This window comes from Rosa rugosa, chromosome 3 (genome assembly GCF_958449725.1).
Source record: "Rosa rugosa chromosome 3, drRosRugo1.1, whole genome shotgun sequence".
Lineage (NCBI taxonomy): Eukaryota > Viridiplantae > Streptophyta > Magnoliopsida > Rosales > Rosaceae > Rosa > Rosa rugosa.
In genome coordinates, this window is record NC_084822.1 from 45,483,548 (window position 1) to 45,609,400 (window position 125,853).

Sequence of the window (125,853 nt, forward strand, 5' to 3'; positions counted from 1 at the left end):
GGGTCTAGACCTGCTGATCTCAAGCCCATTACACCAGCCCTTGCTTACGATGGAACCCTGTACTGGTTAGGTCATGGTGGCTTTCTTATTGGGTTGGAACCTTTCAAGCTCAACCATAACCATCATTGTCGTTTTATTTCCAGGCTTCCTGTAAACTTTCGTGAACTTCCCACCGAGTGCCTGGGTGTGTGCCGGGGTTGTGTGAGGTTGTGCCGGTTGTATGTAAATCATTCGACTCTTGATGTCTGGGAGCTGAAAGAAGATGATGATCGTGAGGTGGAAGATGATGATCGTGAGGTGGATGAAGTTGGAGGCAAAATGATGAAATGGTGTTTGAAAGAGAGGGTCATCGTGGACCAAACTTTTTTGCGGAGTCCCGAGCTTCTGGCTTTGGACCCAAATGATGAAGATATATTGTACCTACGATGTTCTAACTACCGTGAGGCAAAGATTGTAACGTACGATATTCGTACAATGAAGGTGATTGACATCTCTCGAAAGTTTCCATGTACTGATTTTCACATAGATGCCTTTCCATTTATGCTCCCATGGTGGCAGTGGCCAACCCCAGTTCCTAGACTAGACTGCCACACCAATTAATAATTTAATATGCCTCCGATTCTATTATTTCCAATTGGAGCAAAACAATTGTACTTTCTGTTTTGTTGAAACGCTAGAATATTAGTTGTTCTTTCATTTCCTTGTTTCAATACTCGTATTTGTGTGTGTGTGTATATATATATATATTTTGAGATAGAGACAGACAATTATTATTCAAAAAAGAACATGTGTTTAGTTACACTCCTCCTGAAGAGGGTCAACAAAAAAAAAAAGGTGGTGGAGAATGAAATAAAGTAGATACTGAAGAGCTATATGCAAAGTCCATGTAGCTAACCGGTGAGCCATTTCATATAAATATGATGGAACGAGGATCCTAAAAGCTCATGAAAGTGTCTGCCAATGTCCTCATAGATGGGGTGCAAACGCAGCCCATGTGAATCAGTGGAAGATAGATACTGCACCAAACCAAGGTAGTCTTACTCAAAACAGACAGGCCCAAGATCATGATCAATAGCGAACTGACTAGCCAATCTTCCTGCTAGAGCTTCTACCTGACCAGGTTTGTAAACATGCTGAACAGTCAAGGAACAACCCATAGCTAGCGGTACTAGTTTGGCCGGTCTCCACCTAGGATTGGTGAGGTGGTGACCATGAATTAAAAAAAACAACCTTTCACCGGCCAAACCTTGACCAGCCAAACCCAGGCCTTTCGTGACCCAGGCCAAGACCAAAGCCAAGCCTGTGACAAAATTCTTGACCCAGCCTTGCCGGTTGCCACCTTAGCCCAAGTCCAATCGTGGGCCACATCAAGCTAACGTCAGTCGATGCAGATAGACTGGACGCGTTTTGTTAGTGCGTCTGAAACAAGTTTTTGTTGTCTACCGGCAGATGTGAATTGTTGACGCGCTGTACGTGTGCTTGCACGTGGTATCTTACAGTTGGCTATCTTTCAATTTGAAACCAACTTGGTTTCTATATCCAATTTTAATCAATGGCATGTAATCAACAAGAGATGCAACAGTAATAAAACAACTATAAACGGTAAGAAATATTAATTAAAAAAATTCTAAAAACTTGTGATAACTATAAATACCCAAAATTTGTTTTACCTCCCACACCTAAATTTTTTTATTTCATAATTACACAAAATTTGTTATGGACGTGCAAGGCCAAGATCAAGATTCATTCACCTAAAATAATTATTGGTAAATGTTGTCGGTGGCTCATAATTTGTCCACCCAAAAAAAAAAAATGCTATGTCTTTTTTTTGTTCACCTAAAATAATTAATCATTTTATTGGTAGGTTATACATAATGTCCACCATTACCATCTATTTACATTAAATATATTTCAATTTTACAATAAATAAATTAACAAAAAATTCAATGAACAGTAACTGACCGGTCAAGAAACAGAACGAGTATAAACACATGTCCAATGGATTAGTCTGGCTTTACCAGGCTTTCGCCGCAATGTCGGTGCAGGTGTCCTGGCGCTGGGATACCACTGCATGGGTGTGTGAGTTACTAACAACTAACCCGATCAAAAAAAAAGAAAAAAAAAAAAAAGAAACAGAACGAGTATAAAGTATAAACACATGTCCAGTGGCAGTGAATAGTGTCTTGACCCAGTAACCCAATGACCATGACCTATTGACCTAATGGGTAAATTTGCTCTAAGAAAAGAGCCATCATGATCTCTAGCTACTACCCCAATCCCTCCAACCCAAGCAGTCATAAAAAGCACCATCTAAAGTAATGCTGCACCAGCCCACAGGAGGGCAAATCCACTGTGTATGAAGCCTAGCTAAGTAGCTAGGCCCTCGATCTTATATATACAAGCACAAAATAGTAGAAATTCCTTCTATTTGCACAAGGTTTCTTATATCTTATGATTAATGATTGGGAGCAAATCATCAGTTGTACTTTGTGCCAAGTGAACATATATTTGCTTTCTCCTTTAATTTTTGGGTCATTAATTTGGATTATGCATGAAGCAATTTGGTGATGTACGTTTAGCGGCATTTGTAATTTGCTCGTACCTTTCACATTGTTTTTGAGCAATATATGCATAGAGCAAGGTATTGCAGCTTAGGAATATTAATGAACTGGCTGAAATTAGAAATTTTGATGCTTTTGATGATAGAACATAAAACCCTAGCTGCAATATATAGATCATAAAATTCCTGGTTGCTGTAGAAAATGGTTTTCATTGATTTTGTAGGATTACAATTTACAGATATATATAGCTAACCTATGACTGACTGTTACAAGAGTTATAACAGTATTCAATGTAAAGATTACAAGCTGTTACAAATGCTATAACACTATTGAATGCTATGATTACAAGAAATCAAAATTGATGTGCAGTTATACAATCAGTTTTGAATTGGAGAGGAAATCTCTCTAACACCCTCCCTCAAACTTGGTGGTCCGGGACGAACAAGTTTGCGTGTGAGTAAGAGATGACGGTGCTTATGAAGAGGCTTGGTGAGAAGGTCTGCAGGTTGATCAACAGAGGGAACAAAGCAAACACGATGGCTTCCAAGAGTCACTTTCTCACGAACAAAGTGATAATCAAGTTCAATATGCTTAGTGCGTGTGTGAAACACGGGATTAGAGGCCATATATGTTGCACTAAGGTTATCACAGTGCAATAGTATAGGATACTGAATTCTAGCACCGAGCTCATAGAGTAAGAAAGCTAACCAAGTGGACTCAGCACTAGCATGAGACAAGGAATGATACTCAGACTCAGCGCTGGAACGAGCAACGGTGGGCTGCTTTTTAGAGCACCAAGAGACCAAGTTGGTGCCAAGATAGACAAGATATCCGGATGTAGAATGACGAGAGTCAGGACAACCAGCCCAATCAGTGTCAGCATATGCAGCAAGAGAAGCAGGGTGGTGCTGAGGTCCAAAGAAAAGGCCATGATCAAGTGTGCCTTTGATGTAGCGAAGGATGCGTTTGGCTGCAATCAAATGTGAAGTGTGTGGTTGACTCATGAACTGAGAGATGGAGTTGACGGAAAAGGCAATTAATGTCCAACGTGTGATGGTCAAATACTGCAAAGAACCAACAATTTCCCTAAAGACCGAGGGATTGGGAAGGAAGTCTCCCTCAGTGGCAGTGAGAATCGCCTTTGCGGACAATGGGGTGCTAACTGGTTGACTGAGCAACATGTCATGCTTCTCAAGTAGATCATAAGCATACTTGAGTTGACTGATATGAACCCCGTTATTGTGAGATGAGACCTGTAAACCAAGAAAATAGTGTAGGGAACCAAGGTCTTTTATGTCAAAACCACGACCCAAAGCATCGATAAAACTCTGTAAAAGTCGATCATCACTGCCGGTGACCACTATATCATCAACGTACAGCAGAAAATAAATGGTATGACACCCAAGACGAAAAATGAACAGAGTCGAATCAGCCAAACTCTGTACAAAACCAACAGATAATAAGAAGCATGTCATACGGTGAAACCACGCACGCGGAGCCTGCTTGAGACCGTAGAGGGCCTTGTTAAGCTTGCAAACGTGAGAGGGCCGAGACGAGTCAATGAAACCTGGTGGTTGGGTCATATAAATATCCTCTTGAAGAAATCCATGGAGGAAGGCATTCTTAACGTCTAATTGACGAAGAGACCATCCTCTAGACACAACAATAGAAAGCACAAAACGAATAGTTGCAGGTTTAATCACAGGGCTAAAGGTTTCGGTATAGTCGATACCTGCTTGTTGATGAAACCCTTTGGCCACAAGCCTGGCTTTGTGGCGTTCAATTGTGTCATCTGGTTTATGCTTCACGCGGAATACCCATTTGCAGCCTACAAGGTTCTGTGATGGAGATGGGGGAACCAGAGTCCAAGTATTATTTTTCATTAAAGCATTGATTTCATCAACCATCGCAGCAAGCCATACCGCATGTTTGGAGGCTTGAGAGTAGCACGTGGGTTCAGCTGTTTCAATAGCCGTGAGGAGAGCACGAGGAAGTGGGTATTTGACAATGCCATCGGTACAGACCCGAGGCTGCACAATGCCATTCTGAAGCCGCGTTCGCCTGGGCTGAACTGGCGGTGAGGCTGGAGGATCCGGATAGGGAGGAGAGGTAGCCAGAGGAATGTCAGCCAAAGAGGAAGCAGGCGGTGGAACAGTCACAACAATCACCGGCTGACCAGATGAGGCCGGGATGGATGATGGAGCCTGTGGCACACGGCGGCGCTGGTAGGTCTGTATTGGAGCGACAAGAGGCACTGGAGGCGGCGATGGTGCAAGCAGCGTTGGAACGGGATCGATGGGAAGATCTACCTCACGCGGCTCAGAGTGAGGTTGGACGACATCAACTGAAGCGATGTCAGTCGTTGTATTGTGACTTGGGCCAGCTGAACTGGGCTGGGATAGAAGAAGGTCTGGACTGGATAATAGTGTGAACTCCAATGGGATGGACCTTGAAATAGAATGTGCCTGCAAATTTTTGTAAGGGAAGATTGATTCGTTAAAAATAACATGCCTAGAGATGTAGACACGACCAGTGGTGGGATCTAAACAACGATAACCTTTGTGTTGAGGACTATAACCAAGAAAAACACACTCAATACTACGACTCGAAAATTTGTTAGAGACATAAGACCCAAGATGAGGAAAACAAGCACAACCGAAAACCCAAAGGGAAGAATAAGAGGGTGGATGACCATAAAGACGAGTATGCGGAGTATCCCAATTAAGAGTGGGTGTGGGAAGAAGATTAATAAGATAAACAAAGGTTAAGACAACTTCAACCCAAAGATGATGAGGGACACCAGAGGTGAGAAGGAGACTGCGAGTCATAGTGATAATATGACGGTGTTTGCGCTCGGCAAGACCATTTTGTTGTGGTGTGTGTGGACAAGAAAATCTCTGTTGAATTCCCAAGGATTTGAAATAATGAGAGAAGGCATTATTAACATATTCAGTCCCATTATCGCTTTGAACAAATTTGATTGTGTGGTGGAAAAGATTGTGAATCATGGCAACTAAGGTTTGAAAATGAGTGAGAACTTCATTTTTGCGACTCATGGGGTAAATCCAAGTGTAACGTGAGAATTCGTCTGTAAAAAGAACATAATATTTGAAACCACTAACAGAAACAACAGATGAGGCCCAAACATCACTATGAAGAATATGGAATGGAGAACATGCTGTCTCTTTATTGGAGGAAAAAGGCAATTGGTGAGATTTGCTAAGTGTACAAGAACGACAAAATGAATTAAAAGACAATTTGGAATTTATTGTAGAACCTAGATGAGCTAAAACAGTGGACGACGGATGACCCAAACGATTGTGCCAGATAGAGGAGTGAACGGAAGCAAGGGCTTGTGGAGGACTGAAAACGCGGGACAGATTGAGCGGATAAAGGTCATCTTTACAAGGGCCTTGAAACAAGAGACGACCAGAGGTGGAGCGGTGATCACGTCGGGCAAAAGGAGCTTGGTTCTAATTGAAGAGTGCAGTTGCCGTAGGAGATTTAGCAGGGCGAGATTGCTGGGCATCAAAGGAGAGATTCGAGCCCGGAGTTCAGTGAAATCAGGGAGCGGAGGCTTTTTGAGTAAGGGCAGTGCGAAGCATGCTATAATCGGGACCGAGACCATGGAGAGTGGCAATGACCAAGTCCTCATCAGGAACATGTTTGTTAATGGAGACTAAGGCATCAGCAATTGATTTGGCATGGCGAAGATATTCATCAACAGATTGGTTGCCTTTGTGAAGGTCGAGGAGCTGCATCTTTAGATTGGCCGCACTAGCTACAGATTTTTGGGGCAAAGTGACGCTCAAGGCAGTCCCAAATCTCCTTTGATGTGTCATAACCAATGGTAAGCTGGGCAATGCTTTCGGTGAGAGTGGTGGTGATAATGCTGACGATTAATTGATCCTCCTTATCCCATTTTGCATATGCAGGGATTTGGTTCTTGCGTGGCGGGTTGATCATTGGTGCATGGGGGTTGAGGTGATGAGAGGTGGAGGAGCTGTTTTGGAGCCATCTATGTAGCCCCATAGATCATTCCCTTTAAGATAGGGTTTGATTTGGCGCAGCCAGACAAGGTAATTTGTTTCGGTGAGTTTGATGAAGCTAGCAGTGTTAGGAGAGGGATTGGAGGAAGTGGTGGCAGCCATGAGAGAGGGAAGGCAGAAGTGAGGAGAAAGATGAAGGAAGGATCGATGGAGGTAAGCAACCTAAACTACTGATACCATGTAGAAAATGGTTTTCATTGATTTTGTAGGATTAAAATTTACAGATATATATAGCTAACCTATGACTGACTGTTACAAGAGTTATAACAGTATTCAATGTAAAGATTACAAGCTGTTACAAATGCTATAACACTATTGAATGCTATGATTACAAGAAATCAAAACTGATGTGCAGTTATACAATCAGTTTTGAATTGGAGAGGAAATCTCTCTAACATGCAGTTGCCTTGGTAGTAAGTGGAAGGGATTGGCGTTTTCTGCTGAATTGCTTTAGTAGAACACGTATTGCCTTTGTTTAAGGGTTAAGAGTGCAATTGCAGAGTGTAGAAAGTTGGTTTAAACTTTAAATCACCGATTTGTCACCCTGCGTTTCATTCACTTAATTTGTTCCCATTTATCTATCTCCAACACTTGGTTTAAATCATCGAATTGTTCAAATTGACCATGTCTTTCTTAAATTTTGTCATATTTTTTCGTCGTTAAGAATCTTCTTTTTTCGTTGTTAAGATCAATAAAAATCACGCAAAACATAACTGATGGCTACATAGATAAAAGAAAATGATACTGCAAAAGCTTCAGTCATTCATAAAAGAGTTGAGCAATACAAAAGGGCATAATTGGAAGACTGTCCCAATTTTTCTCTTCATGACATCAATTCCAGTTTCATCCAAACACTAAAATTGTTAAATGGGAATGTAATTGCTCTTTCCATTCCGAAGCAAGTAAGGATAAAGATCCGTTCTATCATTCTAGACAACCAAACGTGGCCTTTGTCTATAGTATGACATTTTATTCTTCTATTTTCCCCTCAAAACTTGATCAAGGAGTCTTGATCGAATCAAACGTAGGTGTGGACTAACGTACAGGTTGTATGGGATATTTCTTCTTAGTGAAGATGTTAATTTCGTGTACATACGCGGTGTGTTTGGTATTGGTAATTGTTTAGCCCCTACAAGCAGCATGAATTACTTTCCTGATTCTTTTTCCTCAGTTTTAACAGATAAACCCTAACTTGTACCCCAAGACAAAATTATCATATAAGTCTATTCCAGTAATCTCAACCTGACCTCTCTTCTAGATCTTATGTACGTAGTTCCGCTATATGGTGGCCGGAACTAATAAAAACGCGCGTACAGACAAACTGAGGTAATTGAGAGGATTACTTCTGGCAATCAAATCTATTCTATATACAAATTAAGGAGTACATAATATATATCAAAAAGAGAAGAAAGAAAAAGAACACTCAAATAATATTAGTCTCTTCCTCCTTGTGTAAACTATGCCACTAAAAGACTCCTCTAAAGTATATATGCCCATAACCATTAACAACAGTACAAATTAGTCCTTTCTTCTTAATTAGCACCCTAGCTTGTGGAACGAAGAATTAAACCCTGCATCTAGTTAACCATCTTCAAGCCAAACCAAAATATTATTTCCCACCCATTTTTTTGTTTTCTCCCCTCTACAATTTAATCGGTCCAATTAAAGAAGAAAAACTAAAGAAATTAATAAAAAGGTAGAGGCACATACCCATTAACCATTTTCACCTTCTTCCTCTTTTCAAGTAAACTATTTCAAACTCCCTTATCCCCATTGCCTCATTTTGATCCAACTGATCAAATTAGCTCCACTCGTTAGTATCCTTTTTGTTTGGCTCTTTCTTAGTCTCATCATTCTTCGAAATAATGCGCAGACGAACGGTAGAGATCGTACGGAGCCCAGAGATGATCCACGGTGCAAGGCTTTCTCGAATCTAACCTCAACCAGGGTTTTCCCTTCCCACTCCAATGAAGCAAGCTAATAGGACCAGGATGCAAACTCCTACATTTTCCTTCAAGATTGTCGCCGCCGAGCCCGTGTTGGTTCCACCTGTGATCCACAGCCCTAATATCTCCCGCCAAAACCAACAAAAACGGCGGCAGAGACCCCAAGTGGTAAATCCTCTTCTGCTTCTGCACCGTCATCCACTCCTCCATTTTCTTAGTGTAGCCACCTTGTCTCCACCTGTCCACATCCACCACCATCACCCCTGTATTGAAATAGCAAGGATTTCGGCCCCCAAACGTTTTCGAAAGTTCCCGGTCGGACCAAAACACGTCGGTAAAGTATTGTGTGAAATTCGCGTGACAGTACTCCGGTGCAGCCAATACCTTGCCTTGCAACTCAACCTTCCATAGCTTCGCCACGTCATCGACCACCACAAGGTCCGAGTCCAGGTACAAAACCCTCTTCACGTCCGATGGGATGATGTCAGCAAGGTATATTCTCGCGTAGTTCAAGGGCTGGTCTAGGGCTTGGCGTACGGACTTTGATATCTTGCCACGTACCTTGTTGGAATCGAATCGGTAAACGTTGAATTTGAGATAGGGGAAGGTGGCATTGATGTTGGAGAGTACGTCGGGCTCGAACCGAGCCCACAGGAAGTGGAACTCGACCATCTCCGGGCATGTGGAGTGCTGGAGGATGGAAAGCACGGCGGCCATCGTGCCCCGCAAGTAGTTAGAGTCCAACGTCATGGCAATGTGGATCCTCTCCTCGCCGCTGCAGGAGTCGCCATTCCTAAAGGCCGGGGCCTCTCGGAATATGTTGGCAACATCCGGAGAGGGCTTCCGGATGATGCCGGCCAGGCGTATGCCTTTCGCGGCTGGGACGTGGTAGTGGAAGAGGACGAAGAAGAGGAGGAAGGGGGACGACAGGAGGCCCAGACGGTGGCGGGTTGTCGGGGAGGAGGCCATCCTGTCCTTTTAGTTGTTATTTACAAAACGGTGGAGCCAGTCAAGGTTGAAGAGGAGGAGGGAGAGTGGTAGCCATTGTGAGAAGATTTAGGGGGGAGAGGTTAGAGATTAATGACTTTATACGAAACGATCGAGAAGGGAAACAAAGTTGGTGAGATTGTGAGGAAGAGAAGATTCTTCGGAGGCTTTTGTAAGGTTTAGGGGTGTAAATGAGCCGAGTCGGAGCGAATACCAAGGTGATCATGTTCGGCTCATTTGCTTTTTATCGAGCTCGAGCCGGCCTAAAGCTTGAATATTTTTTTCCATGCTCAAGCTCGGCTCGGCTTGAATATTTTTCTTAAGCTCGAGCTGAGCTCGGCTCAGTTTGATTTATTGGACGAGTTTGAGCTTGAATAGGTTCGGCTTGGCTCATTTGACTTTAAATTTAATAAATAATATAAAAAAAATAAAAAAATAAAAGGAAGAAGGAAAATTTAAAATAGTAAACCAAATTTGATGTCTAACCATCAAATTTGGATTTATTGTACTTAAATTCTTAGATTCTCTTCCAATTGAAAAGGAAGGTAATAAAAAGAATTACATATTTGAGATTAGAAAAATTATATTTTTATTTATACTATAAATTTTCATGAGTCGAGTTTTAATAAACAAGCCGAGTTTTAACAAATTAGATCTACTCATGAAAAATACGAGCTACTCACGAGCTAGACGAGCCGAATATATCATTGTTCAAGCTCAGCTCGTTTTTTTGTCGAGCTTCATATTGAGCTCAAACTTGGCTCATTTATCTTACGAACACGAGCCGAACGAGCTAAAATCGAGCCGAATACGAGTCGAACACAAGCTGTATCGAGCCTATTTACAGCCCTAGTAAGGTTTTCCTATGTTGCAGAATCATGCACTGAAAATCATCCAAAACTGTTGATTCGTATAGTAATTGTATATTTTTTTTTTGTTTTTGGAAGAAAATAGTGATTGTTTAATTGTTTGTGTATCAATTTTAGCCACTTTGTTAATTACCTACCTTCCGTATTTTCTTGCCTTCTTGATAGGTACGCATTGCGGATTTTTAGTAGTCACAATATCTTGCACATAATCAAATCAGTTTCATAAAAACGATTTTTTCCTAATCGAAGTGAAAAGAGTCAAATTTTCTTCGTCCAGTTGAGAATTAGTTTAGATAGACGACGTCCATCCTTTTTTTTTTTTTTTTTTTTTGAGAATAGCATCTTTTTTCTGCTTGTGAGTTTGTTAATAAGGGAAAGTCTGTTCAGGATAAAGGATTGCGCCAGATCAAAGCTCATAGATACATATCAAGGAAAAACTGATCAAACCTACATAAACTGAAACAAACTAAATTGGCTGGTTTTAATTTTGATAATCTAACAGTTGAAAATTGAAACCGAACCGAAAAAACCTTTTTCTTGAGGTATATATATGTCCAAGAGGCCAGACTAAAATGACTTATTTTTGTTTTTGAAGATACTTGTTTTTTCAACGACTCCATACAGATTTCTACTTGCAAAAATCTCATGTTTATAGTGAAGCATTTTCTAAGTTCCACTCTTGTTGTTGTCTACCGATAGTTGGTATAATAGTAACTAGTCTTCTTCATACATGCATGTGTAATAATTTTTTTTAATAAAAAAATAAATGAAATAAAACAATTATTGCAGAGAGAAAATAGTGAGAGAGGCCAGACTAAAATGACTTATTTTTGTTTTTGAAGATGTTGAAAAACAAGTGACTCCATACAGGTTTCTACTTGCAAAAATCTCATGTTTATAGTGAAGCATTTTCTAAGTTCCACTCTTGTTGTTGTCTACCGATAGTTGGTATAATAGTAACTAGTCTTCTTCATACATGCATGTGTAATAATTTTTTTTAATAAAAAAAATAAATGAAAGAAAATAGTTATTGCAGAGAGAAAAGAGAAGGCTGTGAGATCATTTTTTTTATTTAAATTTTCATAATAGAAATTTATTTTTTCACGGGTCTTTCTAAATATACCCAGCAAATTTCTTTGTAGACCCAGCAAGTTTTTTACACCCAACAAAATGATATAATTTCTAGTTACTGCAATTTTTCCAATACTACCCTTAATTATTATTAATTAAACCCAGCAAAACTCACACCCAAAACTCACACCCAACAAAATCCACACCCACCAAAACCCCAATTATCTCCCTTGGTTGAGTTACTTATGATGCGTTCCGCATCAATGAGCGTTATGCCAAGTTCGTTCCCCAACTGTGTTGGAAATTCTGGAGATGGATGATGCTTTGAGTAAGAACTTGTAGGTTGAGGCATGTGGTACACTACCCTTAAGAGTAGATGTCCGCCCTTCGGAGATTATATCTCGGTGTAGCAAGTGATGACAGCCTACCCTCCCGGGTACAACAACCTCGATCCTTGTAGGTGTACACTCACAATACTTGGATCGTATCGAACAACTTGAAAACTTTCTTTTGATGGAATATAAAAATTAAAGGAAACACATGAGAAATTTGAGCTCGGAAAGGAAACAAAGGATTGAGTTTTGTTGTGTGTTTTGATCTGGAAAGCTAGGGATTATATATATGGCAGGAATGATCAATGCAATGACAATTTAACAATAGCAATTAAGCTATGTAACTTATGTAACCGAAAGGAATATTATGACATTGATTAGGAAGAATCAAACCTTCAAAATAGGAATGACATTTAAACTTTGTACCTTATGTAACATAAAGGCAATATATATCTTGACATTGATGAGTAAACCAAAACGGAAGAAAGCAAATAAAGAACCACCATAATTGCAGACTTTGAACAAATGAATGATATATGAGTAAACTGATGAAATCTTTGTGTCAATCACAATCAAAGAGACTTAATGACTATTGCCATCTGCAATTAAAGGTCCAATGGAGGTTTCGAATATAGCTGGTATTTTGAAATATTCTAAGTAAATTCCAACAGGACTAGTCCGGAGCTTCATTAAAGAGGACCGACTCGATGTGAGTTTCTGATAAAAGGAACGGGAAATAATAAAAGAATTCGACAAGTAGTAACATTCGGTGGTTGTCTGCCGAAATTCTATCAATATTCGGTGTTTATGGCCTGAACAGATCAGTAAAATTCGGTGGTTGTCGTCCGAATAATATAGCAATTTTCGGTGGTTGACTGCCGAACGTACCTATTTCATTCGGTGGTAAACTACCGAATATTCTAATTATTTTCAGTGTTTATTGACCGATCGAAGTGTGATAAACTGCAGCAATTTTTTTTTTATTCCGGTTCTATGATAAACAAAATGAACAAACCTTATTTGACGCCTCCAAATTGCAGTCACAACTTTGTCGATATCATGTGTATTAAACCCTTGAAGCAATTATAAAGGAAAGTGAAATTTGGGTTTAAGGTTTTGCTGAAAGAAACAACATAACAACGTGAACACAGTGAACTGCTGGGTACAAATACAAAAAAGAGTTTCAGACTTTATAGTTTATTTTGTTATTATCTTTATTTACCGGCCGTGACCATTACTGTCATTTCATACGAGGATATAACTGTGTTTTCATGCAAAAATTGATATGCTGGGTATACATAGAAATTTGCTGGGTATATTTAGAAAGACCCTTTACTTATTTTATAATTGTCATATTTATTCTTGTGATTCAATTTATTTTTAAAGTTTTTTTTAATATTTCAGGTTAAATCTATTAAAATTTTGAGTTTTGGCTAACAAAACCTCTTGTCTTTTTTTTTGAACCGAGTAATCATTCATTCATCTCAAGCCAGAATGGCACGGATACATACATTCCCTTGCCAACTCTAGGGCAAGTTTAGGACGTTGTATGCTAGCACCACTCAATTGACAACTAGTGCTCACTTATTAAGAGCGAGCCTATAAAACTATGAAAATAAACATAGTACATAGACGCCCCCTAAAATATAAAGAACAACATGACGATTAGCTGCGACAATCCTCCTGGATCCCAAATGCGAAAACCGCTAGAGTTATAGCTCATCAGAAGAGCCCAATTCCAGAAAACATTCCTACTTGTCATGGATACCCAAAGCTCTTTGGACTTTAGCATCCACATTGATTTGGGCCTCCAAAATGTTATTTTCACCCAACCATAGTCAACCCACAACTCTTGTTTGGACACCCAAAGCTTGCAAATTGAATTGGGCCACAAAAATGATCTGGGCACCCTGGACTTGGATCTGGGCTTCTCAACTGATTTGTGCACCCCTTAATTAGGCTCCCCTTCTCCTTCAACTACTCCAGCCACCACTAATACCATCGCCGCTGCTTGTACCACGTCAGCTTGCACACAAGCCTCTGCCTGCGCCCTTGCCACCATCTTCGCCTGCGCAGCCACTCTTGCGGCCACCATCCCCGTCGTGGCCACCATCGCCGCAACACATACTAGACGCAGTCGATCTCGTCTCCACCCCGGATGCTGAGACATGTCTCTCCACAGTAGCATAGGTAACCAACGTCGAGAATCACCAAGAATTCTAAATTTAAGACGTCCCCGACGTGGTCGAGTCCTTCCAATCTCAGCAAACTCATCATCCCTGATATGCTTGCTTCGGTGATGAAACACCGATTTCACCACCTTCATCATGTCCCAAAGTTTGACAGATCGGAGGCCCGAATCAAGAGATCCACTCGCTCCTAAGAGCAAGCCACCATTGCCGCTTAGAAACAAGCGCACGAGACTCGCACTGAAGGTCCGCCGCGGTTAGGACCGAACTCAATCCGGCAAGGATCAGAAATCCTGAAAGTTGCAGAACCTTCGTGTTGTTAGGTGGTCGCCGGGAAGAACCATCGTTGGAGGGCTGATATTGGATTGTGGGAGGTGGAGAGGGTTTCTCCACTTAGGATGGAGACCGACAGCGGTCGCCATATTTGGATCACCGAGCACATACGGCTAGGTTTTGGGAGCGGCATTGCACGAAAAAGTAAAATATATCTCATTCTCAAATGAAACAATAAAAAACGGATATAATTTCGTACAAAACCTCTTGTCTTAATAATAGTATAGATAATAATAATAATAATAAATAAAAAAACAAAATTCACACTCTTTAATTTACGATCTATATTATTTCTTTATTTTTTGGTTGAAATATAAAAAAAAAATTCAACGTATGAAAGACAAAAATCTATTTATTAAAAAAAGAAATAGAAGAATAGAGAATGTGAATTGTAGATTTCACTCCAAGTGGCATGGTGAGCAAAATTGTAGTGTTTTTAACTCTACAAGGCCCAGTGAATACTGTGTCCGTTTTAACGTGGGCTCGTGTTTCTAATCGGACCCAATCGGTGCCTCCCAAATTCCAATTCATGTAGAGAGTCTAAAATCTCAGGCAAAGGTTTAGTTAGGGTTTTTGTAACAGTGAGTGAAAAATGAGAGGGTTGCAGCTCTCCTTGAACCAAACCCAGAAGGTTCGCCTTCAGAGAGCTCTGGAAAAGCTCGAGTCTCTTTCCTCAAAACCCAATTCCAATGCTACTGTTATCGTCGCCGATTCCATCCCCGTTAACCACGAAGACGGACTTCTCAAGTACCCACCTCAAATCTCCTTCTCAAGTGTTTAAATTCGTGAAATTTCGGATTTGGGTTTTCATAAAGTTGTGATCTTTGTTCAAGAATGCTTCTGGGTAACTTTTATCTTTTTTTTTTTTTTTTTTTTTTTTTTTTTTTTTTTGTGTGTGTGTGTATTCAGGGGACATGGGACCTCTGAAGTTAGCGGTGAAGTTGTTGCGACGGTTTGCGGCGTCGTGGAGAGGGTTAATAAGCTGGTCTATGTGCGTTCTTTAAGAGCTAGGTAGTTACTGATTCAATGTGCATAAATTTTTGTTTTGATTTATTTCATTGTGTTTTGGTGTTTGTGATAATTGAATTGTGGAAAAAATGATGGTAGGTACAAACCAGAGGTTGGAGATATCATAGTAGGGCGTGTTATCGAGGTAAAAGCATAAGAATGCTCAATTTCTTCGAGTTAGTTAGCTGACATTTTGACGCTTGTGTTTGTTTATTGATCATGAATTCTTGTTCAGGTTGCTCCGAAACGTTGGAGAGTGGAGATAAACTATAGCCATGATGCAGTGTTGATGCTTTCTTCAATGAACTTACCCGATGGCATCCAGGTAAAACTGTTAACTGAATTGTATCATGTTTCAGTAGCGATGAAGTTCTTTTACCGAATATGATTCTTAGTGTTGCTATGTAGTGGACTCAGAATGGTGCACAAAGTTGCAATAGAATGCTAGATGTTTGTTTTTTAATATATTGATTCCAACCAACTGTTACTGATGGCAATGTTAACTAAGGCATGCAAGTCTGTTTCATACACTCATCTGTGACTCCGTCTGTGTTTAAATCTGGGAGATGTCATATCTGTAATGTTCATCAGTAGCTGTGAACTCCTTTTATCAAAGATTCAAGTCTTAATGTTGCTAAATAGTTGACTAGTGGTGCAAAAGGCCTGGACAAGCTAATTAGTTTGTTGTTTAGTACAAGTGGCCAAATCAACTATTATTGATTGGTCACCCACATAATGATTATTGAAAACAAGATTGCCAGCATTCAACATATGTTGCGAACCATGGAATTCTTTTGTAATTAACCGTCTGTGCATTAGTGTGTTTGTAAATCTGTAAGATGCCGCAGCTGTTCTAAATCTTAACTTTTGTGTACCAGTGTGTTTCCTAACACAAATGTGACTTCATTTGAGGAACTTAATTGGAATTTATTTAATCTATTAAAACTGGCATAATTCCTATCATCACCCCTCTAAAATGGAAATACAGCGAGTTCTGTTTGGTTCATTCATTACTCTAAATTGATGGACTATGCTTGAAGGTAGGTTCCTCTAGTTACTGCCTTTTGCTCGATAGTTCCTTTTGCTCGATAGTTATAAGATTATAACTGTAATTTTTATTTATTGGATGTAGTATAGTTTTATTTGTTAATGAGAAAGCTGCTAACTGTCAAAAGATGCATGTATAGTAGTAATACAAAAGGATAGCTACAAGACTTCATTTTTTGCTCATCTGTGAATGTTCAACATATTGTGAGCTCCTCTTTTATCATGCAATGACCTCATTTAAGTTTCATTCCTTTGTTTGCTAGAGGCGTCGAACTGCTCTGGATGAGCTGAATATGCGCACTATTTTTGAAGAGAACGATGTCATTTGTGTAAGTCCTGTAACATAGGTCAGTTAAGAAAATGATGAACTGATAATCTGTTCCATCTCTCTAATAATGTCTTTTCCAGGCTGAAGTTCGTGGTTTTCAACATGATGGTTTACATCTCCAAGCAAGAAGTCAGAAGTATGGGAAGGTATGTCTTTCTAGTAATTTTTGGACTCCTATTAATATTTCTCTGAATAACCTTTCAATAGTGATTATAATCAAATATTATAAACCTCATTGCAGCTTGGAAGGGGTCAAATGCTCACAGTCCCTCCTTATCTAGTGAAAAGACGCAAACAACACTTCCATAATTTGGAAAAGTATGGAATTGACCTTATTCTTGGCTGCAATGGATTCATTTGGGTTGGTGAGCATGTTGAAGTTACAGACGATATGGTAGTGGATCAAGTGAACAATTCTGAACAACAGAGTGCCAAAGCTGATAAAAAAATTCTAAGCCCTGAAGAGCAAGAAAGAAGCTACACTCCCCAAGAGACTAGAGAGAACATCTGCAGGACTGCAAATGCTATTCGCGTATTGTCTACTTTAGGCTTCAATATTACGGTTGAAGTGATCATGGATACGGTTGAGTTGAGCATTTCTCTTAAACAACAGGTTCCCATACATGAAATGCTTGGGGCAGAGTTCTTTGTTCTTGTTGCAGAAAAGGAGGCCACAAGGAGAAGCTTGACTAAAAAGAAATGATGATTCGACTTTTTATTTGAAAGAATTTTCTTGTACCAGCTCTCTCTCTCTCTCTCTCTCTCTCTCTCTCTTGTGTGTTGCGTTAAAGTTATCATAAGAAAATCAGCGAACAGTTCAATTTTTGTAAGAGATACCTAGGCGTGTGGATGGATATTGGGAACATACATCAGCCCATCACTACTAACATCAGTCTAGTCTTTATCAATAGAAAGTTTTTAATTGTTAAATCTGTGTTTTAGAATTGTTTATGTTGTAGAAACCTGTCCGAATTGTTTGCTACATTGAACAACCCTGTCCGAATAATTTGCTACAACTGGAACCATGAGATAACTTTTGATCATTGCATCTAATACAATTTTAAATGCAGTAACATGATGTTATGAATTGTTGAAGTTGAGATCAGCATATCATTCAGAAACTATCTGCATTTGTCACAATATCCAAAAACTTGAAAATCTGCAAAACTTTTGTACTCATTCCTGTCAAAGATTTCCATAGTGGTTGCTTTCCAACAATTGTACACAAGGTCTCAGGTATCACAGCTCATCCTTTGGAGGTGGTTCCAGTTCAAGGCATTCTTCGTCCCAAAAGAAGGGGAACTTTAGTTTCGCTGCAGTGTGAGGCATTGACCAGTTTTCATACATGAACCTGAAATCAAGGATACAGGTTGATGTAAAAAAGATTAAAAATAAAAATAAAAGGAGAGCACAGAAGTATCATACAACTTATGGTTATACAAGGAACATGAAGCGATCTAACAGATCAATATTAAACACGGAGGGAGTAGATCATACACTTTAACGGGTGGACGAGATATGACAACAAGCACCTGCAAATCCTCGTGCTCATTTGTATTTTGCACCTGGTAAGCAATAGGGAAGGATAAATAAACAAAACCACATAAAAGTAGTTTAAAAAATCCATTAGAGAATAATATATCTGCTAATAATACAATTTGCAACTCCTTGATCCAATTCAAAATCCACAACCTAAACTCAAAACTCAACTATGGACGTGTCATTTGCCTTGTTAACTGCCAACCCTCTAATAGTTTATGAATGAGAAAAAAGGTACATCAACTGAATCTACCTCATGGATGATGAAACTTCTAGGGCATGGACACACTGATTACCTGGTGAACATCGTTAACAGGGACGTGAAATGTGCTATTTGCAAAGATGAAGAACTCTTCTGGTTTTCCAGGGTACTTCTCGTGTGAGCTTGGTGCTAGGTACACAGTTCCACTACCCTTTAGGACAACAAACACTTCTTCACAAGAATGCCTGTGTATCGGTGTGCCTGACCCTGGAGAAAATGTTTGTAGCCAAACCTCAACCTGTAAAGCCAGTAATTTCATTACATATTGCCAGCAAAAAAAAGATATCCCGAAGTTAAACTTGTTCATCACAAAGAAAATGTATAATGTCTACAGACAGTCACATTAAAACATCACCAACATGAGCATTTCCTTCCGATAAACTTCAATATAATTCTTCAAAGATCATCGGTCTATTATCTACATGACATGGTCTTCCAATTCCCAAAAGCACAAGAATACTAAAAACTTTCACATCAACTGTGTACCTCTTTCAAGCCATGCAAGAGTGACCCTGCAACAGTAGTGTGTGCCAACCCTCCCCTTCCATAGTTATTCTGCGGAAGCTCACTGATATTCCTTACCACAGGAAACTCTGCATCAAAATTGATAACAACACTAAACTTAGTCTCAGAATCCCAGCAGATAACCAAAACTAAAATTTTCAATACAGAAATGAAGCAAAAACCAAACACCACCAGAAATTTCATCAATCATGTACCAAATGCGCATTGAAACCATAAACCCATGAACAAAATAAACAACCTAGCATAAAAACCATCAGGGTTCCAGTCATACTAGTCACTAATCCAAGCCTGCAAATTTTGAAGCACAAATTATACAATCTATGTTACTTGATTCTGGGTATTACCCACAATTCCTAAACTCACCTTGAACTGAGCATTTGGAAGCTTCAGATATTGCAGAGAAGGACAGCAAGCTCAAGAAGAAGAAGAAGAAGAAGAGGAATCTATTCCCAGCCATTGGTTCTCACTGATTCTACCACCTTCCATATTCCGGGTATTAATACACAGACGTGAAGGAATATGAGCCGTTGGATCAAAGCAACGGCCCACATTATAAATATCTGTTTCGACCCGTGACCCGAACTCGTACCCGTTTAGCCTGTGGGATGTGGGATAAGGCACAACGACCATGCCAGTTTCCTCCATTAGTGAGCTGCCCAGTTCATATAAGGGTCGAGCCTGGATGAGCCGTTAACCCCAAAACTTGGGTCTGAGTCAACTCGCCGGATTAGGTAAGCTGCTGCTGCTGCTTCTTCTTCTTCTCCTTCATTGTGTGTAAGTTTCTACAAGTTCAGAACAGTACAGTGACCAAAAATGTAGATAAAGGAAACTGGAAAATGATAAGGTTATGGCTTTTGAAGCATAAGAGTTGGTGAAATCTTCTGGGTTGTGAGGCTTTATGTTTATTTGGTAGCAGAAAACAAAAGGAGGCATTTTTTTTCTTTTTCTTCTTCTTTTTGCAAAGTTGGTATTTTGATTTATTGGACAGGAGATGAAAGAGTGATTCATTCTCTTTTATTCATAGTTAACCAAATCCCTATGATTTTCCCTCTTCTGGGTTGTCTCTGTTATTCAAGGATGAACGGCTTACCAAATTTCATTATGAAAAAACCCAGTTTTTCAATGTTATCCAAGATAATAGAGATGGAACAAGCACTATGTAATTTGAGCCTCATCTGGTTGTTGTGAAAGTATATAGGGAAGTTGGAAATGATCTTTAGAGTTGGTGTCAGAATGTGGTTTCATAATTTATATTCCTAGATTCATTATTCCACCTTTAGAGATGAAATTTGAGTCATTTTCTTGCCTTAGGTTAAATCAATGCCATTATTTTCTTTTGCCAGTATGATTTGTTTTGAATGAAGTAGATATTTGTCTTGTGTTGTCAGCTTCGTTTTATATGTGTTCTTTTTCTTTTTGACAGATTCATTGATAAATCTAAACATTGGGATTATGAGGATCATAAGCTATGCCGGTGTTACAAAACCCAGCTTTTTGCTTGTGCATCCGGAGTTACCGGCACTTGCATGGAAGCTACAATTAACTTCTATATCGCCTCGAATCCCTCGTACTCGTGAGAAGTTGGTTGGGTTGATTACAAGGTCTCAGCATTCTGATACTGGTAGAACACAAGCAACCAGATATGCGGATTCATCTGTGTCAAAGACAAAGTCCAGTCGTTTGGGTCAGAGACAACGAGGCCCTTCATCATTGTATAGTCGTCCTAGTCTTTTAGATATGAAGAACGACAAGGTGGCAAATCGTGCCAGGGTTTATGATTTCTTACGAGGAATTGGTATTATTCCTGATGAGCTTGATGGTTTGGAGCTTCCTGTTACAGTTGAAGTTATGAGGGAGCGTGTGGATTTTCTTCACAACCTGGGGCTTACAGTTGAAGACATCAACAACTATCCACTTGTTCTAGGCTGCAGTGTGAAGAAGAACATGATTCCTGTGCTTGATTATCTTGGGAAATTGGGCGTTAGGAAATCCACTTTCACCGAGTTCTTGAGAAGATATCCGCAAGTCTTACATGCTAGTGTGGTTGTTGACCTTGCACCAGTGGTCCAGTATCTTCAAGGAATGGATATCAAGCCTGATGATATTCCTCGTGTACTTGAAAGATATCCAGAATTGATGGGATTCAAGCTTGAGGGAACCATGAGCACGTCGGTGGCTTATTTAGTTGGCATTGGGGTTGCAAGAAGAGAGATTGGAGGTGTTTTAACTAGATATCCTGAGATTTTGGGAATGCGTGTAGGTAGGGTGATCAAGCCTTTTGTTGAGTATCTTGAAAACTTGGGTATTCCAAGATTAGGGGTGGCTAGATTGATAGAGAAGCGGCCGCACATTCTCGGGTTTGGATTGGAGGAGAGTGTGAAACCAAATATTGAATCTCTTTTGGAGTTTCATGTTCGAAAAGAATCACTTGCTTCTGTTGTTGCACAATATCCTGAGATAATAGGAATTGACCTAAAGCCTAAGCTTTTGAGTCAACAGAGTTCACTCAAGTCAGTAATTGATTTGGGTCCGGAGGACTTCGGTAGAGTTGTTGAGAAGATGCCACAGGTTGTTAGCCTGAGTGATAAACCCATGATGAAGCATATCGATTTCCTTAAGAATTGTGGGTTCTCTTTGGAACAAATGAGGAAGATTGTCACTGGGTGCCCCCAGTTGCTTGCTTTGAATCTTGACATCATGAAACTTAGCTTTGATTTCTTTCAGAAAGAGATGCAAAGGCCTTTGGATGACTTGGTTGCTTTCCCAGCATTCTTCACTTATGGTCTGGAATCCACCATAAAACAAAGGCATAAGATGGTAACAAAGAAAGGGTTGAAATGCTCTCTTGGATGGCTTCTCAATTGCTCTGATGAGAAGTTTGAGCAACGGATGGACTATGACACTATTGAAATGGATGAGATGGAATCATCGCCATCATTCGACATGAATACTCTCACTGAACCAAGGAGTGATGAGTCAGCTTCAGACTATGATAGTGATGATGAGTATGCATAGAATCATGAGTCAATCCCAGGGGTTTTCTTGTAGAGTTTTCGAATGTTATATTATAAAAGCTAGTTTATTTGCTCTTAGCATTCTACCTATACACAAACTCAAACAAAACTACTTCCACATGAGGAATTGAAGCGGAAGTTTGCTCAACCATCTAACCCCTATTGCCGGCTTTGATATTTATCCATTTCTCAACCCGCTGTAGTGTAAGAGACAAGTATTAGTTATGTTCTGTACTAGTATATCTGCAAAGTGACAAGCTTGTTTGCTTTGAACTTTCCTATTTCTGATTGTTTTCTAGATTCCAGAACAAGAGCAAAGAACATGTATGGAAAATAGTATTCATGACATTGTATATACAAACAGATCATTGCACTACTTTGTTCACTATATCTTCATTTGTTAATATCCCAAAAAATTCTGCTATCTCTGCCCTGCAACTGAGGAAAGCGCCAGTGTGTCCTCAAAATGTACAATCTTCCTTGTACTAGCGGCCATCATCATTCAGAAAATTTATACAAGGCTATATGCCTATGTTCTCTGAAGAAAGCAAGTAATTTGGATTCCTAGTCTTCTCTTTGTAGCCACCCCAACTGTAGAAAATAGACCTGATGTTAGCAGAAACGAGAGTAACACGTTATTGAAGGAAAATGGCTAATTTATAGATCTGATTGCATACCTTCCATGCATACATGGCAAAGAAGGCTACGGTATCAGCAGACCAAACAACTGCAAACGACTTCACGAAAAATGGGATTGTCACGTTGAGTAATGGAACAAGGAGAAAGAGATAGTTCAGAGCTTCCTTCTCATTTTTCGAGCAGTCTCGGGCACGCAGTGAAGGAATTGCTGCAAACGATAGTTACATTCTTTGTTAAAATGTTTGATCATTTGCACTCTAGCTAAAGTAATATAATTTAGTATACAAAGTGTGCAAATAAAACCTAGTAGGGGATTACTTACTAAACATCCAAATGGACCACATTCCCATTAATCTCCAAAGGTCTGGTTCATTTGATGGGAATATGAGATTGTAAGACAGAACTCCACCTAAGAGCATGCAGGCATAAGCTTGAACCTCGAAAACGGTGTACAAGACGGAACCAGGCACTGCCGGGTTTTTGCTTGCTGTTGAAGCCCTTGGTGCAAATGTTGCAGCAGTCTTCTGAACAACCTGTGTGCAAATGAAAGCATTGATCTTGAGAGGAATTGATGACATCACCCATAACTCTCTCTCCGAGAACAGTCTATTGTAATACTGCTACATATGAAGATATTTAAAGACTGAATCTAAAAATAGCAGAGGCCTCTATTTGTAAAACTAGAGCTGAAAATGTATGCCTCTTTCCAGGATATATTGTTGTAATAGTATTGCCAATAGTTGTGGTAAAAATGCTTGATTAAATAATATTCATCTCAATGGTACAATAACACCATTTCTCCTATCCAAGAAAACCCAGTTAACATAACAAGTCTGTTTCTACAACCCAATTTCAAAACCTTCAAACCATTTACAATACACACCCAAGTCTTAAAGGGTATACCCAGTAAAGTTGAAAAGAAAACCAACCTTTTTGAGGTCCTTATCAAGTGGTGCAGTAGCTGATATAGTAGAAGGCTTGGTTGCTTCCTTTGGTTGAGCTTCTAGCTCTTGTTTCGGTTCTGCTTCTAAGTCATTGGTATTGGCATTGGCATTGGCATTGGCATTGGCATAAACTTTGAAGCAGATTTTGGTAGGAAATGAAGTATTAAAGGGTGATATGTTTCTCTGGTTTGAAATGTTAGAAGGAAATCTTGAAACTTGATAATTGCAGAGGGATGTTGAAGTTAAGGTGTTCATGTTTAAAGGACTCCGCTGCAAGAGAGAGAGGAGCAGAGGACCCCTGAAAATTCAACAAGGAGGAGCCACAGAGAAACAGAGGGAGATAAGATACTAAAGGCAGGGAAGAGCTCACAGTGCTCAAACCAAATTTGGGTTTGGGTCTCATTTGAGCCAGACGCATATGTGGCCCAATCATATACTCTCACTTGTATGGTTCGACGACGCCAAGAAAAAACAAAGAAAGTGAAATCCGCATTCTATTTTTTTTTATTTTTAGTTGTAGTTATTATAAGGATACAAAATTTAAGTTATTAAAAACAAATCTTTAAGTTACTAAAAATAGAAAGAGGGAGTGTCAATTGTAAAATAGAGAGTGTAAATTTTACTTCCCAAAAACAACTCTTATAGAACCTCTCTTATTGGCATACATTTTGCATTGTAGTTTAATAATCGTAACCTAACATTTAATCTTTTAAATCACAGTTTAAGAATCATTTCAATGAAACTGGAGATAATTTATTCATCCAATTATATCAAACAAATAAACAGTTGTCATAAAAATATGAACTTTCACCAAGATCGTGATTTTATTTGACATAATTAAATGACTAAACAATCTTCAATCTGTAATACGGATAAATTTAAACAATGGTTTAGTATGAAACAGTTCCAATCATGAAACAGTGCTTCTTATAGACTCGTTGACAATGATTCGGATCTAGTTCATGACCTATTAGAAGTAGAAATTGCTCCGATGAGATCCTGACTGACAACAAAAAAAATATTACAGTCAGTTTGATAATGATCGAGTGACATGGCTATCCCAACCAAAAAAAAAAAAAATCCCATAGATATTCTACAAAATGAATCTGATGCTATTGTCGACAAGAGACATAATGAACAAGCCTAAATGAAAAACGTAAAAGAGAATATGCGGTCCAAATTCCAATATGTAATATGGACCGTGACTAATGGGCCCAGAGTTTGGTCCAAACACACAGGTGGCCCAGTCCTATCCGTACACTTGGATGACGCGAGTTGTTTCCCCGCGAAAACGAATCGCAGAGTAGAGGTGGCGTAAGATTCCGACTCCAGGAAACACACAGAAAGACCCTTCAAATTCCTCCTCTATTTGGTCAAAACATTTGCTACAACAACAGAATTATTTTTATTTATTTTTGAAATTGAAATTGAAATTGCTTGCTGCTTAATTTGCCCAATCTGTCTCAAAATTACAGTAGCGTGATACCGACATTTCCGCTGCCTGCAAAAGGAAAAAGAAGAAGATCAGTTCTGACTGGTAGCTAGGGCTAGGGCTAGGGATTTAATCATTACTTTCTCCGACCACCGCCGTTTTTCAACTTGGGGGGTTTGGATTCGAATTGCGGGCAGTGATTGGGACATATGGGGAATTGAACTGATATCATATTGGCAATGGGGAGATTTCTTGGTGGGTTTTTGTTGCCTCTGCTGCTGCTTGCAGGTATCATATGATTTATAGTCTCATTACTTGATCAGTATAGTAGTAATGTGAGAATTATGGCAAGTAAAATCATCTTTTTCTTTCTTGCAGCTGCTTTCATGCACTGGAGCTTGATCTCTCTTGGTGATCTCATATCTTTTCTTCTTATTCTATTTCATGCACCCAAAATAGGTAACTTGTCCTCAGGCACCATATTAGTTTACACAAGTAGAAGCATTCTTAATATCTCACTGAACGAACCTACCTAATTTTTTTTTAGATATAATCAGTATCGATTTTACTACTTCTAACACTGCTTTTCTTTGTTGTAGGATTTCATTTTGGAAGGAGGCTTTTATTGTTGTGGTTCATCATCGTATTTTCTTTATGTGCTATTTTTTCTCAACTTCTATATCTGGTTCTATGGGCTATCGAGTGGAGTACAGCAGAAGAGTGGTGGGGAAACCTCATTGGACTCTTGATGTATGACTTGTCTTTCTTTTCTGTTTACATCACTTATTTTCTATGTATACATACATACATTTATACTTTTACTTCTTGTCATTGCTTTTGCAGAGCTGAGTCATGGAAATCACCATCTGTGGTATACTTTACGGTCCTTCAACTCTCCATAGTTGCTGTTTCATTAGTTGATTTGTATGGGAGCAGATTTGGTCCTTTTTCATCATTTGATTCGTGTTGGGGGAAATTCTTATCAACTGTTGATCGTTTAGTCTGTAAGTAATTTATCGCTCACATTCTTCCTGCTTCGTTCTGTCTATGCTTTTTCATATCATGGAGACTTTATAGCATGATGCATATACTGCCATTCAATGTATAAAGTTCTTGTGATGCATTTGATATCATTGTGAACTGTTCTTGCAGAGTAATTGATTAGTAGCCTCATGTATTAATGAAAGATGCATGCATGCATGCCCATCTGTGGTCATCACTTTTTAGTTCATTTAAGGACACCATAGTTCATAGCATAAACGTTAAAACTGATTGGGATTATTTCTCTGTTCCACAAGGAAGGTTCTCATATAAGGGTTGCTTCTTGCTTGCTGTTGCCTGCTATTCAACTGGTTGTTGGAATCAGCCGTCCCTCATGGGTTTCTCTACCATTTTTTATTGGGAGCTGTGTTGGTCTTGTGGATTGGTCCTTGACAAGCAATTTTCTAGGACTTTTCAGGTGATTTCCTCATAAATCTTCACTCTTTTTATCCAATTTTGTTGCCTCTCTCTCTCTCTCTCTCTCTCTCTCGCTCTCTCTCTCTCTGATTTAATTAGTTTGTCTCTCTCATGGGTTCATCTATGGGTTTGAAGGTGGTGGAGGCCTTTTCACTTGTATGCAGGCTTCAACATTGTCTTGCTTTATCTGTATCAGCTCCCTGTGGAGTTTCCAGATATGTTACAATGGGTAGCTGATTTCATTGGTCTCTTCAAAATAACTTCAGCTTCCCAATGGACCGAAGTTTGTTCAAGCTTCTCTCTTGTACTTTTTTACATAATGGTATGCCTATGATTTATGAATTTTATAAAACCAGCCCGGTTTAATATTTGCAGGATACTTGTAAACAGCTCCTCCTCAGATGTTCTGAAAGTTGATCATTATAACTCGCTCCTTGATGATGTTATTATATTCTTTCAGTTGATCTGGCTGTTTGAAATGAATTCAAAGTACTAAAACTATTGCTCTAAATTTAATTAGTAATCATGGAACTCTCGATTATGTGCACCAGAGAATATTACTTAACCTACCAATTGTGTGTTGTGCCTTCTACTTTGCTACAATTTGTTTCAGTTCTTAAATTCTTTATTCATTTGTTTCAGCTGGTTGTGGTTTTCTTTTGACCCATTTTCCCTTCTAATGCAGTTATCCTGTGTTAAATGTGATCTAGAGGAGATGGATTTTATTTTGTCTATGAAAGAAAATAACTTGACGGAGCATCTTCTTCCCTCAAAGCATTCATTTTTTATTCGTCAATCTAGGTAATATTCTTTGAGGTTAAAACATCTGTTCATCCGGTTCACATTATGCCATCTTCTATGATCATTTCCTTCATTGCTTAGAAGTTAACCAACCATGTGACCTTGTTCTTTAAACACAAATGAGAGGAAGACCCTAAGTTGGTATCTTTGATCGTGCCGAATCATAGTTGGTTCGATATATCAACTTTATTCTAACGTTAGTATGTGCGTTGCGGCTTAGTGAATTGTTTTTGTTGCTTGCAGATCTGGCGTAAGGCATACCAATGTCATGTTGACAGGAGCAGTTTTCCGGACCTTCAGTATCAACTTTTTCACATATGGTTTTCCGGTATATACTCCAATACTCTCTTTCCCTCTTGATTGAACAAAATTGTGATGTTTATTAAGGTTGACTTGACACATACAATGCCACTTTTTGAACAAGAAGATGAGGTAGTTGGATTTCATTGCTTGAGTTTAATGCATGGTGCATTAGGTATATATTTAGTTTGAAGCATCATGTAGGGATCCTATTTCCGAGAGTGACATATTTTTAATGCCTTGCCAATCCAGTGAGCCTGATTTGGTAGTTGAGCACTTGCTTGTCAGTTGCAAATTTCGTTGGTCTCATAAGATACTTGTAGACAAATTCATGCTCCTTGTCCAATTTTATAATGAAAATTTATTGTATGAGATTATGAGAATGGGAAATTTTTTGATTGTAACCACATAACTTCTGCAAGTAAGCAACTAAAACATGCTTTGCACTCACTTAACACAGAAGCCTAGGATGATTTTTTCTCCTCCAATGAGGCTAGGATGATCATATGAGTTAGCCAAACCCACAGAAGGCAGAGAAAGAAGTGGGAAAGAAGAAGAAGAAGAAGAAGAAGAAGAAGAAGAAGAAGAGATAGGGTTTAACAGGAGATACATATAATTGGAAAAAAAAAAAATAGAATCTATATGATCGACTTTATACAACTAGGACAAAGGTAAGGATGATGATAGTAAGAATATAGGTATTGCAACCAATTCAAATGAAATGGAGAATTAGATTGTCATGCAATCTGAGATTTCTTTTGGCTGAAGGCTCGTGAGAGGTGCCCGTCTTTAACCAATTTATTTCATGAACGTTTTGTCAACAATATCATCTGCTGAGTTTATTTGAATTCACTAGGGACTTCCTACGGGTTGGTGTTATTTGGGTTCTAAGGAGCCCATTTTAGACATTTTCAACTTGTCACTTCCACGGTTTCAATTGCTGTATCTAGAAAAACTTGATGGTATAACAATATATTGTCTTTTGACTCTAGTATAATCAGTTCATATGAAAAGTTTTAGCTGATGATTTCAACAGGTATCCTTGGTTGCTCTTTCCTTCTGGAGTTTTCATTTTGCAAGTGTTTGTGCTTTTGGGCTACTTGCATATGTTGGCTACATCATATATGCATTCCCTTCCTTATTCCGTTTGCATCGATTGAATGGGCTGCTTCTTGTCTTCATTCTCTTGTGGGCTGTTAGCACATATATCTTCAATGTAGCTTTCACATTCTTGAATTGGAAAATTGGGAAGGTAGTACTCTTTTCTGATTAAACTCTTTTATGTCTGAATTTTACAGAAAATGATTGGAACTAACTATTTCCATTACATGTTCAGAACATGGACATATGGGAGATGGTTGGCTTGTGGCATTATCCCATACCTGGATTCTTTTTGCTTGCACAATTTTGTCTTGGAATGTTGGTTGCTTTGGGTAATCTTGTGAATAACTCAGTTTTCCTTTGCTTGTCTGATGAGGATGGGCGATCATCAACTGACAATAGTACTATTGAAGGTATTGAAATACAAATAGTCGAATAATTGGTAGCTCTACACATTCGAATAATTGGTAGTCGAATAATTGGTAGTCTACTTTCCATATATGTAACTCTGTTTAATCTATAATCACAGGTGAGGGAGAGACCAAAGTATTGATTGTTGCCACAATAGCTTGGGGACTGCGCAAAAGCTCTCGGGCTATCATGCTGGCGCTAATATTTCTCATTGCCATGAAACCTGGTTTCATCCATGCTGTGTATGGTATGTGTCAAATAAATTTTATTGTACTTGATTTTAAATTACAAAATTGATTGTTGCAGTGATGCTGTTCAATCTTATATTTATATGTTAACTAGCATGACAGTTGATGATTAGAATACAATGTGGCACCATCTGGGACATTTTTCTAATTGGTCGTTATGTTCTGATCTGTGTTTCAGTGATATTCTTTTTGATATATCTTTTGAGCCACAACGTTAACAGAAAATTACGCCAGTCTTTGATTCTCCTATGCGAGGTTCACTTTGCACTATTGTATATCATTCGGATCAATCCGATCTCCAGTAGTTTGGAGCAAGAAGGCTCTTTGAGTGCAGAAGTCTTATTACAGTTAGGTATTCACATTTTTTTTTTCTCTGGTCATTTGTGAATTGGTGAACACAGTTATGGATTATTTTGTCTTATTTAATGCATGAGCTAGCTACTAAAAGGAAAAAGGTATGCCTAGTGATATTATTTTATTGGAATTATTGCAGGTCTCCTTGAAAAGGAAAGCTCGTGGGATTTCTTGGAAATAGCTTTGCTTGCTTGTTTCTGTGCAATTCATAACCATGGTTTTGAAATGCTTTTTTCGTTCTCAGCAATCGTGCAACATACACCTAGCCTTCCATTTGGATTTGGCATTTTGAAAGCTGGTCTGAACAAATCAGTATTGTTGTCAGTGTATGCCTCCTCGTCCACTAATTACAGCCATGACAATCCTTCTTATGGTATTTTTTTGTCCATTCTATATGTATTCATATGCTCTTGATTGACTGGTCGGTCTGATCAATTAGTTTCAAATGATAATTGACTATTTAGTTGGAGTCATTTTGTTCCTGTCAAACGAGTCAGGGGAATTTAATGATAAGAGTTATTCTCTCCTGTGCATGAGTTATTTGCATAACTCACATGAGAAAAATCAGCTGCTGAAATTGGGCTTTCGATGAGAGTGCAGTTGACGGGGAAGTTGGGTCTAAAGTTTGTGTACCTAACCTATGAGTATGAGAGAAAAACTAATTAGAATATGGAATGAACAAGAACCAGAGTTCTGGCAGACAATTTCTTGTAGGTGTTGGTAGTTATCCACTGCTTATATGATTATAATTATTTGATAGCATCCATTGGGATGCATCAAAATAGTGGTGAATTGCCAGTTGTGAAATTAACTCTGGATACAATAAAAATAGATCTGATGAACCTGCAAAATATATGTTGTTAGTTTTGTGATGTTAAGAACCAACCATCATGGCTTATGCTAGCGGAGAACTGTACTCATCCAGTTTATAATAACGATTAAAGACAAAAGCAGCAGTGTCTAAACCCATTGTACAGGGTACTGCACCTAGGAAAACTACCACCAGTACTAGTGTCTTTTGTTCTACTTCTACTGCAGCTGCTTGCGTTGTCTTTCAAATTTACTTGTATCAATGATATTGCTGTTTTGTTTTCTCTTTTCAGAGAGAAGAATAGCATTATTCCTCAGTGCAATCGGGCAGAAGTTCCTATCTATGTACCGATCATGTGGAACCTACATTGCCTTTCTGACTATTCTTGTTAGTGTTTACCTGATGAGACCAAATTATATCTCATTTGGGTACATATCTCTTCTCCTCGTTTGGATAATTGGAAGACAACTCGTTGAGAGAACGAAAAAGCGCTTGTGGTTCCCATTAAAAGCATATTCAATTACAGTGTTCATATTTATCTATAGCTTGAGCAGCTTCCCCAGCATTGAGGTTTGGTTGTCCAGGTTGATAGACCTTGATTTCTATCTGGGGTATGACTCAAAAGCTTCGTCTTTGGAAAATGTTTGGGAATCCCTAGCAGTCTTGATTGTGATGCAACTTTACAGCTACGAGAGGAGGCAGAGCAGGTACAACAGGTCAGATGATCCTGATTTGACAGAATTTGGAGTGCTTGGGTTTGTAAAGCGGTTTCTCATTTGGCACAGCAACAAGATCTTGTTTATTGCATTATTCTATGCATCTTTGTCTCCAATTTGTGCGTTTAGCTTTTTATATCTCCTTGGCCTTGTCATCTGTTCAACTTTACCTAAAGCTTCACGAATCCCGTCTAAATCATTCTTGGCTTACACAGGATTTCTAGTAACAGGAGAGTATCTTTTTCAGATGTTGGGTAGCCAGGCTGCAATGTTTCCTGGACAAAAGCACTCTAATATTGCTCTTCTTTTGGGTTTCCGTGAATTTAAGGCTGGCTTCTGGGGTCTAGAATCTGGTTTGAGAGGAAAAGTGCTGGTGATTGCTGCATGCACTCTTCAGTATAATGTTTTCCACTGGTTGGAGAAGATGCCAAGTACTATTCTAAGCAATGGAATGGGAGAGCCTTGTCCATTGTTTGTGTCAGCAGAAGATACAAATATTAGTGCTCCTATCCCTAGTGAGGATAACAGGCCATCAACTCCACTTTCTGTGAAGCGAGAAGCGGCGAGAAGCCATTCATGGCCATTTTTCTCCCCTGGTCTGTTGCAATCACTCAATCCCTCAACCCCAAAAGCAGGAAGTTCTGAGGGTAGTAGTGGTAGCAAATATTCATTTGGGTATAATATTTGGGGAAGCACCAAGGAGAGCCATAAGTGGAATACGAAAAAAATCCTTGCCTTGCGAAAGGAGAGATTTGAAACACAAAAGCTCATCTCAAAAATCTATATGAAATTCTGGATGGAGAATTTGTTCAATCTCTTTGGTCTTGAGATAAACATGATTGCTCTGCTTCTTGCAAGCTTTGCTTTGTTGAATGCCATATCTATGCTATACATTGCATTGCTTGCTGCTTGTATTATTTTGAATCGGCAAATTATACGCAAGTTATGGCCAATATTCGTCTTCCTGTTTGCTTCCATTCTCGTTCTTGAGTATTTTGCCATCTGGAAGAGTGCTTGGCCTCCAAATCATCCTGATGCAACTAATCCACGTTGCTATGATTGCTGGCAAAAGTCAACCATGTATTTCAGTTACTGCAAGTACTGCTGGTTAGGTATTACTCTCTTAGCCATGTTATACTTAGACTGAAATATATACATGTGAATGTGCCCACAGACACAATACTTCGGTTGAGTTTTTAAACATTAGCCTTTGAAAATGCAATGTCATCTGATATACTCAGTCATTCATTTTCTTTGATAAATTGGAAACAGTTATTGCTAATAGTTTATATTTTAATATGTCTACTGCCCCATTGCTTGGATTTATTTCAAATTGAAAATGCTGTTTATGTTTTTCCCTGACCTTATATCTTGTTTGCTTAGTTTTAATTGTTGTGGAGCCAATGCACTTTACCTTATGTTACTAATAGGTGTTCTGCTTCTGTTATAGGACTTAATGTTGATGATCCTCGAATGCTTATCAGCTATTTTATGGTCTTCATGCTTGCTTGCTTCAAACTTCGTGCTGATCATTTGTCCAGCTTCTCGGGCTTATCAACGTACCGTGAGATGATATCTCAACGTGAAAATACATTTGTATGGAGAGACCTCTCTTTTGAAACTAAAAGCATGTGGACTTTCCTTGATTATGTGAGGCTTTACTGCTATTGCCATCTATTGGATCTTGTGCTTGCCTTGGTTTTGATTACTGGAACCATTGAGTATGACATCCTGCACCTTGGTTATCTCGCTTTTGCACTGGTTTTCTTTCGGGTTAGACTTCAAATACTAAAGAAAAGGAACAAGATGTTCAAGTACTTGCGCATATACAATTTTGCTCTCATTGTTCTATCTCTTGCATATCAATCTCCTTTTGTGGGTTGTTCTGGGAAGTGTGAGACCATATTCGAGATGATTGGCTTTTATAAATATGACTATGGGTTTCAGATGACTGCAAGATCAGCTCTCGTTGAAATTATCATATTTATGCTGGTATCACTTCAGTCATATATGTTTTCCTCTAAAGAGTTTGATTATGTGTCTCGATATCTTGAAGCTGAACAAATTGGTATGATTGTGCACGAACAAGAAAAAAAAGCTGCATGGAAAACTGCACAATTACAACATATTCGTGAATCTGAGGAGAAGAAACGCCAGCGTAACCTGCAAGTGGAGAAGATGAAGTCAGAGATGCTCAACCTACAAATCCGGCTTCACAGCACGAACTCAGTTACTGACTGCGGTGACTCTTCTCCTGTCAGTGAAGGCCTAAGAAGGAGGAGAAGTACTTCTCTTAACTTGAACAATGATGCTTGGACCCCTGATAAAGAAGGTTTTCCCATGAAAAAGGAGCAGATAATTAGAGAGACTTCTAGCAATGAACTGCATGAATCTCCTGCAACAGGGAATCTGGAAAACCTCACAGTTGCGGATTCTATGAAAAATTCAATGCAATCTATTCATTGTGAGATCACCGAAATTGAAGAGGACGTTGCTGATGGTACATTTTCTGATTCAGAGAAGAAAGAGAAGGGTAAAGGGAAATCAATGGATAACCCTCTAATATCAGCAGTTCATCTGATAGGTGATGGTGTTTCCCAGGTACAGTCCATTGGAAATCAAGCAGTTAACAACCTTGTCAGCTTCTTGAATATTGACCAAGAATCCGATATCCATGAGCACTCTGCTGAGGATGGGGTATATGATGAGATGGAGAGTCAGAAAATAAAGTACGCCAGTTTTCATCGTTCATCTTCCCTGCAGTCTGATATGAGTTCTGATGCCACAAGTCTGCAGTTAGGAAGGATCATCCGTCACATATGGTCCCGAATGCGGTCCAATAATGATGTTGTCTGTTATTGTTGCTTTGTCATCGTCTTTTTGTGGAACTTCAGTTTGCTTTCCATGGTGTATCTGGCAGCTTTATTCTTGTATGCACTGTGTGTTAATTCTGGTCCAAGTTACATATTCTGGGTTATCATGCTCATATACACAGAAGTTTATATTTTGCTTCTGTATCTATACCAGATTATCATCCAGCACTATGGTTCACATATTGCTTCAGACCTACTTCGTGAGTTGGGATTTCCTGTGCGTAAAATGTCTTCATTTGTTGTCAGTTCGTTGCCCCTATTTCTTGTGTACTTATTCACCCTTGTCCAGAGCTCTATAACCGCAAAGGATGGCGAGTGGATGTCTTCAACAGACTTCAACTTCTATAGGAGGAACGCTTTGCAGGGAAAAGAGGTTCCTGTCGGTTATAGCTGGAGTGAGAGGGCAAAGGACCCGCTGCACATAATTGTAAATGTCATACAGTTGATATGTAGAAGCTTCTTTAGGTACTGGGTATCACTGACACAGGGAGCAGAGTCCCCTCCTTACTTTGTTCAGGTTTCTATGGATGTGTGCTCCTGGCCAGAGGATGGGATACAGCCAGAAAGGATTGAGTCTGGAGTAAATCAATTGCTTAGAATCATCCATGATGAAAGATGCAAGGCAAAGGATCCTAAGCGATGCCCTTTTGCTAGCAGGGTGCATGTACAAAGCATTGAAAGGAGTCGAGAAAATGCAAATGTGGCCTTGGTCGTTTTTGAGGTAGTATATGCCTCCCCCATAACAGACTGTGGTTCGGTAGAATGGTACAAGTCACTAACTCCAGCAGCTGATGTGGCAAAGGAGATTCTTAAAGCACTGCATGCTGGCTTTGTTGAAGAAATAGGATTCCCATATCCTATACTCTCTGTTATCGGGGGAGGCAAAAGGGACATTGATCTGTTTGCCTATGTATTTGGTGCTGATCTAAGTGTTTTCTTTTTAGTGGCCATATTCTACCAGTCCATTATAAAAAATAAAAGTGACTTTCTTGACGTGTATCAGCTTGAAGATCAATTTCCTAAAGAGTTCGTCTTCATCTTAATGGTTAGTTGTTCTTCTATATTACACAACACATTTTTTAATACTAAACTGAAGTTCAATAATCATGTTGTGTTCGTGGTTTACTCTATGGAACACGTTATATGAATAGATTGCATTTCTTATGTGTTAATAAGCCATACATGATTTTATCTAATTGCTAATGAATAAGTGGTTGTCATTGCAGATTATTTTTTTCTTGATTGTCCTTGATCGAATAATCTACCTCTGTTCATTTGCCACTGGAAAAGTGATTTACTACCTTTTTAACCTCATCCTCTTCACGTATTCAGTTACAAAGTATGCTTGGCATATGGAATCTTCCCGCCAACATGCTGGAGGATTAGCACTCCGTGCTATATTTCTTGCAAAATCAATATCTCTGGCACTGCAAGCTATACAACTTAGACATGGAATTCCTCATAAAAGCACTTTGTACCGTCAATTTTTGACCAGTGAAATTTCACGAATTAATTACGTAGGATATCGACTATATCGTGCTCTGCCGTTCCTTTATGAATTGAGATGTGTACTTGACTGGTCATGTACAACCACATCTTTGACCATGTATGATTGGCTGAAAGTAAGTTTTCAAATCTATATGTAGATAATTTGACTGGAATATTTGCATGCTTATATCTGAAACTAATTATGGCTTTCATTCAGCTGGAGGACATACATGCAAGCTTGTACCTCGTCAAATGTGATGCAGTCCTGAATAGAGCAACGCACAAACAAGGAACAAAGCAAACACAAATGACCAAATGTTGCAATGGGATTTGTCTGTTTTTCATATTGATTTGTGTTATTTGGGCTCCAATGCTGGTAAGTAAGATTGACAATATACCAATTACCAAATTCTTATACTTACAGTAGTTGGGAAAGAGTCATTGTCTAGCAAATGTTAACGGGGTAATTAATGGTTACCTGACTCGATAGTATTAAAGAATAGGTGCATATATATATATATGATTAAAAGCATCTTAAACTACTTCCTAGAGCCTAGTTGTACTGTGCTTAATTAGATTTATCAAGTGGCAAATGCTAAGAGAAAAGACATAAAGCCTCCAGATTGATAGTGGATTCTTCCCTTAAGAAACTAACTATATTCAGTGATATGCAGTGAGAGATTTATCTTTAAAGTGGTAATATCTGGAGAAACGATATATACAAGTTTGACTAAGCATGAAGTACTGTGCTTAATTAGATTTATCAAGTGGCAAATGCTAAGAGAAAAGACATAAAGCGTCCAGATTGATGTGCATTCTTCCCCTAAGAAATCAACTATGTGCAATGAGAAATTAATCTTTAAAGTAGTATCTGGAGAAACCATATATAAAAGTTTGACCAAGCATGAAGTTGGTGTCTGTCACTGCTGCTAAAATCCACAACATAATTGTTAGCCCCCAGTTCCTCCTACTTAATGTTGAACTGGTACACACACCCAGGCATGCTCATGTGTCATAGTAGCTTTTTGGAGTAATGCATAGAAATCTTTTTTCCCTACTCACAGATGTATAGCAGTGGTAACCCAACAAACATTGCAAATCCCATTAAAGATGCCAGTGTTCAAGTTGATATCAAGACAATGAGTGGAAGGTTGACCCTGTATCAGAGCACCCTCTGTGAAAAGATTGATTGGGATAACGTCAACTCTGATGTTAATCTTGACCCTCAAGGTTATTTGGAGACATATAACAAGAAAGATGTCCAGTTGATATGCTGTGAAGCTGATGCAAGTGTTCTGTGGCTTGTTCCTGATGTCGTTCAGACCAGATTCATACGGTCCCTCAATTGGGAGAGCAACATGGCTATAACTTTTACTTGGGTACTTACCAGGGAGAGACCCAAGGGCAAGGAAGTTGTGAAATATGAAAATAATCTTGGTGTTGAGGATCTTCCAAAACAATCAGATGTACAAAAAGTCCTTAATGGCTCTATCAACAGCTTTAGGATACACAATGTCTATCCAAGATACTTGCGTGTCCCAGGTTCTGGTGATGTCAGGCCACTGGAACCAGGGGTACGGACTCTCACTCTCACTCTCTTTTTCACAGCAGTTCTTTATTAAGATTACTGAAACGCTGGTAATTTACAGGAAACTTTCGTCACTGCGGACCTCGTTATAAATCGTGCTAGTTACCAGTGGTGGTGGTCCTTCAGTGACATCAATTCATCAGATGTCAACGGATGTGGCGGTTTGAGAGGACCCATGGCCATTATTATGTCTGAAGAAACGCCGCCACGTAAGTTTACCAAACACATTCTGTTTCAGATGCATATCTTGATTTTGTGGTTTAGTGACCCATATTTTTTGTTAAAATGATTTCTGTTCAACATTTTTATGGTGTTGCTGACCTGCATAGTACTGTCATTATTTCAGAGGGTATTCTTGGTGACACACTAAGCAAGTTCAGCATCTGGGGTCTCTACATAACATTTGTTCTTGCTGTTGGCCGCTTTATCAGACTTCAGTGCTCTGACCTAAGAATGAGAATCCCCTATGAAAATCTTCCCTCCTGTGATAGGTAAGCAACCTTGATCTGAACCTTCGTTCTTATGTTTCATTTACAACCACTTAATCCTAAATACAACTTAATCCTAAATTTTCTTGGTTTTGTTGCAGGTTGTTGGCCATTTGTGAGGATATATATGCTGCAAGAGCAGAGGGTGAGCTTGGTATTGAAGAGATCCTTTACTGGACACTGGTGAAGATTTACAGATCACCACACATGCTGCTAGAGTACACGAAACCTGACTAGACCAAACATCAAATGCTACCTTCTGCTGTCGATGACTCCAGTACTGGGTTTAATGCTGGCATTAGGTTTGACTAACACCCATTTATAGACCTCAGAAAAACTGAAACCCAGTCAATGTAATACAAAACACAATTCTTTTGTAGCCATGGAAAACTCTGGCAGTGATGTTTCTTGTCTTCCTCCAGAGAACATCTTACAGTTTAGCATACCTTTTGCCTAATGAAAGGGGAAAATAGTGGTTACATGTACACTGTATTCCCAAATGACTCTGGTTATGTAAATAGTTCAATACATCAAAAAAAAAAAAAAGTAGTTCAATTCAAGTTCAGTCAAAGCCATCATACAGTTATCAAGGAAGTGTGTACATCAGTTATTCTCAGAAGAAAAAAGTGTATTATATCAGTCGGGAAACTTTATGAGCAAGGGAACTTTTGCATAGTCAGCTTAGTTAACTTATCATAAAAAAAATAAATAAAAGTGATGTATTTTTGTCGACAGATAATTTGTTGCTAATAATAAAATAAGTGATCCATTTCAAAAAAAAAAAAAAAAAAAAAAAAAAAGGGGGGGCGCACAGTTCGACAGTGTCGGATTTCCATCGGCAAAAGTGTAAGAAGTAACAAAACTCATCGGCAACAGATTTTCGTAAAAAAGGGGGACATCTTGGAGCGACGAAATTTTTGTCGGCAAACAATTTCCATAAAAAGGATCACACCTTAGGTAAGAAAATTCTTCGGCAAAGCCTTCCCTATGGGTCACCAAAAGCCTTCCATAAAATTTTTTTACAAAAGAAAATACACTGAAATGTTCGTCATTTTAAGTTTTTAACTCCTTTTGTGTTCCTGATGATTTATAACTTATAAGAAGATAAACTATAAAAATAAAATAAAATAAAATAAAATATTAGACCGTTTTTAGTAGATCACCAATTATATATTTGCTGAGACAATTTGGAACCAACATGATGAAAACTTGATATCATAGCACTACAAGCATCCATCTGGGGTCTATTCCCCGTCACCTTCGTTAGTAAACTGAGCAAACAGATATAAACCCACATAACAGCAGCTGGATATCCCAATTCCATCACAATGATAAACAGACGTACTTTCTACACAAATCAAGAGTCTCCCACCAAAAATTTGCCCCCAATCTCTAAGGTACACTACTTGGCCTCAGTCCTTTGTTGTTTTAAGTTTTTTGTTGCTGCTACCAGGAACCTTCTTAGGAACATCCACAGGAACAGTGTCTTCCATGACTTTTGGGCTTCCAAAGTCAAAATCTGAAGGGGATATGCCTTTGTACTTGGGATTGCTTTTCAAGATTGCAGCTACCTCATTTTGGGATCTCACTTTTTTGCCCTCAGGTGTAATATAATAGGTATCCAGTTTGGAATAGTCTTTCCTAAGCACCAAATGCCTCTTAAACCCTTCCGGTGTCTTCTGAATGTCAGGCTTGTCAACAGCCCATGTCCTAGTAGAATCGTACTCAATATCAGCAGGATCTTCACAAGACACAGCAGATCTTCTGTTGCAATAGAATGGTTCCTCACTGAGCTTGCTTCTGATTTCTTCGAACTCTTCTTCAGATTGAATCACCCTCCATTTCTTGCATTTCTCACATTGTGCAGCAAGTACATCAATTGAACCTTGCCCTGAATACGGTTTCTGTCAAGACAATCACAATAAGTGTTGTAGTCATCAATATCGCATACAAAATAAAGTCCAAATTCTAAATGAAGCACACATGCCAGACTGCATGTAATTAAAGCAAGAAGAAGAATATAGTATGCACACACATGTTCATTCAATATACGCCAACTCACCTAACTTTATACCAAGGCTCTCTGCTAAGCATACAAACATTTTCAGCTACTCATGCATATCAACCTTCTAAACCCCAAAAGAAGAACACGTGCCAGAATGCATATTATATAAGGAAGAAGAAGGACATACGAAACACACATATGTTCAATAAATATACTCCCAGCTCCACATTAATATTGGCTCTCTGGTATAGTAAATATTAGGACCATATCTTTGTAGGACACTCGTGATTACTCTAAACTCAACTCCCTAAACATCTTTTAACCCAATTTCCAACAACAGAAATGCAGCGAAGGCCACATCATACTACCATTAACAATATCAACACCAAGCTAATAGGCAACAGTATGAGCATTCAACCTTCAAAAATCACTTTCCAAATATCAAAATTCAATTTGAACTGAACCTAGGTCAACATTCTATGTAGGCTAAATTCCAATATCAACCCACTTGTGAACGAAAAACAATCAACTTCTCGAAAACCTATCCTCCACGAACCAAAAACCCCATTTCCTAAAACCCATTGACATGCAGCTAAGCAGAAAACTACACTATCATATTGAGCTGGATTTAGTGAACTTCTATGCTTTTCTGGGCTCCCAAAACATAAAGACACTAACTTTCCAGCGTATTTTCCATTAACTTTCCTTTTTGTTGCGTTTTCTTGGCAACCAAACATTTCAATTATCATGAATTGAAGATCTACAAAGAACCAAAATCAGAAAAAGAAACGATATTGGGGAAAAATTGAATCGAAAAGATTGTACCTTGGACGAGGATTTTGGGGTTTCGTGAGCATCCTTCATTTCGTCGCTGATTGAATCTCTTTGTTTCCTTCAAAGCAGGCAGAAGAAGAAGAAGACGGGTGCTCCCACTCCCAGATTTCTTATGAAGCTTTTGCTTTTTCTTCGTTTTTTCATAGGGATTTATAGTCAGGAGGCCACTCCATTTATGGTCAGTTTACTTTTTCCTTCACCCAAGGATTTTGTCCTTTTTTTGCCCTTTTATAAATACACCCATGTTTGTTTCTTTCCGTTTAAATTTCGAGAATTTCGTTCATTTTTGTGTTATAAATGAGAGAAAATGTGCAAAGAATGGTTTGGTTGACTGGTATAAATCTCTATTTCATAAGTGAAATGTCGTGAGTTCAAGATACGGAAGATTAGTTGTAATTCTTAATTGTTGACAAACTAAAGAAAAAGTGACATCTTGAAGTTTCATCACAACACGATATTAAAGGCTTAAGAAAGGAAATTCAATCGAGAAAGTAATTCAATAGTTTCCTATATTTGGTGTGCACAAAGATAAACAACTTTCCTTTTAAGAAGAAAAAAATAGGGAGAAAGTGAATCCTCTAATTCCCTCATTTCCTATGTTTGGTGTGCACAAGGAAATAAACAATTTTCTTTTAAGAAGAAAAAATAGGGGGAAAGTGAATCCTCCAATCCTCTAAGAGATTTTTTTTTTTTTTGAATAAAGGACTGGTGCGGCTGCCCTCAAACCTTGATTAATGAAACTGTTGAATACAAAGAGGGGACATTGAGCCTAAACCTCTTATTACAATAAGCATATAGAGTATTTATTTTCTCTCATATTTTTTCTGCATTAGTTATATAATATAAAAATATTTATATCTTTACTATATTAATATGATTTATATAACTGAATATTCTAATCAATAAGGATATCAGTGGAATAGTAATATGATTTACCTTGCCCAGTACCATTTGGTCTAGTGCCATTGCCTCCTCTTTGTAAGTGGGAGGTCATGAGTTTGCCTCACAATAGACTAGTTGTTGTATATGAGTTATTGATTTGATCAAAAAAAAAATGATTTAGCTTGTTTTCCTTGCATAAACCAAACGCTATACTTTAACTTAATATGATTTTCTAGTTGCTTTCCTAGCGTTTGAAATATTGGAAGTGAAATTAAACTTCCTATTTTTCTCCCCATGAGAAACACAAAGGAATTGATTTCCTCTGCGAATCAAACAAGACCTAAATTTGGAATAAATTTCCCGGTCTCCAACAATTCTCAAATTTTCAATTAATGGATGATATGGCATGCTACTCTATCCTCCCCGGAATCGATGTTTCCAGTCCCTCACATACATCTCTCTATTCATCAACCCAGTCAGCACCGCCTCAGCTTTCTCCCAGGGCGACGCCTCGTCAGAATACTTCATCGGTGTGAATTCGACCAAAGGCAACGACAAAGCCTTCGATATTAACACCATCTTGCTCTCCATCAACAACTCCTCCACCATGGGTGGGACTCAGATCAGTACAGTGAACCCCTACACTGTTTTAGAAGCTTCCATTTTCAAAGCCGTAATTGAAGCGTTCATGACTGAGTCTGCGGCTAGGAATATCTCTAGAGTGGCTTCCGTGACTCCGTTTGAGGTGTGTTTTAGCATGAAGAACATGTCGAGCACACGCCTGGGGCCATCGATGCCGGAGATCGACCTTGTGCTGTAGAACGAGAGCACATACTAGAGAATGTTCGGGGCCAACTCAGGATTCGCTGGTGTGGGTTGAGGCTGGGGATTCTCCGGTATAGGTTACGGTTTGGGCTCCATTGAAATTGGGGTGGAATTAGGGTTAGGGTTTGGGTATAAAGACTGAGGTTAAAGGACGGAGAGTGATGCTAAATATCGTCAAAAAATTTGGGTTTCCAGATGCTCTCTACTTCTGTAACTGTTTGTTAAGCCTTGCGGTGTGTAACTGTGTATGAGTATTAGTCGGGGCTAATAATCAAGAACAAGAAAATTCCAGACAAACAACAAGTGAATCGTAGAACAAAGTATATCAAACGTTCACCCTAGAACTCACATACGTGAGGTTTCCCAGCTAGCTTCAGAGAGTAGATGCACTACTTTTTTTCACTGAAATCATAACTGCCTCTATGATTGGAAGACCAGTGAGACGTGAGAGCTTTGCCGCCTTTCTTCCACGCATACTTCCTCTTCTTATCGTTCTCTATAGTCAAGCATTGCATACTTTGAACTTATGACGCTCGATCAGATGCTGGAGCAGCTTTGGAAATGGAAGGTCGCAATAACAACATGTTTTGATGGTGTTTCCAACTCATGATCATTCGCCGGTGCAGGTTGAGGTTGGAGATTCTTTGGTGCGGGTTGCGGTTCGGGCTCCATTGAATTTGGGGTGGAAAAAGGGTTAGAGTTTGGGTATAAAGATTGAGGTTAAAGAACGGAGAGTGATGCTAAAGATCTTCAGAGAATTTGGGTTTCTAGATGCTCTCTACTTCTGTAACTGTTTGTTAAGCCTTACGGTGTGTAACTGTGTATGAGTATTAGTTGAGACTAACAATCAACATTAGACACGTGGCATGTATTTAACAAACTTTGTTCTTCTATAATCACTAATATTAAATATTGTGGCTATGGTGATAAAAAATAAAAAAATGAAACGCGCCTCTTTTTTTTATTGAGAAGATTGAATGATTTTATTCAAATTATGGACATACCATTAGAGTAGGACATCCAGTACTAAATCTGGAGCTTGATTCGTTCAAATTAGATTTTTATCCGACTTAAAAATTACCCCGACAAGTCTTGAGCTGCTTCATTAGTTGTTCGAAGAGTATGAATAACTACTAACTCCTGAACTTGAGCTATTCCAACTTTTATATTATCAACAATGCAACCATCCTGTATCAATTCAAGGCCATAATTTTTGTTACAGCTGCCAAACAATCACTTTTAAGTAGTACCTCTTTCAATTGTAAGTGTTGGAGTAAGTTAATACCAACTCTAATTGCTAGCAAATCAACTTTCTTGACTGAGAAGATGTGCAAATCCAGGCATCCAGCAAAGAAAATGGCCATTTGCGTCATTGGCTACGTTTGTGTGACGACCCAAATTTAAATCTATAATTTTAAAAGTCGAAATTTACTATTTTTATTCTGATTTTACTATTTTTAAACTCTTTAAAAATATGAATTTTTTTAGTTGGTCGAATTTTATTTTTAGTTACATAAGACTAAAGTAGTCATTTGCACGAATTTCGTAGCAATTTTCGTTGATTTTTTTTCAGAATTCCAAACTTTTTTTTAAAAAAAATTATTATCAAAATCAATAATTCAGATACAATAACTAGCCTATTGTGAGTCGAACTCACGATCTCTCACTTACAGAGAGGAGACTTATGCCACTAGACCAAATAGTATTGGGCAATTCCAAACTATTTTTAATTAATTTGTAAAGTTATATTAAAAAAGATTAAAAGGATTTTATTAATAAATTCTTGTGCTCAATTATGTCAGCAACGGAAAGAAACTTTGGCAAGCACATTGGGTTTTGCATCCTGATCACCCTAGTGGTCAAAAGATTGTTCATGAATAATGTGGTGAGATCTATTACTATCCAATATTTCGTAATAACAAGATTATGTGTTGAACACATGTTAGTTTTTTTTTTTTTTAAATGGAAGTGAAATTACAAGTCACCTCGATTATGTTAGTGAGTTAGTAACACACTAATCTAGTCGGTTTTTTGATCGAGGTCCACGAGGGTATCCAAGCAAAGAGAAACTATTTCCTCGTCGCAGGCGCATGAACTTGAAGACCCCTCAAACCTTCTGGCCACAACTGGTAGGAGTTGGGACTTGAACGCTAAACATGAGAGTTTCTGAGTTTCATGTTAGGTCGTTCGACCAACCTTACCACACCATGTGGTTGAACAAATATTAGGTTGAATTTGTCAAGTAATTAAGTAATTAATTTAATGAGATTTAAAGTAATTAATTAAAGTAATAAATTAGCCTAGATTTTGAGAAAATGACGAATATAGAGTGGTAGACTAAATTTAGTAATGAATCTCACCCGAGAGATATTATTAACAACTTTTTGACCACAAAGATTAGAAATGACCACATTTCTTTCTTGACTTTTACTCTTTTACCCTAAAAGTGAACTATTGAGATTCTCTATGAATTGTACAATTAACGCAATAATAGATTAGATGGTAAAAAAGTAATACAGTTTTATTTAGTTAACCATCGTAACATAACACTGGTTTAAATCCAAGTCACCATTTTAAATGTATGTATGGGCGAGCTTTTGAATATTAGTCCATCTCAATAAGGTTATTGATGTATCATCGAGATTTTATTTATATATGGTACGTATTTAGAACCTTCTCTCAAAATACTGGATTATTTGCCAAACTGGTCCATCCTATTTCCGAATTAGGATTTCGAGTTTAGCTCCGGGAAGTAGGTGCGGGGTATTTTGGGGATATACAAAAAGAGTGAAGTAAAAAAATTGTGGGGTTGGTGAATAGTGTGAGGTCAATGGGATAAGTTTTGCTGCTTGGTGACCACGGCGGTTATCTTATCGATATAAAGCCAAAAAACCCAAGGACCATTTTCCTCAGTGACAGTCATATATAAACAAACATATAAAACCCTCTCCCCAAACCCAACAGTCAGTCACTCAGTGACACACAAACACAAGCAGGTGGTGGGCAACCCGAGCTCTCTCTCTCTCTACCCACATAAACCCTTCACTTTCCCACCTCGTTTTTGGCTCAGCACTAAACCCCAGCGGTTGGCTTGGTTCGTCTACTCTCGATTTTGGGTATGAAAAATGATTCCCTTCTCGTTGTTCATTTTGGGTTCTTGGTTTTTTTGTTTTGTTTTGCTGTGTCTAATTTAGCCACCAGGATCGAGGTTTTGGTGGTTTTTTTTTTTGTAAAATGGGTTTTAATTCTGTGATGGTTTTGGAGAAATGGTTTGTAGTCGGTGATGTGTTGTTGTTGGTGGTGTTTGAGCAATTGGCTGCATGCGTTATTTGCTTTTTGCTGGTTTCAGCTAACTGGGTGGCGCTCATAATTACTGCAACATTGCTACGTGGCCGGCTCTCGGTTTCGAAACGATTTCGGTGTGTTTTGCCTTCTGATTACTAGTTCAGGTATGAAACTTCTGCCGCTACCCTGTTTGTTAATTTTCATTTACAGAATGAACAATGCGTTTCTTGTTGTTTATGGGTTATAGAGTTTAATTTGCGTCTGTTATGTGTGAACTTTTTGAGACATTGCACCTTTCCCTTTTGACAAGGTTTTATTTTGTTGTTTTAATAAAGTTCACATTTCCCTCATATTTTTTTGTTTTTTTTTTTGGGTTTTCTAGTGTTTATTGATATAGATTGGAGTGGTGAAGATACTGTGGGGTTTGTTCTTGTTGTTTATACTTTATAGGATAAAGAAAATGGTTAATAGTGGTGGTACTGGCAGCAACCAAGGGATGCCGTTAGAGAAGACTAAACCAGTAGCTGTTTGTTCTATAAAGAAAAAGCTAGCTGAAGCTGCTGTAGTGAGTATAAGTAACCATTTGAGTGAAGCACCTCCGGAGATATCTAGAAAACGGAGTGAACCTGAGCCCGTAGAGGCTACGGTGGTTCAGCCTAAGGAGGAAGTGGAAACGGGAGCCGTTGAAGATGGTAGAGATTGGGATGATCCCATTGCATGCCAGCTTGAAGAACTATTGTTGTCTTATTTGCAAGCAATTTTCCAGAGTGCAATCAAGCGGATTACTGAATGTGGGTACAGTGAGGAGGTTGCTGTGAAGGCTGTTTCTAGAGGCGGCCTTTACGTAGGCGGTAAAGACTCTGTATTGAACATTGTAAATGATACTCTGGAATTTCTCAAGGGAGGGAAGGATACTGATGTTTCAAGAGAAAATGAGTTTGATAATTTGCAGCACGTGGTGGAGTACACAATGCTAGAAATGATCAGTGTGCTTAGGGAGGTCAGGCCATCCTTATCAGTTGCAGAAGCAATGTGGTGGTTACTGATATGTGACCTAAACATTTTGCTAGCCTGTACAATGGAAGGAGATCTATCAAGTGTTCTTGCTTTTGATGAAGCCTCAAGCGAAAGCTCCTCTGATTCTTCCTCTTCCCAGTTAAAATCAGAGGCAAATACGGAAATGAACATTCCAAATCCTAGCAATGCAAATTCCTCAAAGCCGTCACTTCCCAACTCTCAAAACCATCGTTCTCTCTCTGAAACACTCAAATTTGGAAGTTTCCCAAACTCTGCTAACCCTGAAACGGCAGAAGGCAAGGAAGAGAGTTTGTCATCTATGCTAGATAGTTTGGAGAAATGTTTGGGCTCCACAAAGGATTATGTCCTATCTTCATCTCAGACATCTACCTCTGAAGAAAAATCAGGAGCTGTTCGAAAGGGGCGGACCAAGGCAGAATTAGCAGCACTTCGGAAGAGGTCCTTCCAGATGGAGAGAAATTACAGGGCTTATAGGTCAAAAGGAGGCTTCAAATCGGGGAAGCTCGCTGCATTTGGTAGTTTTGTTATGGAAAAGAGGCCAAAGCCTCCATCTGATCTTCCTGGAGTTCGCACAAAAGATTCCTCATCAAAGGTAACTGGTTCATCTGCAAGAGGTTGCTCGTCAACAGTACCTTCAAAAGGTACCACATCTTCATTGCCTTCTGTGGATACCAAGCAGAAACAGAAGTCTGATTCAGAAGAAAAATCTGACACTAAGACTCCAGTCAGCACCTCTGTTCCACCCAAGACTATTGATTACTGTGCTGGCATCCCATATAATAAGTCTCTAGGGAAGTATGTCCCACAAGATAAGAAGGATGAGCTGATTTTGAAGCTAGTTTCCCGGCTGCAGAAGCTGCAGGATGAGCTACAAAGTTGGACAGAGTGGGCCAATGAGAAGGTTATGCAGGTTTCTCGTAGACTTGGTAAAGAACGACCTGAACTTAAAGCACTGAGGCAAGAGAAGGAAGAAGCGGGGAAATTTGAAAAGGAGAAACAAGTGGTGGAAGAGAATACCATGAAGAGGCTGTTTGAGATGGAGCATGCATTGAATAATGCATCCAGCCAGGTTGAGAGTGCTAACTCAACTATCTCTAGGCTTCAGGTGAACAATTCCACTCTCAAGAAGCAGTTGAGTTCTGCGAAAATAATGGCTATAGAATCAGCTGCTAATCTCCAGGAAGCATTAGAGAGGGAGAATAAAGCACTGAAAAAGGTCCAGGCATGGGAGGGGCAGAAGGGATCATTGCAGGAGGAGCTTGAAACAAAAAAGAACAAGGTGGCTGCACTTCAACAGGATTTAGGCAAGGCAAAAAATGCTCTTCATCAAATTGAGGTATGCTTCTTCAACATACATCTACAGTTAACATTCCAATATTATGTTAAGCATACTCGGAGGTGTGGGAATGTGGGATACTGGTGAACAAAACATGGGGCCTGGTGCCTTGTTTTCATTTGAATGTTATTTTGTGATGCTACTGTGTCACAGTTTGTCTCACTTTGCATAACAAGGAAGCTTGTCTTTCAAAAGTTTAGTATGACACTGAAAAACCAAAAGTTAAATTACAAAAAAAAAAAAAAAAACAAAGAGAAAAATACTCTGTATGATTGCTTTATTAAATCCTAGTTTATACGAAGTTTCTGCTCAAAGGTGTAAATTATTTCCTCATGCATAATAGGAACGCAAATTTCTACTGTGATTTCTTACGAAATCTAAACATTACAGGCCAGATGGAAACGGGAGATAATGGAAAAGGAAACAATACTCGCACAGGCTGACTCTATGAGAAATGAAAGAGAACAGCGTGAAGCTTTAACACAAGTGGAGGAGGCCAAGATCAAACACAAGGCTGAAGATGACATGCAGAAGTATGTGGAAGAGATCAAATTACTTGAGAGCAAGTTATCTGAACTTCAAACAAAATCTGACTCCTCAAGAATAGCAGCGCTAAGAAGGGATGCTGCTGGAAGCTTTGGGGCTTGCCTGTCAGACAGAAAAAATGTGAAGCCTACTAAGGGAAGCCAAAGTTCTACCAGCTTCAAGAAGTTAACAAATTCCCGGGACCATTTGGGGACTGAAAGTTTGAGACAGGACCGCGAGTGCGTGATGTGCCTATCTGAGGAGATGTCAGTGGTTTTCCTCCCGTGCGCGCATCAGGTTGTCTGTGCAAAATGCAATGAGCTGCATCTGAAACAAGGAATGAAGGACTGCCCTTCATGTAGGGCTTTAATTCAGCGAAGGATCAAAGTGCAATATGCTCGTCCATAGTGTGTAAACCACACTCAGAATAGGAACTGGTTAGTCTGGGCAACTACTGAAGTAACCAATGAAGTTTAGCTAAACTCATTTTCCTAGATGGATTTTGTTTTTTCTTTTGTTTTCTGGGTCTTACAGTTCATACAGGCGGATCAGTCCCAGAAAGAATTAGACACAGTTAGTGGAGATCATAGTTTATTGTAAAGTGTAAGCGACTTTTTACATAGATGAAACTCGCGTTTCGGATAATCCCTTTATTGTAGTGCTTTTTAACCTGGATATCCTCTTTTTCCCCGAAATAATTTCAAGGGACGATGCTATGGAATCCAACAAACACAACTGCAAATTGTCTGTTCAATTTTTTTTTTTTTTTGATCAAATAGAACTTCATTAATAATGAACTGCATACAATGAGTTTTTTTTTTTTCATGACACTGCATACAATGAGTTATGGAATAATAATCTGCAACAATACCAACATGTGTAGCGATTGTACATAATTGACCACACTAGACTTCACATTGGAAATCTATACTGACACACTGATGAAGCCAACTAGGCCCCGACTTCAAATAAAGTAAAGGTTGACTAACTTTTAAAGCCTCTTTTGCCAAGCGATGAGCAACCTTGTTGCCTTCTCGTTTCACAAAATGGTTACTACAAATAGATAAAGACTGAAATAAAAACTCAACTTCGTCAATTAAATGACATTCAGGACTAAGATCCTCTGAACTATCTTGCAAGACGTTGATGATTGAGAGGGCATCACCTTCGACTTCAAGGTTGGTGAAGCCAACATGATCTGCAAATCTGAGACCGTGCAGTAATGCTAATGCTTCCACTGGTCTTGGGGACAGATTACCAATTTGTGGAATTGCCAATGCACCTTTCAGAACTCCTTGGTTGTCTCTGAACACTACCCCAAGACCGCAAATTCCATTTTTTGAATCACAAGCCCCATCAAAATTCGGTTTGAGGTGCCCCTGCTGCAGAGGTTTCCAACTGACCCTGTTATGTACAGCAGCTGTATTCAACCCGTACTTCGAACATGCCAATCTCATAAATTCATTCTGCCATTCAGTAGCTAATTGAGCCACCTTTACTGGCTCCATAGTTTTTCTCACCGTGCCTATATTTCTGTTTCTCCAGAGACACCAAGCTGTGTAGCAGAAAGTCAAGAAACATGATGCACCAAGTCAAGAAAGGTTGGCTCCTGCCACACTTTACGCACTCCATTCAAGAAAGTTTTCTTCCACGTCTTCTTAGCTTTTGGATAATCCCATAACACGTATCACCGACTCAACAGGCCACCTACATTGCCAACAACAAGGGTCATCCAAGATCTTCCTGTTAAACCGCGACAAGCGTGGCCCGTGACCCACCATTGTACCGATACTGTCCCAACTTAACCACCCATTAGGTGTTGGGTTTTAATCACAAAAGGCCTCGGTACAATTGGGTAAGAGCCACCCACTTATAAGTTATATTATATTTTGTCACTTTTCTAATGTGAGATATTTCCTCTCCAACACGCACCCTCACGTGCAACCTAACTCTATTAATTAACAATCCAATTCCCACATTGGAAATTGAGACACAAGTCTCATATGTGCAACCTAGCTCTATAATTAACAATCCAATTCCCACATTGGAAATTGGGACACAAGTCTCATATTGGATACTTGGTCAGTATAACAATCCAAGGCCCACATTGGACACTTGGTAACAATCCAATCGGAATATTCCGATGACAATATAAGGGACCCCAATTAGGGCATGCCAATCTCATAAATTCATTTGGCCATTTAGTAGCTAATTGAGCCACCTCTGCTGGCTCCATAGTTTTTCTCACCGTGCCTATATTTTTGTTTCTCCAGAGCCACCAAGCTGTGTAGCAAAAAGTCAAGAAACATGATGCACCAAGTCAAGAAAGGTTGGCTCCTGCCACACTTTACGCACTCCATTCAAGAAAGTTTTATTCCACGTCTTCTTAGCTTTTGGACAATCCCATAACACGTATCGAGTCGACAGGCCACCTATATTGCCAACAACAAGGGTCATCCAAGATCTTCCTGTTAAACAGCGATAAGCGTGGCCCGTGACCCACCATTGTACCGATACTGTCCCAACTTAACCACCCATTAGGTGTTGAGTTTTAATCACAAAAGGCCTCGGTACAATTGGGTATGATCCACCTACTTATAAGTTATATTATATTTTGTCACTTTTCCAATGTGGAATCTTTCCTCTCCAACACGCACCCTCACGTGCAACCTAGCTCTATTAATTAACAATCCAATTCCCACATTGGAAATTGGGACACAAGTCTCATATTGGATACTTGGTCAATATAACAATCCAAGGCCCACATTGGACACTTGGTAACAATCAAATCGGAATATTCCGATGGCAATATAAGGGACCCCAATTAGGGCTCATGACAATTGGAGACGCAATTGGAGATGGACCCGCTCTGATACCATGTTAAACAGCGACAAGCGTGACCCATGACCCACCATTGTACCGATACTGTCCCAACTTAACCACCTGTTAGGTGTTGAGTTTTAATCACAAAAGGCCTCGGTACAATTGGGTATGATCCACCTAAGTTATATTATATTTTGTCACTTTTCCAATGTGAAATCTTTTCTCTCCAACACTTCCTTTGTTTTAGGTTTGGTGCACATGGTAAAGAATCCTTGCACGGCCCTCCACATAAACACCCTGATTTTATTTGGTGCATTTAAGCCCCATATTTTCTCCCAGACCTCCTTGCAACCATTAGCACTGGACCCTGCTTCGCAGCCTCTCTGGACGGTCCCTAGCAACCCAATACCCAGACTTCAGACTATAGATCCCATTCTTGGTAAACTGCCATACAAGTTTGTCTGTTCAAATTGATCAAGTATTTATTTATTTATTTTTATTATTATTATTATTTTTTTTTATAACTGTTTCCTTGCGATGCAATGTCTCTAGGGTTTTTAGGGGTCAGTCGAGTTCTGTTCTGAGACCAAGAATTCTGTTCCGGCCTAAAAGTACATTCAATTCATAAGTTCCTTTATGTGAACAATCTTAATCTGCCACCAGGAGATTAATATTGTTCAAGTGACCAAGAACATCCTAGAAACTAACAGAGGACTACATGAGTTGGAAGAAAGAAAAACTAGATGGAAACTAAAATCGTTCAAACCATATCTTCGTAATGATTCCTTATGTTACAATACTTGTCATCTAGTCCATAGGTTGTTCTGCAGGTTCATAGTTGTACTGAAACCTCCCCCAACAATTATACCTCTGTCATTATTTAAGTCAAGATGTTTTATAAGAATCAGCACAAAAAGCAGAAAGAAAATATTTTTTTTTCAGAAGTTGTGGCGGAAAAAAGTGAAAAACATTAATCAGGAAAGACTTGGTGAGGTTGATTATTGATGTACGTTTGGATTTCTTCTCAGCGATGACAAGCGATTGTGATTAAACACCAAATGACAGGGAACATGATTAGAGTTGCTTGCCCCATATGACAGGGTATGATCAAACACCACCTATTATAAGCACACAGCATCATTAGATGAGACAGTTAACACCTTCATTTTGCAGATGACATTCTACGTTGATTCTATAGAATTGTTCCATCAATCAAGAGGAAATTAGTACCTGAAAAGTACCCCATAAGTTGACAATATAACTGGGGGCATTTAAAATCTTGATGGTGATCATTCTCACCAGGCAGAAAGGCAAAAATAATGGAAATGTGAAACCTGATAGGTAATATATAAAAATTTGACGCTCATCAATATGAGGTCGATATGTCCGAGTGGTTAAGGAGACAGACTTGAAATCTGTTGGGCTTCGCCCGCGCAGGTTCGAACCCTGCTGTCGACGATTCCTTTTTTTTTTTTTTTTTATTCTCTAAGCTGTACAATTTTTTATTTTTCATTTTTAAATTTTTGACAGAAAGAACACAAATTCCAAACTTTAATGCCTTTGAAAGCTTGGTAAGAGGTTAATTAACCACTTAAATGGTTATTCATTTACCTCTTTCATATGAAAGCAATCCCAGAAGTTTCACCTAAAAGGCTATAACACCACCTAGGTAGGTTCCATACTGTCTGCCTAGCTAATACCAAATTCCCTAAAACCCTTGTGATCCTATTAAAACCAAACTCTTAAACTCCCAAGAAAAAGGACAGTAGCTGAGGGAGTTATTTTGTGAGGTCTAAAGCTGAGGGTGACTTAACCAGATTCCATTTCTGGTCCAATGATGAATGTCCTTTCACAAATTGATGAAATTTCTATGTTCTGCTTACTCTAAATTAATGAGCCTTTGCTCTATCAATATTTAGATTAATTGGTCCACTGGCCATGTGATCAACTAAAGGCTTTCTATATCTCTATAATTAATCTACCCATGTATAATTAAAGAGAAGAACTAATACACAGAAGAATGATTGGTCATTCTGATAGAAATTATAACTACCCAATTAAAAATGTGCTCTTAGTCACTGCAATATTAATATCTATTCTCTCTCTTTTTTCAGAATAGAATCTGACTTGTCTATGTTGGACAGAAGTTGTTATTCTGATGACATATATTTCTTCTTTAATTCTAGACTTTTTAAATGCGGTACTGAATCATAAATAATTAGCATACTCTAATTACTGAGATAGCTTGCTAGCTTCCATCATCTCATATAATTGAGATTTCCCAGCAGAACCCTAAAGTTCATCATATCAGAATGGTAGGTGCAGAAACTTAAAAACCCAGTTGACCTCTGCAATTTTTTCTCTTTATTTCTGTGTCATATCATCCAGGTTATGGGCCTCAGTGTCTCCTTTAGGGGACATAGACTAGGAGAGACACTTGGCTATTATCTGTCTTGTATCAAAAGCTTCTGGTTGTGAAGGATCTGATATGAGTGTGAGAATTTTAGTGGGACTTGCAGAAAGCAAAAAAAAGCTGTCATTTTGCTGAGAATAAGTACATAGCTCCTTCTAAAGGGTATGCATTTTGGCAAAAGGCATCTTGTTTGAGACATAATTAATCTCCAGCAGTCCAGCTAGACCCACAAAATAAGTCACCTACAGTTCAAATCTTACCTGCTCTGTATATAGCTATTTATTAAAACAAAACTTTGAGAGAATGTGGATTCCAAATTTGTCAACACTTGTTGTCTAGCATAGTTGGCTTTTCTCTCCAAAATATTCTATATCTGTAGTGCAGGCTAAGTCTGGCCGGCCATGGAGTTCACACAAAAATCCCAAAAAGTAGGTCTCTTTGATTTCGTATAACACAAAGCTAATGTGGGTTAAAAGTGAGGTTATATCTGTATGTACAATGACTGTGGATCACATTTGTTAGAAAAACTTCGATGTCAAACTGTCTGGTAATAGAAAATGTTATGCATTGCAAGCTATGGGAAAATTTTGGAAACAAAACTATTTTCGACCGTGTTGCTTAACAGTATGTTGAAAGCATTCACCCTCGTATTATTGAGAGTCAAATGAAGACCAAAATCAAATTGAGTGGCTAGAAATACATTCAACAACCCCCATTGAACAACATTGTGGAAAAAAGATCATTCATAGGTGTTGAAACACTCTTTCATCCTTTTTGTTTTTTGTTTTGTTTTTAGAGTTGTACTGTGAGCGGTGAGACCCCCCGGTTCCCCAGTAAACATCTGATTCGAGTAATTTCCGAATTTCTTCTACAAATTTCAGTTGAGTAATTTCAGAACTTCTTCTAGACCACCGACAAGTGGTGGTCAAAACCATCCAACCTCCTTAAAAGGACATACCTCAAAGTTAATTGGTTAAAAAGTCATAAAAGTCTAGAAACAGAATTATTTTCTTACGTGGACCATTGAATCTAATTTTTGATTTTCTTTATAATCAGCATTGGGTATGATAAAGAACTTTTTTTTTTTGATCAGGTTAGTTGTTAGTAACTCACACACCCATGCAGTGGTATCCCAGCGCCAGGACACCTGCACCGACATTGCGGCGAAAACCTGGCAAAGCCAGACTAATCCACTACACCGCAGACGCACGAACCCAAAGGATTCCTCAAATCTGCTGGCCACGGGATGGAGCTGGGATTCGAACGCTAGACCTGGGGTATGATAAAGAACTTAGATATCCAATAATAATAGAAAGTAAGGTTTATTAAAAAAATAAAAAGGAAGTTGATGTGTAAATATGTATTTTCGTTTATATAAAAGAACAATGTCCTTTCAAAAAAAAAAGAAAAAAAAGAACATGTTTTAAAATTGTTGTCAAAACCCTCCACGAACAATAAAGTATTGTGCAAAGACTAGGTCAAGGCTTCTTGAACTAAGAAATAGATTCTAGAATTTGAAAACTATATCATAAGTGTCTAATATTCTAAAAATTTGCTTGAAAAATATTGAAAGTCTTTATCAAGTAGAATATTTTTCTTGCATTTCCTCACCTATTAAATCACTTGCAATTTCCCCACAGGACCCTCAAGCACCTCATTAGTCACTATGATCCTTTGATAAAAAGAGTGGACTCCAGTGGCCAGCTCCACTAAGGCTGCATGGGAGTTGGATACGCCGGATTTCAGGTGACGTGGCGTCCCAAATAAGGATCCTACTTCCTTCTCCTCCATGCATCTCCTCTCTCTCTCTCTCTCTCTCTCTCTCTCTCTCTCTCTCTCATTCAATATCTTAATCCATTTTTTTCCCCTCTTAATTTTTGATTAGAAGTCTCTACTTTCTACTTTGTTCTCCATTATCTTAATCAGATTCCCAAACCAGTTCCAATAAACATATATCCATGGAGCAGTTGAGAAATGAGGGCTTCACATCTCTATGAATCACCACCAGCCTTCAAGTCTCATTTAGCCTCTCCTTGCCTGCCAAGTGTCACCAACCCCATTTCTTCAAAGACTCCTTCAACCTCTTAAACCCCTCTTTAAACTAATCCTCCATCAAATTCATGCCAAACCCAATTCCTCACCCCCAGAGACTTTTGAGTCTTCTTCTTCTTCATCTCTGCAAAAGACTCCATCTTTTCTCCTCCCCCAACTAACCAACCCACAACCCAAGACCCATTTTTGACCCCAACCCATTTCGCCTGCAATGCTCAGAAACCTCCGCCGTCTCTGCTCTCGTCTCCGGTGGCCGTCCCGCCGCCGGTCCCGGAACAAAGTCGTCATCAAACGGTTCTGGAAAACGAACTCCAAGTCCCAATTCGAGCACGAACCCACTTCCAACGGCTCGTCGTCGGCGACGGTTCACCCGAACGGCCAGCTGGGCGGGTCGGAAACTGAGAAGTCCAGGCCTATTCGGGTCGCCACTTTCAACGCCGCCCTGTTCTCAATGGCGCCGGCGATTCCGACGCCGGAGAAAATCGAGCAAGACGAAAATGGCGTCAAGGTCGTAAAGAACATAAATTCCAGAGCCAAATCGGCGACTGACCGACCCAAGAGTATCTTAAAGCAGTCGCCTTTACACCCAAATTTGATGAACAACTCAGAGAATCAAAAAACCCAACAGAAATTCGTCAAATCCAAGTTGAGGGTATCGATCAATTTGCCGGATAACGAAATCTCATTACTGAAAAGCAGACAGTTGAGCTTTGCTGAAGGGAGAGAAGTTGATGATTCTTCATCTTCTTTTTCCCCAAGTAGAGTTTCAAGAGGAAAAAGTCCATTGAAGCCTAGTGTGAGCTTTCCTAATAATATCGGGAACGGTGGTGGTGGTGGTGATGGAGATTACTGTAGAAGCCACAGGACTGTTCTTGAGGTTCTGAGAGAATTGGATGCTGACATTTTGGCTCTGCAAGATGTGAAAGCAGAGGAGGAGAAGGAAATGAAGCCTCTTTCGGATTTGGCCGCCGCTTTGGGGATGAACTATGTCTTCGCCGAGAGTTGGGCGCCGGAGTACGGCAACGCCATCTTGTCCAAATGGCCGATAAAGCGGTCTAAGGTTCAGAAAATCTTTGATGACACTGATTTCAGGTCAGTCTGATTTTGCTTTACACCACATTCACTAAGTTAAAGGCATTGCATATCTCTGTTTTTTAATGAGAGTCACCAAATTTAAGGTGGTTTTACTTCAAGGAAGATTCTTATGCTCATAAAGATCTTAGCTTTTTAGTTTGCCTTTCATAAAGTCAGCAATTATTCTAAGCTTTATTCTTGTGGAAATAGGATATGAAATTATTTGGGTACCTTTGCAAAAGCCAGAAGAAATACCCCATAATGTGTTTAGATTTAATTATATGGGTTCTGGGTCATACTGGTCCTCTTCGATCTGTACCAAAAAAAAAAAATTAAAATCTGTTTTATGAGGTTGAATTTTCTGCTAGGCTTGTATTGAGTATTTGCTACAGGCTGTACTGGTGCGTCTGTATTAGGTAGAAAGTTTGTTGTGTTACTGGGGATGCTAATCTCTTCAGAGCAACAGCTATTTCTGGTGCAGAGTTGTCTACCTAGTTTATATTATCTTCTGGGTTTATTCCGGGACTAGATGAGTATTCATTTCAGCCTAGACAGAGTTCTGAATCTGTTTCGGACCATTTACTTTTCTAGATCAAAGACATTTTTTTTTTTAATTTGTTTTAGTAATGTGGATGTAATTCGTTTATTTGATGAAAAAGATAATGCATTAGCAACATGTAGTGATGTATCACGTTATGGATGATTAGCAACATGATTGTCTTTATCGTTACGGCTCTACAAGCCTAAATCCTCCTAGCTAACCTTAAGTTCACTTTTAATGAAAACGAAATGTCGCTGTTAGAGAGTATAATACAGCAATGTTAGGTACGGAGTTCATTGCATGACTGCAATATAGGTAAAGATATATGACTAAACAATAGGCATGATTGGGTTACACGAGACTTACTTATCTGACGGTTTCTTGAAAATGCAGCATTCTTTGAACCGTTGGTGTTGACATTTCTGTTAGCTATGAAGACCAGCGTGATTAGTTATAAGTTAAATAGTTTTTAGTGAAAATTAAATAGTATTATGGTTGAAAAAATGACACAGGAACGTTCTAAAAGCCACCATTGACGTACCCCAAGCCGGAGAAGTCAACTTCCACTGCACCCACCTTGATCATCTTGATGAGAACTGGAGGATGAGGCAGATTAACGCTATAATCCAATCGAGCAATGAGCCTCACATCTTGGCTGGAGGTCTAAATTCACTAGAGGAATCGGATTATTCTCAAGAAAGATGGACTGACATTGTAAAGGTGACACATATAAACTTTTTCATTTAGCTAAGTTTAGAATGAAAATTATATAAAGAATTAATTTACCTTCTTCTTTGTGACTTTATTTGATTGATGCAGTATTATGAGGAGATGGGAAAACCAACACCTAAGGTCGAAGTAATGAGATACTTGAAGAGCAAGCAGTATACAGATGCCAAGGACTTTGAAGGAGAATATGAGTCGGTAGTTATGATTGCCAAAGGCCAAAGTATAATTACTACCCTAATGTTGATAGTTCTTTTGTAAATAGGCCTAAAAGTTGAATTTGATTTATATTTCTTTAATGATGCAGGTGTGCAGGGGACATGCAAGTATGGAACACGGGTAGATTACATATTGGCGTCCTCAAATTCGCCCTACAAGTTTGTTCCCGGATCATACTCTGTCTTCTCATCCAAAGGGACATCTGATCATCATATCGTAAGAGTTGATGTGATCAAATCGTATAGTGGTTGTGATCCAGGAAATGTCTCCAGACGAGGGCAACGGAAACAGAAAGTTATAAAGATATCGGAGACTACTCCATCAAAAGGCATATGGAAAACAGAGATAAGATCAGAAGGATAGAAATTATTGACTTTATTTATTTTACAGTTTAGCTTTTTAGTGTTGGTTTGTTGACGGAGGGAGGGGCAGATGGTTATCTCCTACACTTGGTAAATTACTCACTCACTGAGTCACTGTTTAGGAACAGAACAGATCAACGAAAGAGATGAAATTTGGTGTGGTTAGCAATTTTTCTTCTTCAAATTGTACAGCAGAGTGAACATAATAAGTATATATAAGAGTGATTTCTTACTCTCACAGTTTCGCCACTAGTGTTGGCAACTTCCTCATTGATTGGCTCTGCAGTACTCTCTCAATGCTTTGTAATTCTAAAACAGCAAATTTGATGTTATCATCGGTAATAATACACAACTGCAAATGTGTGATAGAACTGTTCAGTATAGTATAGCAAGGCAAAAGTTAAAAATTGACATATATCTCCGATGATACTCTTGTGTATGACATGCTCTAATTTACGGAATGTGTGATTGACCAAATGTCAAATATGCAAAATAAGTTAAGGATTGGGCGTTAAGGATTGGGCCAGTATGTAATGGGTGAAAAACCAGTGATTTGTATTCACAGACCCAAATATTCAGACAAAGTTTTCTGAACTCAAACAGACTTTTTTTTTCGACTTGGTTAAAACCTAATTATAGCAACAACAAAAAAAGGTTAAACCCTAATTAAGTTAAGCATGGACATTAATGGCCGGAAACCCCTCAGCCCCTCTGATATCTCCCATTACCGTACATAAGCGACCGCGTTTAGGACCGCCGTAATTAGGCAGCGGCGACTCTATGCCCACCGTTAAACAATCACCGCCGCTCTATGATCCTAGAGTCTCCATACACCCATTGGTTCTAGCTACTACACTTACTCTCTGAAAATTATATACTAGCTAGTAGCGAGGTCGACCTTAATTCTCTACCTGTATTTGGAATCAGAAACAGACTTTATAAGCATGCAGACCTAGCTACAGTGGTAGTGATCAGGAACAACGGCCAATCGTACCACAACAATGGTATATATCAATATATGTCTCTCTTTCATGCATGTATCGATTCATTTTGTTAATGATATTCATCCATTTATGATGAAGTACTGGATACCGAAAACTTGAAGTTTGGGTACGTATATTTTCTCGATTCATTAATGCCCTTTACGTTCCCTTATATTCCCCCTTATAGAGTTATAGATCATGATTCATGAATACCTAACACCGCCTTTGTTGAAAAACTTGATGACTGTCCTCCACTGTTGCACACCCGTTCTTCTTTAAGTTTGTCCCCATGCAAATTTGGTGAAAACTATGAGGCGTGCATTGGGTGATTATATGTGAACATATAGTTAACATGGCAACGAACAATCATGATATATTTCTATTTTAAAAAAATGGATCAATCAATGTATGGACTATGGGGTACCACTGTTTTTCGTTCTGAGTAACTTGCAATGTTTGGAATTCTGATTTTGTGGTACACTCATATTAGTTTTTTCTTTTTTGTTTGTATGGTTGTCTTGACTCATTTTATCAATTCAATCTCATATGAAATATTGGAAGAGATTAAACAGAATCTATTTAAAGACTGTGAAGACCATATAAATTAGGTTATTGTCAAGTAAATGAAAGTCATAGCCTTGACAGATTTTTTCTTGATTTTTGATAATCGTGAAACCGGTAGTTTTCTTTTGATTGTGATATCTTGTTATCATATTAGTATAGCTCATAGTTGGATCCATACTTCTTATCATAGTTTTGTTTTTTTTTGTTGATATTCTAAAAATTATCAACAATACAAAGCCAAGTATTAAGTAAATCCACTATTAACGTGGTAGCTGAAATGAATTTTGTTGTCTAATTATTCTTCACTCTAACAATAGTCATAGATTAATAAAGTCATAAGTAACTGAATTTATATATATATATATATATTAAAGATAATGAAATTTACACTTTAAAATTTGTAACCCCACTCATTCTTTTTCCTTTTATAATGAAATTCATACCCAACTTTTAAGTTTTAACAGGAGACAAATTACCGACTCATATAAACTCCTTAATAGGCTTTTAATATAATTAGAGGGTAATTTGGTCCCGCCAAAAAATTGACAAACAAAAACCTTCTCCGCCTCCGCCTCCGCCATTTGCGACCTGGACAAAAATGACTGACGAAGAACTCCTAAAGAACATCAACGACTCCACCCTCAATGCCACGCGTCACCAGCACGAAGCTCTCAGTTCCATCCTCCACCAAAACGGCACCGTCCGCTACCTCCAGCCTCACCTCCCACACCACAATGCCCCGCTCGACGCCGCCACCTTCCGCCGCGCCGTACCTCTATCAACCTACGACGACTACGCTGACGTCATCACTCAAATGGCCGAGACCTCACTCGATCATCAACAGCCTCTCCTCTCCGTCGATCCTCTGCTCTGCTTCTTCTACAGGTACTCAAATCATCTCACTCTCTGCTTCATTTTCCAATTTTAAATCCAAAAAAGCTCGATTCTTTTTTGATTTTGGCGTTGTTGAAGCTCCGGGACGAGTTCACCGAGGCCAAAGTTGATACCTTACTTCGATTCCAAGCTCTCAAAAGCCGCCTCCTACATAGCTCACCAAGGCAGTTCTGCAATTCTCAGGAGGTAAATTTCTCTCTCTTCTTAATTTGCTTGATCCGGTAAAAATTTTGGGGTAATTGGTTTAATTTAAAATGGTAAAGTTTAAATTAGGCTGTTTCCTCCAAGGCCCTCGGTGAATAAGATACTATGGCTTATATATGCTGATGATGTGACAACTACTAGAGGCGGTGTTAAGGTCATGGCTGCTTCCTCATACCCTTTGCAGAGTGGTAATGCAAGTTGGTCTCAGTTCAGCTTTGTAGTTAGTCCTAGGGAAGTCATTCTTGGGTCCAATGTGGAGCACCAAATGTATTGCCATCTTCTTTGTGGCATTAGGAACTGTGATTTACTCGATGCGATTCGAGCCCCCTATGCCGTGGGACTGATCAAAGTGTTTAGCCTTTTAGAGTCAAAGTGGGAGCAGCTATGTCGTGATCTTGAAGATGGGTTCCCGAGTTTGGAGATTTCTAATAGTGCAATGAGGGATTCTGTTATTGAGGTTCTCGGTGGGCCTCAAGTGAAGTTGGCAAAGAGAGTTAGAGCAGTATGTGAGGGAAACAATTGGGGTGGGATTGTGAGCAAGTTGTGGCCAAATGTTCGGTATGTTAGGTGTGTTACCACTGGAAGTATGGAGCAGTATTATCCAAAACTTAAGTATTATGCTGGAGAGATACCTTTGTTGGGAGGGGACTACTTTGCTTCAGAATGCTGTGTTGGGATTAACTTGGATATCATGCAACCTCCCGATAAAACCCGATTCGTGTTGCTTCCAACTGCAGCGTATTTTGAGTTTCTTCCATTTGATATGAATGAGGCTGAGGCTACTGGTAGAGAAACAGTTGATATTTCTGGTGTTGAAGTGGGGAAGATGTATGAAGTGGTTGTCACTACTTACAGAGGATTTTACAGATACCATTTGGGTGATGTAGTGAGGGTTGTTGGTTTCTATAATTTATCTCCACTGGTGGAATTTGTGATGAGAGCACCGAAAGGTCCTGGTGAGATTATAACTGAGAGGGACTTGATGTCTGCAATGCAAAGTTTTCAGCTTGTGTTTGAAAATGTGATGGCAACAGAGATTACAGAGTTTGCAAGTTTCTTGGACATGGAGTTGAGCCCTAAACAGTTGAAGGTGTTTGTAGAAGCTAGAGAGGGAAGCAGGCTTATGCAGGAAGAGTCAGTTGTAGCTCTGAGGAGGTGTTATTCCTCCCTTGAGGATGGTTTGGGAGGCATTTACAAGGTGCAGAGAGATAGAGGTGAAGCAGGTCCTTTGATATTATCTGTTGTAAAGCCTGGTAGCTTTGATAGACTATCACAAGTAGCCATTGCGAACGGAGCATCAGCTGGTCAGTATAAGCCACCCAAGATCATAAGAAATCGTGAAGTTGTTCACTTCCTTGAAGGATTTACTGTTGTTACCATATCTTGAAAGTTTTCGGCTAGATAATACTTGTATGATATCTCATCTTGAACCCAACATTACAACACGTACATCTATAATAGTAGTTCTCCTTGTATTGGTTTTGATTAAACATTACCTTCTTGTAAAATTGATTCTTATATTTTTTCTTTTGAGTAATCTTATTGTCTGCAACTCCAAGACTGTGTGACCTTGTCTACTTCCTGGGTTATGTTTATGTTCGTTTTTTCTGAGAGGTGTTGTTGATCTAACATCTAGAATAGTATCACCTGAGATCTCTTGGGGTAAATAACAGAAAAGAATAATATAAACATTTCTTAATAACCGTCGAAACACTAATTCTGGCACGAATGGATTAGTTATTCTTTTAAGAAAGGCAGTATAGTATTCCTGTGGTTTTGAAGCACTTTCTATCTACCAAGTTGCTGGATTGAGCTGCCACAATTTCAATAAGAACTATCCCCAAAGCATGCTCCTCAATTTCTTTACTTCATCTTCCTTCAAGAATTTGTTTGTTGATGGATGCTTGGATTTGTTCCACGGTTCTGCACTTTGTCTCAATCACGAACAATATAGACAGGGCATTGATTACTGCATACAGAATGAAGGTACCTGAAAATGATTCGTTATTTAACAGCGCTTATAAGTTATAGTGATCATACCCGTAACCTGTGAAATGATGCTTTTGAATCGGGAAAACTCTATTCTTGTGTTTTTGGCCCATTCTGTTGAGTCTGTTCTATTCTGGAAAACTATGTTCATGTGCTTAACCAGTTCAATTTCTTTGTTATTCTAAATTGGCTTATTATTAGCCAGGGACTTCTGTAATTCTATACTGCACATTTTCATTTCAAATCCATAAACATGGACTTAGCTTTCAGAATAGAAGAATTGTCATTACCGTGTATATTTGGCTTGCTTTATAATTTTACCAAATATTCTCCTTGGCAAAGTGAAATACCAGTATGCCAGCGAGTATGTGAAACTGCCCCCAACCTGGTTCTTCAATAGCTTTCCTGTCACTTTATATTGATGGATAAGACTAGACAGACAGCGGATGAGGCAGATTCACCTTCTTCTTTGTGACTTTATTCGTCTGATGCAGAATTATGAGGAGATGGGAAAACCAACGCCTAAGATTAAAATTACTGAGATACTTGATGAGCAAGCAACACACATGAAGTTGCTAAAGGCTGTGAAGCAGAATATGAGTCAAAGGCCAAAGTAATTAAGATTTCCAAAGACCAAAGTAAGAAACACATGCATTTTAGTTCTCTTTTCTTATTTCTAATTAGGCCCAAAACTTTGAATTTGATAAGGTGCAGGGGACATGGAACGCGAATATTACATATTGGCATCCTCGAAGAAGTTTGTTCATATATGGATAATAAAAACCACTGCAAGTGGCCTAGTGGTTCTTGCCTAGTTGGGTGTGCTCCCCAACCTAGGTTCGAACCCCGAAGCTGTCAAAGTGGCGAGGACATGCGCCGAAGGGGTTTATCTTGGGCCTAGGAAGCCTTTGGGTTCCCCTTGACAAAGTCAAAAAAATATATGGATAATAAATGCGCTCAGGGAAATCGACTGGGGCAACGGAAACAGAAAGTTATAAATATATGCCTTCATTATTTTACAATGTCCTATTGGGCCTGGTGAAAATTCAATGTACGCAGCCCAAACATTCATACAAGAAAAATAAAACAAACTAGAAGAATATGAACCCTAATTAAGCTAAAACCACAAAACTCGATCATGATCTTCTTCTTCTTCTTCTTCTTCATCATCAACCTCGGTGATGGGTTCCAATTGGCTAGTCCCCAGCCCTCCATCTGATGCCCCCACTTTCTTCAGAGTAAATCTGGGCCACTCGTCCCTGTCCAGCGTGGACATTATTGGCGGGAAATTTCTAAACCTCGATCTCCGTCCTCTCCTCCGCATTCTCACTCTCTCCCATCACTCTAGTGGCGGAGGAGTCCATTAACGACGTCGTCCCGGCCGGAGCTGATCGTGATCGCCCGGAGAACCGCCACAGAAACTCCATCGCCGCCGTCAAATTAAAATTACTACTCGAACCCATGGAATTTAATTTACTACGTACGCAGATCGACTCTCTCGATTTCTGGAATCGTTTGGTTAATTTATACTAGTGGGATCCTTATCTTACCGGCCTGGATTTGGAATCACAAACCTTTTCGCACACAACTAAATTAACCAAACCGAAAGCAAATTATACGGAGATCAGAGTAATTAATCGATTGAATTTTGAAGATTGAAAACCGAATTAAGTGGAAGTAAGCGAGCCTATCTTCTTCTTCTTCTTCTTCTTGATCATGGTGACGTCACTGCTGCGGAAAAAGCGTTCGTCTCTCTCCATAGTAATCAACAGCCGGAGACTCTCGCCGTTGGAAATCCTCACTTTCTTGAGAACGAATCTCGGCCGTCCGTCCCGGTTCAGTGTGGACAAGTACTCCGGCGGGAAATCTTGGCCGTCGGAACTGACTGCCACCCTGGTAGTGGAAGCGGAGTATGACGACGATCTTGATATTCCGGCGGCATTGGACTGAAGTGGTACTAGTACTGACGCTGGCTCCTCCTCCACCGTGAAATGATCGCCGCTCTCTGAGCCTAGGATCTCCGTACAGTCGTTGAACCATGCGACGTCGTCGTCTCTTCGATGAGTGGTGGTGCCGGAGAATGCAGGGCGTGTGATCTGATCGGAAAGATCAGGCTGGAGAGAGTTGCCGTTTCCAAAGAATTTGAATTGGGTAGAAGTACTAGAACCGAGAAGATCGTCAAACAAGGAGTTGGAGCTCATGGTTAAATCTCAAGGAGCTCCTGATGGAATGGTATTTATAGGTTTTCCTTGACAATGCAATTGAGTCATCCTGACTTGAAACAAACGGTGAGTCCCCCAAAGACTATAATTCTATCTTCTTTTCTTTTCTTTCTTTTTTTTCGTTGAAGATAATTTCTTTTAAATTATTGAAATTCTGATATTGAGCGAAACTCTAATTTATGAAATTAACAAAGTCGGGGTTTAATTTACCCAATTGATTTCGTCGTTGGATCCATTGACATGTCAGTCTCTCCTCGATCTTTAGAGTGAGGATGTATAGTGATAGTCGATTGTTGCTTGTCCTAGTCTTGGTTGTAATCCCTAGTTCGGTGCTGTGATTGCCGTCAGTTTGTAATTGCATTTTATTGAAATGAAATTTCGTTTGATTAAAAAAAAAAATTACCCGATTGATGATCGAGTAGTAACTTGTTCTTGAATGCTAATTCTCCATTTGCAATGTTTAGTCAGTTCTTTCAAGGGTTTACTTTCATGTTGGCTTGAACATCACGTACATGTCATTGTGTAGCCATATTGGGTAACTTCACGTTTTTCTTAAGCAAAGTGTATAAATGAGTCTTGTACATGGCCTTCGTATAATCGTATATAAACGTGATTGGCAAATGGAGACCTAACTAGAAAAGGGAGAGTTCAATTTTGAATTTCCCAACAAAATTGACCATCGAGTATCACAAGAGTCATTCTGGTTTAGATTTGTTGTCACTACCTCCCATAGGAAAGAGTTTGTGAATTTCAGAATGTCTAGTACGTCATCTCTTTGAGAGGAGTTTAATTATATAGGTATAAAAGTGTTATGTTAAGCCGTTAAGGAAAGAAATAAACATATAGCTAAACACAAGCAATTACATAACATTAATAGCTACTACATATAAATTGAATCTAGACTTGGTTGAATATAGTGAAGTAATTGCAAACAACAAGAAATATGGAGATGATTAAGGTGGTTTAACACCATATATATAGAATCTTTTTTTTTTTTTTTTGAGTAAAAAGGTCATCCATTCATTATAATTTAGCAAGCAGTACAAAAACGACGTACCCCTAAGAGTCGTCATAAAACGTCGTTTACAGAGTACTCTAAAATCCTATTCTAAAGATAGAATAAGAAACCAAATACCCCAAGTACACCCACCTTTTAAAGTTACGCACTTTTATTCTAAACAAAAACTAAGAACTCCGAAGAGTTAAAAGAACAACAGAGTTAATAGTTCCTGCGACCTGAAGAAGAAATTAAAGAGTACTAGGAGAAGAGGATGAAAATTCACCCTCAACTCCATCATCTGAAAAAACAAAGCAACATGTAGTTAGAGCCCAAGACACCCTAATCCAGCAGCCCCAAAGCATAGGGCCAGCCCACACCCAAAGAAACCTGAGCCAAAAAAGCCCAAAGCCAAGAGATCAAACGCTAGGGTTAGAGCTCCGATTGAACACGGCCCAGTGGGTGACACCTGCACAACCACCACCTCCGTCCCGCGCCGCCGCCGTAAAGCACCGGTACCATTCCACCAACAAGCCACCACGACCAAGCCGGCACAGACCACTCCCAGACGGAGTCAGAGCGTCGTCCTTCACCAACACCAAATTGCCGCCATCAACTTCAGCAGCAGCAGCCGCGACTGGCCCTCGATGATGCTCTAGGCTCAAGTAGGTTGTTAGGCTGCCATTGACGCGAATACCAGAGGGTAGAAAACCCCTCCACCTCCACGGATCAATTGCGTTATCCCCAGAACCTCCATCACCCGACCCAACAGGAATCAAAGAAAGAGCCAATCCCGGATCAAACAGTCCTCCATCAAAACCGCTAACAGCGAGTCCAAGGAAAAGGAAAAGCAAAGAGAAATGACCTGCAGCGCACCCTAAAGCAAAGCATGACACGCCGGAGAAGGGGGAGTTTGTGGCAATAGCCATAGATTTGGAATTTTGTCGAAGGCGAGAGGGCCAACGAGGAAACCCTAGTAGAGCGGCTAGGTCAAAGTCAGGAGACATTTTAAGAGTTTTTTGCCAAAAATGTTCATAATCGAATAGAATCTGAGGCAGCCAACCGTATACTCATAAAGATATGGCTACTCTGAACATAGACCGGCCTCTCCTTGATTCTTTTCTACGTTTGAAATACGTATGAATATGGTTTGAGATCGTGTTCTCTGGAAGTTATGATAAATACTAGCTAATGGAAGATAAACTCCTTTTATCCCTTATTGAAAAAAGAAAAAATGAAAAAATGAAAAAAAAAAAAAAAAAAAAAAAATATATATATATATATATATATATAGAATCTTGATCTATCGTCAGATGACGTTGTTGAAACTATTTTTCTTATTCTCGTTTCATAATTGAATTCTAAATCATGACATATCATTTTTGGTGTGCTTCACATTTTTCTTTAGCAAGGTGAAAGAGTCTCATGTCTTCAAAAACTGTGGTTTGCATTCAAAAGGCCTTTGTCTTCCACCAAACTCACTTGGTCATGAGAAAAGCGTTATCGTTATCAACCTCATTACTCCGACATAGCTTTCTTAGGCAGTCTTGCAATTCTCACAAGGTAAATTGGTTTAATTATTTGATCTGCTTAATCCGAATAATCCCATAAGACTTCTTGCGTAATTGGTTTGATGTTACGATTAAATTAGGTTGTTCCCTCCAAGGCCCTCGGTCAATAAGAACTATGGCTTAAATATATGCTGACAATGTAACAACTACTAGAGGTGGTATTAACGTCATGGTTGCTTCTACATACCCTTTGCAGAGTGGTAATGTAGATTGGTCTCTGCTTAGATTTATTACTAGTCCGAAGGAAGTCATTATTGGACAATGTTGAGCACCAAATGTATTGTCATCTGCTTTGTGGCCTTGTGAACTCCTATAGCACCCTATGCAATAAGCGTGATCAGAGTGTTTAGCCTCCTAGAGTCCAAGTGGGAGTAACTATGTTATGATCTTGAACATGGGTTCCCGAGTTTGGAGATTTCTTATAGTGAAATGAGGGATTCTGTAATTGAGGTTCTCGGTGGGCCTCAAGTGGACTTGGCAAAGAGAGTTCGAGCAGTGTGTGAGGGAAGGAATTGGGGTGGGATTGCGAGCAAGCTATGGCCAAATTGTCGCTATGTTAGGTGTGTTACCACAAGAACTATGGAGCAGTATTATCCAAAACTTTAGTACTATGCAGGAGAGATACCTTTGTTAGGTGGAGACTTCTTGGCTTCAGAATGCTGTGTGGGTATTAACTTGGATATAATGCAACCTCCTGAGAAAACCCGTTTCGTTTTGCTTCCAACTGCAGCCTATTTTGAGTTTCTTCCATTTGATATGAATGGGGGTGAGACTACTGGTAGAGAAGTAGTTGATGTTTCAGGTTTCGAAGTGGGAAGATATACGAAGTGCTTACGACTCACTACTTACAGAGGAATTTAAAGATACCATTTGGGTGATGTAGTGAGGTTTGTTGGTTTTTATAATTTAGCATCCACTAGTGGAATATGTGATGAGAGGGCTGAAAGTCCTGGTGACTTGGTGAGATTATAACTGAGATTAATGTCTGCAATGCAAAATTTTCAGCTTCTGCTTGGAGATGTGATGGCAACAGATATTACGGAGTTTGCTAGCTAGTTTCATTGACATGGATTTGAGTCCTAATTAAACAGTCGAAGGTGTTCGTAGAATTTAAAGAGGGAAGCATGCTTCTGCAGGAAGAGTACGTCAGTTGTAGCTCTGAGGAAGTGTTGTTCCTCCCTTGAGGATGTTGTTTGGGAGACATTTACAATGTGCAGAGAGATAGAGGTGAAGCAGGTCCTTTGATATTATCTGTTGTAAAGCCCGGCAGCTTTGATAGACCATCACAGGTAGCCTTTGCCAATGGAGCATCAGCTTCTCAGTGTAAGCCACCCAATATCATAATAAAACATTAAAACGTGAACTTGTTCACCTACTTCAAGTCTAAGCTCTAGTTACCATATGTTGAAAGGTTTGCTCTCGTCAAGATAATAGCTGTATGATATCTCATCTTGAACCCAAAATTACAGACACAGCTATGATAGAGAATTTGTACATTTTTGTGAACATGATTCTTGTATTAGTTCTTAAAATTATAACAGTCTGCGAACTTGTCTCTTACCTTGTCTACTTGGTGGTTTATGTTTAGGTTGGCTTTTCTTTGTTTTTGTTAGAGGTGTCGTTAGTCCACATCATCTAGAATAGTATCATCTCGAGCTCGGGGTAAATGAAAGCTTAAGATAATATCAGCCAACATTTCTTAATAACAATTGAAACTCTAATTCCAACACAAATCGATTTAGTTAATTGTTGTAGAAAGGCAGTATGTTATTCCTGGGATTTTAATACATGTTCTTATCTGTATCTTCCATGCTTCCACCAACTCCTTATTTGTTAATGGATGCTTGGATTTGTTCCAGGGTTCTACCCTTTGTCTCAGGTACCATCACAATCACGAACAATATGGCCAGAGCATTGATTACTGCGTACAGAATAAAGGTACCTGAAAATCACACATAGTTAATTAACAGCTCTTATAACTTATAACTTGTTGTGATCATACCCACAACCTGTGAAATGACACTTTTGAATCTGGAAAACTCTATTCACATGTCTTTTGTGCTTTTGGCCAACACTCTTTCATATTCCAGAACACTCTGGGCTTAACCTGTTCAAATTCTTTGTGATTCTAAATAGTTCAGTAAGCCAGTGATTTCTATTATATTGCACATTTTCATTTCATATCCATAACTTTCATAAGAGAAGAATTGTCATTACCATGTATGGTCGGCTTGCTTCATAACTTTACACTACCAAATATGACTCCTATTAATAGACTAAAAAACGAAAATATGTTAATTCTATTTACCGTAGGAGCTCCAACTCATAAGAAAGTTGAAAGTATAGGAGCACAACCATGCACCAAACCAGTTCACTAGAGTTGCAAAGCTTCCTGCCTGTCCTTTAATATTTATAGGGAATATCTGCAGTAGATATAGCAGTTTCTTTAGATTACTGTCATGATCAATCATGCATGCATTAATGAGTAAACTTCTAATGGCCTAAAACTATATACCTCTGACATCAGAACCCATGGAACTGCTCCCATTCCTATTGAAAAGGATCCTATGAATACCTGAGACCAGAAACTAATTTTTAAACAATGCAAAGGAGAAAAATATAAAACTCAATCTTAAATAGGACCAATCTGCTTGGATAAGATGTTTTTGACAAGGCAAGTGAAATACCAATATGCCAGTTACTGCAAGTATGGGAACTGCCTCGGCTGACAGTTGATGAACCTGGTTCACAAACAGTGTTCTTGTCACATCATTGATTGATAGACTAGACAGAGATTTTAGTTAGGGTCAAGTTTTAGGATTACCTTCAGAAAGAATGAAATGGCAGTCAGGACGCAGCCAAGCAACAACCCTGTTGCAGAAGTCTAGAACACAGTGGAAAAATGTTAAACCTTTCAGATATGAAGACCTTGTCTCAAAAAATTCTCAGAACTGAAACTTTTGTGCACTAATATACCAAAATTAGAGGCTTTCTTCCAGCTTTATCCATTATGGCTGCACCAATGCCAGTAACCACAACCTGAAAGACAGAACACATCACGATGCTTCTAATGGACAGAAAGTAGAGATTCCAAGATCTGTCACTTTAGGAATATAAGAACCTGAAGAACAGCGTAGATTATAGTTCCCAAGCTGGAAGAAAATCCTGAGATATTTCAAATAGAATATACAAAAATCAATTGTAAAAGAAGATTATTTGCTTTAAGTGAATGTTTCAATTCGCATTCAAAAAAATGAAAGATAATAAGATGATGATGTAGTTACTAAAATTGTAGTTTGGAATAGTTTCAAGACGCAAGCTATTTCTTACTAAAATTGTACCTGCTTGCTCAAAAATATTGCTGACATAGAAACAGACCCCGTTTATTCCTCCCAATTGTTGACAGATCATCAAGCCAACTGATATCTGATAAAGATTGATTATAGAAGTTAACTCAAAGCCAAAGAAAACTAAAGTGACCGTATGAAAAGTAGTTGGGAGAAGTTATTACAATGAGAGAGCGTGAGTATCTCCTTTCAAACAGATCCAGCAATTTGGCTTTAGGGAGCCGGTCAAGAGTTGCTATATAATCCTGTCATGGAATTAGGGGTGTTTTTTTTTTTTTAACATATGTGATCTTTCCAATTGGCTAACATATTTTGATCTATACGAGATGCAGTTGAGTAGGAGATAAGAACCTGGATTTCTTCTGCTTCTTGAGATATGTCGGCATCTCTGCCACGAAGTTTCTGCAGTGCATCTTCAAAATCTTTTTGGTTTCCTGTCTTTGCCTGTAATCACAAGGAGGTAAGTCTTCATTTATGGAAAGTTACAATTAAATAAATAGAAACAGATGACAAAAGTTCTTTCTTACCAACCATCTTGGAGACTCGGGAATAAAAAACAGACCAAAAATGGTCACAGCACAGGGAATAAGTCCTGTAATCACCATTCACCACATAAATGAGTCCTCTTCCACTGTATTAGACAGGTCATCTGATCTAACTACAAGCACTGATTGTCTAAGAAACTCACCAATTAATGCTAAAGTCCTCCAACTTACTACTACCCCAATTACGAAGGACACTGACACTCCAGCAACGATCATCAACTGTAAAATAAAATAAAATAAAGGGATAGATGAATGTAGGTATGATTGAAACCCATATAATATGTTTTCCAAATAATTGGTATCATTTCTTTTCTCTTGTTTACTTAGAAGAACAAAGCTAGCTAACAAAAATTGTTGCTAGCTTCAAGGTACCTGATTCAAAGCAGTTAGACTTCCTCGAAGATGTTTGGGTGCAATTTCAGCAACAAATATAGGTACCTATTCATGCAATCAATATTGCATCAAACTTTGTTAGTATCATGCATTGAAATAGCAATAAGTCTCAGGAATAATAAAAAGTTCAGTGGTTCCATAATATTCTCACCACGTATGAAAAGGCTCCCATTCCATATCCTTTTGCCATTCTCCCAATGTCCAGAAGCAAAGCTCCCTTTGATCAAAATAAGATGTAGAACATGAATAAGCTAAAAATTTTGAGGAGACTATATTTATTATTACGTAAAATTATAGAAAGATTTCAAGAGTAACATAATACCAACCTTGGAAAAGTAAATGGCAAGCCAACCTGCAACACAGACAACACTGGAAAATCTCAACGCCTGCATACAATTACGTAGTATAGGTGTTAGATAGTGAAGAACAGTGGAAATAGATTAGTTTACTGAATAAGTGGTGTCCCTTGTATGCACAGCACAATTTTCCAACACCTACCCCTTTTCGACCAATAAAATCAGTGATCGGCCCAATTGTGATAGCACCTATCATTGCACCGAATGTCAAGATGGCGCCGAACATTGAAAACTGCATACAGATTCACAGAATGAGTTTAGCATGGAAGTTATCGATACTGCAAGTTCCATTTTACTCTCAAATTCTATATTCCATTTCAGGAATAATTTTCTATATTTTGTTCATTGGATCCAAACTTTGCATCCTTATGTGCGTAGATTTCTTACAGTCCTGTTATTGGGGACTGTATTCTCTTCCTTGTGAGAAGCATAATAGGTCATGGCTGTGTGGTTTTGGCTGTAATATTGGTGCCTTGGCTAGAAAGCAGGAAGAATTCTTTAAGACTTGGCTGGCAATTTGTACAGTCTAAGACTACAATAGGCCTATATAGATTTCTACTTCACCATGAACTTGCATATAAAGCATTAAACCACTGCTTTGATACAAATCATAAATAGAACAGTTAAATGTGTTCTAGCGCTTTAACTGCTTTGATACCTGTGCTAATGATAAATTGAGATCTTCCCTAATGGCTGATTGCGTAGGCGAAGAATAACCCACCTGGAATCCACACAAGGTGTCAGAATCAAAACAAAACCAGAACACATTTCAGGTGCAAAGATCACAAGTTTCTGATGGCAATGAAAATTATCCAAGCGCTTACACAGCATCCGAATTCATAAGAGCCGCAAACTGCGACGAACGTGCTCATGTACACCATCCATTGATCCTCTTTGGTTCCATGATCCAATCCACCATCCACGAGTGGCTTTCTTACCTCATGATGTGCAGAATTCTCTTCACGACTGGCCATGTTTGCCTTACTAGTTATATACACAGCTCAACTCCCAGTATGTCTATGAAGGCAAAAAGAAAGAAGATTCAGAGAGATGAGTAACGTACGCAGGAAATCTCTTATATCTAGTTATATATGCATGAGGATATGTCAATACTTACATGGAAGTCTCTGTTTGGGAACTTTAAAGTTTGAATCTTACATTGGACATGCGCATTGAAAATATATATTAGAGCTAAAGAGTAGGCAATTCTTGTGCTAATCTGTTAAAACAATTGACTTTGAGCACGTTTGCAACTAATTGGATAATTACTGACGAGGCAGAGCAGAAGAGGAGGCAATGTAATATACTCCGTCGTATTGAATGAATCTTTGTCGTTTGCATGCAGATAAGATAAGGAAACAGACATTGAAACGAAAGAGGACACAGCCTTGCTTTTTCTGGCAAATACATGTGTTTCTGGTAAATTTGTTTCCGAAGAAAGAAGTTTTATTTTATTTTTATTACATCAACAACTTAGAAGTACAACAACTTGTCTTCTGACCTTCCACTTATAAAGTGAAGATGTATGCCTCTAAATTAAATGATATTACGGTGAAAGAAGAGATTTTTAGATTGTGATCTTTCAAAAATTTTGGATTAAATGACAAGATTTGGATGAGTAGAATTCTACACAAATTGGTATATTTGTTTTTATAGTTACTGATTTGGACTGTATTTGTCTGAGTGGTATTGTATCGATCAACATTTTGTATTACTGTATATATGAAGTGCAAATAATAAGTGGAACACTTTCAAAATAAACCGAGAGTGATGGTAAATACTAAATAGTGAAAAAGGTAAGTAATGATCCAAATTTGAGGCATCATCATTATTGGAAAATCAGTTTTGATACATCATTATTGTCAAATCAGACCCAGAGATAACAAAGCATTAATGCAATTGATCTTGTGATCCATTTACAAGGTATTTTCAAAGCTAAGAACATCCAAGCTTTTTATGCATGCTAGTTTAGGGATGCCATATTTGTTCGAGCAGAAAAAACTGAAAACTAGAAACTAGGAACAACCCAAAAAAAACTATTGATAGACACTGATCATTACTCAGATTTAGGAAACTGCGTGAAATGAGGATTAGTTTCTTTTGAAACATGTAGCATGTTTCACGTACGACAATGAGAATGATCACTATATCAACATGATAAGATAGGTAGCACGAGTAACATAATGCACATGCCAATTTCTTCCAGTATGTATTGAAGCTCTTAGTTATCACAAGATTTTAACCTTTGTGCATTACATGATTAAAGGCCAAAAAACAAATTTGGTGACTTTTTTTTATATTCTTTGTTGCTGTGCTCATGTTGTTTATATTACATAATTCTTTTACATGCAACCAAAAACATCAAACACAATAGTTCAATTCGGTAAAAAAAAAAATGTACCCATTCTTTTTTATTACCAACCATCTAGTTATCCATTCCTTATATTTTGGGTGTGATATCGGTTCGCTTCATGGGCATACATGATTTCATGATTATTCCTTCTACAAGATCAACAAAAAATCCCCTTCCATTTCATTGATCTAGTCGACTCTAATAAGAGCCATGTTGAGTTTACACACTTTTGTGTAAGGTGTTAAAAATTCCAATTGACTAAGGAATACAGTCCCTGTTTGAAAGCTCACATACTCATGCATGTGCAAGAAAATCATATCAGTTGAAAAATGAATACCCTCTAAATCCTTTCACCCAATATTTAGTTATCCACCAATACCCTATGGAAATGAGTCCTGAAATAAGAGTATGGATATTTACACTTGCTAGATAAAATTGGTCATGATTCAGTGACAACTATATACACTTTCATCCCATGATTAAAAATGGTCAATAAATAACGCATGCAGTACGTATTCTGTTTTGTAAAACAATAACGAGCTAGTGATCGACCCTAGTCTTATTACCTGAAATATGAATGCAATGGCCATGAAGACATGAATTGATAAAGGTATCTACTACTGCATCCTCAAAGTCACCAACCTCCATGACCACAATGTCGCTCAAAAAGCTTTTCGAGCCATATTCGAGCTGGTCAACGAGTTTCACATCGCGGCAGCCATTGTTCTGGTATACATCTTACCATAGCATCATTGATGTAAGAAGAATTTCCAAACATGCATGGTCGCAGAATTGCTAGGTATGCATTCTCCATTATAAAAAAAAAAAAAAAAAAAAAAATTGGTAGGTATGCAGATGTCCCTAGATGGAGACTCTGCTTCTCACTTGGGTAATGTAGCTAGAGCCGTGATAGTCCTGTCGAATAGGAGCAGAACCTGAGAGGTGAGTTCTGTGATTTCTTCCATCTCACCTAGTTACTGCAAGATCACACTTTTTTTGGTCTACGTAACCGGCCAAAACTATGTAAATTTGCCTTCACTTATGACTTATTCACTATTCTTTTAAGATAAAATTTAGTGTAACGTATAGAAACGATATGATCATCAATAGAAAGAGAAAATAGTATAGCTTACTTTTTCTTTTTTTTTTTAGCGAATGAAATTTATTAAAGAAAAGAAGGTTACAAAGAGAAATGAGGTAGGACAGGCATAAGAAGCGCCGCTAACCTCCTATCAAAAGAATACAAATTAACGAAATCGAAAATTAGGAAGACCTAAATGGAGCTTACTTCTAAAAGGACGAAAAATTATTGTTCATACATGACTCTAATTTGATCGACGGATAAACTGATGAGTACAATTGCTTTGTTCCAATGAGAAATTAAAAAAAAAAATGATATGGAAGAAATCACTAAACTCGCCTCTATGGTTCTGCTCCTATTCGACAGGACTATTACATCTCTACAATACCCAAGTGAGAAGCAGAGTCTCCATCCAGGGACATCTGCATGCCTACCGATTCTTCTTCTTCTTCTTCTTCTTCTTCTTCTTCTTTAGTACATTTGCTTGCATGTGGATGATTAATGTTGTGGAAGTCTAGCCTAGTCTAGGAACTGGTGTTGGCCACGGCCTCCATGGGAGCACGTACAAATGGAAAAGCTTCTATCCGACAATCAGAGTATGGAAACTTTTCAGAGATGTCACTCACTGATATCACACTTGACGATGTGAGTAAGAAGCCAGGTCCAAGCCCACACATACATATCTTCATCATTTGGGTCGAAAGCCAGAATTTGCAACCAGGACTTCAGAATCTCTCATTTGGGTCGATGGACCAGAAGTGATGTTGCATATGCCAATTTCTTCTGGTAAAACATGCATGCATATCCCCATGCCATTTTCTTCATGTAAGTGGCTCTCACCTAGTTACCAGGTCACTTTTCTCTCTCCAGCGCAATTGCGCGCGTGCTCTTCCTCCCCCCCTTCTTATTTCCGCGCGTCCTTCTCCTCTTCATTCTCCAGCGCGTCTCTCTCTCTTCTTGGTCTTGGAAAAGTCTCAATTTTGAGACTTCAAATGAGCCCAAGTCCCATTTTTATGAGACCAGCCCCCTCTAAAAACCAAGGTTGGAGATGAAAAGTCTCATAGTTGATCAAATTCTGATTTTGAACCCCAAGGTTGGAGTTGCCCTAAGAGAATGAGAGAGACTAGAACAAAACGACTAACCTAACCTAGATGTTGAGTCATCAAGCCCTATCCTAGATATAATTCTCTTTCGGTAAATCACTGCCAGGCCCAAAATTGTGTGGTCCGTGTAAAGGGGGAGGGAATTCCAGCTAAGAAAATCCAAAGCTTGTTAATTACCTGCTTAGCGGAATGCTTTCTGCAACATATATTTGCAGTGTAGCTGACACAAATGCTGTATTCAGCAATAGAAATAGATAATGAGATTTTTCTCACACTCAGAAATTAATAGTAAGCTAGCTAGTACACATTTTGAGACCCCAATATCAATTGCCAAAACAAAAGAGGTTGGTTTTTAAGTAAATACATATGATGAAAGATATGAGACTAAATACATATGATGAAAGATATGAGACCCTGCCCTATATTTTGTTTTCATTACATAGGTGCAAGCCTCGTTTCCAAGCTATTCCCCAGTATCATCTTCCAAGTTGCTTGTAATCTCAGCTGTAAAACGTTTGAATGAGTGATAACCACAAACAAAGCGTGAACTTCATTAATTCCTTTTCTTGATCTTCCTTCAATTCTCTATTTGTTAATGGCTGCTTGGATTTGTTCAAGGGTTTTCCCCTTTGTTTCAGGTACTAAGAAAACCACAAACACTATACCCAGGCCATTAATTGCTGCATACAGAATGAAGGTGCCTGCAATTCACACACTAGTTAACAACTACCTTAATTATAAAACAGAAGAACCTTGCTTTTAACTTTACTAAATCTTACTCCTATTAAGACTAGGAAAGGAAAATGTAGATTATAATTACCATAGGAGCTCCAACTCATCAGGAAGTTGAAAGTGTAGGAACACAACCATGCTCCAAACCAGTTCACTAACGTTGCTAAGCTTCCAGCCTGTCCTTTAATATTGATTGGGAATATCTGCAGGAGATAGAGATTTTCTTTTGATTGGTGAGATGACCAGTCACAGAGCGATACATATATAATTTTTGGAAGCTTTATTTACCTCAGACATCACAACCCAAGGAACTGCTCCCATTCCTATTGAAAATGATCCTATATAGACCTGAATCCAAAAGCTAATTGTTACAGAATTCAATGAACAAAAATGAAATCTCAGTCTTAAAAATCCAATGTTCTTCCACAATTTGTTTTGACAGGGATAGGGAATTACCAATATGCCAGTTACAGCAAGTGCACCAACTGCACCGAGTGCCATGTCATTAACCTGGTACACAAAGACCTTTCTTGTCATTTAACTGTTGCAATAAAATTAAACAGATAGCTGTTAGGGACTTGGTATTATCAATGTCTGAGGAGTACCTTCAGAAAGAATGAAATTGCAGTCAGGACACAGCCAAGTACCAACCCTGATCCAGAAATCTGGAAAGGAAGAATTTCAACTTTGTTAAATGTGAATAAGAATTTGTCTCAGAAATACAGAAGTTAAACATTCGTGCAGTGATTTACCAAAATTAGAGGCTTTCTTCCAGCTTTATCCATTACAGCTGCACCAATGCCAGTAACCACAACCTGTAAACATGACCACATCAAGATGATGATACTAATGGAGAGAGATGGGAAGATTCCAAGAGATTCTACAGTAAGAATTTAAAACCTGAAGAATAGCATAGGTTATAGTTCCGATGCTTGAAGAAAATCCTGAGGGGTGTAAATTGAATACTTTAGATTTTAGTTGTTGAACAATCTGGACTCAAAAATATGTAAGCTAGAGAGTGTAGACAGTTATAGTTGCATGTTACAGGTGGGGTCAGCTTTATTATAATTGGGTCTCTGTACCTGCTAGCTCAAAAATACTGCTGACATAGAAACAGACCCCGTTGATCCCCCCGAATTGTTGACAGACCATCAACCCAACTCCTATCTGATTTTAAATAAAAAATAGAGCAATGATTGAGCTGAAAAGGCAGGGGAGGATGAAAGTTGACTTTAAAGTTTCTGTAGAGAGCAGCTATTACAATGACTGAGCGCGAGTATCTCCTTTGAAACAAATCGAGCATTTTGGCTTTCGGGAGATGGTCAAGTGTTGCTATATAATCCTGCAGAGGTACATAGTAGATGGAATTTATTCACATTATGATGTTGCAAGTTCTACAACGTATCTTCAATGTGGATATTAGGAAGATGAATAAGAACCTGGATTTCCGCTGCTTCATGCGATACATCAGCATCTTCACCACGAAGTTTCTGTAGTGCAACTTCAAACTCTTTGTGTTTTCCTATCTTTGCCTGCATTCATGATGAGGTGAGGCTATAATCTATGTCACTTTATTGGACTTTACCATAAACTAAATAGAATAATAGAAATGAAAGTAGTCTCTTACCAACCATCTTGGAGACTCGGGAATGAAAAAGAGGCCGAAAATGATCACAGCACACGGAATAAGTCCTGCAATCACCACACAAATGAGCCCTCTGCTGTATTGTGTTAGACAGCATACAGTATTCTAATTACAAGCACAAGTCAAAGAAATTCACCTATTAATGCTAGAGCCCTCCAACTCACTACTAACCCAATTATGTATGAAACGGACACTCCAGCACAGATCATTAACTGTAAAAGAAACAAGAGTCGCCATCACTTGTTTGCTCTTGCTTGCTGAAAAATCAAAGCCAACTTACGAAAAAAAGGTACTAGTAGCTTCAAGGATTACATTCTTATTACATGTTTACCTGATTTGCAGCAGTTAGCCTTCCTCGAAGATTTTTTGGAGCAATTTCAGCTATGAAAACAGGTACCTTATGTTGCAACAAACTTCGTTAATAACATACATAGAAGTAGCATATATTGTGTTAACTTATCTTAGGAGTGTTGTGTTGTGTTCTGTACTTCTATGATCCATCATACTGTGGTCTCTCAAAATGCTCAAACAACAATAGAGGGAAGTAGTCACTCACCACGTAAGAAAAGGCTCCCATTCCATAACCATTTGCCAGCCTCCCAATGTCAAGAGGCCAAATACTCTTCAATAGCAAAAAATGTAGAAGGTGAATAACTCAATAAGGTCACAAGCATAAAGCACAGATGATTTCAAGAGTAGCATAATACAAACCTCAGCAAAGTATATAGCTAGCCAACCTGCAACACATAAAGCACCGGACAGTCTCATGGCCTGCATACAAGTTATACAGTCCAGATATTGTTAGACTGAGAAAAGCAGTACGTGGACTAGTTTAGTCCTGGATGTTCTGAAATAGGTGGTGTTCCCTGTATATTCGACATATTTACCCCTTTTCGACCAATGAAATCAGCAATGGGACCAATCGTGATAGCACCAATCATTGCACCAAATGTCAAAAGGGAGCCAAACATTGAATACTGCATACAAATATAGAGGGAGAGAGAAGAAGCTTCAGTTTCAAAGTTGTCAAGAAAATTGAAGGAAAAAATTGGCTCAAGTGTTATATATGCTAAAGTTTCCGAATCCCTTCAAGAAAATTCTTCCCTGTTAGTACTTTTGTTCATTTCAGGAATCAATCCAAAACTTTTCACCCTATATGGGTCTGCTTCACTGCTAACTCCTCATAGATTGAAAGCAATGGCTTGAAGCCACGTATTGATTAGAGCAACTAGTTACAAAATCCTTATATAGATTTCTGTTCATGAGCTTACATATTGAAAATACAGCTCTTGTTGTAATATCAATAGAACGGTTATAGCTGTTCTATTCACTTTCATACCTCTGCTAATGACAAACTAAGATCTTCAGTGATGGCGTCCTGAGTAGGAGACGAAAAACCTGCCTGGAAGCCACAAAGAGTGTCAGAACCAGAAAATATGCTTGTTCAAAATTTGAACTTCAAATATCACAACATTCATATCAAGTACTTACACAGCATCCAAACTCATAAGAGCCACAGACAGCAACGAATGTGCTGAGGTAAACCATCCATTGATGCCCTTCATGAGCTGATCCATCTCTGTTCATGAGTGGCTCTCTTGAGTTCTCTACATCCTCTTTGTTGGCCATGTCTGCAAAAATTTATACAACTCCCACTATCTCTATAAGCGGAAAACCGAAGAAGATCCAAAGAGTTGAGTAATGCAAGGAAGGAAGTACCAAAATATGGAAACCAGGAATTGTTTGATGCAAGAATTTGCTACAAAAGTAAGGTTTCCTCAACTTGTAAGTTTGGTCTGGACTGACTGACAGTTGCTGATATTTAAGAAAAAGCCAAAGCGTAGGCAAGTCTTGTGCTCACTCAGTTAAAACTTGACTTGCTTAAGTTACTCGACTGCGGTAGCTGACAAGGCCGTCAGTGGCATCACTTCTGTTAAAAGTGGAATATATCTATATATATAAAACTCTGCTTATCTATGGAATAAATCTTTGTCGTGTAGAAGTTAACAAAATAAGATCAACGTGTACATTCACAACTTGCTCCAAGACACGACAGAATGATGGAAAGGATAAAAAACCATGGTTGTTCTTCTCGGACTCTGAAGATTCTGAGTCAAAAACAATAGGACCCAGATCCGAGAATGAAGGTAAAATGGTGAAAGAAAAATATAATGATGGATGATATATTGGTTGGTGGAAAATTTTTGTTATGAACCGGCGGCCGCCAGTGCAGGTTTTCTAATTTCTATCATATTTTCTGTCTATTACTTAGACACACGTATCAAGTTATGAAAATCAAAGCTTCTAAGAGATTTCATTGATACTTTCTTTTCTATCCCTATCTTTATATTGTTCATGCTAGGTGGGGTTACTAGTTGCATGTGGCTGAAAATCAATCACAGTGATTCTACTTGCACTGTGCTTCTGATTAAGTGATACAAGCATTTACTTACATGAAATAGAGAATGGGAAGAATTGCGGATAAGTCCCTGAAGGTATGGGGATTAGATTACCTACATACTCCCACCACAAAATCTAATTCTTGATCTATTGTTAAGTTGTTGAATCGGGGATAAGTTCCTGAAGGCAATGATAAAATCAGGGATTATTGTTTTGTAGTAGATAAATTATGTTGGTCTCATTTGTATCAGTTCCTTTTATTTTTTTGGGCTAAATACTGTTTAATCCCTGAACTTTTGCTAAAAAAACACTTCAGTCTCTCGCCTTTTAATTTGACAAGCGTGTTCTTTCAGTTTTACATCCAATAGGTCCATTCCGTTAAATTGTGCCGTTAAATTCCTATTTTAAGGATAAAATTACTATCATAGCCCTGACTTTCTCTTTCTTTAATTTTTTTAATTGTTTTTATTCTTTTCTTTAATTTTTTAAATTGTTTTTATTCTTCTCTTTTATTTTTTCTTTCTTTAATTTTTTAATTATTTTTATTCTTCTCTTTTTTTTTTCCTTCTCATTCATACCAATAAAATTACTATTTTTTTTAATTGTTTTTATTCTTCTCTTTAATTTTTTTTTTTTTTTAGGGAAAGGAGGTCAGAAATTTATTGCATCTTAAAAAGTATTACATAGAGGTAGCTTCAGCTGCTAATGCAGCAAGCATAAAGGAGGGAGAAGAAAAATAAAAACATTCCTGGGTTTCAGTACAAGCATGTGCAGCCATGAGATGAGCCACCCTATTTGCACTTCTATGAACATGCACAATCTTTAAGTTTGGATGAGACTCAAGTATCAAACCTAGATCATCATATATATATTCGACCCAAAACAGAAGTATTAGGGTCATCACGCTGCATCAATTGTCTCTGGACTACTTGTGCATCAGTTTCTAATATAGCAGGAGCAAGTCCTTGCTCCACAGCAAAATGCAAGGCCAGTTTGCATCCTAACAACTCAACATGCTCTGGGCAAAGTAAACCCTGAAACGGTCTACATCCACCAGCAAGAAATCTGCCCAAATTGTCTCTTACTACAAAGCCAACACCCCCACATTTGGTAGCATGATTATATGAACCATCTATATTGATCTTGCACCATCCCATAGGAGGAGAAGACCAGCGTACTGTCCTCACAGCACGACCAACCAATGGTTTCAGATTGTGAAACCTAAAAGCATGCAGCCTAGACATTGTCATAATAAGTACCTCAGTAGCTGTAACACTTTTGTTGTCCCAAATCCGACAATTCCGTTCCTTCCAAATGCCCCAAAGTAGATAAATCAAATCACCCAGGTCTTTAACCGAAAGCTCATGAGCACAAAAACTAATCCACTCAATAATATCAAGATGAGCAGAGTGAGGGTTATAACAAACCTGTGATAGCACACCATTGGATTGAAGCACCTGTTTGGTAAATGGACAATCTCGGCATAAATGAATTGTAGTCTCCAAGGCAGAAGAGCATAGAACGCAAATATGTGAGTCCAAGATCACCCTTTTCGAAGCAAGCCTTTCTAGAGAAGGTAAAATATTGTGACAAACTCTCCAAATGTGAACTTTAGCAGAATTAGGAATGACAACTGCCCAAAGCTTCTTCCAAAAACTCACACCCACGGATAACTGGAAAGGATGTCTCGAATGTGAGAGGGAAAACTCAAGACGATAAGCAGACTTAACTGTAAATTTACTGCTCTTCTCCACCCTCCACACTACTCTATCATCAACTGCTCGTGTACTCAGAGGAATACTCATAATAGCTTCTACCTCTTCCCTTGTAAATACCCTTCTAATCAAGCTAGCATTCCACTGCCCTGCATGATCAAGCAAATCGCTAACCTGATTAACTTCCAACGAAGTAGTATCATTAGCAGCCGGTTTGTAGTCTGCAACCCCAGGCACCCAACAATCTGACCATATGCTTACAGACAAGCCATTACCAATTTGCCAATAAGAGCTCCGTCGTAGAAACTCCCTAGTAGAAAACAAACTTCTCCATGAGTAAGAAGGAGAAGTAGAAGGTTCAGCCAACCAGAAGTTAGAATCTTGAAAGTATTTTGCTTTGTAGATCCGAGCTTCCAATGAATCCGGATTGTTTACCACACGCCAAGCTTGTTTGGCTAACAATGCAGAGTTGAAATTAGATAAACTTCGAAACCCTAGACCCCCTTCCTCCTTAGGGTTGCATAAAGCTTTCCAATGAATTTTTCTCTCATTCAGTGTAGGGCTGGGCACGGTCCCAGACCGGCACTACTTTTACAGGGACCGGGACCGGAACCGGGACCGGCAGTCTTAATTCGGGCCGGGACCGTTGTTGCAGATAACAGGGACCGGGATAAACCCGGACCGTGACAAAACCGACCCGTTTTTCGGGTTTTCGGTTCCAGTCAATCTTTGCAGCACTGCTGCATTTTGCTTCTTGACCTGCTTCTGTTTAAAGAGTATAAAGAGTAATGCAATATGATTCTATGAACTAGCAACAAGGCTGCAATGCTGAAAATAAAACCAATAAACCATTCTGCAAAGTGCCATCTGCACTAGCAGCAAGGCTGCAAATAACCATTCAATGATTTCAATCAACAACACAGTTACACAACAAGTTCACCAACACATATTGTCTTAACAACATAACAAATTAAAAACCAAAACAATGTTTCAACAAGACAACAAGTGAACAACCAAACTTCCATCAGTTCCATGCTGCCATGCTCAATGCCATGCATCTGCTCCTCCAGTCCTCCGTCTTCAAATTTTTTTCCCTACACATTTCAGTTTAAAAAGACATTGTATTACATCATTTGCATCATTCCCAACAACAACAATTTCATCATTATCACCATCATAATGAGATTAATACAATGCTTTCAAAATATAAAGCCGAACAGAACATAATCTACTTTCAAAATACAGAATCAGAACACAATGCTTCAGAGGGAACTACCTCAACATGTCCAAGACTGAAAACGACATTTCAAGAATAAAGGAGAGATCGAGAATATATATACATACATCATCTACTACAATGACACCAAACAGAACACGCAACACATATCAAATACACTCGATCTACACCAAAATCTTCAGAAATAATAATTTCATAGTTACAAGCAGTAGAGAGCCTCACTATTCCAAAACGATTCCAGAAACTAAAAAAGAAACCAACCAAGCCCATAGGCCATGAACTATATATAGTCAGATGAACAATAAACTTGAAAGGATATTGCAGTATGTTCTTGTTTTTAAGCTTGTAATTGGCATTTGTTTTTGACCAATTTTTGTTTACCTGGGGATGTCATCTCTTGGACAGGAACTCTGATTTAATATATAATTACACACACACACACACACACACACACACACACACACACACACACACACACACATATATATATATATATATATATATATATATATATATATATATATATATATTATATTATTTACATCTACAAACCATCCACAAACTTGAAGTCTCTACTTCTAGAAGTGAACCAAAAAGCAACCTAATTTCGTTATCAATATTATCCAGAAGAAGGACTTGGCTGAATACCCCCCATCTTAAATTTCTGGGTCACAGTCATGATCTAATCATTGTTTGTCCAATTATACACACTGCCTGATATTCAAACATAAACAGTTTATGCTTTGGTTTTGCTAGCTACCACTATCACACAGTATAGACTCATATCTGCAAATTCACTATATAAACCAGGCTCAAATCTATCAGATCTTAAATATTTCGAAAACAAACTCATAAACCCCAACCAAAACCCCCATGAACATCCAGATCTGCAAGCATTTCAGCTAATTAACCAACGCAAAAACAAAAAGGGATTAGAGAGAAGGACGAAGCAGTAGTACCTTTCTTGGCCAGCAGTGTCCCAAATCTGGGCCTTGATGACCGATTTGGCCAGCGAACTCGACAGCAATGGTGGACTTGGACTCGCGGTTGAACTCGTTCTTGGTGAACCTGGAGAGGAGATTGGACTTGCCGACGCCGGAGTCGCCAATCAAGACCACCGATTGTGAGAGCTGAGAGCTGAGAGCTGAGAGGCAGAGCCGCAGTCCGCAGAGGTGAGGAAGAGTGGAAGACCCAGAGAGCTGAGTCGCAGTCGCAGAGAGTAGCCGAGTAGGAACTGAGGAAAAACGATTTGGGATTTTAGAAATTTAGAGTTTAGGTTTACTTACTAATCACATGTGGTCATGTCCATACTAACACAATGGACTTCGAAACTAACCAATAATTGAAAGACACGTATACAAGGTCGGTTTTTTCGGTCCACGCAGTCACCGCAAGTTATGAACCGGGACCGGACCTTTTTGTTGAGTACATGGACCGAACCGCCCAAGCAGTCACGCAAGATAAAAACCGGGACCGAACCGGCACACTGTGTATATGGACCGAACCGGCCCGAAATCACTTATTTTCCCTCTAAAACGCGACCCGAACCGGCCGGTCCGGATCGGTTTCTTCCGGTCTTTCGGGCTTTCGGTCATTTATGCCCACCCCTAATTCAGTGTACTACCCCACCAAAACCGAGCACACATTTGCTCAAGATCATCACAAAAATTCTTAGTGAGTTGGAAAACACTCATAGCATAAGTAGGTAGAGCTTGAGCAACCACCCGGATAAGAATGTCCTTCCCAGCTCCACTCAACAACTTTCCTTGCCAATTTGCTAGCTTCTTTGACAAATTATCTTTGATGTAATGAAAGGTAGAAGTTTTCTTCCTTCCCACGTAAGTTGGCAAACCCAAATATTTCTCATGAGACTCCACTTCCTCAACCCCCAAAAGGCTAGCAATTTCATCTCTCATGAACTCTGAAACATTTCATCTCTTTAATTTTTTTAATTGTTTTTATTCTTCTCTTTAATTTTTTTTTAATTTTTTTAATTTTTCTCTTTAATTTGACACGTTTACTTCTTATTTCTTCTATTATGACTAATTTTATGGGGTGTTTGGGTGAGTCGCAGAAGAAATTAATTTGCTGCTTGAGGCCAATAAAATTAGTCATAACTTTTAATACGACTTTTATTAATTTTTTTAATTGTTTATATTCTTCTCTTTTATTTTTTCTTCTGATTAGCACCAATAAAATTACAAATTTTTTAAATTGTTTTTATTCTTCTCTTTAATTTTTTTTTCTTTTGATTGGCACCAATAAAAGAGAAGAATAAAAAAAACTAAAAAAAATTAGTAATTTTATTGATGCGAATCAGAAGAAAAAATAAAAGAGAAGAATAAAAATAATTTTAAAAAATTATTAAAAGTTATGACTAATTTTATTGGCGTCAAGCAACAAATTAATCTCTTCTCTGGCTCACCCAACCATCCAATAAAATTAGTCATAACAGAATAAACAAGGGAGGGACTATAATACTAATTTTTATCCTTAAAAGAGAAGAAAAATAAAGAGAAGAATAAAAACAATTAAAAAAAATTAGTTGTTGTAAATATTATTATCTATGTGGATGTCCATGTAAATACTCATTAGTTATGTAAACTCTACCTCTATATAAATGAGGCTAATGAGACTGAATGAGATACTTCTACTTCCTCCCAACTATTCTCTCTGCATATTCTCTCTACTTTATAACACGTTATCAGCACGCTCTATTCTTTTCTTTAAAACTCTATGATGATCCATGAGTCCTTATGGTGCAACTCTATTGCTTCTAACCATTACTCAAGATCTATGAGTCTTATACTTCAATTTACTTTTTGCAGCAATTTTTACGTTTACTGTATAATCTTTATTGGCAAGCATGCGTCAAAGCTTTCTCTTATGTTTGCTAATTATGATCTCTAACTGCACTTTGCTTCTATATATATATATGGTTTCATATGATCCATGATTCGAGTACATATCCGAATGATGGTTTGGTCTCCCTTACTATTAGTTCATATATGACCCTACCTCTCTCTTTATTGATATTGAGTAACCATTAGTTCATATGGTTTCGTATACTGATGGTTTAACACGATTCCTATATATATGTATGCCGTTAACATAATGGATATATGTTTTCTGTTTCATTACTTATCGCATATTTAATATGTATTTAAATAAATTTATCTTATCTGTTTTATCAAGCATACTTACTATTCATAATACAAGTGAACCTGAAGTTTCACTACTGCTACTCGAGCCAGAAGTTTCGAGTATATATCCATTTGAACCCGAAGTTCAAAAATACGGAATGTTAGAACCTGAAGTTCTAATCATAAGAACACGAACTTGAAGCTTCGTGCATATAATTGCGATCCAATGTTCACTTTATTTTCGAACCTGAAGTTTCGATATTGATTACTTATCTGTTAAGAACATGTAGTTCTAACACTATATATGGATCCTAACATACCTCATCAGACGATTGATCAGATGATTGAATACAATTGATTATGTATATATGGGTATATTGGTGTTTGTTTTCACATGCGTTCATATATGGGTATAATTGCTGAAAGTTTTTAGTTGATCACGCAAATAGAATCATACCCGTTTTTCCTTTCTGACAATCCCAATTTTCTTTTGTCAATAATCATGCCTCTCTCCTTTATTTTTGGTTTTTCAACCAAAACCCAACGTATTATCCCATAAGGTGCAATAGAGGCATTAGTTTTTACTTGACTATTTAATAGCATTTTCTGGGTTTTTGTCAGTATACACTCATAAGATTTTTTTTTTTTTTGTGTGTTTCCTTCATTGTCGTTAGACATCAATCCTAATTCGTAATATATTTCATGATTACAAGTATCAGTATATGCCTTATGTTGTCATCTACACATGTATTTACGAATTGATTAATATGAGAAGCAATCTTGACGTGATGAGAGTGATGACCACTATCTATGTTGATTAAATTTATGGCAGGATCAGTAACTCCCAAAGGCGGATCAATATTTTTTGATATCCAAGTTATACAATCTTACAATTATATGCATAAGTATGCTCAAAAGGTAAGGCCGTATGATATGATTTTATTGCTCATAGACGGATTTCAATGACCATTGTAAATTCAATGCGATCAAAATATTTTCTTTATATGATTACACGAGGGCCTGAAGTTCCTCAAAGATTGTGTAGTGGAAAATTGCGATATAAAGTCTCTCAAATTTATACAATTACGAGGGCCAGAAGATCCTCCAAACTATGCAATTGAGTATATGAACTCAAATGTTTCTTACTCCCCAATTATAAGAGGCCTGAAGTTCCTCTATTTTTTATGCTGGGGTCCCTTCCTCCTTATGACTATTTTTGAATTTGGAATTCAAACCACCTTTAGAACCTGCAGTTCAAAGTTGGACAATCAATCGAAGCCAGAAGCTTCTGACTAGCATTTAGATCAGAGAACTTGGCTCTCCTATTGTCTTTTGTTAGATGAGATACAAGATTATCATGTATTATGAAGTTAACCGGACCAGAAGTTCTGTGTATTTCTTCATTTAATGGAACCAGAAGTTTCCACAGTTAACTTTCTTGCATAATTTATCTATTTATTTTCCCTGCAATTTTCCTATTTTGTTATGTACTTTTAAATTAATTTTTTTTGTTAATCATACGGACCAGCAGTCCTATACCTCGAACATATGAATTTCGAATGTAATAGTTTTGAACCAGAAGTTCAAAATTTCATAATAGAACCTGAAGTTCTAACAGTAAAACTCAAACCCGAAGCTTTGAGTATAAAATATAAATTAGTTCAAAGTGAACTTGAAGATTCACTTTAGTCACCTCGAGCCTGAAGTTTCGAGCACCAAATTTATTTGAACCCGAAGTTCAAATTACAAAATCTTAGAACTTGCAGTTCATAGAAAAAAAAAATTCGAACCTGAAGCTTCGATTACACATAATTCATTCATAGTTAATTTGACTTTATGTCAACTCGAACTAGAAGTTTTGAGTAAATTTTCATATGTCGATTGACACATTCTTCTTTATGCCTGCTTAAAGCATTCCACCTTAGAACCTGAAGTTCTAATTGTGCAGACTCGGGCCGTAAGTTTCGAGTATATGGACAATTTATCGAAGAGCTTTAACCTCAAACCTGAAGTTTTGAGGGAATTATATTGACACCAATTTATACGTAAGCAGATACTCAACCATTGGTTTATGACGAATGAGTATGAGTATACCCCAAATTTGTGATCGTGAATTTTGTAATTAAAAGAGATCAGAACCTGTAGTTCCTTGATCCTTAATTACATGAGGACTTGAAGTTCCTCAATGATCAAACTAACTAGATGACCAACTAAAGTCCTTCACTCATAAGTTATGGTCATGAAGTTTAAACTCGACATTTCAAATATGTCATTTTGGCCAGAAGTTCAAAATGCATTTGATGTTAATATCTACATCAAACAACAATACAGTAATTGAACATCAAATTTTACATGAATAACACGGACCAGAAGCTTCGTGTGTATCTTATGAGATCCACTGTTCAATTTTTGCAAATTTGATTTGTGTCATCTTCAAACTTATATTTTGAGTGATTTCCAGGCAATGCAATTTTATCCATGGTGTCCAGAAAAATTATTAAGGCTTATGCTTATGAGGCTAATATAACAACATCTCAGATCTTACATATCTGATTGATGGCTCCAGAAGAGCACACATTATTGTCTTTTTGCATCCTGTGCCCCCAATATTACCAGAGATGTATAATCTCTCCCTCTTATAAAACTCATTGATAAGAAAGCCGATTGACATGGCTATACCATGAAATGCCACCAGAAGTGGATCATGGCAAGAGAAAAATCATGAGTCAATGCAAATACTGCCCTAACATCCACACATGTGAGGAAATTAAAAATTGGGCGTGTGTCACCTATGGTACACATTTGAGTATATCATTCTGGCCTGCAATTCAAAATGCATTTGGTCCATTCCAATTGTTAATATTTCACAATTGATGTTTACTCAAGCTAAGGTAACACTCATATCATGAGTTGTAGATCTTGATTTATGGCTCCCAATGAGCTACTATCATGTTACCGAATTTGAAATATTGTTGCATTAATTGCTTCCTATATGGTTGGAGAAGCCTTTATGCCATCGATCGGATATATACTGTATCGAATTTTCACAGTAAATTGAGGCATATATGTAATGTCATGAACCAGAAGTTCATTGAACCAAATACACTATTTGACATGATCGATTACGTCATCTTTTGTCTACCATGTTGCGTGGAATCACTTACAAGTTTGATGACTGCTAATCTTACTCATAAGCAGATTGTTTATTTACCGCATATTTGCAAGTTGTCACTTTAATGAGACATTCCTCTTGCAATGAGGGGGAGAAAGATTGTTCCTGAAGAACGACATGAATTGGTGTGAGATATTTATCCACCATCTCAATTTGATCTTGAGAAATATCTAAGCTAGTGATTTGATAAAAGATAGTGACAAAATTATATGCTAAATGCAAAGGCATCTGCCTGGGTTAAAGTCCCAGAGACCAACCATATTAATACAAACAATGTAGACTCCATTTGATTTGTGGGATGCAAGTGTATCCAATTGACATGATTCTCCTGAAGAGAATGTCATTAAACAATATCACAACTCCTAATATGGCTACACATACAGAGGGTGTAGGTATGTCATTAGGAAATGATGTCTTAGTGATACAATAATAAATCAATATGGTTGATGCTAATGAATAAAGCATGTTTTGACCTAAATCTTGGTTTGGGCTCGCCACCAACCAATGAGCATCTTCACTTCAAAGAAAGTGATAGATTTTTGAATGCATCTTTTGAGCATGGTCAAAATAAGACAGTCTTCCCACCGTTAGGGGGAGGAAAGACTACTGTCATTTGAATAACGGCGTGAATTTGTGTGGATTATATCCACCAGGTCTAAAGTTTTAAACTCCCAAAAAGCGAAGATCATACAAGCCCTATAGTGCTCGACATGAGGTTATACGTAAAAAGATCCACATTCTACATAATTCATCAATGAGAGATGATTGTCCTAGAAGTGACAATATATGCCCCAGAAGTGGCATGGGTACCCAATATCAATAAGCTTCCTACAGCTAATGCATGCATATAAGAATGTGTGGGATCTATGATTAATGATCATCGATGATAATTTACATATGGTAGCTACCAAAAATCATTAAGGGTTGTATTGACGCTATACCACGTTTCATTATGAATGTCGACAAAGTATATTATTGGCCAAATTGGAAAGAGGCAATTCCAATGAAATTGAATATTTGAAACGTGATGAAATACTTAGACCTTTAACCCTACAAGTTACAAAAGGGTATTTACAAAAGTGAAGATAAATCACTATGACACAATGTCTATTTATAGAGACATGAGATTGTGAACATCTTCCCTTATACGAATGACAATTTTCTATAAATACAGTGTTACATATAGCTGTTACATTGACGAGAGATTTATGGCACGTTGTCATCGTATATTATGAAGATCTTAAAGACACATTGCTAAAAGCAAAATCTCCAAAGTAAAGTGTCAGTATAAGCGTATTGCTTATCAATCCTCAAGGGATTCAAATACATGAATGATTCAAATGCAAGTCCATGAAAGGTTGAAAGAGCCTGAAGCTCCCTCATGGAATCAAAGAGTCTACAACTAGCTCATATGTACTCATTTCGTTCTAGTCAACGAGATCTAAATTGCCTTAATGAGTACTATGACGAGACTACTATCGAATTCGAATTATGATTATTGTGTTGCAACATATTCTAACTTTCGCAAAGTTATGAATTACTTAAAGCTCTTGAAGAGCTTATATGAGACATATCAATACACAAAGATATTGATGTGTATGGCTAGGTATGCCATGATGATTTTTCAATGTTTTAAACTATACAAAGTTAAATGTATCAATTTCTTTATATTGTTTAGCTATTACCTTGTGTATGATTTTGAGCATATGAGATTGTGTCTAACTTTATCATATGAGGTATTCCTTTGTTGGTATTGCTTAACCTTTGCAGGTATGAAATTTGTGATGAGCCCCTATATGCAAAGCACACATGGTCTTACTTCGGTGATAGACACATCAAACTACTATACATGGTACATGTAGCTTATCGCATACATAAATGAGGCTTGCAACAATCAGGAGGAGATTCTCATCAGGGGGAGCATCCAGAAGCATGCTACCTAGGACATATGCGCGTTGTGCTCTTTTTGTCATTCGACCAGGGTTATTTTTGTCCCACTGGGTTTTTGTTACCTTGCAAGGTTTTTAACGAGGCAACAATAAGCGCGTCCAATACCATCATTCATTGGTGGACATCCAAGGGGGAGTGTTGTAAATATTATTATCTATGTGGATGTCCATGTAAATACTCATTAGTTATGTAAACCCTACCTCTATATAAAGGAGGCTAATGAGACTGAATGAGATACTTCTACTTCCTCCCAACTATTCTCTCTGCATATTCTCTCTACTTTATAACATTAGTAATTTTATTGGTATGAATCAGAAGAAAAAAATAAAAGAGAAGAATAAAACAATTAAAAAATTAAAGAAAGAAAAAATAAAAGAGAAGAATAAAAACAATTAAAAAAATTAAAGAAAGAGAAAATCAGGGCTATGATAGTAATTTTATCCTTAAAATAGTAAGTTAACGGCACAATTTAACGGAGTGTAACGGAATGGACCTATTGGGTGTAAAACTGAAAGAATAAGGAGTAAACGTGTTAAATTAAAAGGTGAGGGACTGAAGTGTTTTTTCAGCAAAAGTTCAGGGACTAAACAGTATTTAGCCCTATTTTTTTTTTTTATCAAATTTCATTGATTGAGAAATGCACCTCTCAAAGCTGATCGAATAGCCTATAGGGTACTACTCACTACTGTATAGAAAACTAATATCCAAGTATGATCACAGGGTAAACATGAAATGTTCTGTTACAATGCTTTGAATATGTTTTCACTTTTCAAGAGAAAATAACACCCATATCAAAATTGAATAATACATATTTTATCACCTTGTATCGGCTCTTTTGGGGTAAATAAGCACAAAACTAGAAATATCAGCGACAGCATTTGTCCTCATTATTCTTAATAAGAACATAGGAGTTCAATATTGCCATACAATATTCTTCTTGTTTGGAAGCATAGTCCATCTACCAAGTTTCGGCGATGGAGTTGCAAAAGATCCCATTATCTCGATGAGAACTACCCACAAAAATGCTCTCCATTTCTTCTCTTTATCTTTCTTCACTTCTCTCTTTGCTTATGGCTGCTTGGATTTGTTCCAGAGTTTTCCCCTTTGTTTCAGGTACAAAGAAAATCACAAAAACTATAGCTAAAGCATTGATTGCTGCATACAGAATGAAGGTACCTGCAAATCATGTGAAGTTAGCTTCGTCTACTATGATGTTACATCTTCATGATATCATAAGCAAGGAAAATGATTCAATTTACCATAGGTGCTCCAACTCATAAGGAAGTTGAAAGTGTAGGAACACAACCATGCACCAAACCAGTTCACTAGCGTGGCTAAGCTTCCGGCCTGCCCTTTAATATTTATAGGGAATATCTGCAGCACATAGCAGTTACTTTAATTAGGTCACATTATCAAACCATGGATGAATAATTGAGTAAATCTTGTGAATCTTTTGTACCTCAGACATAATAATCCAAGGTACTGCTCCCATTCCAATTGAAAAGGCTCCTATGAAGATCTGAAACCAGAAACTAACTGTTAATAAAGAGTAAAACTACAGTAAAAAAATGAGAACTTCAATTACCAAAAAGACCAGTCTGTGACAGAGAATATGTTTTGACAAGGCAGATGAACATACCAGTATGCCAGTTACAGCAAGTACGGGAGCAACATTGAGAGCCAATTCTTGAGCCTGGTTCAGAAAGAGCTTTATTGTCATATTACTATCGGATAAAACCTAAAACTATAGATATTAAGGTCAATGTTTGAGGATCACCGTGAGAAAGAATGCAATTGCAGTCACTACACAGCCAAGTAGCAATCCTGATGCAGAAGTCTAGAATGAAGTGGAAAGTGTTAAAACTTTTTAACGCGAAAAAGAATCTCAAAAAATTCTCAGAACCAAAACTTTTGTGCACTGCTTTACCAAAATCAGAGGCTTTCGTCCAGCTTTATCCATTATGGATGCACCAATGCCAGTTACCACAACCTGTAAAACATAACAGCATCAGGTTACTACTAATGGAAACAAATTAAGAGATTGTAAGTGTGCTGTTGAAGAACTAATTTAAACCTGGAGAATAGCATAGGTTATAGTTCCAACGGTGGAAGAAAATCCTGAGAAAATTTAAATAGAAGATTTAGATTTCGGTTGTAGAACACGACTACTTGCTTCAGGCGAGCAGTTCAGATCATTAGTAAAAAGTAATTTATATTACCTACCTGCTTGCTCAAAAATATCGCTGACATAGAAACAAACACCATTGATTCCTCCCAGCTGTTGAAAGACCATCAAGCCAACTGCTATCTAATACAAAAGAATTGACAGCAAAGGAGAGTGAACTCAAAGATAAAGAATGATCAAACTGATCTCACAAATGAAGGAAGAAGCTATTACCAAGACTGAGGGCAAGTATCTCCTTTGAAACAAATCTAGCAATTTGACTTTAGGGAGACTGTCAATAGTTGCTATATATTCCTGTCAATGAAGGGACATGGTATTTCATCAGATATATGATCTTCCAAATGCTCTATGATATGGTCAATGAAGAGATGAATTTCAGGAATTTGAGATAAAAAAAACCTTGATTTCTTCTGCTTCAAGAGATATGTCAGCATCTTTCCCGCGAAGTTTCTGTAGTGCAACTTCAAAATCTTTGTGGCGTCCTGTCTTTGCCTGCACCCATGATGAGGTATGTCTTTATTTTGCGTGCATGAAACCATGAAAATTAAGAGAGAAAAAAATCACAAACAATTTAAGAAAATAGAAGTAGTTTCTCACCAACCATCTTGGAGACTCGGGAATGAAAAAGAGACCGAAAAGGGTCACAGCACACGGAATTAGTCCTGCAATTATTCACTGCACAAATGAGCCCTCTGTTGCTGTATTAGACAGCATAGGGTATTCTAATTTCTAACTAACAAGCACAGTTTGTCTAAGAAATTTACCTATTAGTGCTAAAGCCCTCCAACTTACTACAATCCCAATTATGAAGGAAACAGAGACTCCAGAAACAATCATTAACTGTGACACAGATAACGAAAGAAAGAGCATTAAGGGAAATTCAAAATAATAAGAAATGATCCAAATCCCTCAAGTTTGTTATTGAAATTATCAAATATTGTTAATAACCATTTTCATTTCTCGTCAACTGTTTACCTGATTTAAAGCAGTTAGTCTTCCTCGAAGATTTTTGGGTGCAATTTCAGAAATGAAAACAGGTACCTTGATATCCATCCAATATTTCATCAAACTGTGTTAATAACGTATATTCACATAGCATCTTTAAGGTACTTCCTCAGCGTCAAATTAAATTCCATTATAGTGTGGTCTCATAATCTAAAATTACAGAGGATGGCGAAAACTCACAACATATGAAAAAGCTCCCATTCCATATCCAGTTGCCAATCTCCCAATGTCAAGAGCCCAAGCACCCTTAAATAGCAGTCAGATGTGGAACATGAATAAGGTCACATATGTGAGGAGAAATTTGCTCAGTAGGGTACAAACACATGCAGAATACTTACCTCAGCAAAGTAAATAGCAAGCCAACCTGCAACACAGAAAGCACAGGACATTCTCAAGGCCTGCATACAATGTTGCAGTAAAGATATTGTTAGATAGTGATTATCAAGGAAACAGTTCGGAATGAGTTGGCAACATAGTTCCCAATTCATACCCCTTTTCGACCAACAAAATCGGTGATGGGTCCAATTGTGATAGCACCTATCATTGCACCAAATGTGAGAATGGAGCCAAACACTGAGTACTGCATAATGAAGAGAGAAGAAACTTCAGTTTGGAACTCTTCAAGATCAAAATTAGAAGTTGTTAACTGAAAAGATACTTGCAATGGCTCAGCAGCCATGAACCACTCAAATGACAAGTGCCCACAGTGCAAAATCTCAGTCATACACTCCAGCAGCAATAAAAGCATAAATACCTACTGAAAAATAAGTGCTCTAACCATTTGCATACCTCTGACACTGATAAATTGAGATCTTCCGTGATGGCAGACTGAGTAGGCGATGAATAACCCACCTGGAAGCCAACAAGACAATCTAAGAAGAGAATTCTGCTTATACATAGATCACAGCTTTCATGATGAGCCAATGAAAAGTTAAATAAATATGCAGACTAGCACTTACACAGCATCCGAATTCATAAGAGCCGCAAACTGCGACAAATGTGCTCAGGTAAACCATCCATTGATCCTCTTTGCTGCTTCCATGACCAGATCCCTCTCCAGTACCCCTCATGAGTGGCTCCCTTATGTTCTCCTGCACAACATTCTCCACATCCTCATTGATCGCCATGCTTCCCTATTTATACAACTCTCACGACGTATCTGAATCTCTATAAGAGGCAAAGAGAAGATTCAAAGAGATGACTTCAGTGAGCAAAAAACTATGAGATTATGGAAGCCAAGGAATCATTATCCTGCCTCTTTATAGACAAACAGACATACACAGAGAACACATCATTGCAGTGTATGAATGATCTAAACTTTTCTACTGAAGGTATATATTCTAGACGTGTAAGTTTGATCTACAATGAATGACAGTTACTGATATTAATGAAACAGGGAATTCTACTGTGCTCAATCAGTAAAAACTTACCTGATCAAGTTTGCTACTTACTACTTGTATAATTGCTGTGGTGGATAAATCTTTGTCGTTTGATTCCAAATAAAATAAGAAAACAGATTCAAACTTTCACTGAAGCACGGCTGAATGAGAATAAAGGATTAAAGAAAAGATGGGATTATCTTCTATGCGTTTGAAGAGTCGGAGGCTTGGTTAAGTCAAACAATATTAAAACAAGAGGACCCGTATCCGGGATTTAAATTCCTTTGTGTCCCTTAATTTCATAGGTGGAATTAATTTTCGGGTCGATTAATTGCTTACGGAAAGCTAAGACAAAGCTGGATTTCTTAAAATTCCATCCAAATTTCCCTTTCCGTCCCTTTCTAATGTGCAGTGAATATGCGTTGGGTTTGCCATATTAGCTATCATTTCTGATCGAGGATCAAACATGATGCTATCCAATCCACACACACTCCTGGATATACCAGGCTGGGATATATAACATGTATATTAATACTTATACTTTTCACTTTGTGTCAATCATTGAAGTGTGTACAGTGTACCTACCATTCCTTTTTTTCTTTTTTTGGCAAAGAAGTGTACCTACCATTCCTTAGCTACTGCAAACTTCATCCTTTGATCGTTTGTACGATAGTTGTTTTATCATGATCAAAGTAAACTTCATTACATGAAATAGACGATAACTGACGGATTTGTTGAGCAGACTACTAGACTTGGAACATGGAATTAAATAGGATATTTATTTTTATTGTGAATTTCCTCTTTCTGGCAAGGTCAAATACCCAGGCTACAAGTAGGATAGAAACCCAAATCAAGTAAATTGACAGAGTTACACATCTATGATCACGAACACAGATTCGCAGTATTGAAGATAAAGTCTTTAGTCCACTTGGGTCACCTAAACAAACTCGAAAACAAAGACTGAAACAGTGATTGTTTGAAAAGGAGAGCTCGTAATCATGCACGTGGTGGAATAAACTGGCCATACAGATACAGATACAGAGATCTAAGCCCACAATTAAATAGTGCATGGCCAGCTCTGAGATGATTCAAAGATACACTAGAAGCCATTTGAGACCCTAGCAATTATTAGAAAATACAATTACAGGCATGAGACCCTACCTGCCTTCTCCCTCGTGTTGTTTTCCTTTATCAAATTACCAACGGCCCTAATCAACATGTATACCTACCAGCCAGTCGATATTTTAAACAGCCAAGATCAAATACGAAAGGTTCACATCTCAGTAAAATATGCAGCAAAGAATGTGTTAGTGCAATGTTTATTTGATTGGCATTTCCTAAGCGCAACAACCAAGAGTCATGTTTTTTGTAATAGCTTTCTACTCTTGGATCCTTGAAAGAATGGAATGCTTCAAGCTTCAGGCACAACTCTCATCAATCAGGTATGTCTTGCATACATGCGCATGCTTGTAAAGTGGTTAGGACTGAACTTGCCTTTGAATCCTATTTTAGGATGCGAAAATCTTTTCAATCCTAATGTACTGATATGAGAATTTTTGGAAGGTTTTATCGAAAGCATTCAAACTTTCTTCATTTGGTTTATGGGCTTTTCCTTTTAAACGTCTGATTTTAATCCATGGATAAAAACCTCTTTTGCAAAGCCTTTCTGTAGCAGAAACCCTAGGAGACACTAGTTCATTCATATCTTATATATATATATGTGTTTTTCACGTTGTTAGAGTTACACACCAGAACAGAAAAGATATCACTGCTACGTTTATAAAGAGCTTTCTGATCTTTCATCCTCAGAAAGTATTGAGCCAAAATTGTTGAGAATTCTTCATGAGCTGTTCCTTGTTTAGCTCTTGAAGGACTATCAAATCCCAAAACTTTTTCTGTCAAAAAGTTTTCTGGTTTTATGCTTCATGTGTGTTGGTAGTTCATGCATGATTTGTGCCTTGAGGTGATTGACAACCGAGGTGAGAGTTGTGCCATCTCAAGATTGACAAAGGAGAACAAGGTCGCTGATTTGGAAGTAGCAAAGACGAGGAGACACCGCTGCCCACTAGATTGGTTCTAGTAGATGAGTTGTGTAAGATCTTTATGTACTTTCATATTCATATAGTGGATTGTTCACCGGCATAGTGCCCGCAGTTGTTTACCTCTTTGGAGGGTTTTACTGCGTCAACAGATCTTGTGTTATGTGTGATGAGTTTACTTTGAATGGTTTGGTTAATTGAGTAAAGCATAACATCGTCAGACTTATTGAGATTGATCTGCAGTTTCGATTAGGATTCACGTTATACTGCACTCCTATATTAGGATGCGAACAGGCCTGCACTCCTAAGACTAATTCCTAAATTTGTTGACATATTGATCAGTTGCATTAGTTGGGAAACACACATATCCATTCTGTAATTACAATTGGCATCAGAGCAGGTCGCTATACAAATTTAGCGTGATCCTGGTTAGGCACAGAATGGAAGGCACAAGTGATCGTGCAGCTGGGTCAACAAGTCATCCTCCATTTCTTGATGACAAAACAAACTATGCAGCATGGAAGGCTAAGATGAAAGCTTTCTTGTGGGCAAAGGATGTAGCTGTATGGGCTGTTGTTGAAAGTGGTTGGGAGTATCCAACTAAGACGGAAAAGGTAGATACAAAAGAGACTGGAGAGGGTAGTTCTACTGTTGAAGCCAAAGTTAAGAAGCCTATGAGTGAATGGACTGCAGATGAGAACACCAAGAGTACAAATAATCAGAAAGCTTTGAACTCTATTTTCACAGCGGTATCCTCTGATAATTAAGTTTCAGCTTATTTCTCATTGTTGCTCTGCAAAGCAAGCATGGGATATTCTCCAAGTCACTCATGAAGGAACTACAGCTGTCCGAGAATCAAAGCTTCAGCAACTTATCCAGCAATTTGAAAATATGAAGATGGGTGATGATGACAAGTTTGCTGATTTCTATGCTAGGCTCAGTGTTGTTGTGAATGGTTGTTTCAACTTAGGAGATCCCATACCTCAGCACAGAATAGTCAAGAAAATACTCAGGTCTCTTCCTATGAAATATCATTCCAAGAAGATAGCCATTCAAGAGTCGAAGGACCTGAATACCTATAATCTGCAAGAATTGATTGGAAACTTAACCACATATGAGATGGAACTCCCTGATGAAATGAAGAGCAAAAGCATAGCTCTTAAAGTTAAGAAAGACATTGAAGATGAGTCAACAGATGAAGAGGATGCTGATGAAGATGAAATTGATCTTGTCACAAGAAAATTCAGAAAATTTCTCAAGGATAGGAAATCCAAAAGAAGTGAATCAAGGTTTGACTCAAGCTCCAAGAATACAAGAATAAAAGAAAAGCCGGGTAATAAGGTTTTAAGGTTTGAAAGAGCACATGAAAAAAGAAACAACAATGCTCCAAAGTGTTTTGCATGTGAAGGGTTTGGTCACATTGCATCTGAATGTGCAAATACCTTGAAGAAGTCCAAGAATAAGCGGAATAAAGCAATGAATGTTACTTGGAGTGACAGTGAAGACGATTCTATGCTTGAAAGTGATTCTGAAGTGGTGGCCTTGGTAGGATTAACGACTATTGGAGATGAGTCTGAAGTTGAAGAATTTGATCTTGAGGAAGTAATGCAACAATATATCATGCTGTCTGAGGCTTCAAAAGAATTGAAGAAAAGAAATTCAGAATTGAGTAATGAAGTTGAGAACTTGAAGACTGATATTAGTAGGATTGAAGCTGGATTTCAATCCCAATTGGAGGCAAGTGATGCAGTGAGAAAGTCTCTTGTGGAGGACTTTCAATCCCTTCAACAAAAGTACCAAGAGAGATGTGATAAAGTTGAGGAACTTAAAACTGAAAAGGCTTGTCTGTTATATGAGCTCGAGCAAATGAAAGCTAAGGCTGGATGTGATTCTTCAAGTGGTGAAAAGTTGGAAAGTATTCTAATGATTGGTAAAAAATTTGGAGATAAACATGGCCTGGGATATGATGCTGAAAGTTCATCCAAAGGAGAGCATGTCACCAAGTTTGTAAAAAGCTCTGATCATTCCTCATCACAATCTACTTTCCCTGTGCTTGAAGAAGCTAGACCAATGTTGAAGAATTTTGTGCCTGTGTGTCATCATTGTGGAAAGCGAGGACATATAAGACCGAGGTGCAATCAACTAAGAAAAAATTCTTGGAATGACAAGAAGCCACTCATGAACAAAAAGAAAGAATATCTTCAAGAAAAGCTGGAATTTCTTTTGAAAGGAGTAAACAAGATAGCAAGATTTGTTTCAATTCCATTCTCACCTATGCCCAAGATGAAGCAAGTCTGGATACGAAAAGAGCCTCCTCTTTCTAAGCTTCCACATACAGGTAAGTGAACTCCTCCAATATGTGCTTGTGAAAAATACATTCTTGGTTGCCAATAGCATGACTTTTCCATCATAAGCACATATATAGGGGGAGTAGTGTCTTTCTGTTTACATTAATTTTCCTATTGCTAATATTTTCTGGTTTGTTAGGACTGAATATGCTTTTCAATCCTAATATCTTAGTAGCTTGTGTTTATTTCTGCATTTTTCTATAAGGATGTTCCTTTCTCTTTTTGGGTTTTGTTTTTGTAGGGACTTTATTTAAAAAAAAAAAAAAAAAAAAAAAATGACTTGTATGTTTTGATTTTATATCATACCATACCATGCCTCACGGGTATTTCTGCTTGAGAGTGTTGAGTTGCAGGATTAATGGATGATTGTTTGGATGCTCAATTTCCAAAGAAAGCTAGGTTGCCGAAGTTTAGAACAAAAAAAAAAAAAAAAATTGGTCTGGAACTTTGGCATCAACAACTCAATGTCTTGGAAAATTTCACAATGGTGTTACTGAATGTGTGAATCAGGTTAATCCAATCTATCTTGTGGTAAGTTGACAGGTAAGGTTAATAATATGAACATATCATGTGGTGTTTTAAATGGTGCTCAAAGAAGTTCTCTTGTACTTGAGTTCATGTTAAATGAATGCCAACTTTCAATGCCCTTGTATCAAGTATGTGTTGACAATTTCAAGAGATTCATTAGAATTTGTGGTCTAAGTTGGTTTCCTGTTTTAACTTGTGATTGTAGCTGCTGTGTGCTTGCATGTAGTATAGATTTGATCATTGTTGTCCTCATTTAGGTTCGAGTTACTTGACTATCTGCATATTTGTTGCTATTTCTACATTTAGGATTCCAGGTTTATTTCAATCCTAGTTTAGGATGCGTGTTCTGTTGCAATCCTAATATGTGCATTGTCGTACATTATCACCTCAAGAGCAACTCATGAACTGAGATTTAGTTAAATCTCTTGGCCTTCTCCTGTAGTGATATGTTCTTGCTTTTTGAGTGTTTAAAGGTCCAGAATTAAACCCTATTCTTTTCCCTCCCTTCTTGTGTTTATGGCAACTGAAGCCTTGCTTTGTCTCTTGCACTTGCACACCTAAGATGTTGAGTGGGGTATGCAGACCGAGTTATCACTCTTGTAATGGCACCAGTTGTTCTTTAAGGAGACATCCAGTCTACCACCAAATGTAGATGGGACACCTGCCTTGTAAAGCTAGAGTGTTTCAGGTCGAAACGGTGGTGGTCTAGGCAAGTCAGGCTATCTCCAAATGTAGATGGGACACCTGCCTTGTAAAGCTAGTGTGTTTCAGGTCGAAACGGGGATGGTTTGACTCATGATCTTTCTGAAAAGAAAAAAAATAAAATAAAAAAAAAGGAAAGCGGGGGTTCGCAACAAAAAAAAAAAAATGTATATCAGTTGCTCAACGCTCAATGCGCCCTCATAGCTCATGTCTCCATTTATATATATATTGTGCCTCTTCGTGATACTCTCTCTAAAGCCTCTGATGATCTGGGTTCACTTTTCAGCATAGCACTTTTAGTACCCTAACTCAATTTGGTTTTGAAATAAATAGTGTTTCGTTACTGAGACCTGCTCTCTTTCAAATCTGCTGGTTGATGCTCTTGAGAAGTGTTCATGTTGATGTTATCTTGGAAAAGCTCTGCTTGATTGCTCTGTGTGTGGTAATGGTCTGTCTCATGCATCATCTCTGCTTGGTTCTTCTCCATTGTCTCTGCTACAAAGTGCAGGTTACCTTGGTTCAAACATATACCCTATTCTTCTTGATCTTTTGAAAGTTGTCATAACATACTGATATTCAAGAGTGTTTGAAGGTTCACTTCTATTGCAGGATCAGTTTGACATTTTATTCCTAGCCCCCTGATTAATGTTTGTTTCCGCTGCTACCAATACATGTGTATTGAATTTAGGGGGAGTGAAATCTTATGCACAATATGCTTTGGTCCCTTTGTCCTTTCCAGGCAAAAAGGGGGAGAGATTGGAAATTTAATGTTCTTAATGTTTCATATGCTAATGCTTACACTACTTCAACCATACATGTTCTTCACGGGTGTTATGTTTCTTGTGTGCAGATTGCAACTTGGAAGTTCATATTTCTTTGGTCATGGTAGTATAGGATCAACTATTGTGTATGGTTAAATGTATATGTTGTTTTGCCTAGGAAATGCCAAAGGGGGAGATTGTTAGTGCAATGTTTATTTGATTGGCATTTCCTAAGCGCAACAACCAAGAGTCATGTTTTTTGTAATAGCTTTCTACTCTTGGATCCTTGAAAGAATTAATGCTTCAAGCTTCAGGCACAACTCTCATCAATTAGGTATGTCTTGCATACATGCGCATGCTTGTAAAGTGGTTAGGACTGAACTTGCCTTTGAATCCTATTTTAGGATGCGAAAATCTTTTCAATCCTAATGTACTGATATGAGAATTTTTGGAAGGTTTTATCGAAAGCATTCAAACTTTCTTCATTTGGTTTATGGGCTTTTCCTTTTAAACGTCTGATTTTAATCCATGGATAAAAACCTCTTTTGCAAAGCCTTTCTGTAGCAGAAACCCTAGGAGACACTAGTTCATTCATATCTTATATATATATATGTGTTTTTCACGTTGTTAGAGTTACACACCAGAACAGAAAAGATATCACTGCTACGTTTATAAAGAGCTTTCTGATCTTTCATCCTCAGAAAGTATTGAGCCAAAATTGTTGAGAATTCTTCATGAGCTGTTCCTTGTTTAGCTCTTGAAGGACTATCAAATCCCAAAACTTTTTCTGTCAAAAAGTTTTCTGGTTTTATGCTTCATGTGTGTTGGTAGTTCATGCATGATTTGTGCCTTGAGGTGATTGACAACCGAGGTGAGAGTTGTGCCATCTCAAGATTGACAAAGGAGAACAAGGTCGCTGATTTGGAAGTAGCAAAGACGAGGAGACACCGCTGCCCACTAGATTGGTTCTAGTAGATGAGTTGTGTAAGATCTTTATGTACTTTCATATTCATATAGTGGATTGTTCACCGGCATAGTGCCCGCAGTTGTTTACCTCTTTGGAGGGTTTTACTGCGTCAACAGATCTTGTGTTATGTGTGATGAGTTTACTTTGAATGGTTTGGTTAATTGAGTAAAGCATAACATCGTCAGACTTATTGAGATTGATCTGCAGTTTCGATTAGGATTCACGTTATACTGCACTCCTATATTAGGATGCGAACAGGCCTGCACTCCTAAGACTAATTCCTAAATTTGTTGACATATTGATCAGTTGCATTAGTTGGGAAACACACATATCCATTCTGTAATTACAGAATGGCATCAAATTTCAAGAAAATTCACTCCAGATAAATGTTGTGGATCTATCTATCTAAATCACGTCCAAATATGGTACAAATGTGATATTGACATCGACAAGTCTGATAGCAAAAAATATGGAACTCGAAGTATTCTACCTAAAAGAATCAACTCTAATCATACATCTAATTTATCTTTACAGTGGGAAGTTTGATACAAGTTTAGAAACAATACAATCAAAACCAACAAACAAATTGGGGTGAGAATACCAATTAGTGGAAATTCTCTGTCAAAGAGTCGATACTTATCTCTTGCCAGAGTCACCTCCCTTCCGTTGTTGAACCTGAACTTTCTCCGTCTCCCTTATGGTCACGAGGAAGGCTACTTTCAAATGTGTAAGTCTGGAAGCCTCCTGTACTAGAGAGCTGAATTGAGCCACTGCTGCTGTATCTTTCTATATCATCGATCTCGGCCACAAGGGGAATTGGCCTTTCCGGGATTGAGGGAACTGACAAGTCTGTTTCCAACATTTTTACAACCTGATCCATTGTTGGCCTAGCATACAACTGTGGATGAGAACAAAGAACAGCAACCAATACATACTTCTCTAAAACTTCAGGTGGACCCTTCTCTGGCATATCTTCAATGACATCCAGCGCTTTTCCTTCTCGCACCATGGACCATGCCCAATCCGTCACAAGTGACGGCTGACTATCATTGTTCACATGGAGTGCTTTCTTTCCACTCAAAAGCTCAAGCATCACAACACCAAAGCTATAAACATCACTTTTCTCCGTCAACTGCCCATACAATGCATACTCTGGAGCAAGATAACCCATCGTTCCAGCCACCCTAGTGCTCAAATGTGTCATTCCCTCAGGCGTAAACTTTGCAAGTCCAAAATCCGCCACTTTGGCCTCAAAATCCTCATCCAAAAGTATGTTATTTGCTTTAATATCCCTATGAATGATGGACGGTTGAGCCCCGTCATGCAAATAAGCCAACCCCCTCGCAGTCCCTAGCGCAATCCTTTGCCGAACTGGCCAACTGAGCTTGTTCTCAAAAGTCCCAAACAAATGGTCATGGAGACTCCCATTCTTCATCAAATCACACACAATGATCCTCTGGTGACCTACCAAATGCGTCGTCGCAGTACAATAACCTCTCAAAGCCACAAGATTGACATGCCTAACGCTCGCAATCACCTCAACCTCGTGAGCGAAATTCGCATCGCCGGCAGCAGAGCAATTCTTGAACCTCTTCAATGCAACTTCAGAGCCATCAGCCAGAGTGCCCTTGTACACATTCCCATATCCTCCCCTCCCGATTATATTATCTCTAGAGAAATTCTTAGTAGCCTTGCTAATCTCTTCGAATGTGAACTTAACCAAAGTAGTACTCCCACTAATGGACTCTAATGCATTACCCAAACCCGACTCAATTCTATCATTAGCAGCCTTTCGCCTCTTGTTGAATATATACTCTTCGTACTTGTGCCATGAGAACCAAATCCCACCGATTAAAACCAACAACCCGAAACCACAAGCAACCAACACAATCAAAATCAGAGTCCTTTTCTTCTTACCGGAGCTGGGCGTCGTGAAATCGAGCGCAAAGAAGCACTTGGCGTTGCCGTGATCGGTCGGGCCGTAGGGATTGGCGAACGCGGCGGCGTAAATCGACGGGTAGGCGGTGCAGCCGGAGACGTTCCCGATGGATTCTCCGGTCAAATAGGTGGCGGAGAGGCTGGAGAGGCTGGTGGTGCAGGCGGCGCAGGGGGAGTTGTTCTCGAGCGACTGGTTGCAGTTGGAAACGACGCCGTCTAGGGCGGTTTGGCCGACGAGGTCCTCGAATTGGGCCTTGGTGGTGATGTTCATGCAGCCCTGGGAGATCCAGGAGGTCTCGAAGCCGCAGGTGGAGCGAATGTCGAAGTCGGCGACGAATTTGTCGGCGAGGGTTTGGTAGGCGGACCAGCAGGAGTCGGAGGCGTTGGGCGGGGGGAGGAAGTTGCCGGTGAGCTGGAGGTAGTGGGAATCGACGAGGCGGAGGCCTTGGAGGATGTACTGGCACTCCATGTTCTGGTTCATTTGGGGGCGCTTGGAGCCGGGGTCGAACTGCTGCAGGATCGTGAAGTTGAGCGGGCACGGAACGGTGACGTTTTGCTGGCAGAGAACTGGAGTTGACAAGGATAGTAAAGCGAGTAGTAAGAGGACTGGAGCCTGGGATGACATGGCCATGTCGAGTGGGGATTAGGGTTTCATGGAGGGGGAAGGTAGAGGTGGAGAAGTTGAAGTGGTATGGTGAGTGAGAACTGGTCCACGCCTGGCGGTTTGACAGTTGAGACTTGAAAGGAAAGAAGAAAGTGAAAATTTGAGTTGGGGTAGGAGGCTGAGAGGGAAATTGTCCGGTAGCTTCCTGCGCGTACAACGCTGGATCTTGTACTGGCCCACACTTTCAGTGTGCCTGTTTTAAGACTTTCAGTTGAGGCCCAAATCCAAACTCTCGTACGACGGGAGGTCCGACGATTTTTCGGATGCCGTTTTTTCACAGCTCCCCTTTGTTTTAATCTTGGTATACTTCAATTCAATGTATCTTCTTTTTATTTTTTGTCTCATTCAATTCAATTTGGTATTTGACTAAAGTGTCACGTTTAAAACATTTCGATCACCATATTCGAGTAGAAAATATATCTCGTTGAAAAAAAGGGAAAATGTGGAGAGAGATGCATGTACAAGTAACAAGTTGAGTCTAGAAGAAGCATCTTCAAAATACTATTTTTTATGCCATAGAGTTCGTTATAATCTACTGTTACATATATAATATTAGATTGAATCTAGAGTCCCCAAATTCCAAAACAAACTATAATGCCACTATGGAGTAGATATACAGTATTATTGACCAAAAATATAAAGAAAAGAAAATAAAGTTAATAATTCAACATCTGTGTGCCTAACATATTCTACAATGGCCGTTAGGGACATGTCATTGTCTATTATTTCTAACTGTCACTAAGAACATGAACCAATAATCCTACTGTTGTTAGTGTTTGGACATGAGGCAATACAGGTTCTGATGAGAGGCTTGTTGATCTGTAACTGGGCTCATATTAATTTCCAAAGTCAGTAATAGTATTGCCCCTCATCTTGTTCGCAAAAGCTTAAGCACTACCGTAGGATGATAGTTGATCTACTCGAGTTATGTGAAAATTTTCTAAGTCATATCTTTAAATTCTTCTCAAGTGGCTTAAATAATTTGACTAAACTCAAGTCCCGCATTTAGACAAGTCCTTTTGAACTGTCTTTAGGGTCAAATCGTGTTCTCTCCAGACCAAATTCTCCATCAATATTATCCAAAGAATAATACGAGTGTGAGGGCAAGAGGTGGGTGATGATCATGTGGTATTAATTGCCAAGTTTTAGTTCCGTCAATAGGGTCACGACATTTTGGTGGAAGTGATCATATTGAAAATGAAAAAAAAAACAAATTTAATCAAGCGAGGACTCAAATAAGTCATGGATAAGTGGTGATTCAGAAGTAACTTTTCTGTTATTGAAATTAAATTTAGTTGAAGAACAAAAATGAAAAATAGTGGGAGAAAAAATAAAAGTAAGGTGTGCCAACTGATAAGCAAATGGTGGAATTCAACTAGAAACCTCTTTAATCATTTAGAATGAATTTTTCCCGCTTTAACATCATCGGTGAACGAACCCATATCCAGAAATCCAAATACACCAAATTCAAGTACCAAAGTGACTCCATCCATGGAGTCCAAGTTAGGGACTTGGATACAGCCGCAAAGCGCAACACAATTTCCTTGTCTTGTGTGTGGTGGTCATCAACCTCAGCTTTGGGGTTCATCCTCCGGCAGAGGGCTAATCTCTCTGCAATCGTTCCAATTTTATTGGACATCCAATAAAATTGGAACGATAGCAAAGTATACGCTTAGCCCGTAACCCAGCTAACATTTTTGTTCTCCTCCCACTCGGTGTTGCCCTCCCCGTTGAGCTTTCTGATGGTGAAATTACAATAAAAATTAAAATTTCTCTTGAGAAACTCGTTGACAAAAGGCTGAGGCGCGGGTATCTCGCTCTCTTTAAGGAGATTCAAGCCCTCTGCCGAACAATGCCGATGCACCAGAAATCTCTTGACTTGTCCCCTCCAATATACAACAGCCCAACAACAAGTTGTATGGCTCACATCAATCTGCACAAATTGGAGGAACCCAAAGCTCCACCAAAAGAACACATTTCTCTGGCAAAAAAAACACACAAGACTCTTTTGGGGGATTTTGGAAAGAAAGTTGATGGGTGAATAGTTGAGTAAAAGTTTGATGTGTTTTAGCATGCAACAAATGGTGCTATTTATAGGCTCTTAGGACACTCCCTACAATTAATAGGGTAGTAACCAAATGGCATAGGTTACAAAAATTAAAACCCAAAAATAAATCAAAATAAAACACCATGAGTTACAAAATAAAATTCAAAATAAATTCAGAATTTAAACACACAAATAAATTCAGAATTTAAACACAAAATAAGTTCACCCAAATTTAATTTCAATAATAAATAAAATATTAAAATGTTACAACACTTTCTGCGGGAATCTCTTTTTCCGTTTAGTCTTTCATGTTCAATCAAGTGATGGTTCTGCTGCGGACTGAGATCAAACTGTGTACAATTTAGGGTTTTAGCTCATTAGCAAAGCTAGATTTTCATGAGAACATGTTCTGTTGTGTTTGCTTGAAACAATATTGTAGCTACACGAAGATCTTTAATTAGTCTACTTTTCAATCCGTGCATGTCTGCTTTTTGGATCATGTTTTAAGTTTAGATATGAAATGGGGTGGAGATCGGCTTATATGTTGTGTTTAATTTTATAAGCTTGCTTGCTTAAATCCCAGAACACCAAACCAACTTGGACATGATTTGCCATGATAATATCTCTCCAAATCTCTAGTAACTGGATACATCTTTTGGCAATTGAAGAAATATTGTAGGCTTAAATTAGGATATCAAAACAAAGACTTTTCCGAAGAAGTAACAGGGTGTGTAAAGATCATCCACGCAAGGAATGACCGTCAGCACAAGAGGATTCGCCGGTGATCAAGGATGGAGAGTGGGGTTACCACCTTTGGGGAGTTTGCTCTATTGAAACTTCGTACTTCAACCTTACTACATCACTAACAGCTTGCAGCCTCATTCCCATTTTCTGAAGCTCTCTTTCACCTTATAAACCAAACCACGTACCCACCCAACTTGGCTCAAGAGAATCATCTCGGCATGATATGTGGACCTGGTTTTCTGCTAAACTAGTGATTTCATCAGCAATCATTTCATCGTATGCTTCTGATTGCCTCAATATGTAGACCAAGAACTAAACCATAACCCATATATATGAAATGCCAATGCATATCTGATGGATTGATATCATATCATTTCCCCACAAGTTTATTATTGCGTGCGAGTTAATTCACTGTGCATCACATAAAGGAATTTATGCCAACTTGTACACGAAAACTGTGACATGCAATTCCTTCTCATACAAGAAACACATCAGAACAGCAATAAATATTTGTGGCACAAAACCATTAATATTGGAGGTCAAATATAAGTTAAGAGGGTTTTCTGCTATACTTTCTATTTGATAATTTGAAATTCATGGGTCTAAACTGATTTTATATTTCATTTGTTAAACAATAGACAAGATCTGGCTTCTTATCTTAAGACTTAAGCTACAATATCAAGATTTGGTTGACATTCTTGTTAGTTTATACAAAGAAGGTTAATGTCAGGATTGACGGAATAATAGTATGATGCAGTGATTTAACAATTCAAAAAAGCTTAATCGTTTACGTTAACAAAATGACTGCAATATATTGTTATATTTACTCACTTCAATTATTAGAAAGCGTGAACAATCAGAATGTCACAATCCATGAACCTTAAGACTTTAGTCACATTGCTATTTTTGAAGTTCAGTCACTTTTTCTTACGTCTCTTCTCGTAAAACATGTCCTAATTAAAGGCTTGAATTTCATTCTCACAGTGTTAAGTCCCAAATTAACGTACTTTCACATAGGTTTATAGCTAGGATCGATGCTTCAGAACCCAATAGTTATTTCTAATTATACTTTTACAACGTCAACTAATGGTGCTTAATTACTTGGTAAATAATTCTAATGATCTATGAAGTCCAAAACAAAAAGAGAAGCAAGGAAAAAGTGATTGGTGATGACACTTTAAAGAAGGTGGGATTGAATTCTACCACCTACCACTAACACAAATCTAAAGCATATGCGGAGATTATTTCCTTGATCTATAATAATACTACTCGATTGTTGATTGGTTGCAATCGATAATCTTAAGATGCAAGTTATGGACTGTAAAGTACATGATTTGTGTATACCTAACTGTATTTATGTAATTAATATGTGAAGCAATCATGTAAGAGAAACTAAAATTGAATTATAAGAATGTCCATAATCATTCCCATAATCTAATTCCGTGCGTGAGGGTTTTGTTTTATGCTTTGCATATTATCTGATTATATGATTTACATCCACAATGATTAATTATCAAGCAATCAACTAGCTATCTAGCTAGCTAGTTAAATAAAGGTTTCTTCTGGGGTTTTAATAAGTTTTAAAAAGAAAAAACTATCACGATACCGAGAAGAATGAAAATGAACCAATTCATCCGTAGTATGAAACAATTAGAGAAGAAGTTCAAAAGTGTATGTTTCAGCTTGCTTTGCATGTTTAGTTTAAACGTATCAAACCCTAGGCTTTTTATGGCGATTCGCTCAATGCCTTGAGTTTCTTTAATTTTTTGGGCAGCTTCTCGCTCTCCCTACACCGCAATATGTGGTATAAGGGATAAAGAAAAAAGTAAAATACATTTATAGTGGTTTAATACTATAATGCTCAAACAAAAATTTAATGAGGATGATTACATTCACTCCCCCATATTTTCATCCGTTTAACTGTTAATATATATCATAATTGCTAATAACACTAGGTCCTTTTTTGTCAATAACATTTTAGTCATCGAAAAATAAAAGAATAAAAAAATCTGCGTACCGTAGTCATGATCATCATATAAGGCATCGACATTTAGCAATTGATTACTAATTAATTAGATGTCCTTAATTATACGTCTGTATCTCTATAATTACAAGTCATTTTATACTTGAGATAAAGCAAACGACGGTAGCCTACCAGCTTATGATCCAAGTCTTCATCAAGACATGTCTTCCTTGCATGTATATTTATAATGATTACAATCAAATACTAATAATAATTACACTTGGTTTTCATTTCTTAGTGTTTTATATATGGTGGTGACACGTTTGAAGGATAAGGACTTTCTTTGTGATTGTGTTTTAATTCCATCAAAGGTCATAAGTGAGAACCCTACTCAATTGTGTTCATTTGAATTGATTATGAGCTAGTCTTATACAAAGGGTAGCATCACTCCATAATTCAATATGCATAAATTAATGGTCAAATTTGAAACAATAAAAACGATAAAGATTATGCATATTGGCATTACAATAATCGATTATAATGTATTACACTCTAAGCCCTAATCCAGTTTCTTGTTTACTAAATAAAAATGACTACTTGAACTAGTTACATCAGTTCAAGTCTATCGTGTGAAAAAAAAAAGAAAAAAAAAAAGAAAAAAAAATTATATCATGTAAAGATGAAGATAGAAAGATGTAGTTCATAACCACAAGATGAAGGTGTTTATGGTATTTTTCACTTACCATATAAGTTAGTTCAATCACAATAGTTCTTTAAAAAAAAAAAGTGAGTGAGGGAGAATAATTCAATCAAACTAGTTAATTTGATATGGTCTTCGTAATGTTTAGCGAAACTTTGAAGTTTTATGCGTGCAAATTCAAATTCATACATTATAAAATTCTCATACAATCAACTTATCTAAAGATACATGTTAACTAGATAATTAAATTTTCAAAACCCGATTCCATATTCTACTAGAAGAGAGTTTTCACATGACGTTCAGTCAATCGCAATTTCGCCAAGTAAAATAGTAAAATCCCAAGTGTCAAATTCCACGTGCCAGAATCTTATCCAACACACGTATATCCCTAAAGAAGACCAAAGGAAAACTAGGTTTTGACCCCTTAATCCCACGGCACGGCCGGACCAAGTCTTCTTTCATTTAGGTAAGCGGGACCTAACTACATTTAGTCACTTCATAAATACACTCCACATAGACAACGGAAACAGAAGTGGTAGAATTATATATTTCCTCCAGATTTTCGAAACCGATATAAAAAGGAAAATCAAGAGGGGTTTTTGTGAATAGTTTCCCGGGGAACATTGAAAAGGGAGTCACAGTTGGAAGCGGTAGAGTAATTCAGAATCAAAGTCCAACTATTTTCATTCTTCTTCCTCCTCCCAAATCTTTCTTTTACACGTACTCTGTTTTGCTGTGTATGAAAAATATCTGAGAAACCTTTCACTCTCCAGTGTTTATGGTACGCTGACTACGCTCAATATATATCTCCAAGCTTTTTAATTTTTTCCTTTTGTATAATTGGTATTGGGTTTTTGTTTTTACATCAAAAGCTTGTATTTTTGTGCTTCTGGGTTTGTCCCTTCTTTATCTGCATGTGATATGCTTATCTTCTCTGATTTTATGGATTTTTCACTTTCATGGTGTGAGTTCTTTGTTAATGGGTTTCTTCTAGTTCTCGATTTGTTTGTTCATGGTTTGGTTTTTTCACCCATAGATATCTGGTCTTTTTTAATAGGTTGTGATCCTTGAGATATGAGGGAGAAGGTTGATACTTGTTCTCCCGTTGGAGTTCTTGAGGACTTCTTTAGGAGCTCAGATTCTGAAAGCTCTACCAAGGAGCCCAATCTGGACTTTGAAATCACCCAAAAATCAAAGGCAAATTCCAGGTGGAATGGACTTGTTCAATTGCTGAGAACAAAATCCAAGAGGTCTTTGGCCTCAATGCATCCTCTGTTGAAACTCTCAAAGAAAATGAGCAGTAGTATGAGGGAGATTATAACGCCAAAACTCGAGTCAGATTCCGAATACCCTTTCAAGTCACCATGGAAGAACTTCTCCCTTCATGAGCTCCAAGCTGCAACAAAGAATTTCAGCCAAGGTTTGTAGTGTGCTTCAAATTTCACATTTACATTATTGCCTATTCGATTTTGGAAAATTGGGTAGTAATTTGAGTTTGTTTGCTTGATTTTGGTGTAGAAAATATGATCGGAAAAGGGGGTTATGCTGAAGTTTACAAGGGTTGTTTAGCAAATGGGCAATTTGTGGCAATCAAACGGCTAACCAGGGGAACGCCGGAGGAGATCACCGGCGACTTTTTATCGGAGATTGGAATCATGGGACATGTGAATCATCCTAATACTGCAAAGTTGATTGGATATGGAGTTGAAGGAGGGATGCACTTGGTTCTTGAATTGTCTCCACAAGGAAGCTTAGCTTCTGTGCTTTATGGTTAGTCCATAGTAATTTTTTATGTAATTGTTCTAATTTAGCAGATGGTTAAATTATCCGTGTTTAACTGTTTACTGATGGATTTATTTATTTTTATAGGTTCAAAGGTGAAGCTTAAGTGGGAGGTCAGGTACAAAATTGCATTAGGTGCAGCTAAGGGTTTACAGTATCTTCATGAGGGTTGTCAGAGGAGGATTATCCACAGAGATATTAAGGCTGCAAATATTTTGCTCACTGAGGAATTCGAGGCCAAGGTACCCCTTTTGAACTTTATACTTTGTAGCTTGAAAATAATTTTGAATGCCTTTGTTGAATGAGTTACTTTTATACAGATCTGTGACTTTGGTCTTGCAAAATGGCTGCCAGAGAGTTGGACTCACCACACCATTTCAAAATTTGAAGGCACATTCGGGTATAGAACCTCTGTTCCTTCCTCATCCTCACTTATCAGTTAAAAACTTTTAACTAGCCTTAATCCTAATTTCATGGTGTTATCGGAATTCATTCACAGCTACCTTGCTCCTGAGTTCCTATTGCACGGTATAGTAGATGAGAAAACTGATGTTTTTGCCTTTGGTGTGCTGCTGTTGGAACTAGTCACGGGGCGCCGAGCTCTAGATTACTCCCAACAAAGCCTTGTTTTGTGGGTATGTAGCTGAATTTCGTTCCCTACTTAAATCTTCACAAGTGAGCATATGTTGCAGACATTCATTGATTTTAGTATTCATCATAATAATCCGAATTTTCTACTCTATTAGGCAAAGCCCTTGCTGAAGAAGAATGAAATCAAAGGCTTGGTTGATCCTTCCCTAGCCAACGACTACAACCCTCTACAGATGAATCTCGTTTTGTTGGCTGCTTCGTTGTGCATACAACGATCCTCAATACGACGGCCTAGTATGAATCAGGTATGTTCTGTTTCCTACATTAACCAAAAGCTTGATTTTGAAGCTTGGTACAACTAGAATAAGTACTTAAACAAACTAACAAAGGTTCCTATGCAGGTGTTACTACTTTTGAATGGCGATCTTTGCTGCTTGAAGTACATGAAGAAAAGCCGAATGCCATTTTTCCGAAAGGCATTTCGAGAAGACATCGTCAACAACATCGAAGACCCTTAACACGCAACATCTTAACCAGCATTTTCCAGCCGGGTTCACAACGAAGGAATTGGACATGGAAAGGGGAAATTAATATGATCCCCAACCTAAGAGTTGATTTCAGGGAAGAACAGGAAATGTTGTTTTCCAATCCATGTACATAATAGACTCCTATACAAAAATTACAATCAAAGAAAAGTATATGAGTAAGTTATTAGTTATTAGTTATTACTGTAAGCACAAGCTTAAGCTAAGCCAGGGTTGGTATTTTTGCTATAGTGATATACGTATGACTAAATATCAAGTTCATATTTTTGTTTTTACTTTTTCTACTTGAGACATTTCCGCACTTCAACGCGTATTTTTACATGCAACTAGGCTAGAGCGAGCTAGTCCTTCATATGAGGGCTCCTCGTGATTCATTTACAAGAGTCATTTTTTCGATTCGCTAATCATTATTCATTTAATGACTCGTGTTGAACTCATCTTAGTTTTTCAAAAACTCAACTTAATTAAGCGAATTTGTGTCCAGTAAATCGAGTCCGAGACATGCTCATGATAAATAACCTGCTCCAATATTATGGCAAGTTAAGAGCTCATTGTGAAATTTTTCATAATGATACATTGAAGTTTTTTTTTTTTTTTTTTTTTATCGAGGGAGGTTAGCGTTTGTTAGCAACACACACCTATAGAGGGTGTCCCAACAGAGCCGGATTATTCCCTCCAACGTGAGGCGCACAACAGGCAACAGAGACTGCATTGAAGTTGTTCAAAATTTATGAATTTTAGAATTTTCAAAAGTTAATGTGAAATAAATTCTGCATTGAAGTTGTTCAAATTTATTTCACATTAAATCTTGGAAATTCTGAAATTCATATAAGTAGTATTTTATGATGAAATAATGGATGTCTGTACTGAAGCTAATAAATGGGTAAGGCAGTACAGCAGTACACAACAACATATTAAACAGAGTCGTTTCGGCAAACTTTTGTTCTAATGTTGACGGTGGCACGCAACCAGAGGCCGCGATGCCGTGAATCAACCAAAGTCGTCAGCCTCTCACACTCTTTATCCAAATGATTTTTTCTTTTTTCTTTTTAATGGGAAAAAGAATTGTCACTATATTTATGATTTCACACAAGTGTCATTTTTTACCATTCAGTTTTTAGAGCAAGTTCACCCGTAGTCAAGAAAAGGCAAAGTCGAGAAGTCAAGAATTCGACCGGTCAAGTTATTATTCACTGCCACTGGACATGGGTTTACACCCGTTGTTTTTCTTGCCCGGTCAACACTGTTTACCTTTTTACTGTTCACGCTACTGTTCACCCAAAATTCACTATTCACCAGTGGGTTTTCAGTGTTTAAATTCAATGTTCATTTTTACTGTTCATCGGTTTTTAAAAAAATTGCAGTCAACAATTGCAGTCTATCACCTCATTGGTGCGTTCCCTCCACGCCTTGTCTCCTCCGCGTCACTCTATGGTTGTCAGTTGCAATAGTCACCTCACATGCATGCTGGGCGAGCTGGCAGCTGGGCAACAAATTAGTCATGAACTTGCCTTTTATTTTGACTAGGGGCATCAAAAGCCAAAACATGGCTGGTCAAAGATGGACCGGTGGAGTTGCAAAAATTGCCTTGGCCGGTCAACACGTCAACATTCTCCCAATTTGCCCGGGCAAAGTCCAACCGCTGGACTTGCTCTTATGGTTGAGAATTTAATCACCCAAGTTAGAATCTTAGGGTATGACGGTATGTCATCTATGAAACTATGATCCGTTTAGAGAGATTGTGTGATTGATAAAAAAAAAAAAAATTCACATATTTTAATAAGCTAGGAGTCATTACCGCGAAAATGATGAACATATATGATGAGAAAATAAAAAGAATGAAAGAGGATATTCATAATTTTTAAAATATAAATGAAGAGCTCTTTGAGACTTTGTACATCCCCTTCCTACTAATTCAAAGTTCAGTACTTCAATGCTTGAAGTTTATTGAGAGACTTTTATCTCATATCTAACATTTACTTACCTACTGAGGTTATGCCACAAAATTGACATTTTATCTTATTTATTAATATTTTATATTAATAAATTAATAGCATAAAAAAATAGCTATAATACCACAATCAATGAGAAGTTTCAAATCACTCCTCAAGGCCGACCCTGAGGGTTGCCGCCTGAGGCGGCCGTCTCAGGCCACCGATTTCGGGGGGCCTCGAAGGATTCAGTTCTGTATATATGACATATATCGTATATATATCATTTTTGCTTTCACATATGCATATTACAATGTTACTCAAGCGGAAGTGCAGTTTGTCAGCACCTTAGCCAACCAGAGTTTGACTCCCAGCGGCCTCTTTTACTTCTTTTTTCCTTTTTAATCAGTTAAATCAATTTTACTTCTTTTTTCCTTTTTAAAATCAATTTTCCTTGGGCCCAGTGGCCCAACCCACCTTTTCCCTTTCCTTCTCCATATAAAAAAGTAGAACTGATCCCATTGCTTCTCCATATGAAAAATTACCCATATAAAAAATTTATTTTAACTATTTTTGTATTTCAGAAATTCTTCAAGTATGAATAAAAGTTCATACACACTTTTTTTAATTTTAATTCTATATTTATTTTTAATCAAAACACATTATTTTGTACTGTCATTTAGCGAAAATATTATATATCTGGGAGGCCACATTGTAATTCTTCGCCTCAGGCCTTTGGAATCTCAAGACCGGCCCTGTCACTCCTCACTTCTAATGTACAAAAACCTTTAACGCAAGCAAGAGGTCTATTTTTCAAAGGACAACACATTAGATTTCTCCTTAAACTTTGACTTCAACATGTATATAGGTTTTTGATCACTAATTACTTTTGTTTAGCGAAAACCATTAATATGAGCAAGAGACAAACAAATCTACGAGTAGACTCTATATTGGCTTCTTTAGCTCCTTTAGAGCATGTTTAGTAGACTCTATACTGGCTCCTTAGTTATTTTGGAAAGTTTAGTTTTTCATCAATGAACATCTTTAGCCGACTTCCTATCTTGGCTCTTTAGCTATTTTGGAGAGCATATTTAGTTTTTTTTTAATTTTATCAATTTTAGCAGCTGCACCACACTCCTAAGTAGTACTCTATTTTAACTTTTAGCTATCTTATTTCTAAATGTAAAAAGCGAGATGAGACTCTCTATTATTTTTGTTAATTGAAAATCTTTCTTTTAAGTTATTATATGTAATTTATAAATATATTTAACTATTTTTCTTCATTTCATAAATAATATAAATTCAAATCTAGCTAAAATAGAGAGAACTGGTGCAGACGATTTTTCAAAGTGGCTAGTCAAAATGACTTTTTAGCTATTTTGGTTAAATTTTAACTAAAAAATGGCTAGCATTGCTAAAGATACTATAAGAGCATCTCTAACAGTGATAGTTATCTTCATAGCTAAAAGTGAAATATAGCTAACTATGTTTTGAGTTATGCTCCAGCAAGGTGTTAAATCTCAAATTAAATTAATTTGAACGTTGAAAAATTTAAGTTTTAGTTAAATTTTCTCTCCTCCCTAGCTATATATAGCTAGAGCTTTTAGCTAAAGTTAAATTTAGCTTTTATTTAGCTAGTCTTTGGAGATTAAACTTATCCTAAAATTAGTTTAATTTCAAAAAAAAAAAAAAAAATTTGAAATAAGTATTCTGTTGGAGATGCCCTAAGTGGCTCTCTAGTCTCCTAAATATAGGGTGAGATGAGGCTCTCTATTATTTTTGTTAATTTAAGTCGTTCTTTTTAAGTTACTATATGTCTATATGTAATTTATAAATACACTTAAACTATTTTTTCCTTCATTCAGTAAATTATATATATATATATATATATATATATATATATATATATATATATATAACTAGCTAAATAGAGAGAACTGGTGCAAACGTATTTTAAAAATAGCTTGCCAAAATGACTTTTCAAGTACTTCGGCTAAAATTTGACTAAAGAATGGCTAACATTAGATCATCTTTAGCAATGCTAGCCAGTTTTGAGTCAAATTTTAGCCAAACTAGCTAAAAAGTTATTTTGACTAGCCACTTTAGAAATACTCCTGTATCAGTGCTCTATATTTTAACTAATTTTGAATTTATATTATTTTTTAAATGAAGATTAAATAATTTAAATGTATTTATAAATTACATAAAATAACTCAAAATGAATGTTTTAAATTATAGAGAGCCTCATCTCGCTCTCTCTATATATAGGAGCGAGATAGCTAAAAGTTATAATGGAGAGTCGCTTAGGAGTAGAGGTGGCAAACGGGCCGGCCCGGCCCAACCCGACCCATTTTAAGCGGGCCTAGTCGTGCTTCGTGCCGTGCTTGGGCCGGCCCATTTATTATCGTGCCGGGCTCGTCCATTTACTTAAACATTAAGCCTCGTCCGGCCCATGGCCCGAGCCCATATCGTGCCGGGCCAATAAACGGGCCGTGCTCGTGCCTACCCACTATAAAGCACGATTTTAAAATCTTAATTTGAATAAATAAAAAATAGTTTTATTTAATTCTTTAGAAAATTCAAATAAATTAAGTTCTACAATGTTTTTCTCAATCTTAGCTTTTTAAGATTAGTTTTCTAATAATTTTTTATATTCCACTACAAGAAAGAAAGAAAGAAAGAAAGAAAAAAATAACTCAAAATATATTGCTTTTAGTATATTATTGTGAGATTAATCTTTATTAATATTAATATTAATATAATGAAGATTTAGTATCATATTATTCTTTCCTTCATTCTATAGTTGCATTATTATGAGATTAGTCTTTATTAATAAACATATATTTAATATTTAGAAAAAATACTTTATGTCAAAACAAGGATATAATGTTTTATTTCACTATTTTGATAACATAAAAGAAATAGCATTGGTACAGGATAAAACTAGAAGCCGCAAACTCTATCCTAGGGTTAGGGTTTGCGTATGTGAGAAAAAACCTTTCAACAATGCATGGCTTCTGTTGATGCAATGGCAGCAAGACTTGCCTCCTCCCTTGCTATTGCAGAAGGGAAACGGCCTGTTGACCTGCGTCCGTCCAAGGGACTGCGACAACCGGAAGTTTTCATGCTTGGAAAACTATTGACTGCAAGGGAGTATACACGCCGGTCGTTCTTGGGAATGTTCAGGTCCGTGTGGAGGGTTAATGGCACTCTTTGTGTCGAAGAAGTTGGAGAAGATGACAGAGTCCTGATTAGTTTTACAGATCCGATGGACATGATTAGGGTTTGGAAGGGCGGCCCTTGGGGTTTCAATCGAGCTCCGATCGCTTTGGCGGAATATGATGGCGTGAGCCCGGTGCTGTCAGTACCGCTGCAGAAGTCATCGTATTGGATGACGTTGATGGGAGTCCCTCCGGCGTTTAGATCCGAAAGGATCATGCGTCTGATAGGCAGCACGATCGGGGAGTTCATGGAGTTAGACCGGACGGCTTTCCAGACCAGGGTTCTGCGTATCAAAGTGGAGATCGCCTATAAGACGCCATTGCTGCTCAGGCGTCGTTTCTGGGTTGAGGATGAGGTCCAGTTTGTGGTGCAGTTCAAATATGTTTAGGCGATACAATCGTTGTGGGTTCGTTACCCATGTGGGATTGCCATGCTCCGGGCCTGAGTTGATGGAGGACGAGCAGGGACCAGTGGGGACGGTGGAGCAACCGTCAGCCTTGGCGGTGTTGCGTGGAGGGCCAGAAACAGGTGCTACTACAACTAGGGTTTTGGCGAATGGCCAAACCCTAGTATTCCAGGCCCAGGTTCCTCGGTCCATTCCTGAAGTTTTTCTGCCTCAAAATGTGGTGAATATGCGCCGGGCTAGAAGGCAGGTGCAGATCAGGGAGCTTGAGGAGCCACGGCAGGAGGTACCACCCATTACGGGGGTGCGTCGTCTTAGAGAAGGTGATGAGGTAACCATCTCCCCTAAAAAGCTTCGTCTCAGTTTGGCTGTGGGTAAAAAAACCCTCGATGCAGTGACTATGGGCCTTATTGAAGCACCTGTTGGTGCTCCTGAGCAACCAAAGCGCAAGCGTGGTCGTCCTGTAGGAAGTCTCAACAAAATGTCGTATGGTATTGCAGGAAAGAGTAAAATGGTTAAGAAGGATGATGACCAAGGTAAGAAGACCAAGAAGAACAGCACGAAGACCAACCTGATGCCGAGGTTGTTAGCTGCTGCAGATGGAGTTAACTCCGACCCTAAGGGGAAGGAGTTGGCCCTTGTCTAGGTTCTCTTATCAATAGACATTCTGGATGCAAGTCTTGTTTCAAGTAGGGTTTAAATCTCTATATGCTTTCCTAAGATGTTTCTAGTTTGTTTTTGTACCACAATTGCCTGTTGGCAAAGTAGACTAGATGATTGATTTTGCCTTAGAAAGCAAGGTATGCCTTGCTTAGTTAGGCTTGCTTTCAGCGAGCGTCCCTCAGTTCATTAATGAGTTTAGCTCTGCTTAGATAGGTTTCTGGTTACGATTAGTTTACTTGTGTAAGTTCTGTGAACTCTGGCCTGTTTTTATGGCTTGATTATTAATGCAATCAATTCCTATTCAAAAATAAAAATAAATATATATATATATATATATATATATATATATATATATAGCATTGGTGGAATTGTCATAAGATTTTAAATAAAAAAATCTAATATTCAAATCTCATCATTGTGGTTTTTTAATATTTTTAAAAACAAAATGAAATTTTGTGTTTGTAACGGGCCGACCCACAATATGTCATGCTCGGGCCGTGCCGGGCCCATTACGAGCTCAGGCCAGGTCGGGCCAATGGACTAATATTCCTAGGCCCAACCCGACCCGTTATTTTAACGTGCTCGGGTCGTGCCGGGCCACTAACGGGCTTGGGCAGTGTCAGGCCGCTTTTAAGCGTGCCGGGCCCGTGCCATGCTCGTACTTAGCGGCCCGTTTGACACCTTTACTTAGGAGTATGGTGCAGCTGCTAAAATAGATAAAAAGCTAAACATGCTCTCTAAAATAGCTAAGGAGTCAAAATAAAGAGTCTGTTAAAGATGCTCTTACAAAAAAAGTCTCTCTAGCCAGTCAAAAGATAACACAGAGCTAAACTTTGTTGAAATCAAATATTAGAAGAACTAGTAGTTTTGTCACATATAAGGTTCGACTATTATCATACAACTGAACTATTAGAGTTAAGTTTGACTCAGATCAAAGTATGATTTTCGTATAACATTACTTGATAGCAAAATATTATATGAAGTTAAGTTAAATCATCTCAACTACAAATGAAAACTCGAAAGATGTTTTTGTATTTTATATTTATTTGGAGCCAAAATTGACATAATTGTATTAACACTAAAGAGATTGTCAAGAAATAAAGTATGGTTATATGCAATTCAAAAAAATAATAGCAAAGAGATGTCATTAGAAAAAAAAAAAAAAAAAAAAACGCTATGCTAGGGTTTTTTCCCTAGTCGCGTTTTAGCTGACCAGTCGCAGGCGAGCAACGGTGCTTTGACATCGAGATTGGAGGTCACGCACGGCGATGATCTTTGGGATTGGTTTTGCGGCATCGAGCCCAAGAGCACGGGTGGCAAGGTTGTTGTGGTGTATCATGAGCTAAGGCTGATCGGTGGATTATGCGGAGGCTGGCGTGGATCAAATCTGGACGAAGAAGGTTAGAGAAGGTTGGGCGCAAGCGGCTACAAGTAATGGTTCTTAAGGGGGCGGCAGTCCTAATGGATGAGGTGGCTTACTTGGTGGAGGTCCAAACGTGGCTGGGGTGGCTTAACCATGCCTGCGTGCCAAGTGTTTGGGTGTCCGGATTAGAAAGAGGGGGATTGTGGCTGGGCTGTTTTTGCGCCTAAGGTAGAGCCCAGTTGGCTTGATTCCTTTAAGGATTTGAATTTGGGACCCATGAGGTGTTTTGCTTGTGCTCAATTTTACAACAGTTACTTTTCTGGACATGTTATTTTTCTTTTCGGGTAGATTGATTCTCTCTACATTCTATAAAGAGTTTCAGTGTAATCACATTTTGAGTACCACAATTGCATGTCTTGATGAGCAATGTGTTGTAGGCTGGGACGAGTCTAGAGTTTATTGGTCTGATAATTTCTTGCATACTTGAATTGCTGACTCTGATGGTTTGATCTAGAAATCTCGTGGTCGTGACAATGGTTATCTTGCTGGTAATTATCTTGAGGAGGTTGAAGAATACCTTTAGCTTTTGCTAGTTTCTTTAAGTGTTTCAAAGTAGTATTTTATTGTACAAGAACAACTTGTTGTTGTAGTATACCTTCTGGTTTGTTCTATCTTAGCTCTAGGGTTTGTCATAGCTCCCGAAATTATAAAGGATTGTCATTCAGAACGATTGTAATCGTTAACTGTTTCAATGAACTCACTTTTCAAACAAAATAATAATAATAATAATAATAATAATAATAATAATAATAATAATAATAATAATCTTAGATAAGTTTGAGCAATCCATCAAACTCATAAGCCATGGAGGAGCAAAGCCGAACAAAATACGCTTTTCAATCGCATATCTATCTATCATTGTCCAAGAAACTCGCTTGCAAAACAAATTATCAAAAACAAAGGTCGACTCTCCATAAATAAAAAAAAACAATATCAAAACAACTCAACAACATGAAGCCCCACGACCCAACCAAGATTGAAACACTAGCAACATTGTAAGAATAAGTCGTTTTCAAAAGCAGAGCCCATAACAGAGGAGCATAACGCATCAAAATAAAAAAAAATGAGGATCAAATAAAATAAGTCCTTGCATAGTACAGAAAATTTAAAGCGTTGTAATGTTTGCGATTTGCAAGAAATGAGAATCCGATAAAAAAACACCATATCAAAACAAACCCGTAAAAACTCGAAAATGTTTTGATATAAGGACTAACTTTCTCAATAAACGATAAAAGTGATATCATTTTTATTTATTTATTTTATTTTTTTTGAAAAATAATTTCATTAAATCAATTAACGAGTATACTCGTTTCGAATGGCATCCCTTATAATGTCGGGAGCTTGGACAAACCATGATTGGCTATCACTATTCCTCAATGCGTGAGAAGCTAATAGGTGAGCAACCGTATTCGCTTCTCGTTGTACATGAAGAACCTGGAAACCAGGATTTCCCTGAAGCAGGCTCTTAATCTCATCAATCAAGAGGCGCATTGTCGATAAATCTTGATCTTCCTGTTGCAAAGCTTGGACCAAAAAAGCGCAGTCACTCTCAAAAGTTACCTCTGTGTATTGTAAAGTCTGCGCTAGCCGTAAGCCTTCTTTGAGTGCAAGTAACTCAGCATGAAAAGGAGAAGTAAGTAATGCATGAGGGCGGGATGTGCCTGCCAAAAATTCACCCTCATTGTTTCGTAAAACACATCCAGCTCCTCCACGCCTATTGGAAGCTATGTATGCTCCATCACAATTCATCTTGAACTGTCCTGCTATAGGTCTAGCCCACTTGACGCTTGGTCTACAACGTACCACTGGACTTGCATTACTCTTCTTGAATTCTTCATACCATCCAAGAGTGAGCAGAAGAGTTTCAGAGGCATGCTTACTCTTTTGTTCCCACACCTCACTATTACGATTCTTCCAAATTCCCCACAGTAGCATTAGCACCTTGTCTACGTCTTCCTTGTTTAATCTAGGGAGTGTATCCACTAAACATTCATGCATAGTTGCAGCTCCATTTGACCATTGCAAACCTGCCCTATTCCAAACGTCATTTGCATAGGAACAACTAATAAAGAGGT

General features: G+C 38.2%; 18 protein-coding genes, 1 non-coding gene and 1 pseudogene across 27 annotated transcripts in view; 11 read left to right on the top strand and 9 right to left on the bottom strand.

The window, feature by feature from the left end:
* Positions 1-600, top strand: part of LOC133737804 (putative F-box protein At3g22650) — a 1,281-nt gene extending 681 nt beyond the window's left edge. Inside the window, exon 1 of the mRNA XM_062165297.1 lies at positions 1-600. This exon is cut by the window's left edge and continues 681 nt beyond it. Coding sequence (XP_062021281.1) covers positions 1-600 — 600 coding nt within the window.
* A 7,353-nt stretch (positions 601-7,953) lies between these two features.
* On the bottom strand, positions 7,954-9,620 carry LOC133735259 (probable galacturonosyltransferase-like 4). Its single transcript, XM_062162661.1, has one exon. The coding sequence runs from the start codon at positions 9,523-9,525 to the stop codon at positions 8,461-8,463; it is 1,065 nt and encodes a 354-aa protein (XP_062018645.1). The 5' UTR covers positions 9,526-9,620; the 3' UTR covers positions 7,954-8,460.
* A 5,193-nt stretch (positions 9,621-14,813) lies between these two features.
* Positions 14,814-17,650, top strand: LOC133739410 (exosome complex component RRP4 homolog). The gene is made up of 7 exons (XM_062167191.1): positions 14,814-15,084; positions 15,247-15,348; positions 15,445-15,490; positions 15,581-15,670; positions 16,656-16,721; positions 16,801-16,866; positions 16,962-17,650. Exons 1-7 carry the CDS (start codon positions 14,930-14,932, stop codon positions 17,421-17,423), a joined length of 987 nt encoding a protein of 328 aa, XP_062023175.1. The 5' UTR covers positions 14,814-14,929; the 3' UTR covers positions 17,424-17,650.
* A 76-nt stretch (positions 17,651-17,726) lies between these two features.
* On the bottom strand, positions 17,727-19,539 carry LOC133739411 (auxin-binding protein T85). The gene is made up of 5 exons (XM_062167192.1): positions 19,410-19,539; positions 19,008-19,114; positions 18,556-18,759; positions 18,218-18,285; positions 17,727-18,071 (listed from the first exon to the last, which is right to left on the bottom strand). Exons 1-5 carry the CDS (start codon positions 19,501-19,503, stop codon positions 17,960-17,962), a joined length of 585 nt encoding a protein of 194 aa, XP_062023176.1. The 5' UTR covers positions 19,504-19,539; the 3' UTR covers positions 17,727-17,959.
* A 107-nt stretch (positions 19,540-19,646) lies between these two features.
* Positions 19,647-22,138, top strand: LOC133735484 (transcription termination factor MTERF4, chloroplastic). The gene is made up of 2 exons (XM_062162891.1): positions 19,647-19,777; positions 20,470-22,138. Exon 2 carries the CDS (start codon positions 20,499-20,501, stop codon positions 22,059-22,061), a length of 1,563 nt encoding a protein of 520 aa, XP_062018875.1. The 5' UTR covers positions 19,647-19,777; positions 20,470-20,498; the 3' UTR covers positions 22,062-22,138.
* Positions 22,139-22,366: 228 nt separating this feature from the next.
* LOC133735485 (protein RESISTANCE TO PHYTOPHTHORA 1, chloroplastic) lies at positions 22,367-24,041 on the bottom strand. Its single transcript, XM_062162892.1, has 4 exons — positions 23,629-24,041; positions 23,022-23,232; positions 22,738-22,907; positions 22,367-22,651 (listed from the first exon to the last, which is right to left on the bottom strand). Exons 1-4 carry the CDS (start codon positions 23,896-23,898, stop codon positions 22,625-22,627), a joined length of 678 nt encoding a protein of 225 aa, XP_062018876.1. The 5' UTR covers positions 23,899-24,041; the 3' UTR covers positions 22,367-22,624.
* A 905-nt stretch (positions 24,042-24,946) lies between these two features.
* LOC133735483 (piezo-type mechanosensitive ion channel homolog) lies at positions 24,947-38,277 on the top strand. The gene is made up of 21 exons (XM_062162890.1): positions 24,947-25,363; positions 25,454-25,534; positions 25,675-25,825; positions 25,919-26,079; positions 26,378-26,534; positions 26,669-26,855; positions 27,219-27,334; positions 27,578-27,662; positions 28,671-28,886; positions 28,971-29,148; positions 29,265-29,393; positions 29,573-29,746; positions 29,888-30,121; positions 30,852-32,387; positions 32,726-35,193; positions 35,375-35,770; positions 35,854-36,012; positions 36,701-37,210; positions 37,286-37,433; positions 37,571-37,715; positions 37,814-38,277. The coding sequence occupies exons 1-21, from the start codon at positions 25,315-25,317 to the stop codon at positions 37,947-37,949; spliced, it is 7,416 nt and encodes a 2,471-aa protein (XP_062018874.1). The 5' UTR covers positions 24,947-25,314; the 3' UTR covers positions 37,950-38,277.
* A 547-nt stretch (positions 38,278-38,824) lies between these two features.
* On the bottom strand, positions 38,825-40,762 carry LOC133735486 (methyl-CpG-binding domain-containing protein 4-like). The gene is made up of 2 exons (XM_062162893.1): positions 40,543-40,762; positions 38,825-39,616 (listed from the first exon to the last, which is right to left on the bottom strand). Exons 1-2 carry the CDS (start codon positions 40,579-40,581, stop codon positions 39,125-39,127), a joined length of 531 nt encoding a protein of 176 aa, XP_062018877.1. The 5' UTR covers positions 40,582-40,762; the 3' UTR covers positions 38,825-39,124.
* Positions 40,763-45,191: 4,429 nt separating this feature from the next.
* On the top strand, positions 45,192-49,093 carry LOC133739176 (putative E3 ubiquitin-protein ligase RF298). 4 transcript variants are annotated; one of them, XM_062166911.1, is made up of 4 exons: positions 45,192-45,374; positions 45,536-45,707; positions 45,994-47,917; positions 48,308-49,093. In XM_062166911.1, the coding sequence occupies exons 3-4, from the start codon at positions 46,004-46,006 to the stop codon at positions 48,848-48,850; spliced, it is 2,457 nt and encodes an 818-aa protein (XP_062022895.1). In that variant the 5' UTR covers positions 45,192-45,374; positions 45,536-45,707; positions 45,994-46,003; the 3' UTR covers positions 48,851-49,093. The 4 variants fall into 4 exon arrangements, with proteins under 4 accessions (XP_062022895.1, XP_062022894.1, XP_062022893.1 ...); XM_062166910.1 differs by having other exon boundaries at positions 45,608-45,707; positions 45,926-47,917; XM_062166909.1 differs by having other exon boundaries at positions 45,608-45,707.
* A 254-nt stretch (positions 49,094-49,347) lies between these two features.
* LOC133737805 (uncharacterized) lies at positions 49,348-49,950 on the bottom strand. Its single transcript, XM_062165298.1, has one exon. The coding sequence runs from the start codon at positions 49,948-49,950 to the stop codon at positions 49,348-49,350; it is 603 nt and encodes a 200-aa protein (XP_062021282.1).
* A 2,691-nt stretch (positions 49,951-52,641) lies between these two features.
* On the top strand, positions 52,642-52,723 carry TRNAS-UGA (transfer RNA serine (anticodon UGA)). The gene has a single exon. It is a non-coding gene; the product is annotated as a tRNA-Ser (tRNA).
* A 2,643-nt stretch (positions 52,724-55,366) lies between these two features.
* On the top strand, positions 55,367-58,890 carry LOC133740448 (uncharacterized). Its single transcript, XM_062168403.1, has 4 exons — positions 55,367-56,822; positions 57,858-58,065; positions 58,165-58,294; positions 58,379-58,890. The coding sequence occupies exons 1-4, from the start codon at positions 55,942-55,944 to the stop codon at positions 58,651-58,653; spliced, it is 1,494 nt and encodes a 497-aa protein (XP_062024387.1). The 5' UTR covers positions 55,367-55,941; the 3' UTR covers positions 58,654-58,890.
* A 1,824-nt stretch (positions 58,891-60,714) lies between these two features.
* On the top strand, positions 60,715-62,834 carry LOC133738342 (probable indole-3-acetic acid-amido synthetase GH3.6). The gene is made up of 3 exons (XM_062165865.1): positions 60,715-61,084; positions 61,172-61,279; positions 61,367-62,834. The coding sequence occupies exons 1-3, from the start codon at positions 60,798-60,800 to the stop codon at positions 62,682-62,684; spliced, it is 1,713 nt and encodes a 570-aa protein (XP_062021849.1). The 5' UTR covers positions 60,715-60,797; the 3' UTR covers positions 62,685-62,834.
* A 5,039-nt stretch (positions 62,835-67,873) lies between these two features.
* On the top strand, positions 67,874-69,484 carry LOC133737806 (probable indole-3-acetic acid-amido synthetase GH3.6; annotated as a pseudogene).
* A 252-nt stretch (positions 69,485-69,736) lies between these two features.
* Positions 69,737-73,986, bottom strand: LOC133735153 (sugar transporter ERD6-like 7). Of its 2 annotated transcripts, XM_062162568.1 has the most exons (19): positions 73,835-73,986; positions 73,542-73,734; positions 73,376-73,438; positions 72,860-72,949; positions 72,688-72,747; positions 72,513-72,578; positions 72,341-72,406; positions 72,112-72,187; positions 71,951-72,015; positions 71,775-71,867; positions 71,588-71,668; positions 71,418-71,502; positions 71,198-71,241; positions 71,053-71,115; positions 70,901-70,960; positions 70,764-70,817; positions 70,592-70,651; positions 70,385-70,499; positions 69,737-70,018 (listed from the first exon to the last, which is right to left on the bottom strand). In XM_062162568.1, the coding sequence occupies exons 2-19, from the start codon at positions 73,689-73,691 to the stop codon at positions 69,903-69,905; spliced, it is 1,407 nt and encodes a 468-aa protein (XP_062018552.1). In that variant the 5' UTR covers positions 73,692-73,734; positions 73,835-73,986; the 3' UTR covers positions 69,737-69,902. The 2 variants fall into 2 exon arrangements, with proteins under 2 accessions (XP_062018552.1, XP_062018551.1); XM_062162567.1 differs by lacking the exon at positions 73,835-73,986 and having other exon boundaries at positions 73,542-73,801.
* Positions 73,987-77,501: 3,515 nt separating this feature from the next.
* LOC133735154 (sugar transporter ERD6-like 7) lies at positions 77,502-81,484 on the bottom strand. The gene is made up of 18 exons (XM_062162569.1): positions 81,123-81,484; positions 80,971-81,033; positions 80,519-80,608; positions 80,343-80,402; positions 80,188-80,253; positions 79,963-80,028; positions 79,768-79,843; positions 79,614-79,678; positions 79,426-79,518; positions 79,248-79,328; positions 79,069-79,153; positions 78,887-78,930; positions 78,739-78,801; positions 78,592-78,651; positions 78,443-78,496; positions 78,275-78,334; positions 78,075-78,189; positions 77,502-77,955 (listed from the first exon to the last, which is right to left on the bottom strand). Exons 1-18 carry the CDS (start codon positions 81,258-81,260, stop codon positions 77,840-77,842), a joined length of 1,395 nt encoding a protein of 464 aa, XP_062018553.1. The 5' UTR covers positions 81,261-81,484; the 3' UTR covers positions 77,502-77,839.
* A 12,454-nt stretch (positions 81,485-93,938) lies between these two features.
* Positions 93,939-98,059, bottom strand: LOC133735151 (sugar transporter ERD6-like 7). 5 transcript variants are annotated; one of them, XM_062162562.1, is made up of 19 exons: positions 97,869-98,059; positions 97,398-97,605; positions 97,228-97,290; positions 96,929-97,018; positions 96,777-96,836; positions 96,619-96,684; positions 96,409-96,474; positions 96,198-96,273; positions 96,031-96,095; positions 95,833-95,925; positions 95,647-95,727; positions 95,472-95,556; positions 95,323-95,366; positions 95,176-95,238; positions 95,026-95,085; positions 94,888-94,941; positions 94,708-94,767; positions 94,508-94,622; positions 93,939-94,424 (listed from the first exon to the last, which is right to left on the bottom strand). In XM_062162562.1, the coding sequence occupies exons 2-19, from the start codon at positions 97,563-97,565 to the stop codon at positions 94,291-94,293; spliced, it is 1,443 nt and encodes a 480-aa protein (XP_062018546.1). In that variant the 5' UTR covers positions 97,566-97,605; positions 97,869-98,059; the 3' UTR covers positions 93,939-94,290. The 5 variants fall into 5 exon arrangements, with proteins under 5 accessions (XP_062018546.1, XP_062018547.1, XP_062018548.1 ...); XM_062162563.1 differs by lacking the exon at positions 97,869-98,059 and adding an exon at positions 97,718-97,848; XM_062162564.1 differs by lacking the exon at positions 97,869-98,059 and adding an exon at positions 97,694-97,714.
* Positions 98,060-100,296: 2,237 nt separating this feature from the next.
* LOC133737807 (uncharacterized) lies at positions 100,297-102,408 on the top strand. The gene is made up of 4 exons (XM_062165299.1): positions 100,297-100,605; positions 100,658-101,086; positions 101,306-102,194; positions 102,344-102,408. The coding sequence occupies exons 1-4, from the start codon at positions 100,297-100,299 to the stop codon at positions 102,406-102,408; spliced, it is 1,692 nt and encodes a 563-aa protein (XP_062021283.1).
* Positions 102,409-105,539: 3,131 nt separating this feature from the next.
* LOC133739256 (probable LRR receptor-like serine/threonine-protein kinase RKF3) lies at positions 105,540-108,027 on the bottom strand. Its single transcript, XM_062167001.1, has one exon. The coding sequence runs from the start codon at positions 107,729-107,731 to the stop codon at positions 105,815-105,817; it is 1,917 nt and encodes a 638-aa protein (XP_062022985.1). The 5' UTR covers positions 107,732-108,027; the 3' UTR covers positions 105,540-105,814.
* Positions 108,028-113,747: 5,720 nt separating this feature from the next.
* Positions 113,748-116,411, top strand: LOC133738153 (receptor-like cytosolic serine/threonine-protein kinase RBK2). Its single transcript, XM_062165601.1, has 8 exons — positions 113,748-113,999; positions 114,276-114,638; positions 114,737-114,988; positions 115,088-115,242; positions 115,321-115,400; positions 115,500-115,635; positions 115,747-115,896; positions 115,993-116,411. Exons 2-8 carry the CDS (start codon positions 114,293-114,295, stop codon positions 116,107-116,109), a joined length of 1,236 nt encoding a protein of 411 aa, XP_062021585.1. The 5' UTR covers positions 113,748-113,999; positions 114,276-114,292; the 3' UTR covers positions 116,110-116,411.
* Positions 116,412-125,853: the final 9,442 nt, after the last annotated feature.

Coding starts and splice junctions, on each gene's coding strand:
- LOC133735151 (XM_062162562.1), bottom strand. CDS start 97,565: ATGGCGATCAATGAGGATGTGGAGAATGTTGTGCAGGAGAACATAAGG. Junction 96,837..96,928: donor ATTTTGTTGGTCGAAAAGGG/GTATGAATTGGG, acceptor CATTGTATGCAG/GCCTTGAGAATGTCCTGTGC. Junction 94,942..95,025: donor CAATTGCATTCTTTCTCACG/GTGATCCTCAAA, acceptor TTTCTGAACCAG/GCTCAAGAATTGGCTCTCAA.
- LOC133735154 (XM_062162569.1), bottom strand. CDS start 81,260: ATGGCCAACAAAGAGGATGTAGAGAACTCAAGAGAGCCACTCATGAAC. Junction 79,679..79,767: donor GAGGGCTCTAGCATTAATAG/GTGAATTTCTTT, acceptor TGGTGATTGCAG/GACTTATTCCGTGTGCTGTG. Junction 79,519..79,613: donor CCGAGTCTCCAAGATGGTTG/GTAAGAGACTAC, acceptor TCATGAATGCAG/GCAAAGATAGGAAAACACAA.
- LOC133737807 (XM_062165299.1), top strand. CDS start 100,297: ATGGAAGGCACAAGTGATCGTGCAGCTGGGTCAACAAGTCATCCTCCA. Junction 101,087..101,305: donor ATGAAGATGAAATTGATCTT/GTCACAAGAAAA, acceptor AATACCTTGAAG/AAGTCCAAGAATAAGCGGAA. Junction 102,195..102,343: donor TTCTAAGCTTCCACATACAG/GTAAGTGAACTC, acceptor CTGGTTTGTTAG/GACTGAATATGCTTTTCAAT.
- LOC133737805 (XM_062165298.1), bottom strand. CDS start 49,950: ATGGAGCCAGTAAAGGTGGCTCAATTAGCTACTGAATGGCAGAATGAA.
- LOC133735485 (XM_062162892.1), bottom strand. CDS start 23,898: ATGAACACCTTAACTTCAACATCCCTCTGCAATTATCAAGTTTCAAGA. Junction 23,233..23,628: donor TTGATAAGGACCTCAAAAAG/GTTGGTTTTCTT, acceptor ATTTGCACACAG/GTTGTTCAGAAGACTGCTGC. Junction 22,652..22,737: donor TTGCCATGTATGCATGGAAG/GTATGCAATCAG, acceptor TATTTTCTACAG/TTGGGGTGGCTACAAAGAGA.
- LOC133738153 (XM_062165601.1), top strand. CDS start 114,293: ATGAGGGAGAAGGTTGATACTTGTTCTCCCGTTGGAGTTCTTGAGGAC. Junction 115,243..115,320: donor CTGAGGAATTCGAGGCCAAG/GTACCCCTTTTG, acceptor ACTTTTATACAG/ATCTGTGACTTTGGTCTTGC. Junction 115,401..115,499: donor AAATTTGAAGGCACATTCGG/GTATAGAACCTC, acceptor ATTCATTCACAG/CTACCTTGCTCCTGAGTTCC.
- LOC133739410 (XM_062167191.1), top strand. CDS start 14,930: ATGAGAGGGTTGCAGCTCTCCTTGAACCAAACCCAGAAGGTTCGCCTT. Junction 15,349..15,444: donor GTGCGTTCTTTAAGAGCTAG/GTAGTTACTGAT, acceptor AAATGATGGTAG/GTACAAACCAGAGGTTGGAG. Junction 16,867..16,961: donor GAAGTCAGAAGTATGGGAAG/GTATGTCTTTCT, acceptor ACCTCATTGCAG/CTTGGAAGGGGTCAAATGCT.
- LOC133739411 (XM_062167192.1), bottom strand. CDS start 19,503: ATGGCTGGGAATAGATTCCTCTTCTTCTTCTTCTTCTTCTTGAGCTTG. Junction 19,115..19,409: donor TTCCAAATGCTCAGTTCAAG/GTGAGTTTAGGA, acceptor ATTTTGATGCAG/AGTTTCCTGTGGTAAGGAAT. Junction 18,072..18,217: donor TCTCGTCCACCCGTTAAAGT/GTATGATCTACT, acceptor CCTTGATTTCAG/GTTCATGTATGAAAACTGGT.
- LOC133735486 (XM_062162893.1), bottom strand. CDS start 40,581: ATGAAGGATGCTCACGAAACCCCAAAATCCTCGTCCAAG. Junction 39,617..40,542: donor CCCCAAAATCCTCGTCCAAG/GTACAATCTTTT, acceptor TTGTCTTGACAG/AAACCGTATTCAGGGCAAGG.
- LOC133735153 (XM_062162568.1), bottom strand. CDS start 73,691: ATGGCCAGTCGTGAAGAGAATTCTGCACATCATGAGGTAAGAAAGCCA. Junction 72,579..72,687: donor TTGCCATTTACTTTTCCAAG/GTTGGTATTATG, acceptor TTTTGATCAAAG/GGAGCTTTGCTTCTGGACAT. Junction 70,961..71,052: donor GAAGAAAGCCTCTAATTTTG/GTATATTAGTGC, acceptor ACTGTGTTCTAG/ACTTCTGCAACAGGGTTGTT.
- LOC133740448 (XM_062168403.1), top strand. CDS start 55,942: ATGCTCAGAAACCTCCGCCGTCTCTGCTCTCGTCTCCGGTGGCCGTCC. Junction 58,066..58,164: donor GATGGACTGACATTGTAAAG/GTGACACATATA, acceptor TGATTGATGCAG/TATTATGAGGAGATGGGAAA. Junction 58,295..58,378: donor TATGATTGCCAAAGGCCAAA/GTATAATTACTA, acceptor TTAATGATGCAG/GTGTGCAGGGGACATGCAAG.
- LOC133739256 (XM_062167001.1), bottom strand. CDS start 107,731: ATGGCCATGTCATCCCAGGCTCCAGTCCTCTTACTACTCGCTTTACTA.
- LOC133735259 (XM_062162661.1), bottom strand. CDS start 9,525: ATGGCCTCCTCCCCGACAACCCGCCACCGTCTGGGCCTCCTGTCGTCC.
- LOC133735484 (XM_062162891.1), top strand. CDS start 20,499: ATGAGGATCATAAGCTATGCCGGTGTTACAAAACCCAGCTTTTTGCTT.
- LOC133735483 (XM_062162890.1), top strand. CDS start 25,315: ATGGGGAGATTTCTTGGTGGGTTTTTGTTGCCTCTGCTGCTGCTTGCA. Junction 25,364..25,453: donor GCCTCTGCTGCTGCTTGCAG/GTATCATATGAT, acceptor TCTTTCTTGCAG/CTGCTTTCATGCACTGGAGC. Junction 36,013..36,700: donor TTATTTGGGCTCCAATGCTG/GTAAGTAAGATT, acceptor CCCTACTCACAG/ATGTATAGCAGTGGTAACCC.
- LOC133738342 (XM_062165865.1), top strand. CDS start 60,798: ATGACTGACGAAGAACTCCTAAAGAACATCAACGACTCCACCCTCAAT. Junction 61,085..61,171: donor CTGCTCTGCTTCTTCTACAG/GTACTCAAATCA, acceptor GCGTTGTTGAAG/CTCCGGGACGAGTTCACCGA. Junction 61,280..61,366: donor AGTTCTGCAATTCTCAGGAG/GTAAATTTCTCT, acceptor AGTTTAAATTAG/GCTGTTTCCTCCAAGGCCCT.
- LOC133739176 (XM_062166911.1), top strand. CDS start 46,004: ATGGTTAATAGTGGTGGTACTGGCAGCAACCAAGGGATGCCGTTAGAG. Junction 47,918..48,307: donor ATGCTCTTCATCAAATTGAG/GTATGCTTCTTC, acceptor TAAACATTACAG/GCCAGATGGAAACGGGAGAT.